Below are 144,179 nucleotides of genomic sequence, written 5' to 3'. Positions count from 1 at the left end.
ACCTGCTTGTCTCCTGGGGTCAGGAAGGGTTTGCCCACCAGGACCGGGAGGCCAGGGAGCAAGCATGAGGTTGGGGCTGCAGGGTCCCGGTTTCTGTCTGAGTTACAGGCTGTGATCCGTGCCGGGACGCACGGTGATGCTCTGAGCTGTCCCGAGGGCTCCTGCTGCACGTTGCCATACCCAGGCTGCGCACTGCAATGTGCAGGGACTTCAGGCGACCCTTCCATTCCCCTTTGGGGTACTGTAGCTTGGATTTCAGCTTGTGGCCAGACTATTCTCCCTCTTTTTCTCCCCACAGGGTGCTCTGAGCCTCCCACAAGGCTCACACAGTGGGGACTTGCAGCAGAGCCCATCTCAGCCCCCAGACCTGCCCATACCCCGAGGCTGGACCCACTCCCCTCCTGCTTTTGGACACAAGCGGGCTCATTGGCAGTGCGGGGGTGCAAGGGTTAACCCACCCCGTTGTCCTTGTCCTCTCGGAGCAACAAATGAGCCTCATCACTCAGTCCAGGCCCTCCCTCCCCCAGCTCCTGGGGGCAGCCAAGCCTGAAGCCCCTCTCACTTCCCACTGGCGCGAACAATGTTATTCTGCACCGAGGCAATTACCTCCATCTAATTAAAACCAAGGCATGTGCCATCCCTCAATGACACGGGGGTGGAGGTGGCGGGGAGCAGGGAAGGCTGCTTGCTGCCTGCCTTGTCCCCCCTCTTCCCAGCCCTCTCCACCTCCCTTCCTATCTCCCCCCGGTTCCCTGCAGGACTTTGTTAGGGGGAAGCTGCGGGCTCAGCAAGGTGGGCAGGGAGGAGGGGGAAGGGGATGAGGGGCAGAAAATAGATTGATGCTAATGGTTTTGCAGGAGGCATGTGTGCGTGTGCATCAGCTCCGGGGGTCTTTGTCCCATCCCTTCCTCCCACCCCTCCCCTCCAGCCCCTTAACAGCCACTCAGCTCCAGGAGCTCCTGATTGACTTTAAATGTAATTAAATTGTAAGCATGCCGAGCGGCATAATTCAGAGAGGTTTCATTGCCCATCAGAGAGCGTGAGGGAGCGGAGATGGAGGGGTGTTAATAATGCACTTTTTATTGGTGTGCAATTGGAAGAGGTTCAGGGGATTTGTGGGGAGGGAGGTGGTCGGGGAGGAGCCTTGGACCAGGCAGGGGGGGGTTGGGGCCGGGGAGGGTGAGTTTGGGGTTCTCAGCCCCAGCCACAGAGGTCCTGGGAGGGATGAGGGGGCAGGAGGGACTAGGGGTAAGTCAGGTGGGGTATCCATCAGGCACCAAGCACCCCACAGGAGCTCTGCGTCCTTGGGGCTGGTCCCCAAGGGAAGCAGGGACTTGTATCACCCTGGCACTCTGCGAAGGAGCATCCATCCTCTTTGCCTGCCTTTGGATGTTTTCCTGATGCTGTAGTGCACCAGGGCAGGTCTGGAACTCAGTTTTGGCTTTTCATCTGTGATTTGCTCTGCCATGGGCCCTCTCCTCTGCATGAGGACGGGCTGAGCCCTAGGAGGAAGCAAGAGATACTTGTGCTGTTTCAGTGGAGATCTCCCGTCACATCCAAGGACACACAGGCACCGCGAGGAACGGGGAGATGCAGGAAGCCAGGCTTTGGTGTCTACATTTACCTCTAAGTATCTCCTCTGAGCACAGAGGGCATTTGCCTTGCAGTCAGGCACGCCCTGGACTCAGGATGGGGGCTCCCACTTTCTAGCATAAAAACTTGTTATGCATCCTCCCTATCCTCCCTCACATAGGGTGACCACTCTGCTTCAGGTCCCCAGCACCTCCTGCAGGGTCACCCTGTTTCCCTGAGCACAGAGTGTCGCCAAACCGGCTGATATCTCTGGAGCTGGATGCCAGCTTTGAGCTGATGCTGATTTTCATCAGTTGTGCATTTATTTGGATTCCATCAGAACACACTTCAGCCATTCCCTATAGAAAAGGGGACAAATATGACCCTGGGAGTGACATTCTTGCATTAGATTTGTTAAGGATTTCTTCCCACCTGAAACACCACAGATACAGTCTTTAAGTTGAAGGCATGATACTCGGTGTTGCTGAAGTCCAGGGAAACTTATCAGACTGTGTTGTGCGTTTCTTTGTATTTTTTCCCCCTTTCCCGTCAGCAGTATTGTTGCTAAGACACTGGGGCTTGCAGTGCTTAGGAGTTTGTTAGGGTGATCCGTACAACTTATATATTGGTTTAACACCCTACTGGGCTTCAATTTGCCCTAAAGCCCAAAACTGAGCCTGTGCTTGGCTCGATCCAGGGCACCCCTTCAGCTCTGGAGGACTTCTATGCTGCGAGGAAAGGCTGCAGGGCATCACTCCGGGTAGGGCAGGGGAGCCTAGGGGTACTACTTAGCTCTTTGATGGAGACACAGGAAGCACAATTTAGACATCAGGAATTTTAAAAGGTGCCCAACAGAACTTGAATGGGTTGAAAGTGACTTCAAGGTTCGTAACTGTTGATGCTTTTGGAGGCTTTGCTATCACTGCCTTGTTTGCAGGTACTGTTTTAACCCCTGCTAGTCACAAAGAAGGATTCCTGTTTCTAGGCTGTTGGACACAAGTTTTACTGAACTGATGGCATCACAAGCAGAGAGACACAGTGAGAGCCACGTACTGCTGGTCCACACTGGTGGTGTGTCTGAATGCACGTTAGCTGGTGTGCTATCAGTGGAGAGAACAGGGCATCAGCGCCGGCTATACAGACAGATATTTGTGTAAGATTTACAGTAGGTTTTGGAAATCGTGCCTCTTCGTTAAAATTTACTCTTGGGCATGGTCTTGAAGGTTCAGAGGCTTGAGTTCAAGCTCTGCACTTCTCAAGTTCTGGAGCCTGCCAGGACTCGGCTGTGTGACCCCTGGTAAGGCAGAGCTCCCCTTCCACCTCATTTTTGTCCTCTGACACGTTGGGCTGTGATGCTTGGTCCTAAAAGTGCTTTGGGATTCATGGGTGGAAATGCGGGAGGGGAGCCTGTGGATCAGTATTTCCACATGGAAAAGGAGGAAGAAAGTCATGGCTGAAAGAAAGGCTTGGGAGTGCAGAAGGTCTGGCTTTCAGAAGGGAACCATCTCAAGTGGCATTCCTCGTGGTGAAAGCCTGTTCAAAGATTGTGTTTCCAGAGCAAGGAAGACAGCTCACAGTTCATTGCATGACTCTGAGAGGTGGATGTTGCCTGGAAGGGGATCTCTGAGCCCCCTGTAGAATTACAGCTGTCTTTCAGGGAAGGGCCACAGGGTGACAAGACCTGGACACCACAACTACTGTCACCTTCTGGTGTCTCTTCTTCCTAAATTCCCGTGGTTGGAGGTCTGTCTGGGGCAATATCTGTGCCTATGCACTCTGCTTTGCTGCTTGCTGCAGAATCACCTCCCCTCTACTGCCGTCCTTCCGAACCTGGAGGAAGACCCAACTCACACACCAAAGCAACCCGTTCAACCCCTCGAGATGCATTTACTCTTGATGCTCTTACTATTTTGTTCCTGTGGCCACCCAGGAGCCAGGTGGGACCTCCAAAAGCCCAGTTCAGCCCTTGGAGCAGAGGACGGGTGCTGCAGCCAAGAAGCCACCTCTGCCAGCTCCCCTTGGGACTGGGGGAGCGATGCCAGGCGTGGAGTGGTCCCCATGCCTGGTTAGGCCAGGCAGAGCCTGCTGGAGCCGCTGATGGGGCGGGGGGCGGGGAGCGGATTAAAATTCTCGTTTCTTCACGCTGGGTGAGAATGATACAGTGGATTAGGCTGGGAGCTGCTCCTGGCTGCGGTGCTCTGCTGAATTAGCAACATGTTTGAATGAGATAAAAGGGGCAGCTTACCCCATCGCCCTCGTTCCACTAATCCCACTACAGCTGTGAAATGAATAGCAGCAGATCCGCTTTACTCCCTTCACTGACTATTTTTTACACTTGAGACCGATGCAGCTCCGTGCCGCTTTACCAAACCTGGCCCCGCAGGCGTATTCCTGGCCAGATGCTCACTTTTCCGTGAAGGCTTCCTATGCCCGGCCCTCCTGGGACAGGGGGCTCTTGGCAGAGCATGGAGAGCTAGGGACTGGGGCTGGCCATCCTGGGCAGAGACCCTTTACCTCTCCTTGGCTTTACAAGTGCCCCCGTCACCCTGGTGCTCAGCCACCGGTGTGATGGAGGAGGGAGAAGGCATGAGGTTATAGCAGGTCACCTCAGAGGCATGTGAGTGGTGGGTGTTTCTCCTGCTTCGCCACGGGAGTGTGGCAGGCAACCAGACTGAAGATGCTCCCCGATCCTGCAACTGGGGTTGTCTTCCCTTGGTTCCCTCTTACCTCCCGGGTGGATATCGGAAGCATTTAGGGGAAATGCCACCACATGTGGAGGGCCAGGAAAGGAACGTCTCAGCTGCAAGCCAGTCCTGGGTGCTCCTGGCCTTGCATGCAGCCCATGGGGTCTCGGGTGGCTTCTGGGAATCTGCAAACTGCCCAGTCTGGAGAGCAACCCACCCTTGTGTCCCTTGGGTGTCCCCTCAATATGGGACTTCTGTGAGGTTAGTGCCACTGGAGATGGCTCTGGGCATGCAGACAACATCAGTGCTAGTTAGGGAAGTTCTGGACCACAAACTGTCACCAGGAGCATACCTGGATATTAGGAAAAATTTCTTCACTGGAAGGGAGGTGAGGCATTGGAACAGGCTGCCCAGGGAAGTGGTTGAGCCCCCATCCCTGGAGGTATTTGCAAGACATGTAGACGTGGTGCTCAGGGACACGGCTTGGTGGTAGACTTGGTTCATGGTTGGACTCCATGATCTTGGAGGCTTTCTCCAACCTAAAACATTTGATGATTCTGTGACTCTAAGTCACTACTGGGCAGACCATGTGGCATAAAGCAGCTTCAAAGGGTCCTGGGTGTCCACTTCTCTTCCAAGCAGCTCCTGGCATGGTTCAGACCTCCCTTTCACCCAAAATTGTGCACGTTACAGTGTAGACCTTGTGATAACTTTGGGCCACTATGTCCTGTCTCTCTTTGTCTGTTTGAAATTGTGGCCCTTTAATTTTACTAGCGGAGCTTCAACCTCCACTGTAGTAAACGTAAACCGACAGTTCAGAGGCTCGTTTCACTTAGTTACTCTTTGAAAATAGCTCAGAACTAACCTTTGGCCATGCCTACTCTAGTAAATTGACTGGTATTAATTAGCAGAGTTTCAGTGGCTGCTGGAAGTCTATTTCGCACGTTGGTGAGGGCGGAAGGTTTTGGCCTCACAGCTAGGAAGTACTTCTGCACCCATTTCATTTCCTAGGACAGACACAGCTTTTGCAGCCTGTGAGCCCCAGGTGGAAAAGCACCGACCTAATGTGTAAAACAAGAATTTTAACCTTTCTTGCATTATTCCTCTTCAGCAATAACTACGAAATCCAGGTACTCTTGCTCTTTGTCCCGTGCTCTCTGCTCTGGAAGGGCCCTGCTTGCTTTAGTACTGCAGCTCTGTGCCATCTGATCACAGTCTGGAAGGTTTGAAGAGGCTGTTGCAACCGTAACACTTGGTGTTACACTCCTTTGCCCTGCCCCGGGATTTTCCAGGAAGAGAATTGGGCTGCAGAGAGACTTAATTTGGGTGGTCTGAGCATCCGGGACATCTCCTGGTGACCCAAGGGAGCCAGACCTCATCGATTTGTCTCCTTGCTTTCTTCAGTCTGCAGGATACCTCATGCTGTCCTGGGCATGGGATGTTTCTTGCTCCAGCACAAATGTCCCCAGCCCTCTGCCTCCAACGCACTGGTTCCATCAGTTAGGGTGGAGCTTCCTAGAGATATCCAACACTCAGAGCACAACAGTGCACAGAAACATCACTTTTGCTGATCCAGAGCTGAGATTAGATGATGCTTTTCTGCAGTTGTGGCCTAATTTCATCACAACGAGCATGAAAGTGTTTTCACGATTAACAGCTCTGATCCCCCTTATCTCCAGGTGCAGTGACCAGGGAAAAGCACAAGACAGCAATAATTTAGGCAATCCTAATAAAAAGCACTCCTAATAAAAGCATTCCTAATAGCAATAGGTTAGGCCAATGACCTGGTCTGGCTGTGGGCTTGCACGTTGGGCTGGGTTTTGCTCTGCTAATGTTTGTAGGCACTGAGTTTGCAGCACTGTCTGCAGAAAGGCAGCGCCTGATTCCTGGGGAGAAGGATGTGAGGTGTCCTGAGGATGTCCTGCACAAAGACAGCCCCTTACACAAGAGTCTTGGTCTGTTCCCATCCGCTGCTTGTACAGTCAAAGCAAGGTGTGAACATGCATTCACACCTTCATCCCTTTTGTGTGCTCTCACCCACAGCACCCCTCCACATCCCGCTGGCCCACAGTCCCCAGTGAGGTGGCATCCTTCACATTATCAATTTCAAAGACGTCTCTATTAACAGGACAATGGAAGAATAAGCACTTTCCTTTATTCATTTACCCGCTGTCTGATAATATCATATTGATGATAATTTTCCTTTAATGGACCATTTGCAGTAATTATGATGCAGCGGGTGAGTAATTGTATCTGACGCCCGATGCCTCCTACGTAACTCTGCAAACTTAATTCACTTGATTGTCTGAGAGGGAGGGAGAGAAAGAAAGAGTGAGACGGAGAGAGGACTGCCTCGCAGGTCTTTCTCCCCTCCCAAGTGGTCAGTACAGCAAATTATTACCTCTTCAGCCTCTGCAGCTCACAGACCTCTGAAGAATTTGCTTCGGTGCCTTTTGTTCAGTAAGCCCATATGTCCTATTTCTCTTCCCTTTCCTACCAGTTCCTAAATCTGTCTTTTCCATCATCTTGTCTCCTGGGCAGACACATTCCCCATTTTCCACCCTCTAGCATGAGTTGTCACCCTGCCTGTTGGTTGTTCTTCCCCATTGCCCTCCACCATGATCCCCATTTGGATGAAGCAGATGAAGGCTTCCTTTCCTTCACTTTGCACTCTCTTTGCATGATGTTTGTTGTCTGCAGAGGGACCATGGTGTATGCCCTTCATGACAGCAGTCCTCCAGGAACCCTGGGCAGTGGGGCTGCAGCATTTTCATGGTGTGTGAGCGATAGTAACACCTTGATGAGAGGCAATTTCCTGCTCTGAGCCTTGCAAAGCCAAAGGAGAAATGGATTCCCTGCCCTAACTGCTCAACTTACTGACTACAGCAGTGTGGGGTGGCCTCCATCAGTCTTTGCTCTGCTGGGTTCACTCCAGCCAGTCCTGTCTTGGTGTCTTCCATTAAAAAATGCCATTTACCCTTGCCAGACCTGGGATAGGTTCGTGCTCTCTGCACTCTTTCCTCTTCCCTGTGAATGCACTCCGTGGGGAGCAAAATCTCCAAAATCTCTGCAAGAACTGTGTCAGGAGGAGCTGGGGAGTCCTCGGCGATGGGAGCTCAGGCTGTGCCCAGAGCTATCCCAGGGCTATCTCCAGATATGTTCCTCACCAGGGCTTAGCTCTGCTCCTCAAAAGGATGGTGGGAATGTGGACCCTTGTGTTCCCTCACTGCCACGTTGCCCTCCCCTCCTCACAGCTGGTCTGGATGCAGATGATGCTTCAGATCTCTGAGTGCACGATCCCTGAAAGATGATGCTCTGGGAATCCATCCATGATTGCATTCCTGATTTTGCTGCTGCTTGTGGAGGGCTAACACCTGAAGTGGGCTAGGAGGAGTGAGTTTCGCAGAGAGAACCGTGGTTGGAGAAATGATGCATGACCTCCAGGTGAAAGGTTATCATTAAAAACTTTCAGACTAATGAAATCTGTCCCCTGCCCACTCCCAGACTGCCCAAGTTCATCCAGTTTCCAGGCAGTTAATAGAATATCTATTGAACTCTTTGGGTAGGGCAGGAGGATGGGCTCACAGGGAAGAGCTGCTTGCAGCCTTTTTGGTGCTGGGTAGAGGCGTATGGGGAGAAATCCTTGACTCTTATCCTTCCCCTATCCACTCCTTTCCATGCAAATCATCCAGCAGACAGAGCCTGAGTGTGTTACACCACACACGTGCCACTGAGCAGGCTTGGTCAGAAGATGGTCCTTCCCTCTGGGTCCTTTTCTGCAGGCAGGGGATGAGCTTCTGAAAGGCTCCGTGTTGAGCATCTCTGTAAAAAAAATACATTCCCCTGACATGGCCCAACCCTGAAGTCCATGGGGAAGCTCTCTCTGTGGCTGAACTCACTGCCAGAACCAGGAGCTGTGCTCAAAGGAAAAATAAGCCACAGCATGATCTGATTATCTGTGAGTAGGGTGCAGCCAGCAATATATCCTTGCTTAGGAGAAGGGAACTGGGAAAGGATCCATCCCATATTTTAAGCTGTTGGCCCAAACTTCTTTGGAAGTCGTTCCAGAGCCAGCACCACGTGAGTACAAGGGATTGGCAAGGGGTGGAAGTTGATCAGCTGAAGTTGGGGATGGGCTGAAGTTGTGGGGGGATGAACAGGGATGCTGGTGCACGCTGCTCCAGGTAGCAACGCAACCAGACTGCTGAAATCTGCGGGTTCATCTGCTAGGAGGTGCTGCTTCGGGGAGAGCAGAGACCCAGCAGGGGAATTTGTAGAGGAAGAGAGACTGGGTAATTCTTAGTGAAGGGCAGATACAAAAAACAAGTACATCAGTATTCTCAGAATTGGATTGGAGTGGAAATGAATATTTCTTTCTGTACTTCGGCAGATTGACTGTTTGGAAAAAATGACTTTGGCCAATTGAGATGTTTGGTTGTGAGAGGGCTGCATATATTTCGTTTCAATTAGGAACGCTCCAAGTTGGCTGCAAGTTTTGCCCCTTTTTCAAGACAGATTTGAATAGTTGTTCCCAGCTGCAAAATAAAAATGTCTCTTTTAGTGCATTTCATTCTATTTTTAATTTCTTGGAATTAGGAAGGGAACTTAAGCACCAAAAATTCAATGAAATCAAAATGTATCTGAGAAATGCTTTGATATTGTTAAAACTCAATTTTTTGGCTGTAAGAGATTTTTGGTAAAAAACATCTCCCCTAGCTCTGCTCTCTGTGAGAATAGAGAGCGATAAACTCTACAGCTTTGTGTTATGAGCTAATGTCTTCTTTGCACCACTTGCAGCAGAGGCGAGGGGAGAAGATCAGCCCTCCTCCTGTCTCCTGATTTGTGTCTCATCCTCACTGAGGGATTGCCTCTGAGTTCAGCGTTTTCTCCTGGGCTTCATTTCTGCGAATTAGCTGTTAAGAGAAAGGAAGGTCTGAGATTTCCTCATGTGCATTGCTCTGCCTGATTGCCCATCCATCTCCCTCCGTCTCACAGAGCTACAGCAGCTCTGTTCCAGCTTTCCTCACCCATAGGAAATTGCTCATGCTCTTGGGACAATGGAGTGTGTTTGCTCTTGGACCCATGTGGCTGGGTTTTGCCTTTCCTTCCTGGGGCTGGCAAGCTGGAACGTCAAGAGAATCCTGTCTGAAACACTACATGGCAGCCACACTGGAGATGGCAAGTGTCAAATACATGGCTATCCCAGAAGCCCAGGTGCTGGTTGCACTCCCACCTCATGTACCTGCTTTCCCCAAGCCTGAGACCCTGCGGAAGAACGTTTTGCTACATGGGATGAAGATAGCTGCAGGTCATAGGTCATCTTTCCCAAACCACAGCCCTCGTGCTGTCAGAACCAGCGGTTTTATGTGAATTAGCAGGAAATCCGCTCGTTAACCTAGGAATGTAATAGTAATTTAGTCTGTTTTTGAGTGACAATTATTTTTGCCTTTGCCCTTGATGATCTTGATAGCAGAATAAGGTAGATCTGGACCCTGTGCACAGCTGAAACTCCATTCAGTACTGGGCATGGGTTGCCTTTGAATAGGCTTTCCTTAGGATTAATGGCTATTCCTCCTCTTCTCCATTACTCTTTATAACTGAAATATTCTCCTTCAGTGAAGGCTGAAGGATACAGCCATTTACTGGGAAGAGTACCTCCCTCTCTCAAAAATGCTGGTTCCCTTGTTGTTCCCAATGGACTGAAGCCAGCACTAGCCTTAGCCTGGAGCCATTCTGCGAACATTATGGATGCCCTTTATTTTTCTGAATGGGACTGAGTGTTTTCCATCCACTCGCAACATAAGGGATCACCACCTTCTCCCATGGGACTGTGGCATCAGTCCTAAAACACAGTTAAAGTTGGCAGTGCATATCAGTAATTATGGCAAAATAAATTACAGGGATGTTATAATTATCCTGGAGCCAAGGACAATAAACCTAGACCTGCAGAGTTAATGTTAAACTTAAAAGAAATTCAGTGTGTTAAGGTATTCAGCTTGCCAGTGTCCAAAGAGCCTTAACTCTGCCCTTGGCCAGGCCTTCCAAACTTCCCATTGCATTTCAAGTCATTGAAAGCTGGTATAGAAACTATATTTGCATTTTGAAGATAAATGTGTATTTTCACTCTATATTCTTCCCACGGGAAAACCTTTTTGAAAACAACTAGGTTTATTTTCTTCTCTGGTTCCTAGGTTCCTGATGGGGGGAGAAGTAGGGACAGGACAAGGAAAAGCTTACATAAAACTATGGCAAAAAGAAAAAAAAAGAAGACCAAGAAGCTTAAAATAATAATACCCCCTCCCCATCAAATCAAATATTGGTAAATATTTTTAACTTTCTCACAATTTAGGAGGAAAAAATTTCCAGGGGGGATACTCTGCAGCATGTACAGTGTTTTGGGAAACTCATCTCAGATGTGGCCGATTCATTTTCCTGTGCAAAGCTTCCACCTTGCGCTTGCCAGATCAAGAGTTTTGGATGATGAACGTCTCCTTGTGCCCCTAGGAAAGAAATGGCAACAGAAGAGAACAGACTAATAGTGGCTGGGGACAGCCTGGGGCCATGGTGAGATACTCAGGTGTGGTCTGAGATGTGCTGCATCTGTAATGGTGAATAAAACGGAGCTGAGCCCCCTCGTTGGTCCTGAGGACAACTTGTGTTTGTCCGAGCTTGCTGCTTCCTGGAGTCCCTCCAAAGTGCCACAAAACTGGCATTTTGGTGTGTCTTCTTCAACTAGGAAGGCACATCCATGAAAGGACTTCTCCGTATGTGGAAGAGTGGATTTGAACCTGGGTTTCTCTTCACACATGCTCTAATTTTTGAATTGGGTAAAAGTGAAGCTCCCATAGTCTAACTTGAGAACTTTGTCTCCAACCTCCCCAAAATTTTCAAAATCATTGAGGTGTGATAATTTCCTTTTATTTTGTAATGTAAGAAAACACCAGTAAATTTAACCTTTACTGGCAGAATAATCCTAAGTTCATAGAAATATATCAAATAGATTTTGACAAATGAAGTACTGCAAAAAATATAAAAAATCCAGGTCATAAGACGTGATCTGGATGCAGAGGATTTATTTCTGTTCACACCTGACCCAAGATTTGCTGTGTGAGGAACCAGGTGTCTGAGGAGAAAACTCTCATGGGAACTCTCAGATGGGAATGAATTTCCCAGCAGGTCAAAAATTAAACCTCTCCTGGTCTCAAAGCTGCAAGAGTATCAGTGTGGTTCCTGGGACTCGTCCTTCCAACTGATAAATAAAAATAAGGAGCAAGAGACCCTGTATCAATGAAAACCTTCATCTACAGAGCCTTGATGGAGATGCAGGAGATCCACAAACCTTATTGGGCACCACTACCAGAAGCTATTGGGAGAAATAAGTTGTGCTGGATATGCAAAGAGCTGGATCAGATTCACCAGTAAATCTCTACCTTCCCCATCCCCTCACTGTGGACCCTTCTTTGTCATATTTCATGTATGTGTATATGGATGTATGGATGTGTTTATTTATTGCCATGCGGATTGTCCCTTGAGATGTTGATTAAAGTGTCTACATCCAGTTTATATTCACTCTAACTTTTTCTATTTTGAATATTTCACTGATTTCTTAGAATAAAATAGTTTATAGAATCATAACATCATTCAGGTTGGAAACACCTCTAAGATATCTGGTTCAACCTTTAGCCTGGTGTTGAAGTCCACCATTAAACCACGTTACTGAGTTCTACATCGTGAAGATGGGCTGCTGTAGATCCCTTATGGGGACAACTTCAGTGTTGGCCGAGAAGGACAGGGCAGAGCTTGCAAGTCAGGGTCTACTTTTTAGGACCCACAGAGCCCTGACAGCTACTGCCACCATCATCTGCATTGGTATTAAACCGACAAAGAAGAGGGTTCATCCCTACTTCTGGCTGAATTGCCCGTGGCCACTCGTGAGATGGTCTCCATCGCCTCAAAGGTTCACGCAGTGATGTGAAGATCAGGAGCACTTGTGCTAGCAAGCAGGCAGGGTGGTTGGCCTCACAGATCTCCAACACTGCCATGTAGATGCAGTTGGGTTAGGTCAACCCCACAGCAGGATGTGTGACCCCCTGAAACATTGGCAGGTCAGTGAAAGCTATTTAGAAAAAGCCATAGATATTTTTGGGGTGAAGTGGCCCGTATTGTATATGGGCAATCCTTGTCCCGCCCCACTCTGGCAGCAGCAACATTTCTGGGCTTCTCCTTTATCCTTGGCAAAGAGCAGGGACATGATCAAGAGAAAGAAGAAGCCAAACCAAACCCACCTTCTTGCATCTTATTTGAACTCCTCTTGTAGCTTGGCTGCCTCTCCCTTCCCACTCTGCCAATATCTTTCCATTTATGCAGTGGCTCTTAATGAGAATGAAGCGACTAATTTGGCCATCCTCGATGTCTTTATAACCCAAGCCCACAGCTACGACAAGCCAATCGCACTGAGCTAGTTCTACTGATTATTTTAATCTCATCATATGTCTTTTCTGGTCAATAAACTCCCTCTCAAATCAAATTGTTACTGAACATAACCTGACGCTAATGTCCATTGGACTCTGGGCTATAGCGAATAATGTAGTTTGTCATAATTAAGTGTACTGCCTAATTAATTGAGTGGTCAGGATGCTAATTAGCCAGGTTTATTGAGACTGGAGGAGTATGAAGGGCAATACTGCAGCTCATCAAAAGCACTGGGATTGGAAATAAAGTACATCTCCCTTCCCTCTCCCCTGACAGGCAGACAAATCTGTGGCTGTGTAGATTTATCCACTCTGAACAACACCAGAGCTGGAGATGAGCAGGGTTGTGCTGGGCTTGCTGTGACTTCTTTTCAGTGTGGCTGAGGTTTCTCAGCCTTTGCTCCCATTTTCTCCAGCTCATCCATCACGTTAGCCTAACTCAGTTGTCTTCTTGTTCCTCGTCTGATGCTACCTGCTCAGACGAGGGACAGCAGGGCTGCTGTATTTCACCCCAGGACTGCAGATAGACATTTGGGACGGGTCATGCATGTGCAGTACACTTCCTGAGAGTGTCAGTTCATTGACTTTTCCTGCCCAATCTCTTTTTCAGTCCTCTAGGTGTCTAATTCCTAGCACTCAAGTCCTCTTTTTGAGAAAGCTTGTGGGATTCGGGTGTTGGGAAACCCAAGCAGACCCTGGCCAAGTGCTGTACCTGGGTTGGGAGATGTGTCTCTATTTCCTCTTTGCTTCTCTTTGGATGTCCTGGAGACCAGGCCTCTGCCAATGGAGCTGGCGTCCATGCAGAGCAAACATGAGATGTTTGATCTGGAGGTGATAACCTGGAGTTAACCCTGGAGTCCCACATTGCTGAGGATGCAAACATGATGGAGGTGGATTTGGCATTCCCTTGGGATGACTGCTCAGATATTTCCCCAAATCCCTGTGCCTAAGAGCATGAGGAACATGGAGTAAAAGGACATAATCTCCTACCTCTTCTTACATCCCTTATGCACCTGTAAACACTGAACATACACAACCTAGAATATATTTTATATCACATTTCTAAAGTGATGAGACTCTCTGATTGAGACGGAGCTAAGCATGTTGCCATTAAATATGCACCCATTCCACTGGCTATGAACAGTGCCTCGATTTTGTGGGCAACATCCACCAGCTCTGCCCTCCAGTATTTATTTTAGTGCCTGAGTTCCATAAATGCTATGGGAGATTCCTCTCTCTCCTAAATCCACTGCAGCCAGCCAAAGCTTTTGACCTTGTAACTGCCTATTGCTTTCAATGGTCTGAGGCCAAATAGCTTGTTTTCCTTCCGATTGCTTTCGGTTTCAAACAAATAGCACTGCTGTGGGTAAAGCTCAGCCCACATTCCAATATCTCACCACATAATTGCACTGCATTTGACCACAAGCTAATAAGTAAAACTGCTCTGCAGTCAGGTACTCAAATTCTGCTCTCCGGTACATCTGTGAAACAGCCTGGTTTGTTGCAATTTGTAGCCCTGGCAATACAGGCTCCCCTGTACCAGGGCTAATGATACCCTAAAAGATCCCTAAAACCCCTAAAAGACTCCATGCAGGCTCTGCCTCCTGCATGGGGAGAGAAGGCAGCGAGCAAAACGCTGCAAACAAACTTGCTTTGCCTGCTTGCACGCCTCATTTTCAGCTGTTTCTTTTTTGGAAATCCCCAGGCAGAAATGTGTGTGCAAAACCGAGCTTTTCAAGCTGTGATTATCCCTGTTTTTCAGAATCTTCCTTAAAAAAAAAAAAAAAAAAAAGCTAATCAAATTCCTAATAGTCAATATTCTCACTTTTCAGCAGAAATTTGTCTCTGGAAAGTGAGATCTCAGAACAGCACCCAGCTCTGGTGATCCATAACCCGCCTGTTGAAGGGAGCTGGGGTGACCTGTCCAGAGAAAGATTGCTCCACACTTGCCATATTTTGAAATTTTTTTCCCCAAACATCCAGCACCAGCACTTTTGAGGAGGAGACATAAGATCAGATTTGTTTGTTCTGTCTACATACTTATCCAACCTTGCTGTCTAAACAGAAACAGCAAAAAGCACGCTCTTAACAATTTCCTTGCAACAGAAATTTCTCTGCAGAAACTAAAGAGTGAAGATTTGCAGGAAATCAAACATGTTCAGGTAAACCTTGATCTTTATTTAATTGCTGGACTGAAAACTGAGGGAGAAATGGTGTAAACGAGCAGCTAGAAGGTTTTTCTGGTGGTGTAACTTTCTTGCTGATTGGTTAGGTGAAATGAAGAGGTAAATCCTGGTCTCAAACATAGCCGTGATGATTGCTGCATGGGGCTCACGGTGGCAGAATTTGGCCAACTGAGGCTGAGATAGGTTTGTGGGGGAAATGGTCTGCCTGAAAACCATATGAACATGTGTTGTCTTTCTGGTTTTCTGCTTAAAACAAACAAACAAACATCAACAACAAACAAACAAACAAAAACAAACAAAAAAAACCAACCAGCCAACCAAACAAAAAAAAAACAACATCCAACCAACCAACCACAACAAAAACCAACAAGTCTTTAAACTGCTAAAAGAGTAATCAAATTTTTATACCAGGTGAACTGAACTTGTCAAATGTCTTGAGATGGGAGATGTTGGTTGGGAAAAGTCAACTCAACAGAAATTGGGAAAAAAAGCAACTTTTGCGAGGACACATAGATTTTATTCTAGGATTTGCAAGGAATTACAGTGGCATTTCCACCCAGTCAGAAAGGTTCATTTTGATTTTATAATTCCCAATACAATTTGATAATTTGATACACTCAAAAATCAAAGCATGAATGTGTTAAAAAATATTTTTAGGATTGGTCCTTTCTCAAACATTCTTCTTTTGTGTATATATATATATATATATATACACACACACAGACATACATACATAAAAATATAATTATAAATACACATTTAAGTATCTATGCATGTCTATTTTATATATATATATATCTTGATTTGGGATGAAGCAGGATAGGAAATTCAAAACTGTGACCCAGTCTAATACCAGCAGTATCACTCAGCTGATATATTTTCAGTCATAGATTTAGTAAAACAGCTTATTCCCTGTCAATTTCCTGATGTGGTACATTTTTGGATTTTCTTTTATTTGCTCTGCACTGGGGACTAACATTCATCTCCTGGCAAATAGGTTATACCTGTATGCAGAGGGCTGTTAGAAGTGCAAGTTTGTCAGTGCCTTTAACATGTCGTGTTCTGTCAGCCCTGTAGTCTTAATTTTAATGATCAAAAATCAAATTCCAGCTTTACATGGATGTGATTGTATATATGGTAAGGTGAAATTTCTTTCTCCTCCTCTCCAAATTCATGTATTTTTATTTGGGATAAGGAATAAAACTGGATCTAGCAGGGTATTTCCAATGTCCTTCAGATGCCAGCTGGTGGGATTAGGACCTGGTACCAAGGCCCTGGTCCATCTGGGGGATAACTTTGCCATCTGATGGATGCTTTTTCTCCTGGCTGAACAGGAGATCCACAGCTGATGTCAATGCCTGTCCCTGCCCCAGGCATCTTTTCTGGATGGCTTGGATTAAAAATAGCCACCAGGATGGCCAAGGGAGGGTGGTTTGAAGTCCTCAAGAGACGTACCAAGGGGGAATGCCCAGCGCCATGCAGCTCCTTTGTGAGATGGGGTGAAATATTCAGCCCGCTTGCGAAGCCGTCTTTTGGGGAGTGAAGCTGGCATTCCCCAGCTGGCAGGGAGGAAAGTCCCCGAGGAATCCCTGCCAGCATCTCGTGGGGCTGGGATGGGGGCACCATTTGGGGTGGGGTCCTGACCCATCCCTCCCGACACGGGGGGACACTTCTCAAGCAGCCTGCTCTGCCTCCGCTGAGCACCCCCAGCCCGACCGCATTAAGTGGCTACGCGGGACCTGCCATCTCTCCCGAGTCCATCTTCCCTCAAATCGCTGCATTACGACCAAACAGGATTTGTTCCACTACAATTTGTCAAGATTGGACAAGGCCTCAAAGTTGGCGGAGACACATATTAAAGGTTTCTCAGGGATTGGTGCGAGACAGGCAATTACCTTCCTAGGCTCAGAGACGTGGGAACGCGGCTCCCATCCCTGCTATGTAGTGCAAGAGGGCTGTGGGGTTTCTCTTCCTTCCCTCCCAAGAAATAAAAACGAGATAAAGACTCCCTCCTTCCTCCTCAAACCACTACACACTGCGAGTGGAAGCCTTAAAATGAGCTGTCTCTGTGGGAAGGGCAGCAGCATGTGTGCTGGCATCGTGACTGCCTGCATCCGTCCGTCATGGCCATCCCCATCCACAGCAGCACCTGGGAGCAGAGCTCAGGACCTGCCTTGACCTGAAGGACGTGTCCCCAAAAGGGGACAACGTCCTCCATCCTCCCTCTCCATTTGAGTCAGGTCTCTAGGACATTTGGGAGTTTGTTGGGTGTCGGGGGGAGACGGAGATGCATCGGGGATGATGGGTGCCCACCCCAGCACAGCAGGATGTTCGTCTGCAGCCACCAACCCCCTCAAGCTTTTTAATTTCAGGGGAGATGGCAGCAAACAGTCATGTTCGGGGCATCAGATGGGGCACTTCTGGGAAGGTGGGAGGAATGAGATCACGGCTCTGGGGGGATGCCTGGGATGGGGAGATGGCATTTTGTGCCAGCCAAACCGCTTTGCTCCAGTTGCTACAAACGGCTGTAGCACTTTTGGGGGAGCTATGTTGTTTACAGATCACCTCCCTCCTCAGTATTTGTCCTCCCCCCAAAAAATTCCAGGAAAAATTCCAGGGAGGAGTGGGGACTGGAGGAGGATCACTCCAGGATAGGGATTGTCTCCGAGTGCCTTTGAAAAAATCTCTTCTCTGCACAGTCATGTGCACATTCCCAAATCTGGTTTGTGTTAACCTTCATTTTGGATAATCTGGAATAACTCCAGTGAAACCACTGGGGACTGCAGTGGAGTAGACCCAGCCTGAGCTGAAACCGAAATTAACCCTTGGCACATGCCCATGGATTTATCTGAAGGCCCTTTGTAGGCAAAAGATTTTATTACACTGGCTTAAGTGGGCTTTGGATGCAGCCTCTAGAAAATGCAGCAGAGGGTCGCTAGAAACCTGCCTAGCTAATTAATCAAATAAATCACCCGCATTCATATTCAGCCATCTGAAATGGAGGTGGCACAGTTTTAAGTACTGCTCCAGGATCCCTGGCTTTGTATCTTCTGGATTATTATTATTTAATTATATTGAAGCTGCATTTGGAAGCTGGTAGGCACCAGTTACCAGGTGAGAGCTCCCTGCTTTATTATGAGCTGTGGAAAGATTTGATCTTTCTGTTCTGATGATGAATTTTCACTGATGATATTAAGCTTATTTCAAATTAGTTTTTTTTTTTTAAAAAAAAGTGTTTTCTATTTTGAGCTGAAAAGGAAGCAAAGAAATAACTCCCTACTGAGAGTAATTCTTATCGTTTCAAGATATGATGACAGATGAAAAGGAACTTCAGAGCTGATATAAAATGAGATTCCTAGCTTTGCGGGGGAAAAAGGGCCAATATTTTGTGGGAATTTTCATGGCAAATACATTCATTTATTTTTGTTGACAAAACATTGATTTGAAATGCTTTGATTGCCCCGCTCACATCTGACAATAATTGTATATCTCATGGTGTTAATTTCTTACGGATTGTCAAAGAGAATTGAAAGCCAAACACATCACAAGTATAACAGGGAGAATGATGGTTTTAACTTTCTCTTTCATTTTGTTTATTAACACAGAATATTCCCCGCCTTTGGTTTCTGGCTGGAGATTGCAGCTTCTTTCTTTCTAAAAGGCTCAGCCGTGCCTGCTCCGTTCTCCTGCTGACTTCCCCACTGAACCTGTTCTGGCCTCATTTCAGCACCGTTGGGTGCTGGGGAGGGCTCATTCTGACACCAGGCACTGTGAAGATTTTGCTTTTTGGGGTGTTGGAGGCTGAGCATTTCCCCTGGTGATGTACCCCGTCTGGCCTCCATCCCTGAGCATCCTTTTCCTTGTGTGAGTGTTTAGAGGGTGCTATGTATCAAAGCTGATGAAGTCCCCAGACATTTAGAAATACTGAAATTGCATTCAAGACAAGCTTCCCTCTCCTGTAGAACAGGAGACTACATTGTTTGATTTTTCTCCTAATGGTTTTCCTTTCCAGAAGCTGCTGGGTGACTTACTAATGGAGGAGAGTGTGTCCCATGCCTTGGGCTTTGGTGTAGGGCTTAGCAGATTGGGTTTGACACCTGGAGCCCTGACTATGCAGCTAGAAAAGTTGCTTAATCTCCGTGTGACAATGCAAAAATGGAGCTGCTGCTGTTTTCAGCAGCTGTCTGAGCAGGGCTCTTCGTAGCAGAGTTTCCCTAATGTCTGAAGATGTCTTTTACCTGTAGAATCAAGGGAAGGTACAAATCTCTCCCTGTTTACAGCAACTGCAATTATCAGTCCTGCTTCAGTGCCTACAAGAGTGCTGTGGCTGTACTCATGACACTTGCATTATGAGCCTCCAAACAACGCCATGTGGCTCACATAATGTTCTAGTGGACATTTGAAGCCTCTCCATCACCCTCCACCACGGAAGTGAAGACACCAGGTCAGCTTCCAGTGCCTGAGACACTGCTTCATGATTACATTAAATTATGTTAACACGTGTTTTTGTGGCTGTTTCTTCTCTATGCACCATGCCAAAACCATGACAGCATCTCAAGAACTCCTCCAAGTGGAGGATCAAACTAGGACAAGACTTGTGCAAGGTTGGGTCTCCTCTTCCACTCCTACTCCTCCTGGCTCTTGATGCTTGGAAGATTTTCCTTCCTCCCTTTCTTCCTCCCTTTCTTCCTCCCTCCCTCCCTCCCTCCCTCCCTCCCTCCCTCCCTCCCTTCCTTCCTTCCTTCCTTCCTTCCTTCCTTCCTTCCTTCCTTCCTTCCTTCCTTCCTTCCTTCCTTCCTTCCTTCCTCCCTCCCTCCCTCCCTCCCTCCCTCCCTCCCTCCCTCCCTCCCTCCCTTCCTCCCTCCTCCCTCCCCCCTCCCCCCTCCCCCCCTTCCCCCTCCCCTCCCCCCTCCCCCCCTCCCCCCTTCCCCCTTCCCCCCTTCCCCCCTTCCCTTCCCTTCCCTTCCCTTCCCTTCCCTTCCCTTCCCTTCCCTTCCCTTCCCTTCCCTTCCCTTCCCTTCCCTTCCCTTCCCTTCCCTTCCCTTCCCTTCCCTTCCCTTCCCTTCCCTTCCCTTCCCTTCCCTTCCCTTCCCTTCCCTTCCCTTCCCTTCCCTTCCCTTCCCTTCCCTTCCCTTCCCTTCCCTTCCCTTCCCTTCCCTTCCCTTCCCTTCCCTTCCCTTCCCTTCCCTTCCCTTCCCTTCCCTTCCCTTCTTCCCTTCCCTTCCCTTCCCTTCCCTTCCCTTCCCTTCCCTTCCCTTCCCTTCCCTTCCCTTCCCTTCCCTTCCCTTCCCTTCCCTTCCCTTCCCTTCCCTTCCCTTCCCTTCCCTTCCCTTCCCTTCCCTTCCCTTCCCTTCCCTTCCCTTCCCTTCCCTTCCCTTCCCTTCCCTTCCCTTCCCTTCCCTTCCCTTCCCTTCCCTTCCCTTCCCTTCTCTTCCCCCTTCTTGCCATCCCTGGCTGGCTGGGGTCAGGGGGCTACAGAGAGGACCACAAGAACAGGGAACCCCACCAATTCCTCCTCCTCCTCCCTGCCTCCCTATTTGTCGTTCCCAGTACAGATCCGTTTGCCCTCCTTAAACAAGATCTCAACTGACCGTAAGGCTTCTGTCACTCCAGCTGCCAAAATCAAACCCCTTCCCTCATCAAATCCCTAATCAGCCGGAACGGCACTGTAAGCCGTGCTAAATTGACTCCTCTTCGCTCCTTCTGCTGACCGCTGCCCTGCAACGCGCCGGCCCTGTCTCTGACTCCGAGGGCAACATCACGTCTAATTATATTTCCAAATCCTCTCAAGCGCCCAGACGAGCACAGGTATTGAGGAGGGCGGGGGGATTAGTGGAGAACCCAGATGTGCAGTGCAGTGGGAAATGGAGCGTGGGGGAGCGTGCATGCGTGCAAGGTGCGTGCCTGGGGAGGGATATCCATGGGGACAGGCTCCTGCTTGCTGGGACTGTGCTCTGGGTGAGGGTCCTGCTGGAGCTGGTGGCATGGCAAGAGCTTATGGTACAAGTGGCAAAGCTGTGCAGCAGCGTTCACCCCTTCCCAGGAGAAACTGGCTCACTTCTGGCAGCCCAAGAGGGAGAAGAAAGGGACGGAGGGAGGCCAGGGGAAGACTTGCGCTCATGGGTCCACCAGGGCTGTCCCCTCGCTTATATTCCAGAAGAAATATCCCTGTGTCTGCAAGCAGGCACTGAAAATGTGCTTGAAAATGGCTTTATTTTTAATCATTAAAAAAAAAAAATCCTGGTTTCTCTAGAAGTTCCTGGTCCAACCATTATCCCCTAGAGATCTGCTTCTCTTCAGAACAAGCCTGGTGAAGTGTCTTCTGCTGCTGGGCCAGACTGGCCAGGGGAGGCCAGAGCTTCTGGGACCATGGGAAGACACAGGAGGATGGGCAGCCTTGAGATGGGTCACCAGCTGGAGCTGATATTGAATTTACACTGATGTTCTCAGCTATGCTAACAGCTCAGGGATTAAAGCACCTTCAGACAGGGTGAGAAAGTTTGTGTAGATGGTGGTAATGTGAAGGGGCAACACTCATTGTCGCTAAGCCTGCAGTGAAAACCCACCCCAGAGGCATGGGGAGTCAGGTTGAAGTGATTTATTCCCCACTCCCCAGGACTTCCCCAAGATGCCACATTCCTGCCAGACACATCTCAGCATCAAACCTTGGGGTTGCATTTTCATCTGGGAGATGTGAATGCATTAACGAACAAGGGAATGTAATTAATTTGATTATGCGTAAATAAACTTGGGCTTTGGAAATGGAATTAGCACAGGATGTTTTAATCAAAGGGGAAGATGAATAGGCAGTCGGAAAATGCCCAGGCATTGGTCACCATAACGACAATTTATAGCCTATCTTGCCACATAGTCAATTTGGATTTAATTTCACTTCATTGCTTGGGCTCTCTTCTATGGCAGCTCTCTTTCGTGGAAGTTGGGTGATGGGAGATGCCTGCTTTTTTTTGGTATTTAGGAGTTAAACAAGTGTAGAAATTATACCTTGGGTGCAGGGTGCTCTGCCTGCTGTGTGCAATTTGGCAGGTCTGGGCGCATTGGGCATCATGTGGGGAATGGCAAAGCAGGTTGTGGAGCTCCTTCAACCTCTCAAGATGGTCCTTATGGGCTGTAAAACAATATCTCTCCTTCCTAGGTCTCAGGGGGACCTGCACGCACATGCAGCCTGGCACAAAAAGTTAGGTTTTGGTCCTGAATCTTCCCTGGGAGCTTTGCATAAAAGAACATCTCACATGCGGGGTGTTCAAGGGAGGTGAGATGTCTTCTCTTCCCTTTTCCCTTCTGACCTGTCCCACTCTGGTGACCAGCTCCCTGCAGAAGAAAAGAGTCAGGCTCAAGCATTTATGAGTTGTTCCATTAGTGACTGCAGATTTGCAATAATAATAATAATAATAAAAAAGACCACTTCTTTCCATCCTGTGGAACAAAAATAGCAAGTTCCAACTCATAAAATTTTATGAACAACAATAAAATGGAAATGTTGTCCCCTCTATTGAGTTGTTTAAGAGGCTGCTACGGGATTCGCTCGCCTTGTCATTTGTGCTCTCCACAAAGGGAACATAAATTAGGCAAAACAAGTGAAAGACCCAGGCTCACACCCACGTGGATGTACAGCCATGCAGGAGAGAAAGCGAGAAGGAGCAGGATAATCCATGTGTGTTAAACAGCTCTGGCTTGCATGTACATTCATTTTACAGTGACAAAAGGATCATTACTAGAGACCAACACCACTCTATCCCAGCTGGGTGGCTCCCTGTCCTTGGCCTGTTGACCACAGGCTCATGGCACTGATCCTGGAGGCACAAATCCTTGCTCATCCCAAGGACATTATCAAGGGTCTTTGGGAAGGGATGTTCTAAGCACCAGGCGAGATCTTTGTCTTCACTAACTGCAATTTGCTGATGAAAAACCATTGCATTAAAGGCAAAAAGGCAAAAATCAGCCCTGACAAGCCCTGCCCATAATTACTAATATCTTTCACCTTCTGAGGTGGAATTTCCAACCCTGCTCTTAGTGCAGTAGAAATGCTCTGGAGACAGTTCAAAGAAAAATGGTATTTTCGTTACAATGACAACAAAACCAAATGTTTTTCCACCTGCTTCCCTAATTTATATAAAAGCAATTGTGATTTTTTTCACTGAGAAGCCATAGAGTGATACTGGATTTTGGAAGCTGCTCTTTTGGGAAGTCAAAACATGGCATAGGATGAGCCTTACAGGGGAAGACTTAAATCAATAAGCTTTCAGCCTGGGAAAATAGGACATTCACTGGAGATGTGTACAGCCAGCACACGGAATTTTTCCCTTGCAATCTCTTGCACGTGAGGAGTGCTTCTTTCATCTGAATTATTCCCTCATTAAAACTAAGGGCTGTCAGGATCAGGGCTAGGCTCCCTAAAGTGCTCGCGTTGAGAAGCTGTTCATTTGTGAGGGCTTTAGGGAGGGCTGTGCTGAGATCTGTGACATTAGGAGAACAAGCCCCATTTTTTACGCAATCTTGAAAGGCCATTTAGGAAGCCCTGCCTCCCAGTCCACCAGAGACAGGGAGAACCAGAGCTCCTTTGCACAAAGACCCTCATATCAATGGGCTGGAAAACCTTGAGGAGAAAACCTAGTTGCATCATTCCCAGCCTTGCCACTCAGGTACGATATCTGGCCACTTGTGAGGAGATGGGAAAGACGTGGGCAGAACAACGCTGATGGATCAGTGGTGGAGACATCCCAGCTTTGCATGGAGCCCAGACGTTGACTACCATGGCTAATCCCAGATCCCTCAGGAACAGACAGTAGGACCCAGGAGTACTGGACCACTCAACCTTGCTTCCAGTGACCATATTTTTTATTTTCTTATTTTTTCTCTTTACATTTACAAAGGGAACCCCGAGATCTTGGCTCCCCTGGGATCAACATCTTAATGGCATTGCAGAGACAGGACCCAGCGTCCTTCCCCCACCCCATCGCTGCCCAGCTCCCACAGCCCTCACTCCTGCAGTCGCTCCATTCCCTCTATGTGAAACTCTTTTCCAACTAATGCGAGCAGTTGGCAGATTTCATGTGTCTAATGGGCTGCGGACGGCACGGGTAGTTAACCGTTCGCAAACTGCCTGGTGATACCAATCGCATTATGATAGCCGGCAGGAGATTAAGCCTCCAATTAAAAAGAGACAGGGCAGTGGCCAACCGTGAGCAGCCTGGGTTCCCAAAGAGCCGATTTAGGCACTGACTGAAACAGGAATGGGGCGGGAGCAAGATGGGAGCCTGGGGGCCTCTGGGAGGTAGCACAAGTTGCTGCAATCTGGGATGGAATTTCTGTGTGGGGGCTGCTTAGGGCAGAGTTTGTAAGATGTCTTGCTCCTCTTCACAACCTCTCTGGCAGCCTGTGCCATGGCTCCGGCACCTATCCAGCCCAGCAGTGCTGCCTGGGGGCCAGGGAGAGCTTCCTGGGCTCCAGGCTGGGCCCACGGCCTCTGCTGCTGGCCCCGGGCCCCCCTGAGCAGAGCCCGGCCCCGGCCTCTCGCACCTCCCTGCAGGGCCGCAGGGACGTCGGGGAGCTCCCCCGGAGCCTCCTCCTCTCCAGGCCGAGCAGCCCCAGCTCTCGCAGCCTCTCCTCATGGCAGGGGGGCTCCAGGCCCTTCATCATCTTCATGGCCCTCCATTGGACTCTCCCCAGTATGCCCATGACTCATACTGGGGAGCCCAGAACCGGGCCCAGCACTCCAGCTGTGGCGTCTTCAGTGCTGAACAGAGGGGCAGGATCCTTTCCCTCAACCTTCTGGCAATGCTTTGACACAATCCAGAACACCGTTAGGCTTCTTAGTTGCTGACTCGTGTTCTACCAGGTTTCACCAGTACCCCAGGGCCTCCTCTGCAGAGCTGCTTTCCAGCTGGGGGGGTCCCAGAGGAGCTCCTGGCTGAGCCTTCCCTGGAAAATACTATTTATTTGTTGGGGAAGTTGGGAAGAGGAAACAGTCTGTATGTGCAGAGAAGGGGGAGCAAAGCTCATGGGGAAATTAATAATTCTGCCTTCAGACTAGGGGTGATACCACAGACGGGAGATAATAGATGGGGCCACGAAGCTTCAGAGAAAACAGGCCCGTGAGCATTTTGTTATCAAGTGGGCACAGGCCAGGCTCTGCACTCAGGGAAGGAGCAGTCTTGTGCTAAAAGGCTGTGGTCTGATCCTGAACCACCATGGGCACAGGCAGGGTCCAAGCAGCTTGGGAAGGAAAATCTCACACACTGAAGCTGTTTGGGTTTGTAGAGGTCCCTAGCATGCATGTAGCCCCAGACTACTAACACCACCCCAGCCTTTTCTGGGTGCGTTCCCCAGGGACTGATCTTTTTGCCACTCTGCATGGAGAATTTAGTGCTATGGGCATCGACTGCTCTCAGTGCTAGAAAGGAGGCCCTAGTGCAAAAATATAACCCTTAAATCCTAACTTTTGGTGCCTGACCTTGCAACCTTCAGCCTCTTTGCTCTGCAACATGGGGGTACATGTTTTTTCTGAAGTCTTTAGAAGAGGCTGAAAATCCTCCCACTGGCTTCCCCCACAGGTCTGTCCCTTCTTTGTCTAAATTGAGCTGGGGAGCAGAAGCAGGCTGCTCTCTTCACTGTGGATCAGCACCAGGTTTTGCCAGTGTTCAGTGGCTAGAGGGGACTGAGAGAACTGGGATTCCTGGATTCCTCGTTGGCTATGAAGAAGAGCATATGAAGCAGGTGTGGACTCTTCTTAGCCCTATATCCATCAGAAGTGCAAATCATCATGTTCCATCTCCTCTTCTCTCCTTTCACCATCTCTCCTCGTCCATAACCCTCACCTACATCCTTCCAGGTGTCCTTCTTCTCCCCATTTGCCCAGTTGCATTTCCCTCTCTAACCATTCTTTCCGATTTTCTTCCCTGTGCTTCTGAGCACTTTCACAGCCTACTTTTCCACTGGTTTGTGGGCTCTCTTCTGAGAGCAGAATATCACCCTGGGAAAATGATCCTGGTCGATAACTATTGACTGATAAACCAACAATGCATTTCAGTGCAAGCCTGTCGATTGGCGGGATTGATTTATTTGCCCCTCTTTCTCCAAAGGGCCGACTCCTCTGACAGGCCCCTGATTTACAGTCGGGGATGGCCAGGACAGCCAGGATGCTCTCCATCCGTCATGGATTCAGCTGCTGTCATGAATCCAGGGGAGGGGAAGGGCTCAGATGTGCAGCTCCCCCACCCAAGCTCTCCGGTTAGGTTTCTGGTAGCCCCAGGTTAGTTTTCTTCCTCTTTTGGATGGCAAAGAGGGCTGGAGATTTCAAATATGCATTTCCAGAGGGTTACTATCCCATCTTCATGGTGGCCTCAGGTTCCCATCATTTACTACTGGATGTGGCATCACTGGAGGGTGTGGAGTAGCTGCTGTTCCTGGCAATAAGAGCTGCTGTGCTCTCCTTCCAGCAACTGCTTTTCTTCCAGCAATGCGTGGCAAGGACAGATATCCCAACATTCTGTGTTTGACAGGGTGGAAAACCCTCAAACCTGGGACAAGCCATCATAAGAATGTCATGTCCTGGAGAATGGACTTGGATGTCTCTTTGGCTGTCCACATGGACAAACTCTCTGTCCCTTGGCATCCTGGGGGAGAACTTCTGTGGTCTCCAGCTCTGTCTTTAAAGATGCTTTGCATTCCTTTCCTGAAGGGTCACCAACTCCGGGAATTTTTCTTGTAAATCTCTTTGGTAAGAGATTGTAAAATGCTCTGAAGGATGATGCCAAAATGTCTTAGGGCTCCTGTTCACTTTATGGGCTCCCCATTCTTCCCACCTTACAGACAGTCATGCCCTTCTCACCTCATTGCTTTGGGGAGGTAAGCCCTAAATATTTGGGATCAGTCCTAGATATTCTCAGATATTTGCTGTCTGTCTGGGTCTTGGGACCCGATGCAATCACGGTGATTCTGGGAGTCACAACCTTCTCTCTGGAGCTGTACCTGCTGGCCAGTCTTTCCTCTCCACCTCTTTGTTTTGCCATGTCCTGTATTTGGGGCTGCTGACCCCTGGGGGATTTGTATTATGCATACGTTGTAGATGGCTTGCACTTCCCAGCAGGATATCTTCACTTGCTGTGTGAGTGCCTCAGCAGTCACCTGGACTCAGATGTTTCTCCAACCGCTTAGGCTGCTGCTGGATTTCATCAAAGTCCTACTTTTTACAGGGGATAGGGCTGTGCATGGTTCCTTATCCTGATGGGATTTTCAGACAGGAGAATGGCAGGTAGATTTTATTAGCTGCATGGAAAGACAGACATGCTTGGAGAGGAGGAAGCCTTGTTTCATCCAGCACCAGGATGGAGCTAATTCCAGAAGGCATCTCTGTGGTGGAACATGAATTCCCCAGTTTAGGATATGGTAAAGTGCAGACAGATCAAGTGCTTCACTGCAAGAGCACAGCCAGGAGGAGACTTTGGGATTCTCAGAATGGCATGCTTGGGCACAAAAACCACATTCTTTTCTTTCATTATTTTTGGAAAAAGATATTGAGACTCACATCCTCCCACTCACACAGTATACATGCTGGTCAGACTGCCTCACAAGGGAATGCAATCCCATCTTAGGAACTCCTCCAAGGTTTTTGTGTGAGCAGGTAATGTTTTGATGTGAAATGCCTACAATGCTAGGTAAGTGAATTGGAAGTCTTTTAAAGTTGGATAGGATTAACTTTGGACTAAATCCCTGAAAAACCACATGCCTGGTGACATTTCAGTTGATCTTTGCTCTCCAGGCAGGGCACGCTAATGTTTCTGCTCCAAAGCTCCATGCTCAGTTGGTTGTGGTGGTAGCTGAGCAGCTGGGGAGAGTCCTACTCTGCATCATCATTATCAAGAATTATTTGTCTTCTGAACCTTGCCACCTTTATTCCTTCACTTAGAAAATTCTCTTTAAACTGTTACTGAAATACTTGCATAAAAATACTCTTATTACCCACGCGCTCTAAGCAGGGGTTCATCTGGCCTTTTGCTTTGTGACTGGTCTTCTACAACAGCAGAAAGTACAAGAACCAGTGAGGCAAGTACATATGGAGCAACTTGACCATCAGGTGGGATTACAACGCTTTGGGTGTACATTAGAGAACCATGAGTCAGTGCCTGGCTGGGCATACTGAATTATCCTATACATAAAGGGAGCCTGATTTTCTGATGGGTTCATCTGCTGGTGTAATATAGTTACATGATCATGACTGGCATCTGTGAAGTACCTGGCCCAGAGCTATTCAGGGCAGAATGGGTCCTTTCAGCAATCAGGACAGAGTACTTCGTTGACTTCCCAGTATTCTGAGACTGTTTGAACTTGTATGCACCTTTCAGAAGACATTCAGGCATATTTTGAAGATATACAGGTGATTTCTTCTTCCACTGCTTTAGGAAATGTATTCTTCTGGTTAACTGGCCCATCAAGAAAGTGAATCTTCCTTTTGTGTATAAGTATATTATAAACATATGTATACACATATTCACAAAATATATGAAAAGTATGCTTTTTTTATTTATTTAAGTGCTCAGTCTTTGGAGACTGTTTTAAATGTTTAGATTTATTCCTCATTCTTACCCACAGATTGAACAAGATAAGATTTATTTCTTTTCTCAATGCAATTCTGCATAGGAGTGGGTGACCTCATATCTGATGTGAATGATAAACCCCAAATTCACCTAATTAACTTTGCTAACTTTTTTTTTTTTTTTTCTGATGAGCTACGTTTAACAGTGCCCATTGAAATGAATCTTAAGGGCTGTGCTGTTACATCAAATAAGTTAAAGTGTGAATGGCTATGTTTCACCATTTGCCATGGTAAGTTGCACCTTTTCCAGCCAATGTCTACTTTGGTCACTGTGTCCTCCAAAATCTGTAATGTTCACTGGCATTTTGAGTTATATGTGCTGTGAGCAGATCTCAGAACTGGTGGCAAAGCCAGAAAATTAAGAAGCTTCCCTGTGAACTTTCTCTAGCTTCCTTCCCTTCTAGGGCCGTGTCTGCTTTTCCCAAACTGGAGAAGTTTTTGTAAAACCACATCCAAGTCTCTGATCAGGGAAAAAAAGAGATTTGGATATCACCCATATTCTCAGAGCTGAATGCTGGGGAAGCAGAAAGAAAGCTTTAGTCCCTCAATATTGCAAAAGTCTAACTCAGGCTGTTGCTGCAAGGATGACCTTCAGTGGTGGTAGGAAATCCAGCATGTTGGTGTTCCTTTTCAAGCTTGAAGCATACTTAGCATTAGCAGAGCTAAGTATGTGATTTGATGGTTGTGCCTAAAGATTTGGAGTTGAAGGGTTCCCAGAGGGACTGTAGAAACTGTTCTTATTCTTTAGGTATGGCATTGTAAAATATTCAGTAGACTACTGGCTTCAACACATCGTAGACACCAACGTGCTGATGGCTTTAGCCATTCTTTAGCCCTAGACTTTGCTAATTTTCCCACATACTACCTGCTGAATGAGGCAACAGTTGCAACCCAACACTAGGTTGGATCTAGATGATCTTTAAAGTCCTTTCCAGCCCAAACAATTCAATGGTTCTATGTTTTTATGACTTATGAAATACATTGAATTTAGAACAGTTATTATCATAGCTGTATAATACTAAATGCTGTACAAGGGCTATGAAAAGATACTTCACTCTTCTCAGATAGTTGAGAGTTGCTCCAGTACCTTATCAGAATTAGCCATTTTTGGTGTTATGGTAGGAATACGTTTGCAGAAGAACTCCAAGGCAGGTTTTGGGCAGACTTTGGAGAAGATTGTATGTACACTGTAGTAGCAGATGTATAATGAAGTGTGGGAGAAATGGGAAACTGGCCTGTAAATTTTGGATTTGATGCCCAAATGATAAAGTTCCAGCAAAGATTCAGGAGGACTTTGTTTTATCTCAACAATGTGGAGGTAGAATGAGGGAAGATGCAAAGTGTGCCTTTGGGAAGGGAAGAGAGGGGAAGGAAGACAAAAGGTAGAAGAGATGGGAGGATGGAAACTGATAGTTAGCACTGCAAAAGTTGCAGCTAAAATGCAGTCGTATGTGGATTATGGAGATGGGATTTGTCTGTTGCAGTTCCATGAGTCGGGTCTGCGTTGATAGACTTGACATCGTTAAAGCCAAGAGGGAGGATTTTCCTTCTCCAGACTCAGGGACATGAGCAGCTCAGCTAGGAATCAGCTTTATACCTCCATCAAGGCTAGGTGTGGAATATGGGAAGAAGTCAAGAGGAAGGTGAGAGATTGTCCTTCCAGCCATTAGCAGAGACCCCTCACTTGAGTTGAAGATGCAACTAGTTCCTCTGGCAGCCATTACTGATCATCCTTCCAATTCTCCAAGCATTTAATAGCCATTTCAGTTTGGAAATGTCATAGAGTCTCACTTGGCAAGAGAAATATGGAGCCTATAAAGACCAAGAAATCAAGATAGGGTTGAAGCTGAAGGCTTCTGTTGCTGGAACGTGGTGGGCTTCTCATGGCAAGCCATCTGTTGGGATTCCCAAAACCACAGCCTTTTTTGCTGAAGCATCATCTGACTAAATGTCACAGAAGGTCTGGAGATGCCCAAAACCTTTGCAAAAAAACTTTGCTTTCAAAGACAATTTCCTCCCAGGTCCTCCCCTCTTTATTGTGGCTACAATGAGGAACTGGGAAGGAGACGAGAAGACATCTCTTCTCTACATGTTTGATTGAAGAACATGTCACAGTGTGGCCATGCAGATCCTTTCTGTTCATCACTTCAGACTCCACTTTTTAATGAGAGAAGAGTGGCCCACTAAGCACTGCTGAGCCTGTCCAGCATAGATCTGTGGAGTGTGCAGTCCGGAGAGCAGGAACTGTGAAACTTATCCCACAGTGATGGAGAAGACCTATTAGCTTTTGTGTTTATCACCTTTCCTTACTGGGGAGGGTAGCGCTCAGACCTACATCATTTCTCATTGTCCATGTCTTTTCGATGTTCTCTTGCTAGGCAAGAATGGACATAACTTTTCAACAGGGACTCAATGCCAGCCAACAACAGATGTCCTCTAAGATCGGTGGTATTTCTAGGGCCAACAGGGCAATTTTAATGTCATGGAAAGCTGATGGTATTACAAGGACAGAAGGCACTGCTCTGTCCCATTTACATCCTGGCTGGGAACTGAAAGGAACCCAGTTTTAAGTGAATTTCCTGCTCTGATAGCCATAGAGCCATAGCAATGGCTCAAGTCTGACCTAATGTGGCATTGTTTCCTCCCTTCCCTCCCTTGTTTCTCTTCAAAAAGAAAAAAAAAATAGAAAAAGAGGGGGGGAGGAGATGAGAGTCTGTCAAGTTGTTTGATCTAATATCCACACGCCACGTTCACCTTGGCAGATGGCAGGAGGGATGATTGCTTAGCGCTGCATGTTTGACATCTCACAGAAATAGCAAGGCTGATGTGGTAGGCCTGTAGCCATTGGCAGCTGCTATGGTACCTATGCTGGGAGAGGGAGGTGAAGGCTTCCTTTCACACCTCCCAGTGCAAAAAAAATGCTTTCGGGGAGCAACTCGTGGTACATCTGCTTGCCCCCGCCACCCCCTCTTCCTCTCCCCCGTTGGCTCGTGGTGGTGGTTGGCGGGTTGCGTGCTGTTGCTTGCCTTGTCACCAGCTTGTGTGACAGGTGAGGTGACACGGAGTCTGCAGAGTTGTAAAGGAGGTTGCTCCGGGGCTTTCCCACACTGGGGAGGTGAGCTTGCTCCAGCGGGGGGGCGTGGGGGAGCTAGGTGGGAAAGCAGGCAAACATCTGTTCACTTCTCCACTTTGCAAAGAGAAGAACAAGAAGACGAATGGGGATGAGGTGGTGGGAGAGGGGTGCATTTCTGGCCAGCAAACCAGGCCATCTAGCCCTCTCCAGACTTCCAAGGGTTAAGGTTGGCCCAAGCAGAGGATGACCTCTCCATCTCCTTTAAATGTGTGGAATAAGGAAATGACCCAAGGACTTCCTTTGCTTGGCAAGTCTGGGCATCCGAATGCTGCAATTGTGCGTGCAGCTGCAAGAGCTGAGCGTTCAGATGACCACCTGGACACACGTCCTGTCCTTTCTCAGAACTGTGACCACTGGTGCAGTCTCTTCCATGAGCCTCCTCCTTGTTTCCTGGCCTTGTTTAATTTGCCATTGTGGAGGATGGATTGCCACATGTACTGGGAAGCACAAATGCAAGAAAGCCGGAAATTTGGAAGGAAAGTGAAGGTGGCTGAGAGAGAGAGTCATTAGTCTATGGGTTACTCTCCCCACCATGCGAAACTGCAAGGACCACCCTCACGCCCCCTGTTGCTGCAGGAAAAACTCAAGAAAAGAGTCAGATTCAGAGCCATAAGCTACAAGTGTGCTACAATCAGACTTTCCTCTGTAGGGTAATTTACACCTGGGAAGTTTAAGAAAGTTGGGGTATGAGGAGCAAAACACATACCACCAAGGTCTCTCCTGATAACCACATCCCAGAGATTTCTAACTTTGGAAAGTTAGAACAGCCACAATGGTCAAGAAATACTAACTGTCTTGGATTGAGGATTAGGGAAAGAGCTTGAATCAAAGATGTCTAGTGAGAACTCCTCAGCCCCAACTCAAACAAGCCCCGAGCTGGAGACACTGCACTTGGGTGTCTTAACTAGGGAGGAAAAACACGAAGAACTAGAGAGTATTTCTCTAACTCATCTCAGCTCTTGCCTAAATCCCTCCATTTTCTAGGTTAAAACAATGCTTAGAAGTACAGCAAGGCGTGACTGGAAACCTGCATGACAGAAAGTAAGACAGGATGATGCTGGGTTAAACAGTGCTAATGCATTGGGTCGTCATGGTCCTCAACTAGCAGAAAAGTATTCATATGTCAGCTTTGGTAAATTGCTCTGGAATTATCCATTTCTCAGGGGCTTCATCCAGCTGGCTAAAGATGGTTCCTACTGGATTCTGAGATATTCTACAGAATGCAAGATGCTTGCTGTCATGGAGAACCCATGGGAGACTGGAGTCATTTTGGATTGGCAACTGAAGGTCAACAAGGATACCCTGAGGTATTTGCAACAGCACCTGCATGGACAACTGGATTGAGCTCCTGGTGATAAAAGGCATTGATATTTAGCAGATCCAATGGGAAGAGTGAAATTATCTTCTTTTGTTGAACATAATGTAACTATCGACTCAACAGCTGGAGTACAGGATTTATCAGAGCTTTAGTAGATTTGAATGGATCCACTGCGGTTGAAACCTTTGCTATGTGATGACTTGACCTAAAAACTGGCAAAGATCAGTGCAAGTCCCTAGTATGGCACCCCCTGAATGTTCCCTGTGATGGTAATCTGTATAAAATCAGTACCTCCTTAGCAATCAGAGAGCTCACTTTGAGACAGCAACAAGGTACGTGGCCATGAGAGGGTTGCATGGCTGGTATTTACCACCTCTCAATGACTCAGCACATAATGAAGAGGATGAAAGAAGGATTTGCACCGTGTTGGCCTTCCTCTTTGTCTTTGTGCTACATTAGGCAAATTCCCTTTAAGGTGACTGCTTCCCTCTGTGATTCAAATCCTGCAAAACCCGCTTCTGCACCTTCCCTTCTGAATACTTTGCATTTCAAGAGCCTTAAGTTTGGTGAAAATCACTGTGACACAAAGGCCCCCACCAGCAATCCTGAAGTGCTATCTCTCGGGAGAGCATCACGGAGAGGGCAGAAGGGGGGAAGGATGGTGCTGGGGGGAGGCGGTGTGTTTCACAGCTTGTAGGCTGCGTGCTCTGTCTCTCCAAATGCGGGCCTGGCTGCCACTGATGCTTGCCCTGGTGCTCGGTGGCACCGCTGGCCAGTGTCTGTTTGGAGCCCACCCTGCAAAGGGTCTGAGGTTACTCCGCAGCGCGTGACTCCCAGAGCAGCTGTCAGTGTTATTTTGTTTGGCAGCCTCTTCTTCTCACAGCCGGAAAAACTGAAACATAACCCCTCAATGCACACTTTGTTTTGGAATAAGCTGCTGGAATTGGTGGTTCCTGGGTCCAGCGTGGGATATAAGCTCCTGTCCATCAGGATGATGGGGCTGGGTGACAGCTTGCCTCCCTCGCTTGCACAGGTTGGCAAGGGCTGGAGTGCTGTTGGCCAAGCTCTTTGCTACCTGCATGGGGAAGGATGGTCGTGGGGCTGAGATGCTGGCTATGGTCGCTAGAGGTCTAGAGCTGATGCAGTCTAATGCAGAACAATTAATCTCCTCGGCTTTATGCAGTGGTCCCACCTTTTCCTTCCCAGAGTGTTTAGATGACAGTCTTATTTTATTTTATTTTATTTTATTTTTTTTTACAGGAAGAAGTGGGTTTGGGCAGAGCCAGCGCAGTGGTGCCTGGCCATCTGCAGCCCGTGATCAGTTAGCTGTTACCCACGGGCACTGTATCCTGTTAGGTCGCCTTCACTGTGTACCTCATTGTAAATAACCTTCCACAGCTCTACAAGATCTAGTCCGTGGCTTGATGACTTACTTTTCACATGCTTTGTTAGCACGCTGCATCTCACAGCTCCATTTCCAGCTACAATCCTGTTGCGATATAGAAAAGCTTCACACAGTCAGCAAGAATTTGTTTCTTTCCTAATTTAAGGGCATCCTAGAAAGCTTCCTCTGTCTCAGATGCCTTGGAGTCCAAGAAGGCAGATAACATGCTCCTTGAGTTTGCTGCCTGCAAAATCAGCCTGAGTCAATAACTTCAAATTGCCACTGGAAAGTGACTGGCAGTCAGCTAATTGGATATGTGCATAACAGATTAACCCATAGGATGGCTCTGAAAACAGCCACCCCAGTACTCTGCGTGGATTAGCTTCACTGTAGCCATCATGCACGAGACTCATCGTGAGTGCCAGTGGCACAGGGTGAGCCCAGCCCACCCAAGTGCCTCACAAGAACCCGTTCAAAGCCAGCACTTCACAAATCCCTGTGTACAAGCAATGTCTCCCAACTTTGCAGTCTGTAGGTAATGCTTCTTATCTCCCCTCATATTACCATAATTTCCCTCTACTCTTTCACTGAAGCATCAGTATTAATGGCACTGATTTTTTGGACATGAGTCAATGTGATGAAGTATTGACCAGCTAGAACCAAACTTCCCAAATATTCCGAATGTTTTCTCCAAATTGATTTTTTCAGTGGGATGTGGGTGTTAAAAATTTCATTTTCTACCCTTTCGTTTCTTCTCGTGCCAACTGGTGCGTGGAGCAGGTCTTTTGAGAGCATCCATTGCTTCACATTAATCTTCTCACGTGACTTCAGTTTTTTCAGAAGTTTCATTTAAATGGTTTTAATTTACTCCCCAATCCTGCAATTTATTTAATTTTTTTTTTTCTTTTACCTTCCCCACGGTGGTCAGAACCAGAGCTTTAAGGCTGAGATGTGATCTACCTGGGCTTTGTCAAACATTCATCAGGCAGAAGGGGAATGCTCCAAGTCCATTTGCTGGTCTAAAAGGAATATTGATCCCACAAAATTTCTCACTTGAATTTGCAAAATTTACCACTGAGGTAGGCAAGAGTTAGGCAAGAGGTAGGCAATTCACCACTGAGGTGGTAAATTTTGCAGTTCTCTAAGTAATCAGTTTTTGCCACACACCTTCCTTGGACCCTGCATAGCAGGAGCTTGACTCCTCCTGCGTTATGTCTTGATCCTTCGCAGCTGCACTGCAGTGTCAGCCTATCCTCTCCTTTTTCCTGAGCACTAAGCATTGCTGATGCTCTGAGGTTTGGGGAGGGAGTTAGAGACATATGGATGGCAGTGATATGTGCTTTCTCCATGCTTCTCCCCATAGCCCTTATTTCTTCTTCATGCTTAGTTAAAGTCTCACACCATGTGTGTTTGGACAGCTGCTCTCCGCATGGCTCAGCCGTTCACCCCAATGGCCCAAGGAATTCCTGGGAAATTGCAGGAATTGCTAATTCATTTTTTTTTTCTGAATGCCAGTTTCAAGTAACTTGGGTTTCCTATGCAGTATTCCCACTGAAGAAATCTGTACAGCCTGCAACACACTCGGGACCTGCTGTACATGGGAAAGATTACTTTCACCATCCCTGGGCTTGGTCTGCCCACTTCTGAAGAGCTAAACTGATCAGACAGTAAGTTAAATGCTGTATGACTGCTCTGTACATCGAGAATGATGGACAGTATCCTGCTTTTCCACATTCTGTAATGAAAATATCACCTCCAACCCAACATCAGACCTCTCCGAAGACTTCTCTGTAGTGGAGAGGGTACTGCATCTTCACCAGATGTCTTTGGGGGGACACTGATAACCTGCCGCATAACTCAACTCCAAACTCTCTTTAAAGAATTTTCATTCACTGCCAGTAAGTAAAATCCAAGTTCCTTCCCAGATGGCCAGAGGAGTTAGATCCCTTTTCATTTGCTCTAAATTGAAGACACACATCTGGTTCTGTGTGTGTTGATAGCACCCTTACATTTGCATCTCATTGCAATTACACTGCCAGCCAGCTCTGTCGTGTACCTCTAGACTTGGGGAGCAGGAGTGAAGCTAGTCCAGTGGCTGGGCAGGTGGGATGGCCCAATTTCTTGACTGGGATTCATTCTACTCGACTTTCATGGGAGAGGTGAACTAGGAGGTCTACAACCCTCTACAGCTGGTAGAGAGGCTGATCAGTGTAGTGAGAGGAGTTTAGGTTCTACACCTTAAACTAAATGCTCTCTCTACATTTACCAAAAGTAGGCATCTATTCAAGGATGAGTTATAAAGATGCTTATAAAGGCACTGACTGCATGGAGAGGACAGAGAGTGGGTACGAATGGAGGTGTCTGCACCACAGACATCACCGTGTGGTCCCCTCTATTCATACTCATGGTTTTCTTGGTCTCAGGTAAGTGGAAGTCCCCAGTTTCTGGCTGACCTTGTGCCTTCCCCCGATCATTACGCAGTCAAGTGATCTGTACTCAGATCTTCCCCTTGCTGCCTCATTTCAGACAAGATCTGATTGCACCTTCACCTAGGAAGGAAGAACTCGCCATGACATGTTAAGCTGTCATTAACTCAGCCAAAGCCTATTGCAGATCTCACGGGACATTGAAATTCTCTTGCCCGATGCTATCATAAAACCATGGACGTGTTCTCCTTAACCTGTCCTCAGTGTGGCCCTCAGTGTCGGACTGGGCAGTGCCCTCCGTAACAAAGACCTTGCTGGCATGCACATTGGGTTTTGCTCTTGCTCTCTTCACCTTACCTCTTCTTAGTCCCACCCTGATGGCTCACAGATTTCCCCCACAAGCTAATCCCTTTGGCCTGCTTCTTCCGATCCCGTAGTCCCTGAGTGAGGGCACCTGGGTGTTGTAGACATCACACTGGTAGTAGCTGTAGCTTGCTATCCCTTCGTCCTGCAGCTTCCTTTCTATTTAGGGCTGCCAGGGGATGCTCTGCTGGCTCTGTCCTGAGCCCTGCGTCATCCTGGAATTACTGATGTGGTGCAGGGGAGGCTGTTGGCTGCTGCGAACGCTGTGCTTTGCCAAAATGGCTGAGGGCTAGCGACAACCCAGCTCGATGGTGCCCCCAGTCTTCCAGCAGTCAGAACTACCTCTGAATGTGTTCTCTCCCTTTGCTTGCATTGTCTACTACCCTCCAAAAACCTTTTGCTGCCGGCAGTTGAAGGCTTCCTGATATATGGATCTTCTACTACTCATTCCCTGATTTCCTAAGGAGGCTTCTCCCAAACCTCCTGTGAGATGCACAATCCTCTCTTCTCTAAATGAAGTAGAGGAGATGGGAAGGATGTAATGTTGCTTAGTGCCTTATTTTAGGACATCAGGATAGAGCAAGATTGTAGCCTGAGTGGGATCTGCCCAGCTAGAGGTAAATTGGAGAGTCACAGAGTAGTTTAGTTTGAAGGGAGCTCTGGCATATCTAGTTCAAAACGTTAGTCAGAGCAGGGCCAGCTTCAAAGTTAGATCAGGCTACAAAGGATCTTGTCTAGCCGAAGATGGGGAATGTGCACCCTCAGGAACTCTCTCACAGGGTCTGACCATGCTCAGGGTGAAATTTTCCCTTGCTGCAGCCTGTGATTGTCACCCTTTGTCACAGAATCATAGAATTTAGGTTGGAAAAGATCTCCAAGATCCAGTCCAACAGTTAACCTCACACTGCCAAGCCTACCACTAAACCATGTCCCTAGGCACCACATCCACAGGTCTTTCGAATACCTCCAGGGGTGGCGACTCAGCTCCTTCCCTTGTCCTTTCACAGTGCACCACTGAGAAGATTCTGGCGTTACCTTCTTTACGAACATGTGCTGGGTAGTGAAGACAGGGACCAGGTCCTCCTTTCACTTTCCAGCTGAGCTCACCCAGGGTGCCCTTGTATTTCATGGGCTCCAGTCTCCAACCCATCTTGGTGGCCCCCATGGGACTTGCTCTAGTTTGTGTCTTGTACCAGAACCCCCAAGCCCAACCCAGAATTTCAGATGACCTCATAAATGCCACATCCAAGGCAATAATCACTTCCCTGGCACTGCTGGCTGAGCCCTTGCAAATGCAGTCCAGGATGCTGTTGTCTCTCTTTGCTGAAAGGGATGCTGCTGATGGAGGCAGTACATCCGAAACAGATCCTCATTGTGTCCTTCAAAGGACATCCACAGCCTGAGGCGTGACCTGAGCGTTGCTCATTAACATCTTGATTGGGGAGTCATAGAAATGGATGGGCAATGAAGGCTCAACGCCCTCTTGCCTCATTATCTGCCCCCTATCTCTGGGGGGAGTTCCTCAGGGATGTCTGGGGCCATGAGGATGGGGGATGGAAACAGCACACGTCATATCCATCCTCATACCCTTTGGGTCTTTGGGTCTTTTAAGGGCTGGTGAGGAGCTGTGGTCTCGTAGGTGTTGTACAGTTAGCACTGCTAAAGAGCAGAGGAACTGCTGGGTGATGCTTTTCTCTTCTATTGACTTCCATCTCCAAGAGGAGAGGAGCAGGGTGTTTTTAAATGATATTCACTAGCTTGAGGAGAGCCCCAAGTTCAGGGCACACCAAATTTCAACACCTTTTGGGGTGTGATGGTCAAGTGATGGGAAAACCTAGAGGTAAAACAGAAGTTAATACAACATGCGTTTCTGTTTTTTTGTTTTGTTTTGTTTTGCTTTGTGTATTTACTTATTTAATTTGATTCAGATTATAAAAAAAGCTTGCATGTCCTGGCAAATAAATAACCCAGTATCATCACCCCTTCTTGTGAACTGGACCAAGAAGGCGCAAGGCTGGCCCTGTAACTCAAGCATGGAGAGAAGATGGGCAGTTGTTTTAGGCACCTTAAATTATGTATTTTCCTGTGCAGTTGTTTTAACCCAGTTGTGGGAATCTCCCACTCAGAGGACAAAAACATAAAACCTGCAAGCAGCATGGCACAGGCCAGTGCCACAGATATACAGATCCAGGGAAAAGGGGACAAGCATGTGACTCCTCCTGCCTGATCATGAGGGACATGCACAAAATCATCTGCAATGTCAGCGTCTGCAGGAAAAATCCCATCACCTGCTGATGGTGCCTGCAGGGAGCAGGGCAGGTGGGGATTCTCTGCAGGTGGCTGTGCCCTGGGCAGCTTTCCTTCTGCTTTTTTACGGCAGGACATGGACAGATCCTGCCTGGGACCTCGGGCAGCCCAGGACTGTGCACCTTGCTGGAGATCACCAGTGAGATGTGTTGGACCTTGTTTTTCTTTTCCCTTCTGTGGCTCTTGCTCTGGAGCCCAGGCTGTAAATGAGCATGGAGATGTCCTTGTCACTGAGGCACAATTTAAACAGAGGGAGGAGGAGAAGAGCTTGTATGCAGGAAAACCCCACTGGCTTTGATTTCTCCACCTTTCAGGGCATGTTCTGTCCCCTGGAGACAGAGGAAATATCCTTGGGGATTGCTGATGGGGTCGGTGAGTCAGTAAGGCTTTGCTGACACCCAAGGAACAAAGTTTTGGGGGGTGCTGGGTGAGAAACACACTAAATTCAGAGGGGGATTCCTGGGGGAGGTGATGATAGGTGCTGCCAGATGTGTGAAAATTGGGCTGCTTGTGTCAGGGTGGGACAGAAGATGGTGACAGATGCAATGGGTGGGTGGACAGCAGAAGGAGATCAGAGTAAGAGAATGGCTGAGGTTAACGGGGACCTCAGGAGACTGCGTGGCCAACACCACTGCTCAATACAGGGTCAAGCAGGACAGGGTGCTCAGGGCTGTGTCCCATCAGATCTTGTATATCTCAGGACGGAGCCCCCCCAGCCTCTCTGGGCAACCTGTTCCCATGTCTGAGATCCTCACAGATGGCTTTGGAGGAGAAGCCCTGGCACTGCTGCTGTTGGCACGTTGTCCCCAGGTCACTTGCTGGCTCTGAACTCGTGGGTAAAGACGAAGCTGGACCAGCACAGGATGGGGAGAAGAGTTCCCTGTACATAGACCCTCCTCATCTGCATGACCCTGAGTGACCCATCTCCTTTCCCACCATCCTCATGGCTTTCCATGTCTGTCTGTCATCATCTGTCTGCCCACTCACCCTCACACCAACGTTGCTGGGTCCCCTTTGGCTCAGCCCTGTGCCCCCACCTCCCCTGGCACCACAACAGGCTGCTAAAACCATGCACGAGGGCTACAGCTCCCGTGGCCTTTCCTTTTTAATCTTTCCATCTACTTTCCATCGTGGAGCTGCTGCCAATTAAGAGCAAGCCATTTGATCATGTCATAATCCCGATGCCAGCAGGCAGACCTGATCGAGCACAGAAAGAGGGGGGGGGGAGAGAGAAGAGAAAAGGGGAATAATAATAAAAATAATAATAATATAGAGGAGGGGAAAAGAATAAAAAGACAGCCTCTTCTTCCATCTCTCCTCTCACAAGGTAAAGAATCAAAAAGTCATTTGATGCATAATTGATTGCTTTGGAGTGACTCGCAAATTGCTAAGGAGCCTTGATTCTCTGGGTAATAAGCGTGTGGAAAACACAGGGACGTTGTGACCGCGGGGTTGTGTAGAGGGGGTGTGCAGGGAGGGGAGAAAAATAAATACAAAAAGCACGCAGCAGCAACTAGCTGTACCCCTGCGCACCGAAAATATTTTAATGAGCATCAAGAACAAGGGATTTCAAGAAGCACGAGCTCAGGACAAAACAATAAATTAGCAAACAAAAAAGGGAAACAAAACAAAAAGGGGATTTTTTTCTTTTTTTTTTCTTTTTTTTTCCTCCTTGACAAGAAAAGCACAAAAGCGCTGAGCTGGCGGGGTTGGGATTGCAGGTTTTTCTCCCCATTTCGCATCTCCAGAGTGTGTGGATGGGCAGGGGACAGGAGCTGCCTCCAAGCTCTGCATGGGGCATCCCGTCACCCTGCCGGCTCCTTCCCATGCAGTCCCACCACGGATGGCTGCTGGCTTCCCAAACGTGCCGACAGCAGCCCTGGCTCATTGCAGATGTCTCTGGGAATAGTCAGCAGAGGGCTTGTAGGAGGTGTTAGGGCACCCAAAGGTGTAACACTGAAAAGTCCAGTGAGTGCTGTGCCTCCCCAAGATGTGGGTTGAAACTGACAACACCAGCATCGTGGTCCAAAGAGGACTAAAAACCCTTCATATGGCCACCACCCGGCCCTAAGAGCAGCACTCCACCTTCCTTATGGGTATTTTAGGGAGACTGCTACCCCCTCTGCCACCAGCCAGTCCCTGCTAGCTGCTCTCCATGGACATGGTGGTGATTTTTGCTTGGGATCAATCTCTCCAAGTCTCTGACGGAGACTTTTGCACAACAACCTCACACAAAGACCTCAAATCACCTCTTGGTTTGCAACCTCCATCCCTGCCCACAGCTCATCCTGGGGCAGCAGATACACTCCGGCCCTCTTTTCCCCAAAATCGACTCGTGTAAAGCCTGAACCAAGCAGTTTGCAATCCTTTAGGGAGGAAACTTCTTCCCCAGCACACATGAAGAGGACTGGTATCACTGCAGGAACCGCTGGGCCGAATCCATCTCCGAGGCGTAGATAAGTGCCTTTTCCTGCTTCCTTGCAGTCTCTCATGTTGGCAGGCAATTGCTGGATGCCATTATCCCAGCTGGAGCCTGGCTTCCAGCCTCCGTGCACAGCTCTAAATGTGTTGGCAGTGCTGGGAGGGGGCTGCCCCATGGATTTAGGGGCTTGCTTTGTGCCCCACATGGTGCATCCTCAGGGATGTCCATGACCTGGAGCCACGCACCACCTTGTTCCAGCGATGGAAGGTGCTGCAGACCCCTGGGTAGCTCAGGAGAGCGTTTGGAAGTGGCAAAAACGGCTCTGCTTTGGATGCTCTTCCCTGATTTTTCTCGTGAAATCCACTGGATGAGGCGAAGCAGATCCTTCGAGCCAGGCAGAGCCTGAGTGCTCCCAATGGAGAGCTCAGATGTGATTGTGGAAGAGCCTGGAAGAGCTTAATGGGGATGAGGTGGTGGGGTAGGAGAAATAGCTTCTGGAGGACTGCTTTTACAGCTTTATAGCACAGGAGACAACTTCACCTTTGTAGCATTTTTTAGCTGATATCATTAGTTATTCTCTTGTATTAATAGGACAAATAATAAAGACATTAAAAGCTTGCCTTTATGAACTTGTCAGGCTTTTCCCACTTGCTCCTGGGATCTGTGGGAGCTACTGCATGGCAAGGGGTGATGATGGGTCCTGACATCTCTCAAACAGCAGCTGCTACAAGCTGAATAAGGACTCATGCAGGAGCATGTGTCCCCGTGGAAGCTGCCTGATCCCAGGGTGGAGAATGATTGTCCATACCCCATGCAGAGGTAAGAGGCACTCCACTGCCAGCCCCCAGCAGCTTGATCTCCCACCCAGAGGCTGTGCACATCCAGAGATGAGCGGTCCCCAAAATAATGCACTGGGTGTCCTGCAAGCAAACACAGATTATTGTCACCTGCCAGAAGAGTGAGGCGTGGTGAGCTCCCAACAAGGGAACACTCCCCAACAAATTCTGATCTCTCAGTTCTGGTCCTTGAGACAGGCCTGTTAAATATATCCATCACAGAGTGATTCAAGACCAGGAATTATGGAATCATGAGCAATATTTTTTTTTCTAGCTACACTACTGTATTTCCTCAGGTGCTAGCTCTGTAGTGGTCTGTGGGTTGTATCTGCACCTCTTTCCTCCTGCTGTCCCAGGAGACCATTATCCCCTCTGGTCTGCACTTACAGCTGCCTTTTCCCTGCAGTTTGTCCAGCTGACCAACATAAATCCACTGCACTCAACACATTTTTTTTTTTTACCAGCCTGAGAATTTCTTCCTCTCTTTCACATCCGAAGAAGAATTTGTGTGCTGAAAATCCACCTGCTATCTGTGCTAAAGGTCTAATAAAGCTATTATCCATCTCAGCATACTTTGCCAGTCTCAATATCTCTAGTTTTTAAATTCTGCTGCAATGCTCTCATTAGTCATATGAACTGGGGACCTTGGTGTTTTGTGGACTTCTTTGGTTGAAAAACCCATCACCACATTTATTTTATATTTATTCTATTATTTTATTTTATTTTATTTTATTTTATTTTATTTTATTTTATTTTATTTTATTTTATTTTATTTTATTTTATTTTATTTTATTTTATTTTATTTTAATTTTAATTTTTTCTGTTTCTGTATTCCCTCCCACCTTTGCTGCTACACCTGTCTTTGCACTCTATGAAAAGACAAACCAGAGCAAAAGATCAGTTATTCTCACCTTGGTCCCTGCATTTGATTCAACTTTCCAGCAGCTGGCCTGAGGTGTTCCCACGAGGCCCTCAGGATGCTCCTGGAAAAGCCCCAGAGTCCCTCAGGTGGGACTCAGCTCTCCTGGGATGGGATCTGCATCGTGGCTTGGCACATGTGGCTGGCCAGATCCAATGTGAAAAATCATCAGCTTGTATATATCATTGTAGTTTTGCGCAATATTCTTGTAGCTTTGCGTGAGGTTTCGCTCTCCAGATTTTCTCCAAGACTTTGCTTGTGGTACACCCAACTTTTCCTGGTCATGTAGCTTCTCTGAGCCTCCAACCTATGTCTTCCTTGGGAATGAGTGTGTCAGTTGGTGGAAAATCATGAGCAGCTCATGAATGAGGTTGCTGCAAGACCAGTTCTTGCTCTGGATCCTGCTATTCCTCATAGCACCTCTTCCCTACAATTTCCCACTTCTCCCAGGGGATGGAATTAATTCAACTCTGAAATAACTCAAATGAGACTCAGCTACCGTCCCCTGCATCCCCACGGCCCCTGCACCCATAGGTGTCTCAGCAATGTGGGAAGGCCTGGAGGGACCCTGTAGAAGGGCAGTGGGTGACAGATGTAACTTGGGACCTTTTGGAGGGCTCGGTGCGTGCCTGTGGATTGGCTTTGGGGCCAATCTTTGCAATCACCCATGCGCTGGATAAACGCCAGTCACTTGACAGCATACAACCACTTTGCTGCTGATTGCCCAAAAAAATGCCTCCGGGCTGCAGGGATGAGGAAAGGAAGCCCAGTGCCACCCAGGGGACAAAGCCCCAGCCACTTTCAGAGGAGGTGACAGAACTGCTCGTGCCTGCTGTAACCACACTGCCACCCCATGGTTGGGTGATGCCCGATGGAAAGGGGTGACATGGCCACGGTGCACCCCCCCATATCATAGAATCATAGAATCACCTAGGTTGGAAAAGCTTCAAGATCATCAAATCCAGTCATCCACTTGACCTACTGTGTCCCATCACTGAGCCATGTCCCATCACTAAACCGTGTCCCTTAGTGCCGTGTCCACCTTGTCCACATCTGCTCAGAAGCAGTGTACACGAACTATTATGTTGTGAACTGAAGTATATGACTGAATATATTAGCATTTTGTAAAAATAATTCCCTCTCTCAATTGAGTCTAACTTGCTAGTACCTTACATGTTTTCTTGCTGCAACCATAGAATAAAGACTATCTTCAGAGAATATTGCCAAAAGCCTCATAAACACATTTGCCTTCAAAGTTGTTATTTAGATGAGCAGTTTTATAACAGAAGTAATTCTGCTTTGATTAGATTTATATTCTTTGTAATTTTGTAATGTATGTATAATATATATATATAATGTGGGTATAATATATATATAATGTAATTTCCTCTAGGGATGGCAACTCAACCACTTCCCTGGGCAGCCCGTTCCAGTGCTTTACCACCCTCTCCACGAAGAAATTCTTCCTGTATCCAATTTTACCATCCCCTGGTGCAACCTGAGACCATTTTCTTGGTCCACCCGCCCTGGCCGAGATGGCTTGGTCTGGCCAACACGGTGCCCAGCGCATTGGTTGCACATCACCATCCCCATCCCTGGAAGTCCTCGCCACGGGCACCAGCCCCGCTGCACGCACGCCTCCTCCCTGCACACTTCCCCACTGCTGGATGCCGAGCCGCCGGCAGGAGCTCGTTAATATTCCGACAGCTCCGATCTCGCTCTCTAAACGAAGGCCGCTCTTAAAGAGGGGTTTCTAATTGGGGCCCCGGCTCCGCCGCGTGTGGCCTCGTCAAGTCGCTGCTCAGCACCACCCCTCTGAGAAGCAGAAAATCGGGAAAAGAAAGGGAAGGGAGGGAAGGAAGGGGAAGGGAAGGGAGGAAGGAAGGGACCCCGAGCTCCCACTTTGAAAGGGAAGCGAAGAGAAGAGACCTGTCAATAGGATCAAGCTGACGGTGGCCGTGAAAAGCCTGGCAGCTCCGCGCGCAGCGGTGCTGGGGAGGGGGAGCGGTGGGGGACCACGGGTCGATCCGCTGAGATGAAGGCGAAATGACAGCCCCCGAGGCTGGCAGGGTTTGAAAGGAGAACACACAGGAGCCAAAACCTGCGGAGAGACACTTGCAACTTTTCACTTATTCCCTTTGACAAGACAATGGAGTTTTCTTTCCTTCTCCCCCCCCCCCCCCCCCCCCCCCCCCCCCCCTTCACCCCTCCTCCCCTTGTTTTTTAAAGCGGGTCCCATAGGGAGAAGCGGGGAGTTCTCAAAGGATGAAACAGCCGGCGTGATGGAGAGGGGAGGAGAAACGAGGGGAAGAAAAGAGAGGAGCAAAGCTCGTTTCCACACAGGACTCTGCTTTCCTGGGAGGAGGAGGAGGAAGGAGCCAAGAGGGGCATTTCCCTACCCGTGGCATGGGGTGAATAGGGCCGCCCAGCAGCATCGCTCCTTGGAGTTTGGGGCACAGGGGGGCACACACAGCAAGGTGGGGGGCAAGGAGGGTTTGGAGCCAGAGCGCTGAATTTGGGGTGATGGGGAGCTTCCCACACCTCCCTGCAGTGGGGCAGGAGCAGGGATGGGGCTGGATAGAAGCAGGAGGCATGGGCAGCCCAGGGAGAATCACACCTCTAAGGCTGCTCCAGGACTTACTTAGGATCCGAGAAACCCCATGTCCCTCTCTTCATCTTGCTGGTCCATCTGCACAGTGCGATTCATCCTGGGAAGGTGGGGGTTGGAATTAGATGATTATTCTAACCCAAGCCATTCTATGATTGTAAGACCTTTGATGAGAGTAAGTGGACCTAATATATATCAATACAAAAGAGCTATGGGGGAAAGTTTTTTCTGTGTATTTCTTCCTTAACCTCATCTCTGTACAAGGGGAGAGCTGAGATTTGCAGGAGCTGGGGCAGAGAAGGACATGGGATAGGGGAGGGTCCTGGTCAAATTAAGATCAAAGAGCTGCAATCTTGGAGGACATCAAGGAAAAAAATGAGTGTTGGAAGGTTCTGACTGTCCAACATGTAAGGGAAATTTTGGCTTTCCTGAAAGGAAAACAGGAAGGACTCATAATGTGGGGAAAAAAAAAAAAAAAAAAGACAAGAAGCCATTTCTCAATGACTAATTGACTAATTTAGCCACAGAATGACAGATGTTCCCCTTCCTTCATGAGGTCTCTCCAGGGCCAGTCTTTCTGTTCTGGGACAGGGGTAGACCCTCCCCAAAGAGATCCATCTGCTAACTGAAAGCCATGCCACGCACCCCTTCCATGGGTCCTTATGGATCCCTTGCTTGTGGCACCTGAATGCCACCTGCCCAAACGTGTGTGCACCAGTTCCTGTATACAGAAGCTGCCCAGGAGTAGGACTGAAACACTTCTTTACTTTCCAGATGTGACTGCACACAAAGTGGGACAGTCAGTGGCAGTGAGGAAAGGTTTGTCTGAACAAGGCCCACTTTGGGATGAGATAAATTATATGTAAACTCCACCTTTTGGATTATTTATGGGGCAAAGAGGGAGCCTGGCTCAGGTGAAGAAGCTACAGAAGGGACATCCAATCCACACGGTGGGTGTGAAATGAATTTAATGAAGGAACTTTGGTACTTCTATTACTTTGGTGACTCCAGCAAGGACAGGTCCTTTGCCCTAATATGTCCCCGAGCGTCCCCTTTGCAATGCTCTGTGATCTGACTCATTTTCTGCTTTTTTCTCTTCACCCAGAGCAGAGAGACCAAAAGGCTGGTGCAGGATGTAGGTGCTCACCCTACAGCTAGGAGCTGCAAACTGTTCCTTCTGCTTTATTGCCGTTTCTGCTGCGCTGCCTGGCCGTTCATAAATATGTCATCGTGGGCTCACCAGCACATAGCTCCCAGCTCCACTTCTCCAGTTGTGGGTTCATCCTTGAATGTCTCAATGTCATCGATGTCTGTAAATACCCGAAGGGAGGGACCACAGGAGATGGAGCCAGGCTCTTGCCAGTGTTGCCCAGTGTCAGAACCAGAGGCACTGGGCACAAACCAGAGCACTGGAGGCTCCCTCTGAACATCAGGCACCACTTCTGTGCTGTGCAGGTGATGGAGCCCTTTCACAGGTTGCCCAGAGAGGTTGTGGAGTGTCCTCCTTGGAGGTCTTCAAAATCCAGCTGGACTTGATCCTGGACACCCTGCTCTGGGTGTCCCTGCTCGAGCAGGAGTTGGACTAGGAAGACCCAGAGGTGCCTCCAACCTCGACCATTCTGTGAGTCTGTGCCAAGGTGTATAAAGAGGAGATTAGAGGGAAGGATGTTCCCCTTGGATAGGTGACACACCAGCCTTCCTCGTGGCCTCATCCACAGCTGAGCGACTGCCCTTGAGCCTTGTCTTTATCTGTAGAGCATCTCAGCAGTCCCAGCACTGGGGGGCATCAGCTGCGTCAGCTCATGTGCTGTGCATGATGCTGCCGTGACACATCCTGCTGGCCGCGAAGCTGACACGAGGAAAGACAAATGCGCAACCCCCCCCGGGCGAGCCACCCGCTCATCAGAGGAGACAGGCAGCACAGTCAGGCTGGCTGGAGGGTGCTTCTTCCCTGGGACAGTGCTGCAGCAGCACAGGGCACTGGGAAGAGATCTCATACCCTCCCAAATGCCCAGGCACTCGCCCGACCTTCTCCTTGGAGACACCTCCTTGGGTGAGCAGGAGCCCAGCAGGGAAGACGGGAAGCATCCTCCATCATAATTCCCACCTTCATTTAGTCTTTCTCCTCTTAGATCCACTCCCTCCCTCTTTGCCTTTGCTTTCTCTCCATCCTCCCATCCACCTTGCTTTTGCATTCCTCTTTTTCTCCTCTTTTTCTCCCTCTTTTCCCTTTTTCCTGGGCACACCAACACACACCCTGACACACTTGCACCTTCCCGTGCCGGATAGCACAGAACCACTGGGAGCTTTGGGGCAGCTTCGGGCTCAACGTTACCACAGGCAGCGGGTTAATGGGAGCCGAGTGAAGAACTTTTTGTGTTATTTTCCCCTGATGTGCCTGTGTGAATACCTGGCCCGCAGCGTCACCACGGAAGATTGGAAATGCTCCTGCCATGGACCTTTACACGGCACATTTTAGGATCCCCGCTGTGTTTTCTTTCCAATAAGAAGAAAGACCTGTCAGCATTAAGCAAATCAGCCGCACGTCTCACCTCCCTGAGCTGTGTCACACATGAATATCTGAGGGCTTTTTTCCTCCCCCCCCCCACCTTCCTCTTTCCCTTCTTTCCTCTCCTTTCCCATTCCTGTCCTCTTGGTTTTTAACGAAAGAAAAGTTTAGTGCGCTCACAAAGGAGAGAGAGAAATATCCATATAACTCCAATTTAAACCCTTTTAAACCATTCCTCCGCTTTCCCTTTCAACCTGGTAGCACACCCTTTTTTCTTCCTAATAGGAAGGAGGTTTGAATTTCTCAAGCAGCCAGAGGGGGAGAGAGAGGAGGAGGAGTGCGGAGGGGAAAGAAGAGTTTCTGCATGCACACGGCTGCTGTAAGCAGGGTTTGGGGAGGTTTAAGGGAATGGGAAAGCAGGGATGAATTGGGCACAGACACAAGAGGTGCCATGAGAAGGGCAGGACTTTCTTTTCATTGCATTGTCTTGTCTTGCTGCCTAGGCTTCAGGTTGTCAATGCCCAGGGACTTCAAGCAATGGAGGTGTGGAGCCAGATGCAATAGATAAAAACACAGTATATGAAACATCAGGGACCTTTGCTTTCCCCTGTACCCAGGGACTAAATCTGGGACATTCTATGAAAAACATGACCTGAAACTGCTCCATCTCAGGAGCCCGTAGTACCAGAAACCCAAAAAGCTCCTTGACAAAGATACCTAGTTGAAAGTGATGGAGCTTGGTTATGGGTTGATAAGGGCTATAAAATTTTTCCTCACAAGGCTGTGTGAGATGATATTTCCATCCTGCCCTTGCACATGGGGATCTGCAGCTGCACGGATATTGTCCATGTCCAAGAGCCGAAGGAGCGTCTGGTCAGGCCTGAAAGAGAGAATAATTCTCTTGAATCAACACCAGAGAATCTCCCCTTCCAGGCTCTGGGGCTGCCCATTTGAGTAAATTATCTTCCTTATCTTTTAGTGCTCAGTTGATACAGGGCTCTAATTGACTGCCCTTGAGATTCGCCGTGGCCTCCAAGCCATCCTTGTCCCACAGCCCTCAGGTCAGCACAGCCTCCATCAGCACTGCCTCCTGCTTCCTAATCCCCTTCCTGCACCCTGGGGGTTCTCGACCCCACAAAGGGCTGCGGTATGGGGTCCCCCTTCCCACTGAATCAATGCTGAGGTGGTCTGCTCCCTGCGCATTCCCTCTCCGCCAAGAAGGTGATGGTGGCAACCAGGAAGAAGAAGACTGTTCCTACTTGGCTGGTCAGAAGGTTGGGAGGAGGAAGGGCATCTCCTGAGCAGGGTTCCTCTTGGTTTCCTCTTGATTTTGATCGGACATCTGAATTTTCGCTATAGAAAAAGGCAATTTCAAGGTGTTTATCACTAAGAAATGATGGTGACGATGATGTTTATTATTATTATATATATATATATATTTTTTTTTTTCCCAGAAGAAATGGGCAATGCTTCCCACACCTGAAGTATTTAGTTAGAAGAATAGCTACGAGTGGAGATGCCCAGGCAGGGTTGTGCACAGCTCAGATTTCAGCTCAGCCTCCTTTGTTTTCCAGGAATAGCCCCTTGCCTGGCATCCTTTGGATCCTCCTAAGGTAGGTGGGAAAAAAAAAAAAAAAAAAAAAAAAGATTTCACTGTGGATACTTCTTTTTCATTGAGACTAGCAAGAATTGGACAAGATCTCTCATTTTCTGATGGCTGACACTAATGGGGGAGCTCACTAACCATTTTGCTTTTTACATGTCTTTCCTCTGGGAAGCCTTCCCACCTTTGGGGTGTCTTTGACTGGTTGAGCTCTTCCTTTCTCTGATTTCTTGCATGGGACAACCCTCTCCTCATCTGTATAGGTTTTGTCCTCCCTGTTCCGAAGGGGAAAGCCCTGCTGTTAGGAAAGGTTTGTGCAGTGAGTGAAGGGCTACACAGACCTGCAGAACAGGCGAGCAGCATGGTGCTTCTCACCAGTGTCCAGCCTGTTGGATGTTTAGGGGCCGTGTGTCTCCCACCCAGCCTCGATGGATCTCCCACAGTTTTGGGAGCTGGAATTTCCTGCGTCTTTTTGAACTATAAGCAAAAGAGACAAAAAAGGCACTTCCAGTCTGTGCAAGGGTCTGCCCCACTTTGCTCCATCAGTTGACATCCCTTAAGTACAATCATCCTCAGATTGCTGGGAGTTGCTTGCCAAAGTGGAGGCTTTGACTTTTCATACTTCCAGGGTAGATCAGAAGGATTGACTTTTAGCTTCCCAGGATACATCTCTATTAATAAATTAAACATGTTTTGGAGCAGCCTGTGGCACAGAAGCCATGTGGCAGAGAATGGCCATATTTACCTCATTAAAATTTCTTATCCTTCTTGACACGGTGGTCATATCTAATGGCCTCTTGGGAACAGCCTCTTGGCCCATGATAACTGTGGGCCCGTGCTTGTGAATCATTTGGGAGGCAGCTAATTGGGCTGGTCTCAGGGTGCCCAGGGGCTGCGCTAGTAATTTAATGCTGATTGGATTCCAGGGCCTGAGCACGTTCCCTAGCACTGCCTGATTTCTAAGACGCTCACAGCTCCAGTGACTCGGGGGACTTGGGGAAATTGCTTTCTGCTGGGAGAGCCTGAGACATACCTAAAGGCCTCGCATAAATTCTAGTGAGTGAGTTGCACGCTCAGATGCAAACCCCCAAATGGCTGGGGCTGCATCCTGCCATGCCAGCTTCCCACTGTGCCCTTCCCGACTCCTGGGGACTTAGAGCCTCTTGGTTCTGGTTCATCCACGCTCCAGCTCCTGCTGGCTGCCTACAGCTCTCAGCACACCCATCTGCCCCTGGCAGCCCGCTGGCTTCATCCGTGCCCTGCCTGGGACACGTGCCAGGGCGCGGGGATAACGCATCTCGCCTTCCCCCGGGGGCAGTGCTCCAAATTGCTGAGCTGAGCAGAGCCATACTGAGCGATCAACCTTTTACCTTACGAACCCAGATTTGGTGAAATGAGGGGAAACACTATCAGAGCCGTGCTGCTGTTGAGTTGTGTCAAAGCTAATGCTGCCTTCTTGCATCCCACGATGCTGAGAGCAGATTTCAGGAGCTGTACCAACCCATAACTTCCAGAGCAAGCCTGTTGTACACTGATACGGAGGTGGCTTAATGGTCTAGGGACGTGATGCTCCCTTCAAATGCAACAGGTCCCGAAGGATGCCTTGATGAGCCCTGCAGCAGAACAAAATCCTCTAAACCAACAGACAAGCTTATTTATTATTCATATTATTGCACACTTCATTCATCAGCTCCTTACCAGTGCGTAGCATGGCTCTGCAGCCACTCGGGGTGGGAAACGACGTGCTGGCTCCCTCAAGGAGGGATCACGGGGTCCAGAGGCTGGGACAGCTCTCTGGAAGCCCTGGTCTTTCACCCCAAGCACGGAGACACCCTGCTGTTTTTCACACCCCATCCAAGCGGTCACTGCCCTCTCACTCCCATGTATTGCTGGTGACAGGAGAGAAACTGAGAAATAAAACAGCCAAAACCCAGTAATGAGAGGGGAAGACCATTGCCTTGTTACAGCTTTGGTTCCCATATCCCTTCTATTTCCCTGTGGACAGAGGTGACACGAAGAGTAGTTGGGGGCTGGCAGCCACAAAGACTATGTCCCTTCTGAGGTTAAACATCCCTGGTTCTTGCTCCCAAGGCCAATGAGCAGGGAATGGATGAGTTTGTGTTATTAAACCCTCTTATCCTGCAAAGCAGGGCAACTGTGTCTGCAGTGTTGGTTGGACACTCTTTAATTTACCAGGATGGACAGAGTTTTTGGGGACAGACCTGGGTCTCCCTCGTGGCAAGCTGTGGCCAAGCCTGAGGTCCTACAGCAATGCTGTCTGTCCTGTCCTATAGCAATGCCATCCTGATGCACTGTGGGGCCCTAATAACCTACTCATGTAAGGTGTCTTCTCACGAACCAGAGAGAGGGAAAGGGTGGTGGGGAAGGACCCAAACCACCCATGGTGCTCCCGAGAGCACCCCCCGAGATGCTCGGTCCCCAGGGTGGGGAGAAATAAATGGGAGGGCGGGCGAAGGGGGCAAAGGGTGGACTTTTGAGCGCTTCCCACAAAGGGTTTTAATGCATCTAAAAGGGGAAGGCTTCACGTCCGATGCTTGTCACGGGTGGCAGGGCTAATCGTCCCGATGCCATTTCCAGGGGGAAGGAAGGGCCCCGGCGGCGGGCGAGGCACTTTGCTCAGAGGGGCTGCTGGCTTTAAGAGGCTTTTATTGCCACGGCGCAGCGGCTCGGCAGAGAGGTGTGCTGTCATTAAAGTGACTCTAAAAGTGCCCGAGGATTAGCGGTGACAGACTGGCTGACCTGTCCCTGTCAAGCTCGGAGAGGAGGAGGCGGAGGTGGGGGGTGAAAAGAGGAAGGAGAAGCAGCTCCCCCCCACCGAAAAGTGTGGTTTGGGGTAGGCAATGAAAAGCAGGCGGTGCTGGTATCCAGTCACTTAGATTCCTTTCCGATTATCACCTCAGAGCAGCTCTTACAGGTGGAAAGGAGATTTATAAACCGCTCTGCCAGGGGAAGCTGGCGCAGAGGAGTTCAGTGGTTCCCCTGCCTTCAGCAGGGCTGGGTGAAAATGCTGCCAGCTCTGAAGGTGTCACCAATCCACCTCTTTTCCAGGGTTTTGCGAGGACTTCCGAGGAAAGGCATGGTCTGGGAGTGACTTTGGTGCCTCCGAGTCCCATCAGTGGGGAATCCTCCTCCCAGACTACTGAGCTTTGATTTAAGGGGGTGCTGCTCTTGTCCCTTGCTGGTGAGAGCCAGGAGTGCAAGCAACTAGAAGAGAGCAAACAGTTTGGATAAAATCCTGTCTCTTCTCTCTGCTAATTCCCCAAAATCTAGTCCCCAGAGCTTGAAAGAGGAATAGTCCCTGCCCCTGGTCTAGGTTGTAACCCCATCCATGAGGTGAGCCCATCCTGCACCCTGGATGCACACACAGTGGGAACACATGGAAAGCCAGCTTTTAGTATTTCTAATCATTGTGATTAAATCCCTCCTGCTCAGACCCTCCCCCTTGGTCCCTGGTTTTTGGCCTTGGCCAAGTCTGACCTGGCCAGGACACCCACTTTGCTGCTGCCAGCAGAGTTCCTGGAGCCCCCCCTGTAGCCACCAAACCTCCTGTGCCTGCTCCCCACTGTTACCTGCTCCTTCACAATGGGACATTTCCCAGAGACAGCTCCATTATTCCACTGCTGAGATGATTTCTTTTCCTTTTAATTCTTCTTCTGGCAGAAAATATATATAATTTTTTTCCCTCCGGCCTCCCCTCCTCCTCCTTCCATCTCCTAAGTCCCCTTCCCGCCTGCTCGCAAAGAGAGGTTTCAAGACCAATTTCAAGGTGGATTCAGCACTGGGAGATTGGGAAATTTAACATCAAGAAGTTGTTTGAGGCCGCAGAGTGGTTTGTGCTCCCTCCTGAGATGCAGGAGTCCAATGAGGCCCTTGGAAATGCAGCCTGAGCTAATTAGGCCTGTGGAGAGCCCGAAGGACAGAGGGTTGGGTTCCTGTGCAGGTTTCCTAAAGCACCGCTCTCCAGAAAAAGCAAAGCAGATGAGGGATGAGGGCAGGGGATTTTGGACGTGCCACCCCCCTGATAGCTCTGCTGTGGGAGTCCCTGCTCATGTCACCTCGCCTCCCTGAGCCTCTGGTATCCCACCCGGGTGATGATGGAGGTGTGGAGCTCCTCTGTAGACACCAGAGACAACCCCCTGCAAATGACAGGGAGGTAAAACATGTTGGGGTTAGGAGCTGGCTAACAAAGCCAGAAAAAGGCAAAGCTGATGGATGTCGGTGGGACATAGCAAACTCTCCTTTCGAGCTTCTGGATGTGTTTCCATTCACTTGTGCCCAGAGAGTTGGACGACTCAGCCTTTAGGTACAACTCTGGCAGGTCTTCTTTGCAGTTCCTCACCCATAGGACTCCTCTCATTCTCCAGGGTCCTTTTTCTGGGGAAAAGCCTGGCTGAAAAGCTCTGATCTGTCAGCATCTGGCTGCTCCCCCAAAACCTTGCTGCCCTTGTTTGAAGGGGGTACAGACATCCCCCAAATGGCTCTGCAGAGCAGGTTCCTCTGTCCATGTTTGCTACAACATAAGGCAGGGTATGAAACTACGTGAGTGCAACTTCTTGCTATGACCTGGGAACTGAGCATCCATAATTTGGTTCTTCTTTTGTCTTCCTTAATTGTATCCCTTTTTTTTTTTTTTTCTAATTAAATTATTTTGTAGGCTCACAAGTCCTCTTTGCAACCTGCCAGATTGGACTAAATTGACCCATTTCCTTCCCTGAAATTTAGAGGGGGCCATCAGGTATGACCACCTGGGTCAGGAGTGATCCTTGTTGGGTGGCCCCTAAAGGAGCTTCACACCACAGGATCCCTCCAAGTGCTGGTTTCCTACTGCCCCGGCCATGCTCCAGAGCTTGTTTCCTGCCTTCTCAGCACTGTCTGCAGCTCCATCCACACAGCTGGGCACATCAGTGGTGGCCAGGCAGACCCCCCCACCCCAGGAAGTGCTCCTGTAGGATGCTGGATTGGCTGCTGTGCATCAGGCCAAAGCTCTTGTCTGGCCAGGGTTTCATCTGTACTTCCCATCTCATTAAGAGAAGGCAGATCTGTTAATAGAAGGATCACAGGGAAGGGAGCTGCTGGGCTATGTGACCAAGCACGGGATGTATCCGGTTGTGTGAGCTTTCAAGGAAATCTTGGGAGATGGACCTTACGACCTGCCTCTGGGACATTGCTGAGGATCAATGTGACTCCGCTGATGTTCCTGCTGCCCCAGGCCTCCTCAGGGTCCCTCCAGCCCAAGGCTCTGCCATTCGCTGTGCCAATGTCCCCTCCTGATTAACTGTCACCCACAAACCTGTGGAGAAGGCATCTCCATCCAGGTCACTGGTGAAGATGTTGAACTGCTATCAGCTGTTCTGCCAGCCCTGGGGTGCTTCACAGGGGGACGGTTGGACCAGATGATCTTGAAGGTCTCTTCCAAGCTTAATGATTTTGTGATTCTATGATCATACTGAGAAATGAAGGAGCTCATTCCTCACAGTTGGAGATGGGACAGCTCTGCCTGGCTCCATGCAGTCCATAGAGGTCCAAGGGATGGAGGTGTTTGGGAGCAGCCAATTACCTTCAGTATAAGTGGAAACCACTTAAACTAAACTGCCAAAAGGCGCCAAAAGAGAGAAAATTGAAAGTTTTGCATAAAAGACATGCTTTTCCAAAGTGAGAGTTTGGGTTTGACATGATGGCTCGGGTTGAGCTGGATGTAGTGGAAAATATTGGGCATTTATTTTACAAGGAGGGCAGCAAGGGAGCAAATGTCTTTGGCCAAGGAAGAAAGAGCGATGAATGAATTCCAGGTCACTAACACCGAGTTTGTCTCACTTTTTCTGAAGAGTTGCATCAAACAGCGAAAGCAGTGCGCCACAATCAAAAAGTGACCTATTTATTTCAAGGGATTTAAAGAGCGATGTTTCAATTCAAACCTCTTCATCTGTAAAGCAGCAGTAAAGCACTTCACTGTCAACCTGCACCTCATTTTACATGGCTGGGTTGGGAGCTGCTCCTCTGTGCGTGGCAAGCACAGCAAATATGATTTGGTGTGGCTGGTGGTCTGCTGCAGACCCTAACAGTGGTGGATGCTGATGACTTTTGGGGTGCAAATCACACAATTCCTTAGCAAAACTCTAGCCAGAGGGAGCAGTCCAAGGTTGGACCACAGACCTGTGTAGGTTCCACCCAGCAGCCTTTCTCTGGTTTATGAAGCTCTGGAGCACATGCTGGTGGCTGGGAGAGTGTCGTGGAAAGCTTTGCACTAATTTTACACCTTTTCCTAAACTATCACCTGCACATGGATGGCTGGCCAAACAGCCTGGGACAGTAGGACAGACGTATGCCCTTTCATCTTCCTGTGCCTTATTGCCAGTTCAGTGCATCACAAGAGGAATCCAGACCTTCAGAAAATGCTGAAATTTTGGAAATTGTGTTTAACGAACATTAAAACTGATAACACAGACCAAACTCAGACCATCCAGTTTGCCTGCAAACCTCTGAAGAGTTTTCCCTTGCAAGTGCCGCTCCGCACTGTGTTCCCCAGAAGCGTTTCGAGTTTGCCCAAACAGCATTTTTCTGATGCTCCATGAAAAATATTTGCTCAGCTCTTCTGGTGAGCGTGAGGAAGTCGAAGGCGAAGGATTCACCTTGCCCTGGGCTGCTGCAAACTGCTTTGCTCCACAGCTCCTGGTGGAGATGAGGAGGAGATCAACATGGTCTGGGGCCAGAAATGGTCACGGGGATGTGCAAAGACAGTGGTACCCAGGACACGTGTGATTATGGGCAGGAGGCTCCCTCCTGTGCTCTGACCACAGCATCTTTTGCACTAACTCAGTGCTGGAGGGATTTAGGGGATGGAGAGGAGCAAGAAGAGGTGTTTAAGAGACAAGGGATAAAAGGAGAGAATGTGCTCTTGAAATGGCCTCAGACTGTGCCAACAGCGGTGTACTGCTCACCTCTAAAAGGTGGGGACGAATGTTCTTGGGGCACCTTACCTGTTTGTGCTTCCTGCTTGCACAAGCTTTACCTGAACAGTGCCAGCATAGCTACATCTTTAAAAAAAAAACACTACACTGATGCCAGCAGTGCAGAGAGAGCTTGTGAGCCCACAGGATGAGAGGAAATGGTCTGTGTTTTCAGGGTGTACCCCATGCCAGGCTGCTCTTTCTTGGTGGTCCTCCTCCTCTTGGCAACCTGCACCTTGACTTGAGGCTTCTTCCACCCCATCCCTGGTTGCTTCCCTGCCCAATAAATCTTTCCTAAAAGAGATGCTGGGTCTGGCTAGGAAGACACAAGAGGCCACAAGACAAAGGGTGCCCAGACTGCTGGTTGAAGGTCCTTTTCTGAAAAAAATCATGGAAGTTTTCTCCTTTCCCCAGAGCTGGTGAATGTCCATTTGGGGATACTTGGGATCCATGGGGAAATAGAAGTGGGGCTCTTCTGTTGATAGGCATGAGGAAGGGGCAAGGAAGATTTTCTTGATCCCTTCCCAAGATCTGCAGGATGCTCCCCAGCCCGATGGCTCCTTCTGGGCCATGACGGATGAGCTCTCACATCCATCCTCCTTCCTGGAACTGCTTTGCGATCGGTAGCAGCGGCTCCCAGGGGCTCGGTGAGGAGGGGGGGAACACTGGCAGAGGAAAAGGGCACAAGCAGGGGGGTGTGCTCATGTGCAGGGCTGGTGGATTCTGTTAATGGAGCCCCGTGATTCAGCCACTGCAGAGGAAGCATCAGGGGATGCTTTGCGCCCTGGTACTGCTGGCAGGAACATCCCAGAGGCTCCGCAGCACATAAGTAACTACAACGGGTGATTGCTTAATAATTAAAGATATGTAGCGCTTGGATTGCCTCCCGGAGCCAGAGCAGAACGGGGAGAGCAGGGCACAACGGGAGGAAAACTTCCCGTCTTACAGGAAATCTTCCCCTGCCGAACGTCCCTGCAGCGCCCCAGCCTGCCGGGGGACTTGGCTGGAATCGATTTTCCTCCACTTGCAATTAGAGGAAGCCACTGATTAACTAAGTGACCTTGATGTGCTGTTTCCTTTCCTGGCGTGCCTCAGTTTCCCCTCTCAGAGTCAGGTTGCAGTCTGGAAGTATCTCATGGGAGAGTTTAGTCCCAGTTGGGCATCCTTTCTTCCATCCATCCGTCCGTCCGTCCGTCCATCCATCCATCCATCATGAGAAATTCTGCATCTCAGCCACATCCTGGGGGAAAATGCTCACTGTTAGGTGCTGGACTGCTGGCTGGCAGGGAAATAGAGCTAAATCCCATCATATTCCCTACAGTGCCCCCTCGCAGGGCAGCTGGGGCTGGTGTGGTCGCTGATGGGGAAATACAGGGTGAATACAGAGGGAAGAAAAATGAAGTCAATCCACTTCTGGGTGTGCTACCCATCCTGAAGGCAAAGTTATAAAGTGTCAGGTTATTTTAGGACCTTTTTTTGGGGGAAAAATCTTTCTCCATCTGAGGAGGAGAATTAAAAATAAAGGATTCCAGGCGCCACTTCATTCTTGGTCCAGCATAAGAGAAGGCAATTTCCACCCTGGAAAAAAAAGGCTGATGGTGACCCTGGGCTGCAGGGTGGGCAGATGGATCTGGATATCCCACCCAGCTCCCCATGGCGAGGATAACACCAGGATGACAACCCCAAACCCAAGGAACCCAGTGGCATGGGCCACTGTGCTTGGTCCCTGCTCCCTGACAGCCCCGCTTTATTCACCAGCCTGATTACAGGCGACACATGAGCGGATTTATTAACTCTGCTCACCCGCGACTCAGAGCCGTGCAGATAAATGGCAGAGCCCGGGGCCAGCGCTAAAACTCCGTCAACATTAAAGTGAAGGATCTGACGGAGCTTCTGCCAGGGGCGAAGGGGAGCGGATGCGCTTTTCTGTGCAGAGTGGTCAGATGCTTGTGGGGCCAGTGGTTTTTTTTTCCCCTTCCCCAGGATAAATGCTGCACGATGCGAGGGCAGGATGGGGATGCTGACTCAGCACCCGCTGCTCCACAGGCTGGTGAGATTCTGGGCTGAGGTGTCGCCAGCCCTGGGGTGGGCAGACTGGTTTGGGACATTGCTTTTGCCATGCCCATGTGGATGTCCAGGTGAAGCAAAGTCAGCCCAGAGGGCACAGCTGTGCATTAAAGCCTCATTTTTATTATTTATTTATTTATTTATCATGCTGACCCTGCATAAATCACGTTAATTTACTCCGGAGCCAATGATACTACGGATGTGCCGAACTGGTACATGAGGAGAACGAGACCCTTGAGGGGTCTCATCCCTTGCCCCCAAAATTGCGGTTGTCATTTCCCTCTGTGTAATGAGTCCATGTTGCATTGTAACATCCCAGGGTGAAAATGCTGATGTGGTTCTGCTCTGAGGATGGGGAAAAGGCAGAGGAGCTAGGGGATGACTTGCACCATGGGGATCAGCTGGCCTTGACCCAGATTTCCATTCCTACACCCCCCTTTGATTTTTCTCTAGAGCTACCAAACTGTTTTGTCCCTGCCTTAGCTCATGCCTAGCCCTATGTTGCCCAGACTTCCCGACTTTACACAGGGATTTCTGTCTGGGATTAAACCCCTGGAGAAGCAGACACCGTGCCACTGCAAAGTTCAGGCTTGGGGGGCTGAAATGATGCAGCAATGGGGTACTCATTTTACCAGCATCTCTCTCAGGACTGAACCAAAGCCACCTCCTTTTCTTCTGAAGTTTATACTTAATTGAGGTGTAAAAGAAATTCTAGTTCAAGCACATTTGATATGACAAGGGTGTCGTTCTGTTTCTGCTTTGGGACGTCTGAAAGCAAGGACCGTCTGAGAGCAAGGACTTGCTTGGGTGCTGGAAGAACTGGGGGGGGGATCCAAGAAGTAGGAATTCATATCAGTGAGGCTCCTGAAAAGTTAAAATGAAACTTTTCAGGGCCTGCGTTTCCATTCTCATAGGGTCCCATGTGAGGCATTTTGGAAAGTTTTTCTGGTGTGCAGGTGGAAGGTTTGCAGCAAAATGGGAAGTGGAAAATACAGGAACTGGCTATGAATGTATGCACAGGAATAAATGTATACGTGGCAGCCATAATGTGACATGGAGACCATCTATAGGTGCATCCAAAATCCCTGCTGAGAGCCTGAGCTACACGGTGAGTCTTAAATGTGCCTGCTCCTTACCTGCAGGACTCTGCCATCCTGCAGCTGATGGAAGAGGATTATTTTGGGACACATGGGGGGATTGGTATGGACAAGAGGAGGGGAGATGCTCTGGATGACTCTACCCCAAAAGACTGCACTATTAAAAGACTGACGCTGCTCTTTCTAGTGATTTCTGGAAAATTTTTTCTTTCCGTTGCTTTCTCTCCAGCTCCTTTTCTGCCCTCCAAAATGGGGCTGCATGGGGCCAGTGGAGAAGGGTGCTTTCAGGCAAACCTCTGTACTCCAAAGCACCCTTGGAAAAGTGACCTCTGCCCCTTCTGCTGGAATGCCATGTAGTTATCGTGCAGCCCTGGCTCCACCAAGTCAGATTGTTGAGGGCATAACCAGCAGGCTCTCCCACCCCAGCCCAAATACCCTGGGTTGTCTTCCTCTGTGAATCTGCAAAGGAGCCTTGGCAATAGGGGAGATGCTCGTGAAGGGATACCTCCTTCAACATCCCTGACATGGGCTGTGTCCAGCCATGGCGTGGAGCAGTGAAGCAGCACCCAGACATGCAGCTCAGCAGCTCTGGGGTGCTCCATGGTGGCTCCTCTCCGTCCCACGGCATCGTGGAAATGCAGCAGTCCTGCCTCTCTGGAGGAAAGGAAAGAAAATCTGAGAGATGACAGCTGTGTGACTCTGCTGAGGCTGATGAATCGAGTGCTAGAAAAGCTGGAAAATCATTTCATCTTCCCGTGCCTCAGTTTCCCCAGCAGCAGAATAGACCCAGCTTCTCCCTTCCCACTCTGAGAAAGAGGAGAGCTGCCTGGGACCTTGCTTTTTCCACCAGAGCTGAGGTTTCTGAGCACTCAGCACTTCCGCAGAGCCGGTCCTTGGTGCTCGCAGCCCGGATACCCGAGCCGGATGGGAGCAGGTCCTGCAGACAGCTATCTCCGCGGACGGGCTGATGCTGCAGGCGTGGGGAAGCGGATCGATAACGCAGATACCGAGAGAGCCGGCCCGGCACGAATAAGCCCAGCTTTGTAAATGAACCCTGCGCTCTCAGGGCTCCCCGGTTAAGGCTGTTATCTCCAGACACTCCGGCTGGCTGGGTCCTTTCACAAAGCAGAGACGTGCCGACCAGGATATGAGTCAGCTAGCAGGGCTCTCTCTCCCTGATCGCTGACTGCGTGCCGGCCCCACTCTGCTTTGCAGCGTTGGCTGCAGCCTGCAGCACACCATCTAGGTGCTCTTCTGGATTTTACAGTAAAAAATGGCCAGGGAAAAGGCATGCAGATGTATTCCTTCTTTGCTAGGGTCTGGGGGTGATGCAAGCAGCAATTCCCACTTTACAGATCTTGGCTATCCCAGGTTTCTCATACAGTAGGGGAAACAACCAAGAACATTCCCAAACTGTTTGGCTTTCACACCAGCTATAAGAACATTGGAAGGAAGGCTGGAAAAAGTACGTGTGTTCGCCGGTCACGTCCCCATTCAGGTCTCCTGGCCATGTCCCCCTGCTTCCCAGTGGGTCCAGTTCGGGTGCAGACCCTAGCTCCTTATTTCAAGTCCAAGGCACAGCTTTCTCCTCTCCAGGGCTGGTCAAGCCCAGGGTCTTTCTTCCATGTCCTGCCCTGACATCTGCCCACAAGGCAAATGCAAGGCAGGATGGACAAGCACAGCATTCCCAGGGTGCTCACCCTTCTGCCAGCAACATGCACCCAGGGACCTCCAGAACCAGAGGTGTTGCCTCTGTATGAATGGGAGTGGGGGATTTTTCATCCCATTATCCACATAAATGCTTAACATCGTGCAGCAAGGTGTCCCTGATATGTCTGATGGTAAGCGTGGTCTGGAAGGAGGCATCTTTGCTATTTCTGGGCTGCACAGACCTGGAAAAGTCTGTTCATGTGTGCATGAAGTGGAGAGAAACACGTTGTGCACAGCAATCCTTTGCAGCGATCCACACAGTGTAAAAAAAAAATCTTAACCTTAACTCTGCCCCAATGCTTCTACCCTAAAGGTCGGTGTTCAGGGCACTCCGCAAACTGTTTGTTAATAATCTGAAATCTGGGCTGGAGGATCTTTTTGGCACATTAATACAGCCCGATGCACCCCCTCCCCAGTCCTGTCGCCTCCTTTCTCCCCCCTTCCCATCTCATTTCCTCCTGAGCCAAAGAAATCTGTCTGCCTGATAGATGGCTCCTGACAAGCTGAGCAGCTAAAGATCACATGTCAATAGGGCTATAATTAGGAGAATTGAGCCCTGTCAGGGCCGGACGGATATTTATCTGAAATCAATGGCCAATAGGGTGGAAGGAATGAAGATGTGGGAGTGTTTGCTTTGGAGCTGCCACGGCTCTTTACACCCTGTCTGCACCAGGATCCTGCCGGCCGGGGCTTTCCTGCTGCCTGAAAGGGAGGAGGATTATAGCATTAGCCATGGGGATCTGCCCTGGCCTCCCAGCACCGGCACCCGCTGACCCCTCTGGGGATGTGCATGCACCCCAGGGTGGGCTGGCGGTGGGGAGAAGCGAGACAGGGGTCTGGTGTCAGCCCATTCCTCTTCCTCCCAGCGAGGAAGAGCATGTTAGCAAGGGCTCAGATGCACACGGGGGATGCTGGGCCCGGAGAAGACAAGAGACAAGGGTGTTGTCACCCTCTGCTTCTCCATCATCTCCCATCGCCAGCTGGGATGGGGCTGGGGTCTCGCCTGGACGCTCACACATCTTCCAGGGGAGATGCTGCAACTGTTGGTCTGAGATTTTTTTCTTCTTTGTCCTCTCTGGAGGCTGCTGCAGATTGTTGGGGGTCCTGGGTCACGACAAGGATTTTGTTGCAGCCCTCTTCATGACTGCGACAGTTTTCTGAGAGCACAAGGACCTCCCCCGTTCCCCAAATTTCCTGCGATGCTCTGGTGCAGGAGGGGGGTTTGCACCTAGATAAACAGCAGGGCTTGATCTCAGACTGGGGAGCAAATTCTTTTGCAGTAGTGGGGCTTTCATGAAAATAAATTCTTGGAAGGCCTCGGGTCCTGGGAAACACTTAAGCATCCGCTCTAAAGCTTTGTTGGTGCCAGGGTCAATGGCCCAGCCTCAGAGCTGTTCAGCTATGAAAACAGAGGAGGCTGAGGACAGAAATGCTTTGGGCACCGGGCAGGATGCAGGCTGGAGTCCCACAGCCCCCGTCCCAGCGTGGTGGTTCAGCCCCAGGACTGAAACGAGCTGGGGAAATCTTTGTAATTCCAGCCCAGGTCATCTTCCCACTGCTCCAGCTTGAGGTTTGTGGGGGCACACCCCTTCCTTGCCAGCCCCCCACGGACCCCATCCCTGGAGAGCAGCAGGACAACGCTCCGCAGGCGGCGAACTGAGCACAGGAGGCTTTCCTGCCCCGCAAAGCCATGCGAAGTCAAAGCTCTTAAAAATTGCCGGGGATTAGGGGTTAGAATTAGCGAAATCATTGATTCCCACGTGGGCATTAGGGATGAAAAAGGCTCCCCCAGATTGCTCTTCTCATGGCAGCGTTCCTGTGTACCGTGCATGGCCCAAATCCCATCTGCTGCCCGTTCATCACACCCTGGTGTGTCCTCCAGGCCCCACTTCACTCCCGAAAGCTCTCCAGGCTTGTAGGGAGACCTCAAGCAGCAGAAGGGACCAAAACCCTCCCCACGGCTCAGACAGGGGGCAGTGGATGCCACTTAGCCTGGTACGCTTCTAATTTATTGCTTCTGTAATTGGGGTTAATTAGTGGTGACCAAATTTATCTTCTCGCCTCTCATTAATCCCAAACACAAAAGAACCCTGTTTGCAATCAATTGCTGTTTAATTACAGCACAATAGCTGCCTCCAGAGATCGAAATCCCTGCTGGCTTGAGGCCTTGACAGCGAGGATGGGAGGGGAAAGATGCAGCATGGAGGAGCTGGAGGAAGAGGATGAGGATGGGGATGGGGATGGGGATGGGGATGGGGATGGGGATGGGGATGGGGATGAGGATGAAGATGAGGAAGATGAGGATGAGGATGGGGATGAGGGATGGGGATGAGGATGAGGATGAGGATGGGGATGGGGATGAGGGATGAGGATGAGGATGAGGGATGAGGATGAGGATGAGGATGAGGATAAGGATGAGGATGAGGATGAGGATGAGAATGGGGATGGGGATGAGGATGAGGATGAAGGTGAGGGTGAGGATGAGGGTGAGGATGAGGATGAGGTTGTGGGTGAGGATGAGGGTGAGGGTGAGGATGGGGTTGAGGATGAGGATGAGGATGCGGATGAGGATGGGGATGGGGATGAGGATGAGGATGGGGATGGGGATGAGGATGAGGATGAAGATGCCAGCTGGGGCTGGCTTGTGCTCCCCCAGGATCACTGAGGCTCACAAGGAGCAGTGTGATGTCTCCTTGCCCTAAAGGATCAGGCAGTGGATTTCAACCCAGGAGAAAGAGCTGATGTTTTCAAACAGTTCCTCATGCAACAGCAGAACAACCTAGTGGACCATGGTGGAGATGCTGGACAGCCCAAGGTTGTCCTTTAACCTGGAGGTTTGCTGCTGGTTATTAAATGGGGTGGCTTGGATGCAGATCTTCCCTCCAAGGTCTTGCTGCTCTGGGCGGGGAGGATATCCTGCCTGAGACCCACGTCCTCCAACAGCATCTCCCATTGATTTATCCTAGATCTCAGAGGCTGCCATGGACCTTATCACAAGCAGAGCAGGGGAATTAAAGCTGCCTGTGAGTTATAAAGGGCTGTGCTAGAACCCAGAAGGGAAATGCAACAGTCAGACAGACAGTTTCCCTGTGAAGTCCCTTTGGGTCAGCTGTTGAGAGAATATTTGGTCCTCTCTCAGCCAGAAGTCAATGGAAACAGAGACTTCTCCAGCCAGGTCCCACCACTGTCCAGGGCTTCGTTGTTCAGACTGTAGGTGTCTGAGATGCCCCAGGGACAGACTTTGCCAAAATGACTAAGGAGGGACTGGGGATGGAAGAGCTGTGCCCCTCTAGTCTATACCCACCTTCAGTGAGGCCACCATGGGATGCAAACAGAGGCTTTATGATCGCCCTAGGGGTGATCTCACCTCCCCCAGCACCCACTAGGGACCCACAGACTTCTTTTTGCCAGGAGTTACATCTCCTTGGCAGTGCTACCTGTCCTGCCTCCTCATTTACCCAGATAAATGTATGCTCAGTTAATGCTGTGAGTATTAAATAAACTCCCCGCCTAGTCTGCCCACCTCTCCCTCCCTGCTGGTTAGGTGCCATCAATCTGCAGGATTATTGAGCCTGGTTTTGGAGTTAGTGGTGTGTTGAAAATGCTCCGGTCTTCCCTTTATCACTTTCAGATCTGCTCATTGGATGAGAATCCATCAGGGAAAGTAATGGGAGAGGCTGCGCTGATGTATGGCTCTGCATCGCCAGATCAATTGGGCTCTCTCCTTCCTTCCAGCACGGGAAACGTGCGGGGCTGGGGCTGGGGCTACTCAGCTTCCTTCTCTCCAAATGCCAGGTTAATCATCACTTCTCGTTCCTGCAAGAATTTTTGTCCTGGCGTGTGCTGGAGATGCCCGAAAGGTGATGAAATAGCAGATGCCCGAAACAAGGTCAAGCGATGAACTCCTCTGGGGACATCAGCTACTTTATCAACCCACCTGCTGGCATTCATTTACTGCTTTTAGTGTTTGGGTGAATTTAGGGGGTTAGAAAGCAGCCAGAAGCAGGATGTTTCACTTAAAAACCATCATGTACTGCACAGCAGCTTTTTCTGAGATGGTGCATCCACCACCGGGGCTGGGACTTGGCACCAGGTGCTGCCTTGGAGCACTTTTTCCACCTGGACATCACCAACCACCCTCTCCCCCTACCCTGTGCTGATTCAGAGGGAAGAGCACCACCTACTGAGTCTCCCTCATGTTTCTTCCTTTTATTATTTTTATTTTTAAATATATATGTATTTTATTTGCCTTCTCACATACAAACTCCCCTTGCTTCTCTCTGGGAAGGCAGTGGCACGTTTAGCTCCGAGCAGCCCTCCTGATCTCTCCAGGCATTTTCTGCTTGCATTGTGTTTCTGGCTAATCTGCTTTTGTTAATGAGACTTGCCTTCCTTGGGGTCCTCCTGCTTCCTGCCTTTGTGAGCCTAACTCCAGCCTGACACCTCCCCAGGCACGGGTGGGATTTCTGGGTGCACGTGTGGGCAGGGGTGGGAAACGAAATAATTCGTCTAGCTTTTGACTCAAAATCTAAACCAAACCTAAATATGAGGGGGTTTGACTTATGAAGCACGAGCAGATGCAGCAAGATATTTGTACACATGCATGCGTACAAATGTGGCTCTGCCTATGTGCTTTTTGGCACTGGCCAAAGATTTCGGGCATTAGCTAAAGACTTTCACGTCTGGGTTCAGCTTCTCTCCCTGACACAACCCTCGCTTTCAGTATTGACTAAGCACTTAAAAAATCCTCGAAAGCAGGCTGGGCGAAACCCAGAGAAATCTCTGGTGTTTCTTGACTGTTTTTAATTGCGAGGCTATTGAACATTTTAGGAGCAAAGCCAGAATCCAGCTTCTGCAGTATTCCCTCAAAGCCCTTCATTTGTAACCAATGAAACCTTGGACTAAACATTAATTGTTCATTTATTGTTTCTCCCTGCTTTGTTTTTCTGTTTGCACTAAGAAAGTGCGAGTGCTTCTTCCGAGGAATGGCACAGGCCATTTTCCAGGGATTTATGGAATATCTCGGGTCCTCACTGAGATGCATCACCTGCCTCCACCCAACCCACCTGTGGTCCTGACCCTGAGGAAGGTCAGGGTGGGATCGAGGGGAGCCAGGTCCTTCTCAGACCATGGTCTTTCCTGTTTTCTTTTCTTGTCCCAATTCAAACCAAGGGGCACCAGGTCTTTGTCCTGGGGAAAAACAAACAAGCCAAAATTTCCCTGGGGGGCAAACCTGCCAAGAGGTGTCCCTGGCACCTCTCAGGCATGGGTACTTCATATCCCTTGGGTGACCTCACCCCAGAGGAGAGTCTGGTGTCCCTTGCACCCTTCAAGCATCCCCTGTGCAAGGAAAGGATTCCCCCTGATCAACCCACTGCTGAACCTACCCTTGGAGAAGTGGAAATGTGGACCCACCAAGAAAAAGGAATGTTGGGGAGGCAGAAGGGACCATGCAAGAGCAGCTAAGGGAGGCTGGCAATGAGCTAACCAGCCAAACAAATGCACGTAGGACCTTGGGATTCTGTAGGAAAACTTCCCAAAACCCCAGGGAATATTGCCTATGAGAAAGGGTTGGGAAAACATGAGACTCTTTAGTCCAAAGACTGAAGGGAGATGGGATAATAGCCTGCAATTATGTAAAAGGCTTCTACAAGAAGGGGAGGGACACATGTTTCCGTGTGGATAGGACAAGTAATAAGGAGCTTAAACGCCAGCAAAGGAGATTTAGAACTGTGGGGATAGAGAAGGGCTGGGATTAATTGCTGGGAGGGAGGGGGAGAGGGTGGTGCCACCAATGCTGGAGGTTTGGAGGACAAATGTGTCAAGGAGGGCTTAAAGGGAGTGGATCCTGCCACAAGCAGGGGATGGGGAAGATGCTCTTGCTATGTCCACCCGTCTGTCTTTTCCAACCTGTTTTTTGGCTGACCCGTGCAGCAGTGAGTGCTGGGACATCCATGGGGGGTGGTGGGTTTGGCAGTACTGGGGCTTCTCCTCCGTGTTGCCATGAGCTCCATCACCTCCCGTATCATGCAGAGCTGCCTCTCTAACTATTTCCCTGTCCATCACGTTGCTCAAGCCCACAGGATCCAAGGCAAAGTGGCAACGTGCCTGTGGGTATTACATCCCCACCCTGCCTGTGCTTCCACCGTTGCCTGCACCTTGGGAGCTGGAGACATCTTTTGGGTAGAAAGCACCCAGCCGAGCAGTGCCGACCCAATCACACCGAGGAAGCAAAATGTGCTGACGGGGCGCAAGTTGGAAATAAAGCAGAAAAACTTGCAAGAGCTCCTTCTTCCAGTAATTCCCAGGGAAAGGTGTCAGCCAGGATTTCTGGAAGCCACACGCAGCAGAAAGCAAGGGGCTTGCTGGCAGCACTAATGAAGTTACTGCCATCCGGCGATTAGGTTAGGAGATCCTCCGGGACTGGCCTGCGAGGTGATGGACTGAAAGCAGAACGGGAACTAAATTGCATTTCATTTCAATTTGGCCATAAATTTGATGATTTCGTCAGATAAGGAGTAAAGGGGGAAGGGAGGCAGGGGGAGCAGGGGAGAGGGAGGGCTCCGTGCCTTCAGCACGGCCGGGGCAGGGAGGGAGCAGGGGAGAGAGCGCGACACAAGAAATTACATCGTTCTAGTTTGTACCATTGTAGATTATTAATCAGAAGTGTCAAAGGCTTTATGGATAGGATGTACATCACCTGCTTACTACAGGCGATTCACTGAAGTAATAAGGGCAGGGGATATGGGTTATCGAACTGCCCTGGGATTTATGGGAGAGGGTGCGGTGGGTGAAGAGAGGAGATGGGCGTTGTTTCCACTTTCATGGGATGCTCCACATGGCTGCAATGTTTTGTGTTCCCCACATCATGCAGAAATGGATTCTGAGACCTCAGAGTGCAGAACGGTTGCAAGATGGAGAGGATGAGCCGGTGGGCATCCCCAGCTCTCACTACCCAAACTCAGGACAAACTCAGCCCCCAGACAAAATAGACCTCATTGTGGAGATTTTGCTTGATAATTGCAAAGACACAGGTAAGGGAACAGACTCAAATGTCTCTCCATCATCATGGTCAGTACTGTGGACTTCAAAGAAATGATCATGGCTCATTCCAGTTTACAGACACCATCTGAACCCAGGCCTGACAAAGATCCCAGATTGTCTCCAGGGGCCAAGAAGCATTGTAATGGCAACATCACTGGGGGCCTTTGCATCAGATCAGCTCATAGGCTTGATGCCAGCGATATTTAGTCACGATAACATTGAGTACTATTTCAGAATGGTGTTGTGGCTGGATAACATCGCTCTCTTATAGCATAGGGCTGTATTTGCATTGGAGGGAAATGTTATGCTGTGGCTTTTTAGCACACTGATGCCTCAGTAGTGAAATGATCCAGTCTCTGATGTACTGAAGTTTCCTTCCATCAGGACATCATGAGGTCTCGGTATGACGTGTCATTTTTCGGCCAAAATCATGACATCTCGTCTCATCACTGCTGTTTCCTTCTGACAGCACATCCTAGCTGGGTGTATTAAGGCTTCTGTCCCAAACTGATGATGTCCTTGTATGGTTTCACTAAGGTTTCAGTCTTCCTATTTTGCTGTGGCAGTGCCTTGCAAGTGGTGACATTTTCATCATGATCAGATAAAACATTGGTGCTTGCTTAGGGATAAGCCCAGGAGTAGTCTTGGTAGGAGGTGTTCATATCTGGCTATGGCAAAACTCATGGTAAAATCACGGAAAGGTGTATGGCTATTATTTCCATGACACAGACAAATGATGGGTGAACCTTAAAAGAAATAATGGGCTGTATATGAACCTACTTGGTGCCTGGCTCCACTTCAGCATGTCCCCAGTTCAGACATGGGAGGCTGAGCCAACTTCTGCAGGAGCATTTCTCCCTGGCTGCCTCTCCTTTCTTCCAGCTTTTGCTGGCAGATGGAAGTGAGTCTGAGACCCTTCAGATCCCAGGCCTTATTTATTCCAGCACTTCAGCTGCTGAATACAGCCTTCCAGCTCTCTGGGGCTTTATTTTAAAAAATACAGGGCTTTGTTGTGCAGGTTTGGGGGACCTCCATGTGAAACCTGTAGAACATCTTCCTCTGTGAAGGACAGAATGTGAAAACCTCTAAAAAAACCTCTGATATTCCCTGCTCAGAGATGTGCTAAAGATGTCCCAGGTGGATGTAGATGCCAAAATCATCTGGACCAGTACCAAGCCCTGAACTGTGCATCTTGTATCTGTGGTGGCTGTCGGTGGTCTCGTGGGGCACAGCAACAGGTTGGCACGCTCCCCCTGCACCCAGCTGCTGGGGAAGGGACAGAAAGGTTCTCCAGGACCAGCTCTGTTGACCCCAGGAGCTGCTTCATGCTGGGATAGAAATGCAAAATGTGACAGGAGCTTGGCCTGCCCTTGAGGCCAAAGCTTTTAAACTCACGTGTGAGAGAGAGGGCGAAGATATCGCCCATAAATCTTAACCCAGGTGCAAGGAGTGGAGTTCTGGCTGCAGCATAAGGCAAGTGGCTATCAGACTACTGCAGGAGTCTGGCAGGCAGTTCTGCGATCATAATTAATACATGCACTTGCCAGGAAATCGTGTGCAGTCATGGAAATTTTGCACACAAGGGCTTGTCTGGAGGAGTTGTGTGTCTGATCCCCCCCAGCTCCTGCATGCCTGGTACAGTCAGTGGTGGTGAACGTGAACCTGCATTGCTGCATCCACACTTTATTGCAGTCTCCTCTTCGTGTTCCTGCTTAGAAAATAATCCATGCAAGCAATGTGGCAGAGATGATTTCCAGGAACGCAAAGCCCCTCCAAGTCCTTTGGAAGCTGAAACATGTTTTGGGTGCTCCTCTTCAAAGAGCAGCCGTGAATTTGCTTTAAAGCACAGAGGGAAGGAATCTTTAGTGTAACTTCAACATGTTCAAAATGAGAGATTACAAGTGTTGAGAAAATAATGACCAGGAGGTACAAGGAAAAAAATATGCAGAAATCTATTTCACATGCACAATAATTTACTTTTAGATGTGCAGTAAAGTTTTTATATGCACAATAATTTACTTTTACATGTGCAATGATGTTTTTACATGTGCAATAATTCATTTTTATGTGCAAAAGCTGGCCAATTAAAAGCCTGGGTACTAAACACACCTTTGACCAACCCCAAATGCCTTTGTTTTGACATGCAGTTTCACGCATGTCTAACACCAACACGCTCATGCAATAGGTTTATTTTGCAGTTGGTTCTGGACAACTCCTGGTTCATTTCCAGTTTGCCACAGCAGAAAGTTTGAACAGCCCCACGGGCTATGGGGAAGGGACACAAGTGCCAGACAACCTAGGTTAACATCTTTTTTTCTCCACGATCCAACATGGCCAACTACAGGCTTCTGTGGGAAGCATACCAGCCTCAGCAGACAGCTTTGAGAAGATATTTATCCTACTAAAAAACCAGAAAAAATGTTCTTGTGGGCCAGCTGAGATGACACTTGTCTCAGCTATGGCTCTGTCCCCTCTTTGTCCTTCTCACTGTGTTTTGTAAGTCTTCAGCTGGTGGCTTTGTTGGGATGGAGTCTCAGAAACCCTCAGCTGTAGGAGGGTCCTGCATGCTCTTCTCCCATGGTCTTCTGAAGATTGGTGGGATTTTTCAGTCAGTGGAGCTGAGTGATTGCAAAAGCAACTTACTGACCCCCAAACAGGCCCCAAAACTTCAAGAGGGGAACCAGTGAGAAACTCCAAGAGGTGTTGTTGAAAGACCAGCGCAGAAGCTCTCTCTATTCAGAGACCCCAGATCTGCTTTGAAATTCTTTTCCATCACTTGGTTGTCACTTCTGAGTCAGTCAGTTGGGGTTTGAGCCTCTCTCCCTCATGTGAGTTTCCTGGATCAGATAGCACAGACTTGGAGTCTGCATTCCCTCACTTCCTTGCTGAATATTTTGTTCTGCAAATAAATCAAACACACTTTGGTGCTCTGCATCTAGGATGGATACATTAACTTCTAGGATGTGCAATAGAAAGGGAAAAGTCTCCTGACTGTCTTTGAGACTTCATCCCCATGGGAAACCATCTGCTGCACTGAACTGGCATAGGTCAGGATGACCTGAAGGAGGAAAGGGACTGAAGATGTACAGAAATGCCTCCCCATATGCTTTTGACTGCAGGTGAAATCTGCTGGCACGCCCCAGATGAAATGCACCAGCTCAGACCAGAGGGTCACCTCCAGGCGTGGCTGTCCTGGTCACACAGAGTCTTTGCCACGTTAGTGGCGACTCAGTTACTTTGAGTGTGAATCTCAAATTACTGCAAGCCTGGCGGATTCAAGGGGAGAAGCAGCAAAATGGGCTAGAAATATAAACAACTCTCACCAGTAACAGGAAAAAAAAAGTTCACATAACCTTTTTATTTTGACTGCTTGGCAGAAGTGGAAAGGAAGAGGAGAGGGTAGGTGGTCAAGTGCAACAAACCAATATAAACTAAAATACTTCCCCTCTGAGAAAAGCTAAACCTGAAAAAATACTTGTTCAGTCTTTGTAAATGGTTATTGAAAAACTAAATGTGCCAGCAGTAAATGGAAATTTTTCTTTTCAACTAAAATTTATATTTATTTTCAAGAAAAAATAAATGCTTCTATAGATCCGTTTCTTGAGGATACTATTCCACCAGCTTTAACCACTTGTATGCTGACATCTCTGGTTGCAAAATATTTCGAGCAAAGTGGAGGGAGAATGGTAAAAGCAGCAAAACAACACTATCTGTTTGCAAGTCATGGGCAACCCGAAGGGAAATGATTGGGAGAAGTTATGGGTCAATATTCTGGCAGGTGGAGCAGGAGATGTGTGCACTGGAGGTGTCTGCACCAAGCCATCACCACTCGCCCTATGCAGTGGGCTGAGCAGCTCCTACAGCACTGACCTGCAAGGTGTGGGTGAGAAAGAGAAGCATTAGTCCAGCATTTTAGCTCTACTAGCATGTGCTGGAGGTGTTGGACTGCGAGCCTTGAAATAACCTTGGGATTTTCCAAAAACTGCAAGTGACAATTTCAAATCCAGATCTGGCTGTGGGCAAGCCGTGGAACTCTCGAATGCTCCTTGTCTTAGCATTGCAAAGGAGTGTTGGCTGGCCAGAACACCTATGGCTGGCTTTTGGGTGGCAAAACCCATCCTTGTTTACATCAATCATGGTCAAAGCAGATTAGCTCAGAACAGATCATCCATTATTTTACAAGAGTCAGGTTCACGGAAAATTAAAAATCTCCTGGAAGACAAGTCAGCTGAGGAAAAAAAAAAAGAAAAAATAAAAAAAAAAGAAAAAAGAAAAAAGAAAAAAGAAAAAAGAAAAAAGAAAAAAGAAAAAAAAAGAAAAAAAAAGAAAAAAGAAAAAAGAAAAAAGAAAAAAGAAAAAAATGGAATGGAAAAATGTGAATGATGATAGGGGATAGTTTAAAAAAACAAACAAACAACAAAGTGCCCCCAAAGCAATAATCCCTCCATCAAGAGTGACACTGGCTTGAAAAACTGGCTGGCTTAGAGGCAAAGTGAAAATGGCAAGAGACACATCAAATGAAAAAAATGGGAGTAAAGGACATTGAATTTGCACTAGAAATGCTGTGGAAAATCAGTAAGATGAGCAAAAAGACATGAGATGTCTCTGGCCAGTAGAGCTGAGGATAGCAAAGAGTTTAAATACTTTGGGAACAGAAGGAACTATAATAACCACAGTATTGATTCCTCCTTGGAAGGGAAATGTGCAAAGCATGCATTTTCAATAGATATTTGTTCTGTATTTGGGGGGGAAAAGCTGATTTGTATCTGATTAAAGTGAAGGAATGGTTTGCAGGCCAGCATTAACTGTGGAAGATACAGAATAGACCCTCTTAAAAAAAAAACACAGTTTTTTGAAAACTGGTCTTAACCACATACAAGTGCTGTCTACGAAGTAGCCAAGGAGCAGTACTGCTGGTTTTAGAGACTTATTGGAGGGCTGGGCAATCCAGGGGACTGGAAGAAAACTAATGTCACACTAGTATGTTAAAATGGTGTAAACAGGATGACTTGAATAATTATTGCCTGCCATTGATTCCAGGCAAAATGAAGGAACACCTCACGAGGACTCGATTAATAAAGAATTACAGGAACATGATGCTAATCAGCAGGGGGTTATGGGAAATCGGTCTTGTCAAATTAAGTAGCTTTTATAAACGCAATTACAAGAGTGAGGATAATTAACCACTGGAGGAACTTGCAGAGAGTTGTGGTAGAGTCTCTTGGGTAGATGTTTAAATTAAGAAGTTTCATTTAAAAAAAGTGATTTGTGCAGTGCCCAGAACAATGGGGTCTTTGTCCATTCCTGGAGGGACCAAAATCAAATGTTTTAACCGCAGTCACCATGGCTGCACAGAGCATTCAAGCAGGACAACAATACAGGCTGTGGAAGCCACGACCTTGGACTAGCTGATCACTGTGGTGCTTTTTGGCACTCAAAGCCACATGCTGATGGAGATATACACTTTAACATGGCTGCTGCTGCCTCCTTATAATGAAGGTTGCGAATGAGGGGAGACTGGGAAGTACACTACACTTTCAAATGAAAAGAAGAAGGGGAAGATGCTTTATTATTGCAGGGCTACACCTAAGCAAAGGGATAAATTGGCTTGTACAAGTGTTTGCACTGCATCCTTCAGCTAGCTGGTACATAGCATATCCAACAATCCTTATTTCATGTGCACATTTTTTGCAGACATCATACGGTGTGAGAGTTAGAGTTTGCTCTAGGAAAGGCTTCAAACAACTTTACTGTGCCATGTGTAAGAAGAAATATCACTCATGTGAGAGCCCAGGATAAGAAAGTGCATGGCTGGCCTTGGAAAAGCATCACTGCACATAGAAGGTTTGCTCTGAGATCCCAGGGAACTGTTGGCCATGGTCCTCATTTGAGCTATGAAAGTAATCCGGGCTTAGATAGAACATTTTTTTGAGGATTGTATTCCCAGAAAATGGCAAGATGTTTTGGTTTGGGTTTTTAAATTTAAAGAAAGAGATTATGGGATATATCTCATGTTCTCTTGGGGCCTACATTCAGAAGAAGTGGTAACTTGTCTGTAGGAGTTTGCTACTTTGGGCTTCAACTGGAGTGATTTACCCTCTGGTGGTGGGCAACGTCCTCTCAGGCCACCTGAAATGGAAATGACTTCTTTCCCCTGGCTGCCGGATGAGTATACTTCATGCAAGGCTTTCGAAATTTATTTCTAGGACCTTTGTATTTTGACCGTGGTGCAGAAGAGGATGCTGAACATGCTGCCTCGTTACTCTGGAGTTGGCTGTGATCACTGGACTACATCCTATGGGCTGAGACTGAAGAAGCCATCAGGAGTGTCAGGCTATGCCACTGATTTCTTATCGACCTGCTTGATATGCGCTCACATTTCCATGCATCTTCCCCTCCTGCACTCCATAAAAATCAACATGAAATGTCTCCTCTCAATTGAGATGCTCTGTTTTATTTGGGCTGAGAAATCCACTTAAACCTTTTTAATTTGTCTTGTTTGGATATGGGTATAATTTTGGTTGTGTTTTATGGGCGCCCGGTTCATTTTACTTCCTGTAAATCGTCCCTTTAGTTACTAGGGCTTCTGGGAAGTTGTAAATTCTCCCTCCTATTTTCTCTGTAGAGTTTACGTTGTTTTACAGTTTCATTAATAGGTTCTCTTCCAGCTAGGTTGATGAAAGTTATTGACCTAATCATAACCTATTAATTATGACAGTAAATTCCACTCTTGGAAATGTTTTACTGAGCAAATGTTACTTGGAAAATCTGCAGGTTAAACTGGAGATCTAAGAACTTTATATCTACTGTTCAGTGCCCCAGTCACGGAGCCTTGAGTCCTCCTTTGGTAAAGCCTGTGCAGCGCTGCTGCCTTGGGATTGAGGGGAACCCCAAAACACCTCCACTCCATCGACTGCAAATGATGAGAAGGACTGCTGTGACATTCAACTTCATAAAAAAAAAAAAAAAAAAAAAAAGATTTTCAGGAAAACATGCAGGGAGTACAGAGGTTTCCTTAATCCTGGCTCTACGTGTTTGGGTATAGACTGGAAACTAGGATGCATTTGAGTTTCTTCTCATGGCTGCTAGAAGGAGGAAAACACAAGAAATAGGCAACACAGTGACTTGCTTTCCGTGTCTGCCAGCCCATCAAAAGTAGGGACACATTCCCAGTGTTTTCTACAAACACCTTCAGCACCCAGCACTGGTTCTGTGTTGGATGAACATAGCTCCTAGAGATGTGCCACTCGTTTAAAGCCAGGCAGGGATTCCCTAATGTCAGGGAAAGATTTCTGATCCCCGAATATCTTCCCTAGAGAAACAATTTCAGCCCCATAGACCCTGTTGCAAGTGCCCCGTAAGGCAAGACTCCCTGTAGCACAGCTGCTGAGCGAGCGGCTCCCTTCTGCATCCGCAAACCTCTCGGGACAGCCACTTTGCTGATGAGGCAGAGGGAGGGCTCCCAGGGGCCCAAGGGCTTGCGTCAGCCTTTCTGAGTAGCCATCCGTGTTGGAACCGCAGGAGGTCTCAGCTGGGTTTGGGGCCCAGCTTAAATAAGCATTATACATTCCCACTTAGGTACATATGTGTTATATGGAGAGACACACATGGGTGTATATTCATGCAGATACCTCCAGGGATACCTGCGTGTATGTACCTACACTTGTCCTCAAGCGTGCACACACAAAAAAAGAATACATGCCCTAAACATACAGTCAAAGGCAATGAAAATGCTGCTGGGCTTTTTCTTGTTCGGGACCCCAGATTCCCTGAGGATCACCCCATTGCTGTGATGCAGATAGGTGAGAAGGGTGGAGGTGCCAGCAGTAAAGAGACAATTGCTGCCCCATAGTCATTTCAAGCCCACAGCAGCACTGGGATGTTTGAAGCAAAATTATATGGTCATAGGCTCCAGTAGATGCAGCCTTCTGCAGTCAGCCCTGATTCACCCCATAAAACAGCAAAAAGGGGAAGATAAGGAAAGAAAGACGAGAAAGACCACATGCAGGGGAAGATGGTGGGATGAAAATGAGAAGCTCTTTGCCAGGGCTGTTTGAAACGAAGCTGAACATGTAGGCACGGAGAGGACATGAGTGTCATCCCCTTGGCAGAGCTGTGCTCTAGCTGCCTGCTGCATTTAGGAGTTTTAAGACTAATTAAATAGCTAAGAGGAAAGCGAATCCTGCAAAGGAGCCAAAATTTCACTGCAAAGGGACTCTGCATCTGGCACATCTGCAAGAACCCACCTTGCAAAGAGGTTCTCAGGGATGGAAACTAATGCACTGGCAGTGAGGGCTGGTCAGGGATAGGACGGATTGCTGGGAATTTCAGCCCTTCATGTCTTCCTTTGCCTTGAAACACTGAATCTCTTTTGGGAGTTTCAAAATTAGCTTTCACAGGCTGTAAATCTGGAAAGTATCCTGGTGATCCTCTGCCCTCACTGCAAGGATTATTATTATTTTTTTCATTTTTAAACAGTTTTGAATTTTTCCCTAAGGATTGCGATATTTTTAATTGCCTCCTGGAATGACAAATTCCGAGCATGGCCGCAGCAATTCAGATCCTCTCGCCTCTTGCTGCAATCTGACTCCTGTTCCTGCCATATCATCCTTGTTCCCAGTGATCCTGTGATGCAAGAATCAGATTCAGCTGCACATCTTCAATCGCCCATACAATTCTCCTCCCTAACTTGCAGTGAAGGCCCCAAGAATATTTTTTTTGGCAACTGACTGCTGCCGACACCGAACTCTTTGCTCTTTGTTGGACTTGTCTTTTGTTTTGTGCACTGTAGCTCCCTACCAGCCTCCAAACACATTCCTGTAGATTTAAGATCTGTTCCCATTATTGCAGTTTGAATAACTGAACTTGCACACTTCCTGACTTTGATATATCGCAGCCACGCTGCAATTTGCATACAAAGCACGAGGTGCTTTTATCAACCTGTAGGCACCCTCTTTACTTAAAGCTGTATTTTCAGCACGTTCAGTGCAATGGGTCTCAGGGAGTGAGACCTTGTCAGACACAATAACAAAAGCTATTTTCAGTAAAAACCTTGGGTAGGATTCATCATGTTGAGTGAAGCAGTCAACAGCGAAGTCATCCACTTTTGAGCTGTACATCCAGGCTCCTGTTATGCAAACCCACTTGATATTGCCAGTGGAGTTTGGAGCACATATTTCTAACCCAGCATAGGTATCTGTTTTCAAATGAGGGAATTGCTCCCTACATTTCACCCACCCTACTGATCAATCCTCCAGAGGCATTTCATCCTGCCCTCCCAATATTTTTATTGTTCTTGGAAGAGCGAAGGCTTCAGATGTTGCTGTTGTGTTCCACGATCTTCAGAGCTTTTGTGGAGATATGGGGGATGTTGGATGCTCCATGAGTGCAATACCAACATTAAAAAATCCCAAAACATTCAAGCAACAGTAGACTGAAGAGTAGAAACCGTGCTGGTTTTTCTCTTCTGACTACCACATGGCTCATTTTTCCTTGAGGGGACGTTGGTCTGATTATTGGAAGTATCTGCCATGGCTCTGCCTGGGCTGGCTACCTTGGGCTCTTTCTGGAGTCAATGCAGACTGAGCCAGGAGCTGGAGTTCAGGACACAGCTCGCCTCACTCCTGCTTGTTCAGCTGAATCAGCTCCATGCTGGCTCCCTAAGGGGGAGAAAATGGTGTAGGGTTGCAGAATTAAAGACAGATGCAAACTCTCCGAAGAGGTTAGGTGTCCTGTTGGCTTGTGACCGTCCCCTCTCTCTGCGGAAAAGTCCCAGATATGGGCGCTGAAATGGAAAATAACAGCTTTAATATTTTGCTTAGGTAGTACACAAGGTTTTCTGTTTCTCTGTCCTGCTGAAAGAGGTGAGGAGGCTTCTTCCTCACACAGGACCTCGAGGCTAGAGGAGAAGGTCAGCCGTTGTGACCTGCAGGAACCCTTGGAGGTCAGCCTGCCTCCTCCCAAACCAAGCTCCAAAGCCACGACTAACCTCACTGGCAGGAGTGCTTACCATGGGGCGAAGAGAAGCATCAGAGATTTGGGCACCCTCCAAGCTGTAGAGAAAGCTGAGTTTTGGGGGAAATTGCTCTTGCTCCTTAGAGATAACTCCCAATCCCAACTCCCAGCTCCCTCCCAGTCCATATTCATTACCCTTTCATTGATTAAAATATACTTTTATTTTTAAAATAATAGTAACCCTCAAATAGATGAATCGCTGTCAAGTTTTAGCAAATGTTACAATTCTTTTCTGAGCTTCCTCATCTTTTTCCCACTTTTCACCAAGAGGTGAAAACAAAATACACACGTCTGGAAATCTCACAGCAGTGGCAAGGGCAGGATTTGACCCCGGCACACCACAAATGCCACTACATATTTCAGATTCTTCATTGCTAGAGATGGGTAGAGGGAAAAGCAAACCCTCACTGGGAGAGGATCCACTCTTTAGGAGCACAATGTCAGTCTGTAGAGTCCATGGCTGGGAAGAAAGGGACAAAGTGAGAGAAGAAATAGGACAAGGCTGATGAGGCTGGGTAATAAGACACAAGTGAAGACGCTGGGCTCTGCCCTTTTTCCTCTACTCAGGCTGAGACCTATGCAGCTCATGGCACTTAGATCACTAAAAGGTGACTGGGTGGCACTGGGATGAAGAAAAGTCTTGGTGGATCCATAGGTGAACACATTTTCAGTGCCTACGACAGCAAGAAGCCATTCTCCTGGCCTCCCCAGCATGGGACGTCTCCAACCAGTTCTATACCTGCTCAGAGGCAAATCTCCTCCTCCTCCCTCTGCCCGAGTGGATGCATCTGGAGGTCGCAGCAGATCTCGGTGCTGACGTTGTGCAGACAAAAACCCACCGGCTGTCCCCATGGGACACGTCCCTGCCGGAAGCGGGGCCGGTCGGCGCAGCCAAGCGCCAGGGCTGTCGAGAGATGAAATCAGAGCTGCTCCGGCTTGGGTTGCAGGGATGGCTTTCTTTTCCAATTAATAATTCAGGGTTCCCCCGGGGGTGGGAAGATGACATCATATCCCACCCCTTTCCCACTGCCACCCTGCCTTTTCCTTCCCTATTTCTCGTCATTGTGCTGCACTCGAGTCTTCATGCAGCAGGAGGGTTGGGGACACCTTGGTACTGAATTGTGTGTCCCTCTAAGACCATGTTGGGTAGACGCAGACTTCCCAGCCCTCTTTAGCTGTTCCCCTTCATTCATCCAGAGAACAAAAAAAGAAAAAAGAAAAAGGCATCATTTTGTGTCCCTGACCTTTCCTCAGTGATTTTTTTTTCATCCAGTGATGGTCTTGCTCAGCTGGTGAAACCAGCTTGGTACTGCATCTTCTTGGAATGGATTGTAGAGCAAAAACAAGTGAAGGTCCCAGCAAGCTTCATGGTAGGAAGCAAGGCCTGAGTCTCATAGTCACAAGACAGAAAGTTAGTGAGGATCCTGCTGTGTGTGGAGCAGTGCTGGAAGTTTTTTCTGGGGGTCCTGCTGGGGATATAGCTTATAAAAGAGGTTATGGAGTTGCAGGTTGCCCCCAAGGAGAACGCAGGTAAGTCCAGGTGCCCCAAGGAGGCTTGCAGTGTGGCTCTCACCAGTGAATGAACCATTTGTACAGGTCATCCAGCTGCTGCCCAGTGTCACCTCCAGCTTGTGCGGACCAAACACCACTAGTCTTGGAGTTCAGCCACCCTCAGGTCATACAACTAAGTCTTTGGGAACATCATTTGCTCAGGAGAAGATGAGGGCTGACCCAGCTGCTCAGGAGCTGCCCTGAAGTCTACAGCTCAGTGCTGTCCTGTGTCTCGGAGAGGTGGTTGATGAGCTAGCTGATCTGGATTTGGATAAGAGCTTGGACCCATCTGTAAACAGACCCTCATCCTTTCCTTCCCCAAAGCCCTTCCTTTGCAGCTTTACTGAAGAGCATTTGCTAGCCCTCTGCAATGAAGACCCTTTGGCTCATCATTCTGTGGAGCCCAGAGATAAATCCCTGCTGCCTCCAAAACAGCAGGACAGCCGCAGTCACCTCTTCTCTTATGTTTTTCCACTCTTTAATGCCTGCCAGTATAGCCTATGGCTTTACAGCACCAGAATCAGGTCCTGTATAGGTCAACTGTGTTGCCTATTCAATTTCTCCATCTGAAATCCCCCTTGGCAGGGGATTTCAAGTGTTAACATAACGAAGCCCTGGCTGAGCTGCCTGATTTATCCATCTCCTAACCTTGACTTTATTTCATGGTCACGATTCTAACTGCTAATGTTACGTTACTAGTTTAACTGTCTGATTTATCCACGCTCACCTCACACATTACTTCATGGTACGGGTTTTAAATGTTAATTTTAATAATAAAAGTTTTACGCCCCTGGCGCTTCCTGCGTGCGGTGCACGAACGCGGGGACATTATTTCATAGTACGAGGGTTTTAAAAGCTAATGTCATAATGCTAGTTTAATTGTCGGATTTATTCCTGGTAAGAAGCAGAAGCAGCCACGTGTGGGTGGGAGGAAATTGGTGGCCGGTGTCGATGTCTCGCTTGGTGTCGGTGGGAAGAGCAGGGTCACAGATTCCCAGAGATGGGAAGGGACCTCTAGGTCCATCTGGTCCAACCCTGCTCAAGCAGAGACATCCAGAGCAGAGTGCCCAGGACCACGTCCGGGTAGTTTTGCCTCCAAGGAGAGAGACTACAACCTCTCTGGGCAACCTGTGCCATTGCTAATGGAACAACACCTGGTATGAAGCAAAGAGCAGCTTGATCCTGCACCTGGTATAAAAGTGCTGGCTACACTAAGGAGGGATCTGAGGCTTCACTACACAAAATGATCTAACGCAGGGTGAACCAGCCCAGCCCCGAGGGTGTCAGCTGCTGGCTTCGTCTTGCAAAGTGATGTCTGCGGGCAGGAATGTCCCTTCTCCTCCTGCCCCGCCTCTGCCCCGTGGGGAGCTGGAGAACAAAGGTCCCACAGCGTGCCAAAACAGAGGTGGGGCGGATGTCAGAAGCATGTGAGGGATGCAAGGGGATGCTTGCATGTGCTTGTGGGATGGCATTTGCTCACCATGAGCGTGGTAGCAGCAAGGCTGCCCCCCACCCCCCATGACCGCATACCAGCGAGGGGAAGGCAGGAGAGCAGGGGCAGGGTCCTCCGGGGACAGCAGATGCTGCGTGGCTGAGCTGGGGTGGGGAAGCGGGTGGGCAGCTTGCCCGGAGGGAGATATGCAAAGCATTCGTGTCCAGCTGGGGAAATGGAGGGTCTTTCCCAGATCTGCCAGCATGGGGTTTAGGAGGTGGAGGCAGCATCTGGTCCGCAGGGGCAGGGCCATGGAAAAGGAGGGACCAGCCCATGCAGGCAGGACCTGGAAGGGTCTGGTCTTTCTGCGATGTGGGTAGGAATAGGGGTTGCTGGATATTCTGCCCTGCCAAAACGTTAGAAAGGAAATGTGAGGATGAGAAGCCAAGTAGAAAGCCCACGTCCAGTAGCTGTCCAGCTGCACATCACTCTCTGTCCGTCTAGACCCACAGCCCTGCATGTTGAGGGATAAACACGGGGTTCAACGGAGGCAGCACTGGAGGGGTGAGCTGCTGGCACCAAGGCACGTTCACCCATAGTGGCTTGACCCAAGAGTCTTCCCCTGAATCGCTGGACATGCTACTTGCTGGAAGAACTTTCCTGGCCTCTTTTATTTGCAGCTGGATGTGTCCTTCCATCACCACTCTTCTGGTGGCACAGCTGGGCCTGATGCTGAAGGCACCCACCTGGGTATCAACACATGCAAGAACACAGCAAGACTGAGCAGAGCCCTTTGCCTTTCTGTGACCTCCGTGTATTTGCTGTCAGCATCAGAAACAGGCAGCTTTGCTTTGGATCCTGTTTCTCTTTTTCTCTGTTTTCCTTCAGATTACGAAATTCTCCCATTACCGAAGCCACTTAATGTACAGGAGAAAGTAAGTGAAAATTCAACTGAATAAACAGCGTGGGCACTTCTTTCTCACTGTCCCTCATAAAAAGCAGCCCACCAAGGCAGAAACAGAGGAGCCAAAGTAGGAGTAGTGAAAGTTCAATAGAATAAATACCAATAACACTCATTTTCATCCTTCTTTTTGGCTGTTCTGGCTTATGGTGCAGAGATAGTGAAAATTCAATTGAATTTTAATAACAATGGGCCCCATTACCAAAAATACAACCAAAAGGCAAGAAAGAGACCCTGACTTAAAATCAATGGCAGGAAAGATAGGCGACATCATCAAAATTATATTAGCCTTAACAGTCAATCAATTAATTAGATCTCCTGGTTATTAAAGAAAAAAAAAAAAAAAAAAGAACTTGAAAGAACTTGGAGGTTTTTCTTTTTCTTCTGATGAAGTTTTCCAGCAGGATTTGAAAGCTTCTCATCCCACCCGTGGCCGTGGCTCTCCCCCAGCTCCCACCCACCGTTTAGGGGCCGTTTATCGAAGTGACAGTCGCCTTTATACCGAAGTGATGGGGAGCTGCGGAGAGGCGGCTGCAGAGTGCTGAGGCCACTGGAAATGAAATGTTGCATAGATATGAATTTTGATAGCTAGTCAATACCCTCTGTCCGTTTCAATTAAAAAAGAGCAGCGTGCACCGAGGGCAGATGGGCAACATTTCAGAGCCCATAAAATCAAACGGGGGGATAGAGGAGAGGTCCGGCCGGACTTCAATCTCCTCTCCCTCTCCTTCTCCAGCTCTCGCTGAATGCGTTTCACCAGGATCCTTTCTCTTAACACTTTGCCTGCTGGTACATCCCTCCTCCTCCATCTGGGATGCTCTTCTTCTCCTGTTGCAGGAGGGTTTTGGGGGAGTGGTGTACAGCTGGGCTGCATTGTTCCCAGCCATCCTGGGGACCTCCATCCTGACCCCAGCCCCGTGGGGATAACCCTGGTGGGTACCACACTTGTGTGAGCACGGAGCTAAGTCACCGCTTCACCAGGAGCTGGCCCACCTTTGGTTATCTGTGCACTGCTCTGCTCTGGCTCAGCGTACCCAGATCCCCTTAAGGCCAGTGTAAAGCTAGGTGCTGATTCCCAGAAAAGGATTTAACCCTTGTCTAGCCCAGATTTCAAGCTGCTGGGGAAATGCCAACCACAGGTCAGCGGCAGGGCATAAATGGCCAGAGGTTATCTGACTGCCATGGATGCCACCTTCACCCTCCCAGCCCTCTGCACTGCTCCTCACCCCCCTCCTCCCCCAGCAGAAATCCTATCTGTCCTCCTCGGTGTCACCTGAAAGCGGGGATCTGCTTTCAGCCCCATCCCTCCACCCCGCTCTGTTACCGACAGCGGCATGTGCGCACTGTCTCTGCTGCCCTGCCCAAATCCTCAGCGGGATTGCTGGCTCAGGGAGCTGCTCCCGGGGACACAGAGGCGATGATGACCACAGGGTTAACTCTTTGAGGTCCTTCATACCAGGTCCTGCTCCTGAAGCAGGGGTACAGGGGGAGCTGACACGGGGATGTGGTGGACAAGCTGGAGTGGTGGTTGCAAGAGGTGGGGAAATACCCCATGGACAGGAATGTTCCATCCTGAGGCACATTAGAGAGGGGAGAAGACCCCCAAAACCAAGGATGGAGGTGGGACAGAGTTTTCATGGAGTGATGGAGACAAGAAAATGAAGTTTGAGAAAGAAAAAGCTCTGGGAGAAGAAGAAAAGCTCTGGGGGAGAAAGAAAACATCCAGGAGAAGACATAGCAGGGAGGTGAAGGGATTGTGCCTTGCTTGGCACAACAGAACAATGACTTTAGCTGTTTGGGAAAAGCCTCCATGAGGCTGTGAGGTGCATCATTCATGGGTTCCTGAGGGTTTCCTTTTCCCTTGGACTGGAACAAGAATTGCATGGCTTCATCCAAAGACTCCAGTTAACCCAGGGCACCCTGCAAGTAGAGGTTGAAGTGGGAATCCCAAAGCAGGACTGGAGCCCATCTTCTTGCAGATGAGGTAGGAGCCTCAGTCAGAATCCACTACAAAAAAAAATGATCCTAACTAGGCAAATGAGTGAAATCTTTAGGAAGTCACAAAGCAAGGCGCCTGGATGACCATGAGGGAGTCACCTTAGGGTAGCATGTCTCTTGCCACCCTTTCCACACCATGCACATGGTCTCCGAGCCCAGGTTCACTAACCTTTCTGAAACAACTTTACCCTGAGGAACAAACCAAGAAGGCTTCTGTATGTGTCTGGGCTGTCTCTGCCAAGGACATGACCTGATTAGCCCGAGGTTTTTAATTCAGACGTATGGAACTCAATCTCCATATCCACCCAATCATGGGGAAAGTGTAAAGAGCTTGTCACTCACATCTTGTAAGTGAAAAAATGGACAGCTGTCAAGGTCTATTGAAGATCTTTCTCACTGTCAGATCAGCTCTTAGGTAGATTTTCAGTGGTTCGTGAACTTGGTATTCCTCACTCTGCCAAGACATCTTTCAACATTCATATTAACATATTCTGAATGTCCCTTGGTGTTCATTGCAACCTTCAAAACATTGTACGTGCTTATTGCAAGCTGGTAGCTATCCCTGTGAGAGTCGGATGCAGAGCAACTGTGTTTGGTGGAAATTTTCATTCTGGTTTAAAGTTATAACACTTCCAGTTGGAGGGAGAGAATGAAGAAAGAGCTTCAAAGATGGTTGTGCTGTCCAGCAGCCAGTGAGAACGGACTCCTAGAGGTGCAGGTCATTTGTGTCCAGGTGGTTTTACATATCCCCAGAAGTAATGTTCAGCATTATCTGCTAAACCTGGGCTCCTGGCCCTTCGTTTCCCCGTTTGAGAGATGTGCCAGCTTCTAACACTTAGGCTTGTGGCTTGAGAGTAGGGTGAAGGCAAAGTGCAGAGCAGGAGAGGCTAATGTTGGGTTTCACCCTACAAAAAAGGTGGGGCCAGGCAATAGCTATGTGACCAGGCTGGAAGCATTTTCATCTCCCAGAGATTAGAAATAACTAACTGATGATCCCAGGTGCTGTCTGGAAGGTGGAAAACAACTCCGAAGCAGCAAGAAACCATAGATATTACAGTCCTGCTGAGAACAGCATGCAGATTTTGCATAGAGGATGCAGGAGCTGATGCCTCTTTCTTTGTTCAAGGGGTTGTGTTGCGAAAAAGAGTTTTTGTGGATATTTCTACTTGTTTTGATCCATGGAGTGATGGAGGTGTGGGGGTAAGGAAGCTCAGCCTGAACCAGGCAGCTGCAGTGCTCATTCTGCAGCCTTTTGCAAACCAAATACTGCAAGGGTAGGAGGGAAACCACTTCTGCAATGATCTGCCTTGGCTTTTGGCCTGGAAATGAGGAGGAACATTAACTTGGATGTGTTCGAGGTGGGGGCACAAGGAATTTTGTTAAGTAGTTAATGGATGCAGAATCTGGTCAGCACGGCGGCACCGAATCTTGCTAACTCTGTGCTTTTAGCAGCCCTGCGGGATGCAGGTTTGGATGGAAGCGGTCTGAAAGCAGGATTGTCTGTCTCTACTCTGGGATTGTTTTGGGGAAATCTGGCTGCTGGAGGGATCTGAGATCAGAGACACCTATGGCAGCACCATGGCTGTTAGCATCCCTTGCTCCACCATCCTCTGCTCCTGCGGCATCCTTGGCTGGCATCCCTCTGATTTTAGTCTGGGAGATCTAAAGAGATCACAGCCCTTGCTGAGGGCCTGATAACAAGCAAGTAATTCCTCGCTTCCCAGCTCAGCAGCGGCTGGTGTCACTGGGTGAGTGACATGGTGTGAAGAAAACCCCCTCTGTGGCCAAGATCTTCAAGGATTCCCCTGCCCTGCTTTCCCCTCCCTCCTTATCACACACGCTGCCTTGTTCTGCTCCGAGATTTCCGACGCGGAGCAGCTGGGGAATAAAAATGTGGACCTTTCTGATTCGGTCTCGCAGGCTCTGCTGGAGGCTAAGTGAGGTTAATAACCGAACACGCCGGGAGGTATTGAGGAAAGAGACGGGGGAAAAAGCTCCGTCCCTGATCTGATAGTGATAAACGATTGGAGATAGGATATCTGATTTCTTCTCTCTGGTGGTCCCTACAGTTACAGCTTCCAGGCGAGCACGTCAGCCATTCATTAAAGGAAAACGGCGAAGATTATCGCTAATATCTCGAAGATTAGTTAGATAAATACACACTGCAGAGGAATATGCAGAGAGCCAGGTCTGTGGCTGCTGCAGACCGAGTTCACTGACTGAGCCGAAGCAATTTGCATCCAGTGCTGCGCGGCGTTCATAAAGCCGATCCGTGGCGGCTGGGTGTTTGTAAACACACAGCGTGCGTGCCCTTAATGCACATCCGCTGCCTCCCTCTGTGGTTAGGAGCACAGAAAGTGCTGTTGGGGGATCAGGCCGCAAACACAAGCACCTTTGCTAAATAATACCTAGCAAACTCCGAGCATGATTTAAGAACTGTTCGGGTGACCGTATGAGCTGCTAAGTCCACAGGCAGCACGGAGCTGGGGTTTGCCAACAAAAACTCTCACCTGGCTAATGTCTGGGTGGTTGGAAATAGTTGGGATGCTTCCAAAGATACAAAGCAAAAGAGAAAGAATTTTTTTGCACTGAAAGTTTTATCATTTTCACAAGGAAAATCCAAGCAAATCTCAGCTGGCCCCTGTGTCAGCAGGAGTGCTGACGCAGATTTAGAGGTCCCATCCCACTCAAGCCACTCCTGTAACTGCGAACAGAAAGCTTTGCTTTCCGAGCAGCTTTCTGAAAGAAAGGGATACCCAGCACTCAGTGCCAAATGTTGTTTTGTTTCCTTTTTAAAAACCAGCAAGCAGAAACACTCGTGGTGCTAAGTCTAAATGAGGCAAAAACTGTTGTTTCATATTGACGCAAGTGTCAGCTCTCGTTTCTCTTCTTTTACACTTGAAAGCCAAAGTCACATTTTAAGTCAAAACAGAGGAGAAATGCAAGGGCTGCTGGAAGGAAACCAGCATTTGGAACCACCATTTTGCTGCACAAGGAGAAAGCAGGGGGAAAAACTCCAGCCCTGGCTCCATCCTTTGGCTTGGTTTGCCGTGGGCAGGGGATGAGCACAGCCAGCACGTTCAAGGGCTGGCTGGGTTTGGGGTGCCACCTCCACTCTTGAGTGAACCAAGATATTTTGACCCCTGCGCATCCTTCTGGCCACCGAGGGATGTCCATGAGAAGGTGAGACACTGCTGTTGTCATTTTGACCTAGACTAGATCTTCTAAATGGTGGCTGGTTTGTGTATTTTTATTTCATTTCCTTTCATGTATTATTATTTCCTTTAAATTCCTTTTTATTTCATTTCCTTATGTTTGCCATTTTGTTAGCATTTTAAGGGGTCCTTTCTCCCTGATTTATTTGGTTTCTCCCCTGGCCCTCCCCTTGCTGGAGCACCACTGAGCAATCAGTGTGGCTGGAGAGCCCCGGACCATGGGAGCATCAAGAGGGGTGCAGGGACCTGGGCTGCCCCCACATCTACGTGGTCACTTCACCCTTCTATGTTGCCATTTCCCCCTTCTGGGTTATGATTTGGGCTGGCGAAACCTGTTAAGAAGCCAGAGGAAACCACAGAGGTCCGTGCTTTATGTCTGGCCAACCTTCTCCCCCAGCTGTCCTTAAATACTCTAGAAAAACTCGACACATTGCTTGTTTGCTATCAAATCCACCAAAGGGGTGGATGCTGCAGGGCAAAATGCTATTTTTGCAAGGTTTGCAAAAAAAGGGGCTTCTCGGGACAGGGAACTCGAGACTTGAGCACCTCTGGTGTCTCTCACTGGGCTCTGGCAGCCTCCTGGGCACCGAACCTGCTTCTGTGCTTGCACAAAACCAAGGGGTCCCAGCACAGCTGTAACAGGAAAAAACACCTTTCCACAGCAGGAATTTCCACTGGAGCAGGCAGGATTGAAAGTAATGGGACAGATAAGAGAAAAAAAATAAATAGTGGGAAGATTTGCATGAGATGTGGTAGTTTTTAACCTTTTCTCTCCCTCTTTTCCCTCCACATCATCTCCTTGCTCCCCAGTTTTCTTTTTCCCTGCAAGAGCAGCAGCCTTCCCTTCACTGTGCAATAAACAGAGACAGCTGGAAAACAAAGAACCGGCTTTTTAATTTTTTTTTTTTTTTTGCCACCTCTGCATTCAGCTGGAGGTGGGATGCTCTGTGGATATGTGTGTGTGTGTGTGTGTGTGTGTGTGATGAAATTCAGGCCAAGCCGGCAGCGCGCAGAATTCCGCCGCCCTCAGCAGTAAATAGTAGCAGGAGCAGCAGGATTGCAAGGGCTGGCGGAGATGAGAAAAGAAGGGATGTGCGTAATTGCACACTCCAAATGCCACCTTCAATTGCGGCTGCAGATAAGCCAGCCCGCTCCCTGCCGCAGCCCCGCAGAGGGCTGCCAGGGTGCTGCCGATTCCCTGGCATCATCCTGCATCAAGGTACAGCAGCTTCAAAACATGCATAACAAAATCAGCACTCATATTCTGACCTTTGTTTTACTTTCGGAGACAGCTCCAGCTCAGGAAATCTTGGGACTGTGTTTTATTCTCACTGTCTTGCCTCTGTTTCTCATTACCCTCATAGCCAGCAGGAAAATAGTTTGTGAGATTTGGTGGCAAGTATCAGGAGTGCAGAGAGTCAGTGAACTTTTTACCTAATTTCTTTTCTTTTCTTTCTTTCTTTATTCATTTTCTGGTGAATTGGGTGATCTCATCAGACCACAAACTGCAACAGCTCTCCACAAACTGACTGTTTATATGCACACTTGCATTATTCTGGGTTCTTCTGGGCTCCCTTCAAGAAGCAGAAAGCCATCGTGCCTTCTGCCTTCAGCAGAGCCTTGCAATGCAACACTGCTGTTCCCTTGCTTTTGCCACCACAAATTCAGACACAGCCTTTTTGCACTTGAGCACACATTGCATTACAAAAACAAAGAGCAGGAGGGAAACTGAGGCAGCTCTGCAGCACAAATGTCATGCAGACTCCACAACATGCAGGACAGTTCCCTTCACATGGTGAGGATGGAGTCATTTTTCTCCTAGATTTTAGCTTCAGTAGCTCCTCCTTTATTTTAGGACAGGTTTCATGATGCTGCTCACCCCCAGCCCAAGTTCCATCGCAGGTAATTCCCCCCCAAAAAAACAAAACCCGGAGAAAAACCTCGCAGTCCACAGAGCTGCAGCTCACACCCGTCTCGGTGTTATTTGAAGCTGCGCCTCTGCGATAATGCCACAAAATGCTGGTCAACACTTTTTGATAGTGGAATTTTCTACCAGAAAACACATTCTTGTCAAAATCATCTCGGGATCAGGCTGATTGCAGTGATGTGGTTTTTTTTATATTAAAAATATTGAAATGAGTTGTTTCAACTGTCTTGCTTCACTTTCAAAGCAACAAAATATTTTGCAGTGCTGGGAGAAAACATACTGCTTCAGCTCTGCCGAGGCATCCGGGTTTCCTCGAGTGTTTATAGTTAAACCTTGAATTTAACTATATATTGGATTATAAAGTTGAGATTTTTACCTTATTTTGTTGCTAGTGAGAAGGAACATTTTTTTTCTCTTTTTTTGACTGAGCTAAAACACCGGAACATCAGAACAAAATATTTCCAGGTGGACTTTGTTCTGGGGATAAATCTCAAATTCCTATATGTATTTTTGGCTTCAGAATGCAAACTCATTTGCAGGTGTCAGGATTTTCGAGCAGAATAAGATACCATTTCCCAGCACAACGATGTGCTGCACACTTAGACAACTGCTCAAAAAATATTCCAGGTTTCCCCTGTGGGTTTTCCCTAGTTTTCTCTTAGCCTATTTATTTAAGACATTACACTTTTTAACGTATCCATGTGTAAATAGGATCAAGTATCAGCAAATGGGTTGGTCAGGTAGAAATGTGTCCCTGCATCTCGGGCATCTCTGTCGGTGCAGCCTTGGGCATAACACAAGGAACAAACACTAAAAGCTGTGGCTGCAAGGACTTCACATGGTGCAAAACCCCTCTACCTTACTAAAAGAAACCAAGCCTTTACTATTTCTTCAAGAGAGTTGTCAGTGGTTTTCTGCCTGGTGCTATCTATAGCCTTGGAGCTTTCCAGCTTGCGTCCTGTGCTAACCAAGGGCATCAGAGCCACAGAAACAGCCCAGTACTCAGCAAGAGCTGAGCTGAGAAAATAACGCCCGCTCCAAGGATGCTGCCACCTGAATGAAGAGACGGGGGCTGAGAGCTTAAAGAGCCAGGAGATGACATGAGACGTGTGTCTTGCCTTCTGTCATAAACCCCAAACACTTGTGCTGGGTGTGCTGTTATTCCCCTTGCTGGAGCGAATCTCCTGAAGCCAAAACTGCTGGAGGAATAGAAAAGAAGAGCAGGACCCGACCTCAAAACCCAATAATCGATTTGCTCTGTAATTATTTGCCTCCTTGGCAGAACAAAACCAAAGTCCCTTCCCAGGAGGGTGGTGGGGTGGGAGAGGATCCGGGTGGGTTCAACAAAACGAGCCCTGAGCACCAAATCAGGGTGTTATTTGAGTGTTGGCAGGAGCTGAACAGAAAATCCTTCAGAAAAGGCTGGCTGCAGTCAAATACTGGAGGGCAGACAGGCTTCCCTTTCAGGAAAAAAGAAGTGCAAATTTATTCTTGTGGCAGCTCCTAACATTATTATTATTTCAGGGTGTGGACCAGGTCTTCTTCTGCCTTTTCTCCTTGGGAACAAGGAAAAGACATAGAGCAGATCTTCCTCTACCTCTGATGCACAGGGTTTATTTTACATTTTCACGTGCATGTTTATTATAGAATGTATGGATATGTGTGTAAAAGGAAAAACAGGCTTTCTCGGCAAGAATTGTGTATCCTTATTAGAGGTACCTTATATCTCCTTACATTATCCTCCCATGACAGCCCCGAGTTTAAAGGAAACCCTTTTTCTGGAGGGATGGCAATGAAGTCCCTGTGTGTACGAACACTGAAGAACAAGTGTGGCTTTGATTGAACTGCGAAGCGAAGCGGTAGCATTTTACAGCCACTTCTCATTCATTTTTTCCCCAGCCACAGCATATCTCAAGATGTATAAAGGCAAGAGAGGCTGGAGCCCTGAATGTCTGCGTGAGACACACACGTGCCTGTTTATAGGTCCTAGCCTAGTCAGAGACACCCAGCTCTGCTGCTGTAAAACCAGGAACAAATCCATCAATGTCAGCACTTTTTCATTGGCATAAAGGTGAGCCGGCCAAGATGCAGCCCCTCTCTCCTGCTCCGCCTGGATGTGCCCCACAGATATACAAAGGAGCCAGAAATTTAAATCATTTAAAAATCAAACGTATTTATTGCACTCAGCAGCTCCATCTCAGTGTTCAAAAGGCATTTGGATAATGCCCTTAATAATACGGTTACCCCCAAAGTGGTCAGGCAGTGGACTCGATCTTTGTAGGTCCCTTCCAAGTGAACTATTCTATTCTATTCTATTCTATTCTATTCTATTCTATTCTACTCTACTCTACTCTACTCTACTCTACTCTATGTAGATATATAGATATATTTTCTATTCTATATAGAATATAGAATATTCTTTATATATTCTATATTCTATATAGAACATATCTATTATCTATATATATTATATAGATATATATTCTATTCTATAGAGAATAGAATAGAATTCCCATTCTAAATATCTCATACAGACCCAAATTACCCCTTTAAAGATCCGAAGTCCCTAACAAGTTTTATTTAAAGACGTGCAACGGGAGCTTTCACCCGGGTGTCCGCAGCCTCGGCTCCTGTCTCCAGCCCCGCATCCCCGTTGATGCGTTGATCAATGGCTCATCAAACCTTAATGTGTGCTTTAACTCAGCTGTGGCATCTTAATCAGGGCGCTGAGTGCCGAGTGTCAGCCCCATCGACTTGTGGGGGGGGAGCCGGGACAAATGAAGCCATCGACTGCCGGGGAGGAAGGAGCATTTCCACGGGCCTGACCTGCCGTCTAGTGGCTGCAGGAGAAGAGGACAAACGGAGATGTGTGCGCGGGGTGGGAGGGCTGGGGGAGCCTCTCTGCAAGGTTGGGGTGCTGCTGGGCGAGCGAGGCTTCTTTAGGGTGCCATCGTCACCCTTTGGTCCCCCCTGGGAGCGGGTTTGGGGCGAGGGGGCTTCCCACCAGGTTGTCTTCGTGGGGAGCATCAACAGAGCTTGGGGGTGGAGAGAGAGCGTGTAGGGCTTTGCACGCCCGCTGGCACATCTGCACACATTTGTAGGGCTGGAGCAGCCGGCGTGCGGGGGGGGTGGCAGCACGGGGTGCATGCTGGAGGAAATTCGGGTGCACAGGGCGGCCGAGCAGTTTATTTGGCAATGGGGTGCTCGTGCGTGATGTCTGCAGGCTGGAGGAGAAATTGCTGTGTGCATGTACCTGCTTGAGCACGTATGTGTCCGTGCACACGTGTGTGTGAGCAGAGGCTCCCCATAGGCATGCCCATGACTCCATGTGCAGTGGTAGAGGTCTGTGGGATCCCAAGAGAGGAGGACGCCGTTAGAGGAACCATCCAGGGCATTAGGGCAAGAGGTAGGGCTGCACATGAGTGGTGGAGAGCACGTGCTGAGCTATCCCGGAGCGCAAGCTCTGCGCCGTGGGGCCACGGGGCTGAGAGCCCACAGCTGGCCCCAGCAGAGCAACCAGCCTGTTTCGGGCCAGTCCCTGCTATGTCTTGCAAGCCCTGTATTTCTTTTTATTTGATTTTTTTTTTTTCAATAGCATCAATTGGAAAAGCTGCTTAAAGGAACAACAAAGAAAAAGCTGACACAGACCTGAGCGGGAGGGAGAGAGCAGGTCAGGCAGCACTCCTCTGGGGTGGCAGTGATTTCTGCATCTCAGCTTGCGTCTTATTTTAACAAGCCCCGTGCCCTCCGGAGACCTCTCCTCCAGACCCGAAGGAGACCTGGGGAACACTTTTAGGGGGAGAGGGGCTACAGGGGGACAGGTCCAGCCCATCTGAAGGGGCTGAGAGCTCGCCCTATAACCAAAGGGAAGCATCAGGCTGTGCTGGCTCTCTGCCGGACTTTATTCACTGGGTAGAGAATTAGCTGAGGGCAAAAATAATTTCAAGTCAGGTACTTCAGTTAAGTGCCGACAAGCAGGAGGGATGTGTCTGGGTTTCTGGGGTATGTAATGCCTGGAAGAAGGATTATTTTTTTAAGGCTAAGCTGATCCCGGTGGGATGCTCTGGGGAGATCACAAGGGCTATGCAGATGCTGTTCTGGGTTTTGTGAGGTTGGGACGGCACCGTACGAGCGTCGCTGTCTCCTATCTTAGCCAAGCTGTCCCTGCACGAGGTTTCTTCCTGTTCTTATAGCTGTTCCCAGCCCATGTCAGCAGTGTGATGTCCTTGTGCCTCTGGACACTCCATTCACAGCTGGTAGGTAGCTGTCTTACTCATTACGCTTATTTCTTCATTTATTTTGCAACCAAACTGAAGATCCTGACCAGGACTAAGGTGTCCCCAGTGCCGTGCAAACACCTCCCATCCCAAATCACCCCCTTGTCTTCCCCAGCACCCAGGAGAGACTCGGGGACTGGGGATGTTAATCCTAACATTGCTTTTGCACCCACCTGCTTCCTCCTGGCCACAACGCAGCCCTGAGAAAATCAAATAACACATTGGTCACTGGTTTAAGCCATCCTGTGAGACCTTACCTGGTGCCACTGAGGGAAAAGTGGCAGCATCTGGCTCGCAAGGATGCCAGATGTAGATTTGGGAGGGCAGAAAAGAGATAAAGCATCAGGATCCATCTCTGAGGCAGGCAGGGAACACCTGCAGAGGGGAATGAGGTGAATTTGGGGCCCACCCTGAGCACAGGCAGCAGGGGCTGAGCACTTCAGGTGAGACCAGAGCCTGGTGGGACGCCCTGTGCTGGGTCCCTTGAGCTCAAGGGTGTCCCTGTGCACAGAGAGGGGAGGGGATAGGGAGCCTTGTGAAGCTCTGCAGACCACCATGTAACAAACATTTTCTGTGGTCTTGCCTTCAAAGGGCTTACAGGCAAAGAACGAAGCACAGGAGGTCATAGCTGGAGCCTGGAGCTTATAGAAAAACAAAACAATTCCTCCTTTGACAACTTGCTTTATTGCTTGAACAAGATCGACATCTTTTGGCGTTGCTGACTCATATTTCCAACACTTAAATCTGGGGCATTGTGACCCTTTAAAAAAAAAAAAAACAAAACAGCTTTACAGGTGGAAGATGACATGAGTGTCAGTAGGGCCAAAGTCACTCCTGAGATTCATCCCAAGTCCTACAACATCATTGATTCAGGAGAGCAGAGGAAAGGTTCTCTCCTGGCCAGGGCTCTCTCTCAAACGGTGGCTTTAAGCAGGGTCTTTCAATGGAAAAAGTAAGGGGACAAACCTGATACCTCTTCTAACAACCTCCCGGGCTCCAGCTGTTCTTAGCTCAGGGGATTTCCTGAGCCTGTTGTCACTTGTCTGTTCAGCAGCCCCCTTGGATCTCTTTTCCAAGCCTGTGTGCAGCCTCCTCAGTCATTAACTGAATCCACGACACCCCCTGGCAAGGCGTCCCACAGCTCGAAGACCTGCTATGTTAGGAGTTTTTTTAGGAGTTAGGAACCTTTTGTTCAAACACCAGCTTCTAGATCGTGTTCATAGGCTTTTTTTTTTTTTTTTAATAAGGTTTTGTTCTAGACCTAATTGTGAATAAACACATAAAGATATGGAACTTGCAGACTCGAAGGCAGGTAATCAATCAATCAAACAAACAAACAAAATCATTTTTGAAAATATTGTTATTCTTTTTGGTAGATTTGGTAGATCTGGTAGATTTGGAGGGTTCAGTCACTGCTTTGAGGACCCTTGGTAGGGACTGCAGGAGGCTGCATGGTGACAAAGCTTCATCCCAAGCCACTGTCATTTATAGCCCCATCAAACTGGCTAACTGCACATGATGCCAATTCAGGATTTAAGTGAGCAGGGTGAGAAGGAGCCGTCAGTCAATGTAGTGTCATCTGAAGGAAATGTAAAGAACAGCTCTCAGTCTTCCAGGTTTGGAAATACTTTTATTGAACAGGATCTGCTGCATTGCCAATACATCTTTCCAGCCTCTCCGGGCACCCCTGGTATAGGAACAGGGACTTATCCCTGTGTTACAAGCACAGGGGCAGCATCTGAAGTCCTCTCCACCAACACCTGCTAACGTGGTGGAAAGGCTCTCAAGGAATGGCCATAACGTCACCTGGGTTCTCCACGGCTGCAAGTTGCAGCAAGGAAATTACATTTAGATATAAAGCAAACAAAAAGATTGGTTAAGCAATGAAAAAAATTGCTCTGAGAGGTGGTGGAGCCTCCTTCTCTGGGAAAACCGAACTGCCCAGGTCTGCATGGATTTTCAGCCTCCCTTGAACCTCATTTTGCTTCTTGCTGGAATATGTGGGCTCAGGAGGAAATTCTCCAATTTTCTTCCAATGATCATAGAATCATAGAATGGTTTGGGTTGGAAGGGACCTTAAAAATCATTTAATTCCAACCCCTTGCCACAGGCAGGGACACCTCCTACCAGACCACGGTGCCCAAAGCCCCATCCAGACTGGCCTGGAACACCTCCAGGGATGAGGCATCCACAGCTTCTCTGGGCAGCCTATGCCAGTGCCTCACCACCCTCTGAGTAATTAATTTCCAATTTTTTAGATATCTAATCTGTATCTAATCTGCTTTATATCTAATCTTTGTGCCTGGTGACATCAAGAAAACATCTCGTTTGTGGAAGGACTTCAGTCCTCCCTGGTGGGCAGCTAAGGAGTACCTTCTCCTGGGAGGGGGTGAGATGTTGCTGAAAATCTGGGGAGAAAAATGGGGAAATGGCAGAGGAGTCTGTTCCCTGAGAGATAGTCCATGCAGAGTGGAGATGCAGTGATTTCTCTGCTGTAGGGGCTGCCCCTGTTCAAAACAGAAAGGGCAGAGGAAGGAAGACAAATCACACAAGGCTGAACTGTCCCCTTACAGCACCACGTAGCTCCCTTGGTAAAGGCGGCCCTCAGACTCTGCTTGACCACAGATGTGCAGGCAGCTGAACATTTCCCAGCCCCAAAGAACTAATCTCCTCTTTTTATAGCTCCTGTGACAGCGAAGGACAAGAGCACACAGCTGGGTCCCAAGCTGCAGGGGGGGCACTCAGGGTGGCCCCTTAGGGAAGCAGCAGTGGCTTTGGGAAGAGTCCAAGTGGCCAACATGGAAAAGCCTTTCCTCATGGGAATGGACCTGTGCTCCTCAACCATCCCCACCCGAGAAAACGTCCTTGCTCCCAGGCTGTGGGAGTCGGAAAGCAGTCAAGGCAAGGGCTGGTGAAATTCTGATATAAGGACCTGTGAAGCTGAGCTACCCATACCCCTACAAATGATAAGGTTTAACCAACCATGGCTTTTTAGTTGCCTTTTTATGCCCTTCCCTCCTGTCCCCATGCCCAAGGGCCTTGTTGTGGCCCAGGGAGACCAGCAGAAGATTCTGATCTTGGCCATGAAAGGGAGATGCAGTACACACCATGGCATGGGTCACAATCCTGGGTGTCCTCGTGTTCTTGCCTGCAGCATAGATGAGCATGGAAGATTCTGCAAGCCTTTTGTATAAGATATCCCCTGTTTTTTCTTCTAGCCAAATTGATTAAGCTGACATCACATCGCCCAAATCTCTGTCCAAACCCGAGCCTAGGATGCCAAGCATCACAGAGAATTTGTAGCAGAGCAGGTAAAAGGTTTCCAAATGTTGGTCTTTTGCAGACCATGAGGTACCCAATCTGTCTAGTCTCCACGTCTTTTTTTTTGTTTTGTTTTTTACAGGTGGAACAGTGGGTGAGGGGTATTGCTTTGCAGATTCGGTCAGATAAATGCCTGCTTTGCACCGGTATAAATAGTTTTATGCATGGCAGTGGGAAATTGGGACTCCAAGGGAAGTGTGGAGATGGGCTGTCATTCCGCAGAGAGTTCAAAAGCGTCTTGTTCCTGTAAAAAATGCATGGTTTCTGCTTTCTCGCTTTTGCAAGGAAATTTCAATTTCCTCCTCTCTGTTCAGGTGTTTTCCTTTCACTTAGGCTGAAAGTCTCTTGGATTCACAGAACAAGCCTGCCGGGTCTGGACAAACACTGTTCTGGAAGCTCCAGAGGTGCAATAAATTATCAGACCTTGTTCATTCATACATTGGCTGCCTCAGTGAGTCTGCAGGCTTTCTCTCGTGGTTTTCCCTTAGTATCCATCAAGCTCACTCCCTGGACTGATGGTAATCTGAATGTGTCCTCCTGTTTGCTTTACCCATTGGTGACACTAGATCCTCCCCCTTCACATTGCTCATCCTCCTTTTTTGGCTATTTTAGGCAGTTCATCGAATCGAACAGGCCAGAGGGACTTTATGGGTGGAATTTCAGCAGCAGCAACGTTCACAAGGTGTTGGTTATTCCCAAATCCATCTCCTTGCAGGTAGAGCACCAATTTCAGCAGCAGAGGCTTGAGGAGCTCACACCGGCGCACGCACCCACGTGCCCACACGGATGCACACTCAAACCTTCAAGCTGCCGCAATTAACAGGACAGCTTTTAATTGGCAATTACAATTCCATTAAGCTGGGTCTGGCAGATCATTTGCTCTGTCAGGAAAGCCCTCAGGCAGGGAAGATTAGTGGCTGGCAGGATCCGGGCTCCCGCGCTGGAGCTGTGGAGGAAAAGACAGGTAACAGCTGTGCTTTCTCAGCCGGGGAAAGTGGGAGGGAGAATTGCAGTTGCATGAAGCCCACTTTGTCTTCCCTGCCCAGGGGGAACGCATCCCACCGCAGCCGTCAGGAGGAGAGCTCAGCAGGTCCAGGAAGGGGGAGGCACTGATCAGACCAGGGAGCATGAAGCAGAATGAGCTTCGCTCCCAGGAAAACAAAGCTTGGTGGTTCCTGTCGGAGGGGAAAAGCACAGGGGGACAGCAGCGCTGTGGCTCCAAGGGGAGTCCATTGCTTGAAGGTTTGTGAGGTCTGGATACAACATTTGGGCACTGCTGTGCCACCTTCGGGCCATAGACAGTTAATCAGAGGTTGCTCAGGAACTTCCTGATTCTGATCTTGGCTCTCAGCAGACCGTGGGTCTGGCATCGAACCTCTCTGTGCAGAAACCTTCACTGGGAGAGTTTTCATCTTCAATTTGCAGACATCTATGCGATGCTGGTGTGTCACAGTTCCCAAACCAGGGTTTGCACACCCATCCCAACACTGGTCCTGCCTTGCTCCTCTGATCTCTCTGAGCTCTCTGCCACATGGACTCCTACCTCCCCATCCTCTGCTGGCCAAAGGGCCCCTGCATCTCCCTTGCCAGCTAGAAAAATGTTGTGCTGCTGGCACGTGCCAAGTTGTGTGTCAGGTACCATGGTCTCCGGGTACCATGAAAGGCTGACTTGGAGTCTGGTTCAAAATCCTCTAGGTTTCTCTGTAATGAGAAGTATTCATGCTCTTATATCTATGTATTAGCCAGATTTCATTGGTTAAGAGGTTTTTTTTTTTAATATATATTTATTTATTTTTTTCCTACTAACTGCCTGTAAAAAGCCAACCCTGATAACTTTATAACATGCTGGATGAATACTCCCTGTGCAACCATCACCAGAACTTGGGGAAGGCCAGAGGGCAACCCCAACCCAGTTACATCTTACCAGGCAAAGCATGGATTTAAAGGAGAGATCAGCAAGCAAAACAGTACTTTGAGCTGGGCTTTGGGGTTTTCAGGACAAAGATCATGTTATTGTGGTGATTCAAAATGGTTCATGGCATGACCAGAAGAAGGGAGATGTTTCAGTCCCAGATGAAGTCATCGCAGACAGAAACCTGTTCTTTGTGTGTGTCCCTGTGTTTATTTGTCTGCCTGTTGAATGTCCCCAGCCCCTGCAAGCTCATAATTCCCATGCCACTTTTGATCAGGTTCAACAGAAAAAGAGGGCTTTTTCTACTGAAATAATTCATTTCCTGCAAACTTTGTGAAAACACATAAAAGAGTCCTCAGTGCCTCCGTGGAGATAAAAGCTGCACAGCCTCCGTGCAAGGAAGACGAGGCTGGAAGGCACAAGGGGATTACCCCACGGGCACTGTGTCCTTCACGCTCCCAAGAATCCCATCAGGATGCAAGAGGCCAGAGAAGACTTTGGCCACAGTTTGGTCCTGGAGCCTCTGGGCACACAGTTTGCTAGCTTGCGTGCAGTGCTGCTTTGGCACATTGGAGATCCATTTGGAGCATCAAATATCTGTCTCCTCTGTCTGAGCTCTTAGCAGTCTGTCTCCGTCCTGCCTCTCATCTCTCGTTCACAGCCAGAAGACCGGTTCTCATCTCCGATCAACAGAAAAGTGCAGCTGCTATTGCTCCCCCAGCAGATTTTCATGCAGACACATCGGTGCGTTCCCTGACTTGGAAGAAACCTCCCAAGAACTTCTACAAAGTGCCTTCTTCCTTCTCCTTCCAGTCCCAGCATAAAATTCTCATTTGGTGAGATATTTAGAGACTTCTTTGATTACTTTCAAGATATATAATCTCTACACTCTCTGCTTTTATGCCACTGGTTTGAACTGCTCCACTTGCCCACACCCAATGAAGCTTTTTAGGGTCAGGCCCATCCACATATCCTCTACTTCTCCTTATTTCTTAGCACACATATTTGTCTGTGATGGGATACCCACCATTTGTATATGGTTATCTGCAAATAAATAACATAAACAACGATTTTCTCTACTGCTGGCAGATCTAACTCTACAGATGGATGGGAAGGAGAGCTATTGAGCAAGGATTCCATTTTAATACCTCATTCAATAGTTTTGGATGTCTCTTGCTCTTCCTCACCTCTCAGACACACAATTGTATGTTACCAACCCTCTGACAATATAAGAATATGCAGATACTATTGACTTCTGCTAAGGTCAGTTTCAAGATTTATTGACCTGGGAAGGGAATATTGACCTGAGATGAAACTGAGGTCAATGTGTGGATCTCAGGGGACCATAAATTTCAAAATTGACCCACCAAACAGAAGTCAATAAATGAATGGTTAATATAAACATTGTCTTACAAAAATTAATTCTCGGTGACATGGGTTCACAAGCAATTTTTATTGTGAAATATGGAGGGCAATATTGGTTACCATGTCTGAAGAATGTGAGTCGGTGTCTGATTATGGAGAGTAATGAAACTGCTGGGAATGGGGGAAAAGGAATTGGATGTGATTATAATTTAATCTCCAGTCAGCAATGGAACAGCCTCTTGTTAACCAGAGCAGGGTTATGAAGATAACTCCTGAACGAGCTAGGCAGGATAATGTTTAAGCCTCAGGGAGAAAGTTTACAGAAGGTGGTGGCTCATGACTTCAGCTCTCCTGTGCTGGGGCTCTTCAGAAATCTCAACAAGCTGATGGGGGATTCTCTGCTTCTTTCAGTGGAGTAGGACTCACTCTCTCAGTTGCAATCCAGTGCTTGTCAACTTATGTAGTCTTCAGTCAAGACACTAAGAGGTGGGCTGTGGGCTAAAAATGTGCTTCAGGTCTCATGATGTGTGGGGATGTACAGAGTGAAGGTGTCAGGATCCAGGTATGCTACCGAAGTCCTTTGTTCCTAGCCATGAACACCCTCCACACACAAATACATCCTGAGTTTTAAGCGATTTCCACCTGGAGGTTCCATGTAGGTATTTGCAAGTGTTTTTTGTTGTTTGCAAGTGACTTGAGAATTTTGGAAGCGTGTAACAGCATCTGCAGTGGGAGAATGACAGGCTTTATTTCTTTTCTTCTTCTTCCACTTCACCAAACCATGGGCTGGTACCTCTGCCTGTGTGTTGGTAGATTTTCAGCCCGTGCCATAGAGAACAAAATGATACTGCAGTTTGGGAACTCATGTGTGACCATCTTTTGGAGTTCTTGAATAAGGATAAATAGGTTTGGTTAGAAAGGGCAGCTTTCGGAGCATTTGAAAAAGACCCTAGGGTGGCAAATGACTTTCACAATCTTCTTTTTTGGGATTTCTTTAGGGTGATCACTTCATTGTCGTTAGTTATACCCTGGTATTGTCTACAGCCAACAGGTTTTGAATCTCATGGTGCTGGGACTTATTTGCCTCAGATCAAAAATAAAATGAGCAAGAATAAACAACAGTGTGTAGATAAGAACAGAGATCAGGGCAGAGGGCAATTTCTGTAAAGATTAGGGCTCGTGAGACAGAAAGCAATAGTGATGCTGATCTGCTTGGGTACTGAGGATTGGTTTAATACAACCAGTCGAGATTCTTACAGATGGCATCTATTTCAGACGTTTGCTTCAAAACTAATTTGTCTCATCTCTCTTCAGTTAGTGGAGAGAAAACTAGCCCTTTGAAGGCATGGCTCATCCCACTTGAATGTTCAAATAAATCACACCCAAGCTGTGCCTGTTTCTGAACCACTAAAGCCATTCTGATTTGCAAAACCACAAAGTCATTTTTCACAGCAGAGAAAGCTGAGAGATAGAGAACACTCTCATTTGGATCCAAATCTCCCTGCCATCAGAGGTGTCTCTCCATGGACAGATCTGAGGCTGGACTGCAACGAAAACTAGTAATCCTGCCTTCTAGTCTCATCTTTATCCAGTCTGGAGTTGTCCTGGCAATGTATTTGCATCCCACTCCACACTTGGCCATCCGCATAATTACTGTTTCATATTGACATCTCTGGAGACGCTCAGTGCAAAGAGATGTCAGGTCCTTGGCCTTTCAGGTACTGTGCCAGTCTACAGTGCACAGCCAAATTGAACTCAGCTATCTTGGCTTTAAATCACTGTCCAGATTGAACTTCTTTCAAATGTTTAAACCACTCCAAGGATTTGAATTGCAGGGCATATTTAAGAGTAGCTTAAATTATTAAAGCCCTTAATGTTTGTTGTTTTTTTTTAAGATGCATTTTGGAGCTGTCAAGCGAACAATCTTAAATGACAGATTGATGAATTCATTGTCCCTTACCACATCTCCAGGCGGAGAGAGGAGCATGGCTCCCAGTGAAACCAGCTTTTCTAACAGAGTTACAAGTTGCTTTCTGCTCCTTGACCTCTTGGGTCATAAGCATCCTTCTGCTGGCTGCAAAGGCAACATACCAGGGATGATGTTGGCCACAGACTCTCTATTTCAACCCACTGATGATGAGGACTGATACCCCGTGTAGGGATCATCTTCTGCTGATAGGGATGCTGCTTAAAACAAACAGTTCTTAATTCCAGCAGGGAACGTCTAGTCCTCCAGGCAAGCAGCTCTGTGCTATCATTGTAAAACCGTGTCCAAATCCACACATAAACATCATATGCTCAGACCTTGTCTTGATTTTCATGAGTTGCTCCTCCTGTGTGTAAGAGACTGGCCACACACTAAAAGAAGGAGTTGTGTAGTGCCTGTAGACTGAACAATTGGCCTGGGTTGGACACTTTCTCCTGTGAGCAAACTAAAATGTGTTGGGAATATTCCCCATTCTCCTTTATGGGTGGGAAGTGCAAGGGATAAAGTCACTGGGACCATGCTGATACTGGTAAATTTGTGTTTGAGCATGTTCCTGGCACTGGGACTCTACTGTTAAACTGGTTGGCTGTTAGAACTGTCCTGGAAATATTAATGACCCAGGATAATTAATCCTTTTTCTAACATTTCCCAGGAATCAGGAATCATGACCAGCCACAGGCTATTGTCAGCACACTGGTGGACATCTTATTTGAAGGTTAAAGGGAGTTTAAAAGCACGGCTGTGTGTTGTTCAGCGCCGGCTATCCTCAGGGGCAGAGGACTGTCCAGGCACATTTAATGCATAAGAGTAGTCTTGGAGTCTGGGCAAAGCCCCTGTTTATTTGTTTTTTCTGCAAATCTCAGCTCCCAGTCAAGAAGCCACTTCATGAGCAGAGCCGCCTTCGGCAGCCTTCTGGAAATAACGAACAGCAGAAAGATCAAAAATCCCGGAGGGATGGCGGGGCTTCGACGTTAATGTATATGGAAAGTTGTGCTCATTTCTGGGCTTCTTCTTACCAGACAGATATTGTCAAATGGTAGGGAGTTCATATAAGAACAACCGACAAATGACTGAGGGCTGGAAGGATTGATTTACAAGGGCAAGATGAAAAGAGCTGAATCAGTACAGCAGTGATCAAGACATGATGTGACATCTCCCTAAGTATCTGAAGGGCGTAAACACTGAGAGGCAGTGTCTTTGTGGGAAATGTCTTGTGTCTGCTTAACAGGCCACTTCGTAGGGATGTAGCAGGCTACTTACTGTCTATTAAAGATGTGCCACTTGATCATTATCAGTGTATTTATGGAGGGTCTAATGGCTTTAATAAAGTGAGAATTACAAAGGTAAAGAGCAGAGGAATCAAAGCCATGTCCCTCCCAGGTGAAAGAAACACAGAATCTTTTTCTTTTTTCCGTTTTTTTTTTTTTTTTTCTTTTCTTTTTTTTTTTTTGTTTCCCCACAGATCTGTGCTCTGGGAGGAAGTCATATGCCTGCAAGCAGGTTAGTTAACAGAGAACTGAAGAAAAGCTGTCTGGTATGTGGTATGCCCTTCATTCTTCTAATTATCTGTAAAAGCCAAATTTTACCTTTTGTACTCCAAAAGCAGGGACGTGTCCATAGGAACTTGTTAGGTCCCAGCTGAGACTGCTTGCCTTCTAACTGGGCCCAGGGGTGGGGAGGTGGAACAGCAGTTAGCCTTTCCTGATGTTAGGTGCCTATCAGTCCATTAACACATCGCTGGTTCAGGTCCTCAGTAGGCTGTAGGGTCAGTTGTCTCACCCTAGAACAGATGCCTGCTTGGGTCAGAGCATATTTCACTGCCTATCCTGGGAGTTCAGACACCTGTCTTATACATAGGCATTTATACATAGGAGCTCTTCAAATTAGGAAAGGCTCACCCCACCCTTTGTCCACACACAAGGAGAAGGGATTTTGTCCAGCAGAAGAAACTACTCTTTTAGATGGATCACGTAGCCCGTGCTCTGAAAGCCTTGACTCAAACCTCCCTCTAGTGCATCCTCACTTGTCTTCCCCTGCAGCACGGGGAATTGTTACGGACTGTGCTGGGAGCTAATGCTGGCCGCTGCGAGAAGGGGTGGTGCTGGGGTTGTGCCATCTGACATGCCCATGGATTGTGCTGGATCCTTTAATAGCATGCAGAGGGTGCTAATTCCCTCTGGAGGTGAAGCTCATCTCTCTATTTTTCCTCCTCTATCCTTAGCTCGCCCCCGGGCTTTAAAGAGAAGCCACCTGGCTGTGCTCCTCTCTTGCACCTGCTTTCCCCTGGATTACATATCGGCCGGAGCCGAGACACTAGTAACTTAAGAATGTTCCCTGGTGGAGACTGTGCTGCCCTTATCTCCTCGTGGCAGAGGCAGGCGAGTGTGTGAAACGTAACCCCCTACTTGCCGCCAGCACGGACCCTTCGTGCTTGCGTGGAGCTGGGCTTGTGTCGGACGGCCAGAAGGACACTGCTGACAGACACAAGAGCCAAGGGCATCCCGATTTGGAGCAGTCTTCAGCTTTTAAAGGACCGGGAGCTGGCGGCAGCTCCCTCAGGCTCGTATCGCAGGGAGATGAAGGCTTCTGTTACTTCTGCCCCGAGCTATGTTCCAACCCACAAGCTCTCCCAGAGGACGCCCAGCTCACTGCTGAGATAATCCATTGATGTTGCAAGTCCAGCTGCGTGCTAGCTCAGAGAACTCATGGGCCTGAGAACTCACACCCTGATATACTTTGTAAGAAAGTCTAGAGAGTTTTCTATGCTACGAAGTACTGCTTCCTAACTTGACTTGTCCATCTTTCCATACGTCAACACAATTTGGACCAAAAGTCTCTTCACTTAGTCCTGAGACTGCAGGAATAATGACTTGAAGCCAGACCAGGAGTCCAGAGACTTGAGATTTCTGCTGTTACATGCGTTATGTGACCGCAGGCATGCCGTGTATCTTACTACGCTTCAGCTTTTTAGTGACGTGGGGAATTATCCCTTGAACACTGTATTACTTACTCCCGGAGGAACTGTGAAGATCAGTTCATTGTTCAACCATGATTTATTTAAAAAAAAGAAGAAGAAAAAAAAGAAAAAAGAAAAAAGAAAGAAAACACCAAAAACCTGTAGCTCCATGCACTAAAAAGCTGGTCTCAAACACTAAAGGTGATTGAAGAGTCTCAGTGGCTGAACTGAGGTTCAAACCAAGACTTAGGAAAGGCTTAGGAAAGGCTTAGGAAAGGCTTAGGAAAGACTTAGGTGGGCTTCTACAAGCCTATTCCTGAAAGGCAGGTGAACTGCACTCATTTGATGAGTTCCCTCCCCTTACTCTCCCTGCCACCAAGCACACTGTGAGATTATTACTGTTTGCACTCCAATGATGGACCCCTTGTATTCTGCACCCTGGAGGTGCAGAGAGGTGCTCTGAAAATCCCCAGATTTGGCGATCTATTGTCATCCTGCCATGTCAGAGGTGACATTCTAGGCTTTCCCTGAAACTGTGCTGGACAGCTAAATGACCCACGAACAGACAAAGTGGAGGGATGCCTTCCCTTGAACAAACCATCCCTGGTGCTGCCCAGATCTCCTGCAAACCACAGCTGGTTTGGAGGGTGCTGGAAGCTTTGGGAGCAGAGGTGTCTTCTCCTGAACCTGTGTGCAATGTAATGCATTGATCTGCCCAAACCCAGGGTCTGTTCATGGGTGCTCAGAGGGGTGGGACCCCCCGGATAGGACCCCCCAGGGGCAGGGAGCAGAGCTCAGCACCACGGACAGAGGCGGGATCAGCCCCAGGGGCAACACCAAGCCCTGGGATGGGGGCAAGGGCAGAGACCCCAAAGTGGTCCTGCGAGGTGAAGGGCGCTGGGGGGAAGCATCTGAACCTGGACATGCAGCCAGGGTGGGAGATCATCCTCCCATATGCATGAATGGTTTATTTTGGGATGCTGAAGAATAAGCAGAAAGCCTGTGTGAGCAGCAAGGGGGAAGGCTGGAGGTAGAGGGCTGGTTGGTGGAGGTTCAGCTCTGAGCAGCTCATACATTTCAGAGAAAGGATGAGGCTTCATGCTGAGATCTCACTGATTCTGCCTATCCATCCTCCCTGTCCCCATCCATCCGTGCCCCCATCCATCTATCCATCACCACAGATCACCTAATGTTCTCTCTATCCATTCCTCATTAACTCACGAGCTTGCCTTTGCAGAAGCTGTTTTTAGAGCAAGTCAGCACTGACCTCAGCCCTGGTACACTCACCCTGTTACTATAACACAAACCATACACAAAAAACAAACTCTTCTTAGCTGGTCTCCAGGACTTTGCTGCCACTCCGAGGCCTGTGCCTTCTTCTAATTGTCCCATTTTACCCTCAGTCTTTGTTCAGCCTTTTAATCCACCAAAGACCTCAGAGTATTTTCTCTTCTTTGACCCCATTTCTTCCTCCTGCCCACCCTCATCCCCTTCTCTTGCTGTCTCTGAGGCAGCTGAGTGTGAGGAGTGGGAGGGATGCTGAGGAAGGGCAGAAGAAGGCAGAAAAGCTCAATTTCTCAATTTCTCTACACACCAGAACTCTTCAGAACCACATTTCTGATCTTCGTACAGATTTCTCCTGTTAATTCTTCTGCAAGCAGGGTGGCTGCGGCCCAGTTCATGCGGGGGGAAGTTGCACCGCCAGCACCTGTCGAACACCAGCCCAGCACTGGTTCATAATTTAATGGTCACTGTGGGGAGAAAGGTACAGGCTTCCCCCCACCCCCTTTTCCCTTTAACGGAACATTATCTAAACAAACGCACTCCAAAACTGCTGAAGCGCAGGCAAATAATGACACGGGAGCAGGAGCCAGGCATTAAAAATTCATGTTGTCGAATATTAAAACTTTTTACTTCATCATGTCAAGGCACCAGGCAAATGCAAACAAATGAGACCCACTGAGCGCTGCCTGCATGGGCCAAGACAGAGACGAGCCACTCACGCTGCCGGGGAGAGACCTGCATTGCGGTCCCTGTCTCTCCTGAGATGTCAGGCTCAGAGGGGGACGGGGGAGCCGACGGGGTAGTTAATTGCTCGGTGTCTCTAAACGAGCTCTGCAAGCTGACAACCCTGCGGAAGGCAGCTCGCTGCCTGAGCCGTGGGGCAGGTACGTGGTGGCCGGGAGCAGCCCCATCCCTCCCCACATGCTGTGCTGTCACGGATCCTGAAATGGGGGAACGTCTGGGAGGGAGCGTGATGCCAACCCCCTTGTTTATTCGGTCCCGTCTTTGCTAATTAAGGCACCAGCCCCTGTCTGCTGCTTGCTGTGCCGCTGACAACAGGCTCATTCAGCAGGGATTGCAATGAGTCCCAGCAAACTCAAATCACGGGGCTCTCCCTGATGCCTCGCAGGAGACAGCCCCATGGGCTGGTGGTTGCCACCAGGGCATGGTTTGAGTCCCTACCCGGAAGGGATTATGCTGAAGAAGGGTAGATTTCCCAGAAAGGTGAGTACAACCACCCCAACCCTAAGGTTTGTCCCCAGGATCTGAGCATTTGGGTGCCTTGCTGCAGATATCAGAGCACTGCTTGACCCCTGTCCTCTGCTATTTATGGCCCAGGTCACTTTCACGGAGCCAAATATTTTTCCCCGTGTCCTCTTGGGTGCTGGTGGAAGGATGTTTCAACTCCAAGCTGCTCTGCAGAGGCAGCGTAACGTGAAAGCAACCTCCCTCAAGCCAAGTGGTGATTTCACTGGCCACATTTCCAGGGTGAGGCACGAGTCAGGCAGAGTAAAGTTGAAGGAAAAAGCTCCTCAATTAATCTGTTCCAGCATCATCTATCACTAATTGGGTAATTTTCCCCGTTATGCGGCACACACTTTTAATGCACCCTGTTTACTTAATGACTCCTGTGATCCCCTAACACAATTACCGGTAATAAGCAACTGATGGAGAAAAGGATTAGGCCAGTAATCTTCTCGCTGTACGATGCTTTATTGGAAGTGCACCGAGCATCACATTTTGATTTTTAATAGATAACTTCTCCAAGTAATTGATTAATCATAAACTCACAGACTGCAAGAGCCAGAGATAATTTTATGGCACCTAAAAAAGGGAAAGGATCTAGATGATGTAATAACTAGCAATCTAGAGGCAAATAAAGGAGGGGAATGTTTGATTAAACATTCAATATACTTTTATCGCTTTGTGTGTTATGGAACTATCTTCATTGGTTTATCGTGTGGGAAGAAACATCACAATAACAGCCAAGGCGGGTGTCCACGGAGCCAGACGCAGGGTGCAGGGCTGGCAGGATGGGCAGAGGAGCGATTACGAGGATTATTTTAAATCACTTTGTCTCTGCAGCCCAGATAAGCTGTGAAAAACAAAGCCTACAGCAGGATTTTGAGGATGTGGTGCTGTGTCACACCACAGGTAGAATTTCAATGCCTGGCTCCTCCAGTGGTGCTCCCAGCCCAGAGCTAGGTGACGAGGTGACCTGCAGAGTGTCCTAGCCCAGGTTGCCTGAAAATTGAGCAATGAGCATTAAATATTGGAGGTGAAGCGTTGCCTGAAAATTGAGCAATGAGCATTAAATATTAGAGGTGAAGTGGCCCTGCTTTGAAATGTAACACTAAATTGTGATAGACCTGATGGAAGTGCTTGGACCTTTTCAGCTCAGACTGATGAAGGTTGAAGGACTCCTAGACCTGTCCAGAAGCACAACGTGAACTATTTGGAGAACATCAATACCAAAAATTGTGATGTCTCCTGAAAGTAGGTCTCTTCTAGGCCAGGCAGGTGCAGGGCTAGGGTTTGGAGACTATCGATGTAATTTTTTCAAGGCTCTAATTCAAACCTTTCAAGCAATGTAGAACCTCCTACCAACTTTAATGGGCCACAAGGAAATCTTTCTCCATGACTATATGGGTGTCCCACAGAATAAATAAATAAATAAATAAATAAATAAATAAATAATAAAGCATTACAGGGTTACGTAGTGAAAGGTAGTGCTAGAAATGGGAGAGAGGCTGCAACTGTGAGCTCTGCCACATGAAACGGCTTGCCGCACATCAGTTCTGGTAATTGGTCATGCATATACTCTTAGTGCATTTAAATGGGCTTTAATATTTTAAGACCAGGCTGCACAGGACATGGAAAAGTGTTGTTGGGCCAACAGCCCTGCCCTTCACCTCTGCCAGATGCTGCTGCTGGCTTGGACCATGGGTCTGCAGTGACCACGGCTGGGGGCAGCATTTTTTGGGTGGTGATGGTGGTATCGTGGAGGCCCTAAATATGTTATTTCCCTCCTAATTTGCTGTGCTCTCAATCCAGCAGGACTGTCCAATTCCAGCCTAAGAAGGCTTTGAACCCAAACATTTGTCTCACCACAGCTTCTCTCCTGGCACTCAGGTGGGCTGCTGTGAGCAGGAAGCCCTTTGCCAGGCTGTATGGTTTGCTGGATTGCCAGCACAATTTGGGAGGTCTGCTTTGTGTGTGGATGGTTTCTGGTCCCTGTTGTGGTGGCAGGGTACCTCACCATGTTTGCACAGGACTGATGAGATCTGGAGACAAAGAAAAAAAAGTCCAGGGGAAAGCAGGAGTTACTGCTTGAGAATAAGTCAGGAGGGGCCTGTAAGACTATAAGACACCTAGTGCTGCCTCTCATGGTGGAAAGAGCTTTGTGCTGTGCCTAGACCTTCTCTGAAGTAAACTCCACACCATGCCATCTCCTCTGGCCCCCAGGGAGTATTCTGTGGGCTCTTTAGCCTGGCTGGTAGCTTCCTGGTGCTCCCTGCTCTCTCCATCTTCTAGAAGGACCATCCTCAGGTGTCTCCATCTTCAGCTCGGTGATGGGGATCCCCTCTGCAGACCCATGATATCCTTCAGCAATTAATGCAATGTCATGTGCACTTTTTCTCTTGTACCAAAACCAAACAACTTCTTTGGAGCCTGCTCTGTCCCTGTAAAGGCACTCGAGAGCCAGGGTTGGGCACGAAGAAGGTCCCAGAGCAATCTCATCTCCCTAACCTTGCACTGAGGCTCCCACATCTCATGGGCACCATCAACTTTGCTTCTGAGCCCTTGAGACATGTTGTCTCCCACCTGGGAACACGAACAACAAGAGGTGCTCTTTTCCTGGGTTTTTCTTTCCTCCTGCCGTACTTCCTGCTGGGAGATGCCTGTCACAGGTGTAAAATAATGTGTTTGGCTTTTTGCGACGTTCATATCAAGACATGGCTGAAATTGTGGAGGTTGAATCCTCGCTTGTTTTTCCCTGACTGAGGCAGTCCTGGGAGTCTAATTCAGCCCTAGACAAAAGCCAAGGCTCACAAAGAGTCACGGGTAGGAAAAGAACCTGAAGCAGAGGAAGAAGAGTTAATGACCGGGGTGCAGGAGAAGGGAAGAAGGGGCTTGGATTACAGCACAAATAATAGATAAATCAAGCAGCAGGAGAGAGCGTCTTCGGTGCCAGTTTATTTATCACTGTTTTCTCTGGGCGCTGACAGGCCGAGGAAGGTGGGGTGGGCAAACAACATCATCTGGCTTGATGGATGAGGCGTGGAGAGGGAAGGAGCCTCTGCCAGGCCTTGGAGAGGCAGGAGGCAGGCTGTGAAGGGATGCACTGATGAAGCAGGGGGTGCCAAGCGCTTGGCATTGGGGACCACCACTTCCTAATCTTAAGCACCCCCTCAGGGAAGGGAGCAGACAAAACTGAGACCAGGCAGCAGGTACCTGGGGTTTCGGGAGACCTCTTGCAGAGTCATGGCCAAGATCAAAGCATCCCCAGAGCCAGGAGCAACATCCTTGCTCCCTACTGCTGTGAAACTGGGCTTTACTTAGCTCTTTGCTGGACCCCAGAGCTCTTTAGCCACTAATTTTCCTTTCTTTCTATTTTTATTTATTTTTTGGATGTTCCAGGCAAAACTCTGCTGTATTCTCTATATTTTGTCTTCTGGGTTCTGTTTTCTTCAGGGAAAACGCGTGAGCAAAAGATCTCTTACAATTCCTAAATCACCTGTGCCTTTTTTTGTAGAAGGTCCTCCTATTCAAGCTCTTCCAGTGCAGATGGAAGAGCCACTGTTTGACCCTAGAAATGTTTAAATACACAGGTGTTTAGGGTATTTTCCATTTCTCTACTGGTCTTTTGCAAAGCCTCCCAACACACTCACTTGCTGCTGAGCTGCTTAAATACGTGGCTCAGCTAAAAGCTTTGGAGGTCCCAACTCTACATACTCAGTAGGGATGGGACATTGGCTTCATCTGGCTTAAAAGTGGTCTTGTGCTAAAACCAGGAGCATGCAACCACAAAGTTAAACATGGGAGCAGGGGGTGAAGGAAGGAAGGAGGGAAAGGAAAAAGCACCTGGCTGTAGCTGCAAGGATCCTGTTTATTTAAATGGCTATCCCAGGAGAAAGGCTTGGGATGCCTACAGGTCTGGCTGTGAAAGGTCACAGTGATTTACCCCATCACCTACTGATGTAGAGTTAACACCGACAAAATAAACCCGCAAGACTGTGGCTCTTACTCGAAAAAAACCCTCGCTTGGTCAGCGTTACTCTTGCCTTTCTCCTCTGTCAGGCGTTTGTATTTTCCCCCTTGACCCTTCTGCTCGATGCCTGAGTGCTGGCTGGTTTAGCTGGCCCCTTTCCAAAGGCCCCTCATCAAGGCTGAGCATCCTGAGCAGGAGGCATTTAATGGCTTCTCATTGCGGCGTCAAACAAAGCAAGAAGGCAATGCAGCGCTGTTGGCCATGCTCCAGTCCCCATGGATGAGGTGTTTCCAACTTGCCTGTCTTGGTTTCAGCTCATGCTCAAGACTCTGTAAGGATGGGGCCGGGTTTTATTTATCTGTGCCCATGATCACCTGCCCACACCTCCCTGGGACAACTATGTCCAGGCTCTTCTCCTCAAGCTGTCGAGCTCTGGATCCTGGGATTCTCTGCTGGAGGCATTCCCTGGGCAGGAACATCTGCCAGAAAGCCTCACAAGTCAGCAAGGAGAACATCTCCATCCTCTACTGGCAGGCTAAGTCCACCTAGGCTTCTCAAGGCAAGGCATAAGAATGCTAAGTTTATCCATCAGGCAGTGTAATGGGAGTGCGAGTCCCTACAAAGATGCTTCCCCCAGCTGAAAGAAATAGGGTTACTTCCTTCACAGTATCAAAAGAAAGCAAAAAGGGTGTAGCCAGCTGGGTAGCTTGGTAGAAAATGAGCTGATACACACCGAGTGGGACCCCTTTGTGCTCGCTGTGGACCAGGCTGGATCTACTTCCCCTAAACATGGAGATGAAAAGCCATGACTGTGGACACGAGTCCCTGGAGCTCACAGCTCCCTGCATCAGCTTGGGCAGACAAAGGCTCTGTCACTTTATAAACAGTGCCAGATTTGGTTCAGGTTCCAGAATTTTGTCACTTTCTTCCGGTTTTCTTCTGACCACAAATGATATCTGCAGGGTACAAGGGGTAGGGATGGGATGGGAGCTGTAGCAGTCTCACAGCCAAGCTCCCAGGCTCCTCCAGAGCTGTTGGAGGCTCTTATTTCTTTAGAGAAATTCCCTTTTTCCATAGCAGCACCTTCCCCATGCAGACCCCAATTATGCATCACCTGGCCGTTTTCTCCTTTCCCCATCACTGGGAGCCAAGCGAATCAATGCAGTCCCTTGGCGGAATCGAAAATAAAGGAGAACTTTCTTTTAATGTCCCATTAAAGACCAAGGCAACACTGCCTGGCAGAGTCCTTTTTTAAAAAAATGTATTTTTTTTCTGCTTTTTGGTTGTCTGCAAGGAAGCTTTCGGAGCGAGGAGGGATTTCAATAATTACCTTCCGATTCCGCCCCCGATACGGTACCCTATCCCCAAAGCGCAGGCCCTGCACGCCTGCCCTTCATCTGAAACTCCAAGGGAAGCAGTTTAACATGAAGCCACATTGATATTCAAATAGATTATCATGCAGGCAAATGGAGGTAGCATTCCAGCCAGCAGCGTGTGAAAGAGCAACTAATGGATTAGTATTTATGGTCGAGTATAATCCACATTTTAGGATACTGCATCTGGAAGGGACATATGATGATCTCTTTTTTTCTTTTTTTTTTTTTTTCCCAGCCTCCCCCCCATCCCCACCTCACCCACCCCATCCCTCCATCTTCTCCGCAGCTCCCTCCTCCTCTCTGGACAGGATACAGCAGCCTCCTGGCACCGCTGAGCTTGGCAAAATTGATGACAGGACTTTAGGATCCATTAGAAAAACAAATTCTTAAACAGTGTCTTCTAAAATCAATCACTTTTACCTTTAGTGGGATTTATCGCTGGCTTGCCTGCCCCTTGTTGCAGAGATTCATGTCTCCCAAGAAGAAAAAATGACCGAGTGGCTACATTAAAGGCTGGAGGCACTGGCCTCTCTTCTTCCTCCCACAGAGGTGTTTTTGGGTACATGAAGGGGTTTTTGAGGGTCAGTAGCTCTGGCTTGGTAGGGCCTGATCCAGCCCAGGGCACATCCCTCAGCTGAGCTCTTGGGGCTGGGGGTGGTGAGCTGCAGTGCTCAGGAATGGGGTGCGACCTGGTGCAAGGGTGATCAGATAGAGATGGGGACATAGCCACTGAACATTAGGGTGGATGATTAAGAACATTTATTCCAGTGTAATGGGTTTCCCGAATTAATCCCTGCTTGCACCAGGGCTCTTCTTTTACGTCAAACATCTCCTGATGTGGAATTTGCTGATGTCTGCCAGAGATGCACGGCACAATGGGACAAACCCATGGGGAAGAAAACCAACCAGTTAACCGGAGCAGGAAGGGTCCTAGGAGCAAGAAGGGGCTTCATGACACTGGGTGCCACGTGCCATGCACAGAGTGGAGAGTTTCCCAAACACAGTAGAGGGGAATAATCTCCCCAGGGATGGACTTTAGCAGCACAGGGAGCAGCCCTGCCTGGATGAGTGGCTGCAATTGAACAGTTGATCACATCCAGCATCCCGTGTGGTGGGTGCATTGCCTTAGGTTGTGGCTCTTATTTCACATTTATGTGGGCTGTACTGGCACTGGCATGTGTGGAGATCTGCGGCAAGAACGGAAAATGCGGCCACCTAACAACAAGGCAGCCAAGCCAGCAGGAAAAGCATTTTCTGAGGTACTTCTTCCAGCTGAGTATTGCAAAAGGTTTGAGATTTCCCATCCCTGGGGAGGGAGAAGGTTTTATTGGAGCACTATCATGGCTTCTCCCCCTAAACCATGTCATTTAATGATCAGAGAAGCAATCTCTCTCTCTAATGACCTTTATTTAACAAAATACATAAAATTTACCAAAAGCATGATTTATGCTTGCAAGTTTTAAGGGTCTGGGCTGGCTCCAGGGGTTGCTGGATTGCTTTTTACATTGGACTCACTGGTAGGAGAAATGATACTCACTGGTGGCTTTTCCCCAGGTCTCCAGGCATCAAACCCAAGCTGGCAGAGGTGAGAGGTGAATCCAGCCCCTGGTTTTAAGCTCAGGATGCTTCAAGGGTCTTTCCTCCTCACCTTGATCTGGTCCAGCCTGGCTGAGCTTGTTGGATGGAAGTGTAGGAAGCGGAAGCAGTATAAGCAGTGAAGAAGATGGGTAGCGTTGGGAGAGGAAAGTCAGAGCCTTCTGAGCACCCTCCCTGCCCCAGCTTCAGGGATGGGAGGGGATGATGCCAGAACATTAGTAAATTCAGAGAGAAGCTCATAATTCCTATCGATTCTCAACCAGCCAGGGCGAGGTGTATAAAAATGCTTGTTCTATCATTTAGAAAAATGGCAATGTTATGATAGAACTGATTGATTTTCCTCTTTAGGAATATTCATAAACACTGGTTCCAAGAACTGATAAATCTCGCTTCCCCTGCGCAGAGTAAATCACTCCCCAGTGCTTCCCAGAGCGCCGGGGGCAAGGGAGGTTGTTATTTCTAATTCCCTTCAAGCTGCTGCAGATGGGGAGAGTCCTGGGGCATGGGGGCTTGGCGGCCAGATCCCACACAGTCCATCATGGCCAGACCCTCTTCCTGTGGGCACTCCTAAAGCTCTTCTCTCTCATTATGCCCCTGGCTGGGGTAGGCTGATGATAGAGAATCAAGAGCTCCCTCCTCCGTGGACCTCAGCTGTAAAGAACTTCTTGCTCGTGCTTAATTACATGCGTGCATTTTTGTTTTGGCTGAGATTTCCAGTTTGCCCCCCTCCCCACGCCGACATGCTCATTTGAACTCCAGCTGGCATGCAAACCCTCCTTCCTCAAGGTTTCCACCAAGACGAGCCTGCCCTGGGGAGAATGTCATCTTATCGTGGGCTGTGTTCCTACAGACACGGGACACATTAGCTGTTCTCAGCAATAGGAGGCTGCTGCTTGCAGGTCTGCTTTGAGCCGCTCTGGAAATCCATATCTGCTGCTCAGAAAATACTGCTGCAAATAGTGCTCAGCTCCAGGACAGCCTCCCCAGGACCTTGCAGAGGATACCAGGCACAGCTCCCACTCCTTGCCCAGGACAGGGTGGGTAGCTCTTCCACTCCACGGGGCTCTACAGGCCACTTGCAGGTAGCTGCCCTCATCCAAGACCCGGCATGGGGCCCCCGGGGTGGAAAAGACATGGTGGAGCCAAGCTGAAGATGCATTCCCAGCTAAGCCTCCTCCCGTCTTAGGGGAGTGCTGCCTGGAAGCTCCCCGTGACGAATTCATTCCAACCCAACCCTGGAAATGCCTGGTCCTGCTGGGCAAGGTCTGGTGTCCCAAATAAAATGCCTCCATCTGTGTGTCCATCCTCTTCCCATGTTTCCTGGGCTTGTGGTGGCATTGGCCAGGCAGCTGGTCTCCTGCCTGATGACATCTCAGGTATCTCTGGACAGGATGGCTGGGCGCACAGGCAGCTCTTTCAGGTTGGCAGGGGACCATGAGCCAACAGAAGTCACCACGTTTGTGCTGCTTGCCATTCTTGTGGTCGAGCACCTGTGGTTACCAGACACCGACTGGCATTCCTTGCAAGCCCTGGAGGTTGCCCCACAGGACACGTTTCTCATGGAAAGGAGGAAAAAGCAGTGGGGAGAATGCAAACTTCTTGCATCTTTTCTATTGAGGTATTGGAGAAGTAATAGCTTTTCTAAAGCTAGTGAATATGAAAAAAAAATAAAAAAAAAACCAGGAACGTTTTCAGGTTCGTGATGTCTCTCCCTAGAAATGCAGCCTTGCTTATAAGCTTTAGTTCATCTCAGCTGCAGTCACATCACTACATCGCCGGTATAAATTACTAGAAATGCAAAAAGAGTAAAAGTAAACACATTTCCACTTGCCCAGGTCACTCCTAACATCTTGCCTAGAGAGTAATACAAAAAAGTGAGGATTTTTCACTTGCAAGCTGGATATTTTGATATCCAAAGAGGAGCTTTTCCCACTGAGATATGAAGTGGGGGAAAAAAAAAGGAAAATACATGCATGTCCTGGTAAAAAATATTGGCAATTTTTATTACCTTTTAGATTTTACATCTGCAGTAATCTATTTTAATGAGGTCAGCCTGCCTGGCACCAGGTACCCAGTCTAAGTGGAGTAGTTTAATGTCAGGATCAGGGAGGAGAGGAGCACCGAGGGGGTGGGGGCTGGCCGCCCAAGACACCGGGGTCCTATATCACACAAACTTACGGTGTAAAAATTGACTCGGTTTGCACATTTTTAACTGTATTTGAAATCGACAAAAAGTGTAATTATAAAAAGGGATATATCTGCTGGGATAGGTGGGGAATTTGATGAAGCCACTTTGAAAGCATTGGGGTTTTATTTTCGGTAGGAAAAAAATACGCTTATTAGTGCACAGTGAAAATTTATTAGACGATATGATTATTTATTATAATATCAGCTCTGATGAAGGGACTCTATTATCTATATATTTCCTCCATTATAGTTGTAGGTGGTCAATATTAATATCCCTGCAATTTAGGGTTAGATTTTAGAAAACCGCTTTTAGCCATGGTGTTCCCATCCTTCAGGAGCAGTTATGCATTGCAGTCAAAGATGGAAACTTAAGGAAAACCTCCCTTCTCGTCTTCAAAGCTGTGAATCTACACCAAGAAGGTCTCTCCTGTTGGAGACAGGGCTTGGTGCTCAGCCCCATGCTCACCAGGTCCATGCCTGGGGGACGTGGAGGAGAGAGGGAGACTGACGGACATAAAATCTGATAGAAAAATTGATAGAGATCTATAGTGGAGATGGGCAAATGGCTGGAGGGAGATTTGAGAACAGATAAATATGCTTGGGAGATAGATTTGGATGGATACTACCTGTCTCAGAGATCAATATATCTATATCTACTTTACACCCATCGGTTTGCCATCGGCGGCTACCTGACTTATTTTATATTTTCTCTTTTGCATGCCAAAGAGGCATTTTACCTGTGTCCACACACCTGTGAAGGAAAGCCAGAGCATTAGACACCCACGAGACATGCTCCAGAAGCCCTGGGCTAGGCACTTACCCTCTCTCCGGCATGCCCCGCTCCCCATCTCTTTGCTGACAACCCAGTGCTGACACCCATGAAGGTCTTCCAGCAGAGAGGTGCCTAAAGCCTGGGACATTGGGCCTGAGAAGATGGGATCCAGAAGATGTGATGCGATATTTTATCCAGAACTCTCACCCCTGGCAGCACCAAGTCTTGCTATAGCTCTAAAGTCCAATAAACCCAGGGAATTCTGCAACAAATTGCTTAACTTGCTGCTTCCACTCCATCCCCTCCCTCCTTTTCTCCCACCTCCATCCCCATATAAGTGAGGCTCACCCTTGGCTTGGCTGCTTATTTCCAGGGGAATTGGTTACAGAGCTGAACCCTTCGGGATGCTTCCCTCCTCCTCCTCCCCTCTGCCCCCATCTCTTCCCAAGGAGTGCTCCCCTCACTTTCTCCAGCCCTTGCCAGCTCCCTCACCCCTTCCCTCCCCACCTCCCTCCGGTGCTGGTGAGCCCGGCCAATTCATCACCCTGTCAGACCCGTGTGACAGCCCTTCATAAATGCACCACAATGAGCCGAAATAAGCAACGGAGCAGCCCTCAGCCCAGCCAATTTAGCAAAGCAGGCAACATCTGAGAGGCTGAGTCCCAGCGTGCCGGCGATTGAAATTGGGAAATTGGTTCTACTCCTCTTTGGCAGCGCAGATTTTTTTATTTTTTTTTTAATGTACCTATATACTCCCCCCCTGTATAGATATATATTTAAGGTAATTCTCTCCCACTTAAATCTCCAGTGCTTATTGCACACGGACACCGTGGCCCAGTTGCTCTCTCTCTCTCTCTCTCTCTTCCCTGAACAGTGGTAGATTATGAGAGGGTTTTATTGGTAAACTTGCTTAGTCTGCAGAAACGTGCTGGCTTCAGCAGATTGAGGCTGTAAGCAGGGCTGGGCTCCTCCTGCCACGCTGAGCTCTCAGGCAGCGGGGAGGCAGGTCGCTCACCCCCCCCCGGCTTCTCCTTCTGGATGCTGGCAATCACGCACGGCCGCTTCCCCTGGCGTTGCTGACCCTTGCAGGAACGGCCCATGTCATCCCTTATTCCCACCCGGAGGGCAGAGGATGAAGCTAATGCACATCCTCTAAGCTGTCTACAGCGGAGGCACGTACAGCTGACCTCGCTCTGGGACCTCTCTGTAGTCAAAGGGCAGCGACTCAGTGGAGATCATGTCATCCCGAAGCATGGTGTCTGCACTGCTCGGATAAATAATGTCCTGAACCCCCATTGACTCCATCGCCATCAACCATAATGGGTTCAGAGATGCCTGCTGTGGATGGACGTACCCGTCCTGTAGGCACTTAGGGGAGACAAATCCCACGTGCAGTTTGAATCGAGAGCTTTTGAGCTCAGAGGCGACCTTGTCGGAGCGTGTTTGTTCAGTGCTCTGCAGGAGGGGACTCTTGGTGCTGCCTTCTGGTTCCTTGCTGGTGGGTGAGGTAGAGCTGATGAGTTTCATGGTCGCTAGATCCAAGCTGGCAGATGTACCTGGTGCGTGGCACGCAAGGGATGCAGACATTTGTTCTGAGTTAGCAGAAAGATGAGCTATCAAGGGTGAGTTCACAGTAATGCTCTGATTCCAGCCTTGTAGGATCAAGATTTACCCTGACACTTTCCCCCACCTGGCCTGGAGGAGGTGGATGAGGAGCAACCTGCCTATGGGCTCTTCCAGTGGAAGGTCTATGGGACACTGCGTGAAATCAGAAGGTAGCAGGGTCAAAACAAAACAGAAAAGCAGAGGTGGCTCCCCCAACAGCACATAGTCGAGCTGTAGAAATACCTGTCATGGGATGTTGTGGGTGCTACACCTTCACAGGGATTTAAAAAAGAAAAAAGGAAAACTGGACAGATTAAGCAGGGAAAAATCTATGAAAAAGCTGCATGGCAATGCCATCACATGTCAGATGTGTGCAAACCTTCACTATAGCACTCAAAATAATGCTGGGTGCCTGCTTCTCAGCCAGACAGGGTGCAAGACATCATTGACCTGTGTTCAAAACAGAAGCTAACATGCCTGGAAAAGGCTCAGTCTATCCAACTACACTTCCAGATGCCTGGCACCACATAAATGAAAAATGAAACCATTGACTTTGCACTTCATTCCGTGGGGCTGACCTCCCACCAGCTTGGAGTGCTGACTTGGTTCACACTATGGCTTGGATGACAACTACATAAAGATTTCCCAAATATGCATCAACCTACATGAGGCATGGGTGGTTTTCAAAGCTTATAGTGACCTGAGGTCCTTACCAAAGTGGTGTCATGCAAGGAAGCTCCTCACCAAAACTGCAGAATGTACCTTGTTCACCTCTTGCCATTTCAGCTATAAGAAAATCAGCTTCCCTAAGAGCCCAATGGCCTCTCCTTGGTGATCATTTATCCCAGCAAATTGTTAAGAGGCAGATAATTAATTGTTGCGAGTCACTAAAAAAATGATCATTCTTTTCAGAAAATTACCATGATGTTCTGCAGAAATGTTAATGCTTGCAGCCATAAAACGAATGGTGAGCTACAGCACCAGCTGCCAGGAGAGCTGTGAGTTATAATCCCACAATTGGATGCAAATGGGCAGAGCTTCCAGACGTTTCTGAAGAGAGGAAAAGCTCATTCACTGCTTAGCAGTTCAGTTTTATGATTTTTTTTCCTGCCCCAGAGTTGACTACAATAGACTGTTAATGCCTGAAGCAGGGATAGGAACTGTTTGATGATACCAGCTAGGCACGAGGATAGTCTTCAGTTTTATTTTCCGTCTGACTACTGGGATTTTTCCTGAACCAGTTGGAAAAGAGGACTTGCAAAGACACAGCTATGCTGAGCAGCCTATCTGGGCTGTATTTCCCTGCCTCCCAGGGCTAAATAGCTGAGTTCAAGAACGGCAGAGAGAGAAAAGTTCAGAGTGACCAAGTCTGAGAGTTAATTACTGAGATTTGCCAAGTGTTGGCATGTATTCCAACCAACGTCTAGCTGAGGCAACTAGAAAGGTAGTCTGAACGCAGTCATTGTCCTCATATTCCAATAAATCTAGCCCAAAGAGGCTTAGGGAGCAAATCTGGTAGGTCTCCAAAGATTTGGTTTTGGAGTCAGGATGACTCCTGACTTTGCATCCAACAGAGTTCTCGTCATTCACAACGCTAATACTGCTTATTCAAGAACCTGGCTGAAGTGGGCAGGTGTAAAGAAGGACACAGGGTGGTTTTGGAAGGCATTTTTTTCATCCCTCCGCTAGATAAGACCTGACATATTTATTGATTTCCATTTGCTATGGACTAGCATTTGCATCACTTAGTGTTACTCCACAAATGGACTAAGGAGATGACTCAGGTCACAGCTGGTTTCCCAAATATGGGTTGTTTTTCTGCTCAAGAAATGTGAAGTTTCCAAATGACTAGCTCTTTTGGCCTTCTCCTTCGTGCTTGTATTCCAGTGACTTCACCTCCCAGCAATGGGGTGGGTTTCCTGGCCGTCAGACCACTTGCCTGCAGGGAAGCCTGAAAGTCATGCAGTCACCTCCTCCCTTCTCTGCCAGGCAGGGGTTTCTTTTCCCTGGTTTTCACGTAGATAGTGCGAGAAGGAACTGGACTAACACCACTCTTGCAGTGGGAGTCCAAGACCCAACGTATCTTTGTCACGTGCCAAGGAAAGCCACCGGTCAGGATATGTTGTAGGCTAGATGAAATTTGCTGAGTGGAGGTTGAAATTGCATTTTTATGCCTGGGGTGAGAAAAGCACAGAGAATAGCAGTGTATCTGGTTTAGAAGAACATTTCCAGGTAGGAGTTTCTCTCCCTTACACCTGTCTCCAGCATCATCTGCCATCCTTCTGGCCACATGGGCACACCACTGCTCAGGGTGCTGGTGGAGCCTCCAGTCTGGGGCTGGGGTGGTGAGTGCAGAGCAGCCAGGATGCTCAGAGAGCTACAGGATGGGAACTACAGGAAAACATGGAAAGAACGATTTTATTTTATTTTATTTATCATTATTTTTTCTTGCTAAGAGAAGAAAGACTGCCCTCAAATCAAATAAGCAAAGCAGCAAGAGGGAGGGAATACTTTGGTCTCTGTGTCCCTGGTGGGCAGGTTTAGAAGAGGACAGAGGAAGAAAGATTTTGGGCTAGACATGAGGAAAAGCTCCCTGACTGGAAAGAGTGAAGCAATGTCTGGGGAGGAGGGGGATCTCAGGCACTGCAGAGTTCAAGACCAGGTCAGGAGAAAGATCAACATGGGTCTTGCTGCTTCTACCTTGCAGAGAGGTGACCTCCTGTCCCCCAGTGCCAGCCCAGCCCTGTTTTCCATGGATTATATTTCCAGGTAACCAGAACCTCAGCTGGAAAACAGCCGTCTCACAGCCAGACCTTTGGTGTCTCCTGATCAAAGCCAGCCTCAGAGGACTGATTGAGAGCTCACTGGCTCAGGGGCTGATCACCCTTCAATGCTTTCAGCTTTAATGAGCTGTCTGTGAGGAGGAAAGGGAGACATAAAGGTGCTCTGCCACATCGAGGTGACACAAACCTGTCACTGATGCCTCCTTTGATGGCCTCTTTCTTGGGGAACGTGCTGCAGGGAAGCCCAGCTTGTTTGGGGCTGGCGTTCTCTGCCCCTTATCATTATCAGCCTTTGACAGGTGACAGCAACAGGTATCACTGGGGGAAACAGAGATCATGCAAAGCCACACCAGCAAAGGAGGCGAGGATAAATGCAGCAGGAAGCCCGGGGCTGCCACACAAGAAGGACTCGTCTGCAAGCCATCCACCTCCACTCGGCGCAGGCAGGTGGAAGATGAAGATGAAGAGCGGTGGCAGGGCTGGCAGAGCAGGCAGAAACCCTCTGAGATGGAGACATCGGCCATCAGCACTAATTATATCAGATCCAATGGAAGGGAGCTTCTTGATGTATGCTGGTCTTCTCCAGAGGTGGCAGCCTGCAGGTCCAAGGACTGTCTCTTCCACAACACGCCTAGATCTCTTCTCTGATGCAGAGACGATCCATGCAGATGTTATATTCCTCTCTACGTGCACAGATTTACCAATATTTTCAGTAATTTCCAATCCTGGACTCAGAGTGGCTGTTCCAGGCAGCCTAAGGAAAGACAGAGAGATCGCGAGGAGCTGAGGCCACCTCTCCCATGAAGTCCAGGAGAGATGTCACTTTGTTTTCCATCAGAACCCACCCAAGGTATACGGCATGAAACGCCACCTGTGCACCTAAGGCACGTTGGGATCAGCTACCCTCCAGGCAGAGTCCTGGAAGAGCTGCCGTAAGAAGCAGCACAAGCTGAGTCGCAGGATTGCGAGCCTGAGTGGAACCATTTGATTGGAAACTGGCAGATGAAGTTGCTGGCTTAAGAATAAGCTAAATTGGGCAATTGCAAGGCTGTTAGCCTGGTCTCAGGGGCATGCAAGGAGCCTTTTATTGAAGGCTTGGAGCAAATGATAAATGAAAGGAAGTACATTTATTAAAGATAGGTAGTGTCCTTCTCTCCTGAGCTCTCCCTTGGATAACAGATTTTCTAGGAAGAGCAGAATGCACCTCTCTGGATTTAGCAAAGCATGTGATGTGGCACCTCATAGATAATTAGAGATGAAGCTGGGCGAGATAGGATCTGTAAGAGAACTGTGAGATGGGGAAAGAAGTTGCAGACAGTGAGAGGACAGTGGCTGAGAGGGGAAATATGAGGCTGGAGGGAAGTGAACGAGTGGAGTTCCTTAAAGTTTGCCTTTGGGACCACTTTTATTTCAGAATTTCATGCATGAGCTCGTTTCAAAGAGGGGGAGTCTGCCGATGAAATCTGCTGATGGTATGAGGGTAGGAGGCAGTACCATGTCCAAGAAAGTGCCAGATGACCTTGAGAGACTGGAAAAAGTGAAATGGGATGAGACGTAGTTAGGTAAAGCACAAGGCCACGCATATACAGACTTAAAACAAGATTCTCTGCTATAACTTGGAAAAAGGAAACAAACCCACCCAACCAACCAACCAAAAACCAAGAAAGCTGAAATTAGTCACTGACTGCATGCTAGGAGAAGTCACTATTGCGTGACCATGAAGAAAGGTGAACGTGACTGTAAGATACACCAAGACAGGGATTTTTCTTAGAATTGGTGAAGAAAGAGGCCACAAGGGCAGGGCTGATTTTCAGCTGGGACAGAAGGATGAAGTGGGGCTAGAGGAATGGACAACACAGCTTGTGGGGGCGAACTAAAAGATTTTGGCTTGGTTAGTCATCAGAGGGTGATCTGAGACAAGTCATGGGTGATTGCTATAAATGGGGACAAACACCAGGAAGTGAAGGAATGGTTTGGGTTTAACACAGTAAGTAATGTAAAGAAATGAATATAAACTGTCCAGAGAAGGGGTCCAGATTCTTCTCAGAGGTGCACTGTGACAGAGACAGTGGACAGATGTTGTAATAGAGAAATTTTGACTTGATATTTCAATATAAATGTGTGCATGAGGGTTACGAACATTAGCACTTAGACTAAAGAAAGTGTGGGATCTCCACCCTCGGAGGTACCCAGACCTCAGCTAGAGAAGGCCCTGAGCATCCCACTCCAACTTTGAAGTTGAGTTTACCTTCAACATTGACACCCCTTAAGCAGAATTTTGGAGGTCGCCAGAGTTCCCTTCCAGATTCTATGGTTCCAAAAAAGATGCCTAAAAATTCAAAGTAGGCTTTAGGTAGTCAGATTAATGAAGATCTTGAATACTGCTCCTTCACAGGTATCCTGCCTTGGCTTCCCTACCCCAGGTTAAAACACGTTTCCAAAGTGCCTGCCCACCTCGAAGTGTGATTCTGTTAATCAGTTTGCATTTCCTCAGGATGCAATCACATCTTATTAATTTTAAATTGCAGGGATAGTCATTACCCTTGTAATTGTCTGCTTAGTAAATACAGTGATCCCCAAGGGCTTATTGAGGCTTATCTATTCCTAGGTGATCCGTGTGGGTATTGATTATTTGCTTGTTAGTCTTCATTAAAAATGTTTTTTAATAAACAATTGGAAGATAATCAAGAAGCAAGCAGAAGCTTTTCTTGGGAAACATTGCAAAGCTACCTTAGATGGACCATCTGAATAAACAATCATGCTTTATGCAATTCTTCAAGGGAAAAAGGGCTGAATCCTGGATTTCATTTCCTGCCTTTCTTATGACCTGGGATTATTTCTGGGCAGATTCACTGTTGTGGGACTGGAATGGTCTGGATGGGTAATTAGCATCCCCTTACTCTACAGGACACAGATGCAATAGTAGTGTGGGATGTGATCTGGGAGGGGTGAACTCAGCTCCTGCCTCTGGCTTTCCTCCCCAGGGCACTTCTCCTTTTCCACCCAGGTGTCACACCTTATGGACTCAATTAGAAACACAAGGCATCATGTGTCATCTGGGTATCCTCCAGAACTCGGGGACACCCTCCTGAGGCTGGTAGGTGTTGTAGGGGACCTATAGGAAATGTGTTTGACCCTTTTTGGACCAGCAGCTGGAAGCTGAGCTGCCCACCCTGGAGAATGCAAATGTGTGGACACCCACGAGCCCTGTCTTGGCCACCCCTTTTCCTCTTGTCCCTCCTGGTCCTACCATCATGGGCAGCTGTCCTGCAGGCCAGCCCAGCCATAAATGCATGCACCCCCCCAAGGAGGAGGCTTTGCACTTGGGGTGCACTTAGCATGTGAAAGCACAAAGGGTTGGCACCAAGGTTTTTGGAGATGCGTAGGTTGTGCAAAGCAGGTGTCAGGACTGGGAGTGTGTGCTCGTGGCTGGAGGGCACACAAGGGTGTAGAGGTCTCTGGGCATCTTGCTTCACACCCGTGTTGTGAATAAAGCAGGGAGAGGAGATGGTTTTATGCCACCAGTGGGGCTGTGGCCTCTTGTTAGAGTATCACTGAGCAAGGGTTGCGTGGGGTTTGCTACCTGGAGGAGGGAAAAGGTGTGAGGGGAGAATGGCTGCATGGACATGGGTTGGTGGGGGGCTCCTGCTCCCTATCACGAGCACTCAAGGCTGCCAGCCCATTTCACTGCTGCCCCAGGGGACAGCAAGCACGGAGCGAAGCAAGGGGAGAGTTACAAATATTCGTTTTCTACCTCTTCTTTCCCCCTGGGAGGCACTGACTTGCCTTGCTGTTCAGGGGTGCACACAAAGACTGAGTTACAAAAGGAGCAGGGGGTGGAGATTTCCCTCTTTTGGGGGGCCAAATTAATGAAAAATCAATCCGGCCTCAAGAATCCATTAACGGCGATAATGCACTGATTGCGTGGCAGGAGCGAGAGCTGCAGTGAAATCCAATAGCGTGAGTTAAAGCAGGCCTCTCACACCTCCCTGCAGCCGCAGTAATTTGTGGGGGATCGCACAGGGGGCAGCAGATGCAGAAGAGATTCGGCTCCTTTTAGGATGCCTCGAGCCCCGTCCCTGCCCTGCAGGGTTTGGGGATGTTTAAGGGAACGGGAAAGCGGGGATGAAGTGGGCACAGACACAGGGGCTGCCATGAGAAGGGCAGGAATTTTTTTTCATTGCATTGTCTCATCTTGCTGCCCAGGCTGCAAGCTGTCAATGCCCAGGGACCTCAAGCAATGGAGATGTGGAGCTAGATGCAAATAAAGAAAAACATGTTACATGAAAAGGAAATCTTTGCTTTCCCCTGTACCCAGGGACTAAATCTGGGACATTCCATGAAAAACATGATCTGAAATTGCTCCATCTCAGGAGCAGGTAGTACCAGACACCCAAAAGGCTCCTTGACAAAGATACCTAGTTGAAAGTGATGGAGCTTGGTTATGGGTTCGTAAGGGCAGTGAAATTTGTCCTCACAAGGCTGCATCAGATGATGTTTCCATCCTGCCCTTGCACATGGGGATCTGCAGCTGCACGGATACTGTGAGCGAGGATCCCTCATGGATATTTATTTGCTCTGCAGGGCTTTGATCCTTTGTCACCACCTGGATCTTTGCTGTCCCAAAGTCCTAGGATGTCCCAGACACCCCCAGAGAAACAGGTCCAGATCTCTGGCTTCTCCTCGCCCTCCTGGGATTAGAATACAACTTGTGGAAGGAACACACCTTGGATGAGAGCTGCCCTTCTGCAAAGTGTTTGGGATCATAATAGGAAAAGTCACGAATCTTTGATCCTCCAACACACGCCTTTACCTGGGAGGCCCTGGGCAGAACACAGCTCAGTGCCCAGCACAGCACCTTGCACGGGGTGCATGGTTTTGGGACAACACTCACCAGCCGAGCCACACGTGTGGGGTCCCAGAGCACTGTCCTACATACAGACATGCGAGAACAAGGCTTGGGGAGACAACGTTGGCTCTGGAGCCCACGCTTGGATGTCCACCAGCCCCCACAACCCCCTACCCTCCATCCTCCCTCCATTATTGATGGAGCTTTCTGGCTGTGCACACGATGAGAGCTGTCTGGCAGCTCCATCCGGACCCAAGGAGGTTTCCCCCTCGCCACCCCTTCCCCCAGCCCAGCTCGCTCCCCGCTCCCCTCCTCACCGGATCACGGAGATTTATGAGCCAGACTTGCATTATGAGGTGAGTGACTTATCGGTCTGTCAGGGGGAGCGTTTTAAGACAGAATTATATGGGAGAGGGAAAAGATTTTTACCAAATTAATGAAAAATCAATCCAGCCTCAAAAATCCATTAATGGTCATAATGCACTGGTTACAGATAGAGAGATACCGCAGAATCCAATAGTGCCTGTTAAATACCTCTCCTGGAATGGAGCGTCTGGGATATAACTCATTCATTAGGCTGCGTATGTTTACTTTTTAAAGTGACACCAAGCCCTGTCCCTGCAGGACTCCATGCAGCATTTATAAGCCACCTCCCCCAGCGCCCATCTCGGGGGCCAGCCTGGAGGAATTGATTCTCTGCTGCCTTTTCTCCCCCTTCCCTGGGACAATCCCTGCTGAGGCGGTGCTGGGCTGACTCGGTTCCGACGACTGATGCCTTCCACCTTTCCCCAATTTCACCCCAAACAGCTCTCCGGAGGCCCGGCCTGCAGCTGAGTGCGTCTGCTCTCCACTTTCCAGGTCTTAGCTTGGTGCCTGACTCAATCTCTCCCTGCTCCAGCCTTGCCGGCAGCTGCAATGCTGCTGGTCCTGGGGACCGACCCTGCTCCCAGCCCAGCATCCTCCAGATGTGGACAGAGGTGGTGGCTGTGGGGACAAGCAGTTATCTCCTGCTTGGGATCTATTTGGTGGCTCTTTGGGACAAGCTGTTATCTCCTGCTTGGGAACCCTTACCGGCATTCCCCCTCTCTCTCAGATCAAGCTCCTCATCTCTCAGACACAAAAACAACTTGATATCTGGTTTGAAGGGTCAAAGCTGGCCATCTTGTCCCTTTTAGAGCATCCCCTGCTTCTTCTCCCCTTGTTTCTGTGATTTTTTGTGTGCCCTTTGCCCCGCTCTGCCCCACACTTCAGTCCTCGTACCCCAGTTCTCCCAGTCCCCATGGAGCTGGTGGGTCTGGCTGCCCAGCATCCCACATTTTGGCACCCCAGACCACCCCTGCAGGTGGATCTCAGGTGGCTTCTGATGAGAGCCACCCTCTCTACATGTGTCCAGCCGCTGCCCACAGCCGTCGTTCACTGGGTGGCAAATTGATCAGGGAGGAAAACTGCACAGCGCATCCGGGCTGCATCCAAACTGGGAACTGCAGGTATCTGCAGGACACTGCAACCTCACTGACATGAGCTCCCAACAAAGCGGTGAACCTAATTGTCTAAAACACCTTAACAATAGGTACCTTGAAAGAATGGGTCACACCAGGCACATCCCTTCCTCTGCCAGTAACGTCTCCATGGGGTGGTCCCATCACCTGATTATGGTTCAGGAAGGATGCAAGTGCTGAGCAAAGTGAAGGCAGACGAGGGATTTCAAATCTACAGCCTCAAAATGAAAACATTTCCTTTGATGGGGTGTCTCAGTTGTGTCTTGACCCTTGATCATGCTATAAGCTTCCTCAGAGGCCACTGGATAAAATGCATCCAGCTCCAGCTGTGTGCTGACGTGCCCGCGTGCAGCTCTGTGTGTTGGATGTGTAGTGCATGTGCATGGCTATTTTTTATCAGGACTGGAAAAGTCTCCTCCTGCTGTCACGGGAAGGTGCAGAACGCTGGATTTTGGCTTGACTACAACCCAGCGGTGAGCTGTGCACGGGGTTATCCTCTGACCTCAGCTGCCTTCGCTCTGCAGCCCTGGGCTACCTGCAGCTGCCACTGATTTATGCTGGTCCGAGCGAGGGTGGGATCAGGACCCAGCGTGTTCCAGTGCAATGCCTGGATAGAGTCAGATACACATATCGACCCTGCTAAATGTCATAATGCACCAGGGTTTTGTTTCCTTTAAATCTTTTAAAAAGCAATAAAAGGACCCAGAATACTCCAAGCACCAAACATCTAGCAAAGTGACAGGCTGTCAAAGCTGCCTCACCAAGAAACCCTGGGCCCAGCAAATTTTAAGCAGGAAAATTTATTCCTGTGTCGCTCATCTCTCCGAGTGAAAAATGGCCAGGGCTCCTCTTTTGCATGAAGTCTTGAAACCACCACAGTGCTCAAACAAGCGGATCGGCCTGAAACAGAACCATTCATCATCTGGAACAGGCGGCCGCGACAAGCACCACCACCACCACGAACTAAAAAAAAAAAAATAAAAAAAATTAAGTTGTGGGTTTTATCCAAGCTTAAATGATCCTGCCCATTAATATGACACGACAGGGCTGCAGAGCATGCTTCCTTGCCTTGGCTGGTAAATGGCTTCACCGGTACCTAACAGAGGTCTCTAAGAGAGCTGCTCTATTAGCCGGGCACCTTTTCTGCCGTGTATCTCTGGGGTTTCCCAATTCCATCTCCCCCCTCCCCGGGATTATTATTATTTTTTTTTTTTAGAGGATTTCGGTGACAGATGCCTGCTGCCCAAGGTTTGCGCTGAGTTTGCGTTGTGCTGATTGCTGGGATGATGCTCAGAGCACGGGGGCAGGCTGGGGAGTGGGGAAGGAGAAGCCGTGGATGGACCACTTGCTGAGCAAAGCTTTCCACTTGTGGGAGATTGGCTGGGGATGGATTTTACTGGATGATGGCTTTGAGTAAGCAGGTTGACTCCAGACCGGCTATAATTATTTTGTACTGCCCGTGCCAGACTTCCAGCCTGACTTTTTCTTGACTTGCCTGCACTTTGGTGTGGAGCACTCTTCAGCTTGGAGGGGGTGATCCTGGTAAAAACTACCAGCTCTCCTGGACCCCTCTTCTTTCTGGGGATGTGTCCCATGGGATCCTTCCAAGCAGTCTGCTCTCCAGATGCTGAGGGCTCTGGTCCTGCTTTTTTCTTGCTCCCTTCCCTCCAGGTCCTGAACTTCACCATCCCATGGTCACCACAGCCAAAGGAAAAACACTCTCCAGCTCCCTCTAGAGAAGAGCCAGTTGCTCAGAGGCTGTCCATCCACCGAGCCTGAAACTTTGTCCTAGTTCAGGAAGGTGGAGACCAAACCAAACAGCTTTTGTCTCAAGCTGAGCCTCCAAAAATCCTGCCTAGGCACTGGTGGGTGGCTGAACTGGTGATCCCACTCTCACCCCAGCCCTAAGCCCGGGTGAAGGTTGCAAATCTGTATTTGAGGTGAGGACGCCACATGTGGACCTTTTCAGGAGGTGACACTGGTGGAGCCAGGTGCTCACAGCTGCAGCCTGACCTTTGCTCGGGGCAGGACGGGCTGGGACCATGCCAGGTCCTCGCCCTCGGACCCGTCACGTGGAGCACCACCGTGCCCCTTGCAAGGCAGCTCCACGGGTAGAGGCGGACGGGGATCAGGTTTTAATTTAGAAATGCTGACAGGTAAGGAGCTTAGGTCCAGCATCATGGGCAGGTGTACCTTGTGGGTCTTAATTCCCCTGGCAGTTTTGAATGCAAAAAAAAAAATAAATAAATAAAAATAAAACAAAACAGCGTAGCAGAAACTTTCACTTTCTTCCCTAAGTCCCCTGCTCCCATGGCTGTATTTAAAAAGATTGTGTTGGGTTAAAACCTTTATTTAAATAACAGACTCCCCAAAATATGCTATTGGCCCACCCAGAGGCAGTCACCCAAGGTGAAAGGTTTCTCCTTTTGCATTTTGCTATGTTCTCCACCTTTGTTTGTGCGAGGAGCCCTTGGTCTGGAGGCAGGAGGCAGCCGAGCAGATGGGTGACTCCCGTTGCATCCCATCTCCCGGTGCCATTCCCACCCAGCCCAGGCTGTGCAAGAGCTCAGTTGAGACCCCAACGCTTCCTCCTGGCCTCAAAATCTGTTCCCCTGTCAGCATTATTTCTCTCCTAACACAAGCGCCCTGCTAAAATCGGATCCCAGCCGTGCCTGACGTTGTGTCCTGGACCTGTGCGTGGTCAGGGAGCCTGGTGGTGGTGGTGGTGCCGGGGGGGTTTGTCTTCTGCAGAGCTCCGTGCAGCGGATCCGAGGTGACGTTGGGCTGCCTAGGGTAAATCCGTGGGGACACCTTGTCCCCCAGCCTCTCGGGGCTGTCCCATGTTTGCGGCCCCATGTGCAGCCTCGCTCCTCCTCTGCAGCCCCACGTGCGGGTAAGCTGCTCTTAGGGACCTGCGCAAAGCTGGGAAGCCCCAGAGGGATTTGAGAACAAATTTTCCCTTTGTGATACACCACACGGATGAAGACATTCACCCACCACCCCAAGCACGCAGCTTTGGCTCTTCCTTAAGCTAGGGGACACCTTTGAGGGGGGGGGGGGGTCACGCATCCCCGCCATGCACACGGGTAGAAACACCCCAGGCTTTGACATCTGCAGGGCAGATCTCCCCCTCCCCTTCCCCAAGGGCTTTGCAGTTCAAACAGGGGTAGGATCCTGCCAGACCTCTTCGCTTTTCACCCTTTTCCTCCTCTGTCCCCCTTTTTGCGAACCCAAGGCTTGCAATTTCTTTTCGGCGGGGTGGAAATGCTGCGGGGAGAGGTTGACGGGGAGCATCAGCACTTGGAACGGCCTCGGCTTGGGATTGCTTTTATAGTGCTCTTCTGCTGTGTTAAAGCACATAACTAAAAAACAGTCCAACCTTTTATTTTAAAACAAAAATCTATACGTTGGGCTTAGCCAGCCCTGAGAGCGCCTCTTAATTTTTCTTTAAATAACACGTTGAGCGCTTGCCAAGACAAGAGGAGGAGAAAAGGGAAAAAAATCAAAAGCATCTTCCTAACATGTTTGGGAAGCCGAGAAGTCCCCTATTACACAGTCATGGTATCAAACAGCCTTTTTCCCCATGCAGATAAAATAATTCCCTAGATCTAATTTTAGACGATTTGCCGTTTTGTGTGGAAGCTTAAAAAAAAAATTTAACTGGTGTCTCATGAAAGTCAAATCAAGTTGGGCCTTTTTATTTTTCTTTCTTTCTTTTTTTTTTTTTTTCTCCCTTAAAGATGATTTTTTTTTCCCTTTAGATTTTAATACATCTTGGTGCTCTCGCTAAGCAAAGCTGCGAACAAAGTCCTTCAGCACAAACTGAGCTCCTGCTCGGCTGCTTTCATGCTGTGCTCATATATGAGAAGGGAATGCATATACATATAAATATATGTGTGCATGTGTGTGAGAGGGAGATACTTAAGAGAGCACTTTTCTCAAATATTAATCTTAACCTGACCCACCTCTATTCATTCCGCCCACTTTAGAGATGGGGAAACCAAGGGACACCACCGGCTGTACCCACATTTTGGGGGACCTGCTTGCTCAGCTGGTAGCCTGGGATCTTTTGGGGCTGGATCCGGGTCTCAAAGCTCCCTTGTCACGATGAACATCCTCTGATGGAGACGTGTGTGCCCAGGCACCTGGGGATTGTCGCGAGGCAGAACGGCTCGATGACACTGGCCCCACGCGGGCAGGTCCCCATGGCTCCCGAAGTAATTTGGAAGCAATTGCTGACCAGCCAAGCATTTAAATACCTCGCAGGCTCAATTAAAATGTTGAGGGGTGGATGCTGGATTTTTTTTTTTTTGGGGGGTGTGTGTGTGTTTTTTCTTTTCCTAAAAGCCTTCTAAATACCAATAAAAAAGTCTTTATTCATTTCTGCTAGCGTGATTGGCAGAGCAAGGATGCTGAGAGCCTGGGGTCATTCGGTGAGCCATTAATCCTGCTGGACATGAGCTTTGTTAGCAATATTACCTCCTCCAGCTGGGTGAGATCCGGCTGTCACCGAGAGCCTGCTGGAGGCAGACCCACCTTTGCTCTCCAGCTGGGCCAGCAAGCGTTAAGGTCATCGGCACATCACGGCCAAGCCGGGCACATCTTTATCTCCCCCTGTGAAAAGCAGCATGGAGCTGAGACACGAGGGTGTTGTGACAGCACTTCCTCCTGGCTGGGCTTTTTCTGCTCTCTTCTAGCTCTCTGTCCTGGTTCCAGTTAGGACAGAGTTAAGTAGCTCATAGTAGCTGGTAGGGTGCTATGTTTTGGATTAGGATGAGAAGAGCGCTGATAACATGCTGATGTTTTAATTGTTGCAGAGCAGTGCTTACACCAGGCCAAGGACTTTTCGGCTTCTTGCTCTGTCCTGCCAGCGAGCAGGCTGGGGGTGCAGCTGGAGCTGGGAGGGGACAGACCCAGGACAGCTGACCCAAACTGGCCAAAGGGGTATTCCATATCATCTGACGTCATGCTAAACAATATATAGGGGTGGCTGGCCGGGGTGGGGGGGCCGGCTGCTCGGGAATAGGCTGGGCATCGGTCAGCGGGTGGTGAGCAATTGCATTGTGCATCACTTGTTTCTTACACATTATTATTGTTAATACTATTATCATTATCACTATTATTATTATTATTGTTATTATTATTTTCCTGTCTTAATAAACTGTCTTTATCTCAACTCACAGGCTTCACTTTCCCGTTTCTCTCCCCCCATCCCAGAGAGGGAGGGGGGAGGGTGAGCGAACGGCTGTGTGGTGTTTAGCTGCCAGCCGGGTTAAACCACAACACTCTCTGTTTGGGAAAGCTGCCCTTTTTTGCCCTCTCTGTTTGGGAAAACACAGAGACCAGGGCAAGATGCTTTGGAGAGCCCTGAAGAAGGACGGGGCTCTTCCAGTTGCTGGTCTAGCAGACCCATGGTTTTAGGGCTTTCAAGTGACTGTTTCATTTTTCCTCCAGACTGATAAATTCGCCAACCTCAGGGACACTTCATCTGCAACACCACATGTATTTCACCCTGCCTTGATCCCCCTGACTCCATGGGAGCTGAAAACCAAAGCGCTGAGGCTCTGCAGCATCTCAGCGGCTGCTTACCACGGGCAGGACGTGCCGTGGGATGGCTCACGCCGCTGAGGTCCTCCCCAAGGGCAAGAGGTTCTTGGCTGGCCAACCACCCCGTGGAGAGGACGGCGATGGCTCCCCAGCTCCCTGCCAACCCGCCCCGGCGAGCGAGGTTGCTCCTCCGCCATCCCCTGGGATCCGTCGGTCGCTGAGCCAAGCGGTGGGAGGATGCCCTGAGCTCACCTTCGCTCCCTCCCCGCCACATCGTATTTCCCACTTGGTTTCTTGCTCTTCTGGCAGCTTTGGAGCATCTTTAGGAAAGGCAAAGCTTGCTCTTTCCCCTCCGCCACCCTCCACCACCTCTGTCATCCCAGTCAATCCGAGATGCTGCCCATAGCAATACTCGTCATTGTCAATCCTGCCTTTGACGGCCAGGTTCACCAGGGTCAATATGGTCAGAATTCGCCCCAGAATATTTCACGGTGGCTGTTACAGATAAAATCAATCAATCCATGAAAGACTCGTTCCCAACAAGGCCTGGGCCTTCTGCATTCCATTTCAGTGTGAGACTGATGGATAAATTCCTGTTGTCTTTTTCTTGCCCCATTAATTCGAATGCTCGTATTTCCCACCCAAAGCCTTGGAAGGTGCCTCTAATGAGCCAGCTGGGCTCCATAAGCTCTTAAGCAGCTCTGGACAGGCCCACGTCACAGCAGCCACCACTGCGATAGCAGAGGCGAGCAGGACAGATTTTCCAGAGGGGCTCATCTTCCACCGAGATGCTCCGAGGCTTGGGCAGACGTTGGATTAGGTGTTTATTATCCTCCCCCAGTTATAGCAACGTATAATCCAGGGATGATGCCTCTGACAGGTGGAGATGAGCGAGGGGCCCATCCCTGCTGCCACTAAGGCGCTTCCAGCAGCCCCGTAGCTCTCCGTCACCCATGGGTGATGCTGTCCTGACTCTCAGCATCCTCCCACCGAGGTCCTCTGCACCCTTGCTGCTGCTGGAGCATCTCCCTGTCCTATAATAATCCCCTTTGAACCCACCATCAGCTTGGTGAAGGTGTTTCCAGTGGGACAGGAGGGTTTCCAGCAGGAGGGGTCTCATCTCCTTTATGTCTCCCTCATCCCTGGGGATGGTGGCTCTGGGACACAGCAGCAGCCCAGCAGCTCCTCGGATTTTTCCTCTAGTGCAGCAACTGACTTGGCACTTTTTTGCATCTGTGTACTAACGAAGCAGTGATTAATTTCTCTGGGCCACACTGGGATCTTATTAAAGAGAGAGCAAGCACATCCCAAACCTGTCCCCGGCTCCCCTGCAGCCGGGCTGCGCTCTCTCCTCTCCCCCTCCTTGCTTTTCCACTCTGCCTTCTCTCTCCCACTAAATTAATCTCCATTGCTCCAAAGGTCTCTCTCGCACACACCGCTGACCCAAGCTCAAATTGATTTTTTTCCCTTACCCCTCACCCCCTGCTGTTTTCTGCCAGCAAAGCAGAGAGAGGATTTTTTTTTCCGCCGGTATTATTTTTATTTTTTATTTTTGGAGGTACTAAACTTTGACCTTCTGGACTTTGGAAAAAAAATAAGTTAGAAGTGAAAACTAATTATTTCAATGCAGGAATGTGCAGAAGGAGCCTGGAGGGCGGGGGCTCTCTTTAATGCCTGCTTAAGAGGTAAAGTTATCAAGCCAGCTGCTGGAGTTTCATTCTTTCCTGGTTGCTCCCTGCCTGCCCCCATTTAGCTGCGGGTTTGGGCCATTTATTTGTTATACTTCGGACAGCCTGGGACTGCGGCTCCTGTCCTGTGGCTCCAAGATGCTGTGATGGTTCTGGTTTGGGTAAGCCCTCCCAAATCACCCTTTTTGGGTGATACGGGGCAATAAAAAATGGGTTTTGAGCAGGGGAGCTAAGCGTCATGCTCTGAGTTATAATGATGCTGATTGCAGAGCCGCGGGAAAGAGCCTGCCTCTCCCCACCTCTCGTTAGCAAAGAGAGCCCTTGCACCGAGGTCATCAGCCAGGGAATTGGGGACCTACCCTGCTCCCATCTTGGAGATACCTGGAAGAAGTGGCTGCTGACTCCTGGCACTGTTTGCAATCCCTGCTCGGGTCTGTCGGTTGTCTCAGGGGAGCTCACGTCTTACCAGGTGCCTCCTTAGCATCCCATTTCACAGGGGGCTTCCTGATGCAGCAAGCAGGGAAACGAGCCCTGCCGCAAAGCTCCCTTCAAGTGGAGCTGCCTGCAAATTGCCCTTCAAATCCTCTCGCTGACAAAAAGGAGGTTACCCCAGCGAGCGCTTGCTTTTGCTGAAGCTTTTCAGGTCTTCGTAAAGAGCCAGCGTTGGAAATGTTTCCTGCAAGAGGAAACAAGAAGTTTGCATGTCTTTTTGAGAAAGACAGTAGAAGTTTTCTATAAAAGAGAAGAAGAAATCTTCATGCTGATATGCACCAGGACAGTGGGGATATGGGATGGTCAGTGTCTACCTTCAATGGTTCCTTTGGAGAGAGGAGAATTCCCCGGTGGAGGTGGCAAATATCTGCATGAAGGAGAAGGAAATATAATTAGTAGCCCTGCCCAATTAGTTATGGCAGAATTAGGCAAATAGCAAGCTTGCAGTGTTTAAGAAAACCCACAGGTGAGAGAGAAGAACTGGGTATGGGAATTTTTTCTCCTGGGAAGCTGGAGAGGGATGGGGGAACGGATGGAGCAGCTCGGGTCACTTGGTGCTCCCAAAACATCTCTCGGCCAAGATGGGCCATGAAGAGGGTGGCCAGGGCTCTCGTGGGGACACCTGATGGACTACAGAGTCAGTGTGGCCACCAGAGACCTGATGAGAAGGTATGATGGAGCCTGTAAGATGCCATGAGGGGATTGTTCTCAGCCCTGTGCCTGGCACTCACTGTGGGCAAACAACAGAGGAAAACACGTGCCCATCTCTACTGGCCCTACGGGTCTTTATTTGTGCTCCAGGGCTTGGATGAGGAGATGGTCATGCTGTTGGCAGATGCAGAAGGCAGTGTTAGCTGAACCCCATCGCAAAATGTTTTGCACACCATGAGGGTCTTTCTGCTCTTGCTTGGAGCAGGTGAGTCTGAAAAAAGGCTGGGTCATGCCAGAGACAAGAGCTCTGGAGGCACCATCCCTGCTGTCTGCACAAAAACTCCTGCCTGGCAGGGCCAGGATGGCCAGCCTCCTTCCAAGGGTCAGCCTGGTGTTGGATTTCAGCTCCGAGGCCCAGGTGGGGAAGCTGGCCCCAAAACGCCTCCCCGTGTGGGCGCAGCCAATGCACCAAGTCAGCAGCTTGGGATCTGGCTCCTCAGCAGCTGCTGGGGGACATCCCAAGGACGATGCTCCCGCAGAGGCCACATGGGGCCACGACACCTTGGACAGCACAGAGCAGCCAGTGCATGGCAAGGGTGGAGGGCGAGGAAGGCGATAAAAAATAAGTGCAGTTTGGGGTGGATTAATCCCTGAATCAGGTATAGAAACAGAGCTGGGATTGGTGGGTACTGGGCAAGTGTCCTCTCTGCAAGGGTCTTGGGTCCGTCTGTCCAGCAGAACACTTCCCTTCCCACTGAGGACTGACTTGGGCAGGGATTGAGGTGGTCGGGAAATCCCTTACCGTGTCCCTAAAGAGGACTTCTGGGACCAGTCCTGCTCGGGGACAGCCTCTGCTTCAGGATCTCCCAAGGCTTTTTTCAAAGGCAGAGGGAGACACAGCCTTCAGGAGGGAGACCAAAGTGACCGACCCATCACAGGAGGTCCCTGAGGCTCCAGGGGACATCACGCATGGATGAAGAGGAGAACAAGTCTGGACTTTCTAAATATCTAAAACAGCCCCAATTCCTTCCTCTCCCTTAGAGACATCCAAAAAGATTTTTCTCTATGCCCAGTGAAAAAAAATGAACCTGGATTTCCTGATTTCTGTGGACACCAGCAGTGAAATCCATAGCTTCACCATCCTTCCTCCTCCAAAGAAAGTCCCATGTATTCTGGAAGGGGTTTGCTTCTCACACCTCGCCAGGAGCATCTCCCAACCACCTCCACTTTGTGGCATCTGTTGATCAGCCCACGAGTGGGTACAAAAAGCCAGGGATGAGAGCAGGAGGGATTTGGGAGCAGCAGGGATAGGGCCAGCTGTCCCCTGAGCTGTGTGAAGGTTCTTGCTCGGTGCTGGAAGAACCCAGCTCCTTCTCTGCACTTCTTTACCATTGGCACGTCACAGCCTGGAGGTTGGTGGTGTCAGAAAAGGCTTGAAGCATCCAGAAAGAAAACGCTTTGGGGGCTTGTCTGCAGGGTGAAACAGATCCAAGCGGTTATGTCGTGTCCTCAGAGGCCGCTCAGGTTTCTTCTGCTTTGCTGTGCAAAACAGCCCGGCGTTGGATGGCAGGGGAAGGGAGAGGCGGTGGATGGGGAGGATGTCTCCCAGCATTGCTGCCGGGGCACGTCCAGGTGCTGAGAAATATGGGGCTAAAAATGTTCCTGTATTGCTGGATGGCAAATGTGGGGAGGCAGCAGGGGGGTCTACAGGGCAAGACGGAGGCCACAAGCCTCCCGTGGGGCACAGTGGGGCTGGGAGAGGAGGTGTTATGGTTGGTAGCTTCAGATCTCTTTGGATGTGTTCTGTCACAGCCATGTTTTCCACTGTGGACAATGCCCATCTACCTTGGACTGGTGCAAAAATAAGGGCAAAACTTTGCCAGAGCTATTGGAGAGGCTGGAAGAAGGTGGGAAGGCTCGGTCTGGGTTGATGGGATGCGCTCAGTTGCCCGCAGAGTGTGCAGAAAGGAGAAACTGGAAAAGGAAAGGAAAGGAAAGGAAAGGAAAGGAAAGGAAAGGAAAGGAAAGGAAAGGAAAGGAAAGGAAAGGAAAGGAAAGGAAAGGAAAGGAAAGGAAAGGAAAGGAAAGGAAAGGAAAGGAAAGGAAAGGAAAGGAAAGGAAAGGAAAGGAAAGGAAAGGAAAGGAAAGGAAAGGAAAGGAAAGGAAAGGAAAGGAAAGGAAAGGAAAGGAAAGGAAAGGAAAGGAAAGGAAAGGAAAGGAAAGGAAAGGAAAGGAAAGGAAAGGAAAGGAAAGGAAAGGAAAGGAAAGGAAAGGAAAGGAAAGGAAAGGAAAGGAAAGGAAAGGAAAGGAAAGGAAAGGAAAGGAAAGGAAAGGAAAGGAAAGGAAAGAAAGGAAAGGAAAGGAAAGGAAAGGAAAGAAAAGAAAAGAAAAGAAAAGAAAAGAAAAGAAAAGAAAAGAAAAGAAAAGAAAAGAAAAGAAAAGAAAAGAAAAGAAAAGAAAAGAAAAGAAAAGAAAAGAAAAGAAAAGAAAAGGAAAGGAAAGGAAAGGAAAGGAAAGGAAAGAAAAGAAAGAGAAAAGAGAAAAGAGAAGAGAAGAGAAGAGAAGAGAAGAGAAGAGAAGAGAAGAGAAGAGAAGAGAAGAGAAGAGAAGAGAGAGAAGAGAAGAGAAGAGAAGAGAAGAGAAGAGAAGAGAAGAGAAGAGAAGAGAAGAGAAGAGAAGAGAAGAGAAGAGAAGAGAAGAGAAGAGAAGAGAAGAGAAGAGAAGAGAAGAGAAGAGAAGAGAAGAGAAGAGAAGAGAAGAGGAGAAGAGAAGAGAAGAGAAGAGGAGAGAGAGAGAAGAGAAGAGAAGAGAAGAGAAGAGAAGAGAAGAGAAGAGAAGAGAAGAGAAGAGAAGAGAAGAGAAGAGAAGAGAAGAGAAGAGAAGAGAAGAAGAAAGAGAAGAGAAAAAAAAAAGAAAAGAAAAGAAAAGAAAAGAAAAGAAAAGAAAAGAAAGAAAAGAAAAGAAAAGAAAAGAAAAGAAAAGAAAAGAAAAGAAAAGAAAAGAAAAGAAAAGAAAAGAAAAGAAAAGAAAAGAAAAAACCAACCACTAAACAAAAAAACACACCCGACAACACAACGTTTACCCAGATGAAACATTTATACGCCCATTTGATCTTGGAAATGTAATTACTGCCGCTTGCCCATTGATCGCAGCGAGGCGTATTGACCAGCCCCGGAGCTCGTGGAGTCCTCATCCCGCTGCCAAGCGATGGATCACCGAGGCCGAGCTCAGAGCCAGCTCTCCCCATGCCTCCTGCCCCTTACGGTAACCCCACCTTGATGTGCATCACCCTAGGAATAGCAAAGAGATTTCTGCTCTCAGAAATGAGCTATTCTAGGGCACACAGGTTTCTTTCTTCCATCGCCAGCTTGGAAGCCCGCAATTCATAAAAGCTGGGACCACTGGGAACCTGTGCTTTCCATCCAAGAGGAGATTCCCATTGCTCTGGTCCCAGGGATTTCAGGCAACAGCAGCTTTTCTGAGGGCTTCCCATGCACATGCAGCGTCCTCACACTCCCATGGGGATCCCACGCATGGGGATGTGAGTAGGGTGGCACCCAGTGGCTCAGTTTTGGGGAGCCAGGCTTTGGTGCAAGCCCAGGGATGTGTGCGCCTCCAGCTCCCAGCCACCCATGGGTTCAGGAGCTTATCCACGAGCTGGGCTGGTCACACTCACAGCTGTGTATCAGCACATTGAGCAGCAAGCCCCAAAGGATACCACGGGTGTGAGCAGAAGATGATCCTCCCTGGACATTTGTGCATCCCTTCCCATGGGTTTAGGATGGAAAAACCCAGCATGAAATCACAAAAAACGCCCCTGCACTGAGGCAGCCATCCCTTCTGCACCAAATTCAGGGGTGAATATGATGACAAGTGCATGAAAATCTGTGGCTTTATTGCAAGTGGCATTTTCTCTCATTTCAGTTCATTTCTGGTGAAATTCTCCGTGTTTTCAATGAGAAAATGAAAGTGGAAAATGCTCATCTTCCGTATTTCTGATAAATGAAAACACTTTTTAAAAAGCAACCAGGAGAAAACAACCTGAGAGCTTTTAATAAACATACCTAAATGATACCTTGAAGCACCACTGGGATTCGCACTTTTAAAGCAGACCATCCAAACACCGCCGAAATGATCTTTTTCTGGAAATTTTTCATAAGCAGCAAAGTCCATTTCCCAACTTCTTCTCCAGACGTAGGTTTATGCGAGCTCCGGGCGGCTTTCATCTTCCTTCCCCTTTTCACTCTCTCTCCTCTTTGTTTTATAACAAAATAATAATCTTTTCATTTCATATATCTGGAGGAACGCTACCCCATGCTGATACCGTTAATCTGTCCAAATGCCTCACGTAAGGGCTGCCCGGTGTGCAGTGGCAGCCGTCTACCTTACAGCAATAACGCCACAAATGGGTCCCCGAGGGGAGGTGAAAATGCTGATATACATCGGCCGCGAATCCCCTTCGGCAGAGATGTAACCACTTTACAACCAGGTAGGATCGTGGAGGAAGATGGAGAGCAAATTGGGAAGTGATGAGCGCTGGGATGAGCACGTCACCGCCCCATAAATATGGGGTTGGAAGGGTTTGGGGCGGGCGCCGGGGCACCTCTGGTGCAGGAATACGAGCGGTGGCACTTGTAGGGTGACACGGGGGGACACCATCCAGTCTGTGCCTCTCCCAGCTTAAATCCAATGAAAATCTGTTCATGCCACAAAAATCCCTCCTGGTGTCCACCGGTGAGCCCCGGATTAAGCAGGGATGGGCACAAGGCTCAGAGGGGATGGCTAACTGGGAGAGGGCAGGATGCTGGGGTCCGTTTCCCCCCCGAAAACAGACCCTCTTCTGCTTCGGGATGCTCTGGGAAATGGGATTCACCCCCACCCTGCTGCAGAAGGGGCTTCGGACCCCTGGTGCCGCAGGACGTGGAGGTGCTCTGCTGACACCTCCAGGCTCTGAAGTCCTGAATCCATCCCCTCCGCGCTGCTCCCAAAGCAAGGCAGCCCCGTGGGAAGCACAGCGGGGAGCTCCAGGGGTGTGCAAGGACCGTTCGTGATCACCACCACGCTGCTGAGCTGCGCCTATTTGGAGAGAAGGAAAATGAGTTTCGCATGGGCACTTTACGCTCTCAGGATGCAGGAGGAGGAGGAAGGGGTTAAGAAGAAGGAAGGCTGCCAGGCTGGCAGCCCCCCACCGTGGTCTCCGGGCGGAGAAGGGGGGTGTGTGCTGCGGGTTAAGGACACCTCGGGGAAGGCTGCCTCGCATGCAGCCCATTTCTGCAGGCTTTTTCCAAGCTGTGCTTTATTTACCTGCTCAATATCCGCGAGCAATTCCCACTGCAGCCTTAACACTGCACGCTGCAAAATGCTAACGCCGCGAAACGCGGCGGCCTCTTAGAGGAGGATGCGCTGTAACGCCCTGCACACCGCTGGCCTGCTGGGCGCCCGTGCACCCAAAAAAACACCCAACGAGGGCCCCGCAGGACCCCTGCGCACATCTGCACGCGGACCTGTACCTTCCCACTTGCACACAAGGAGTCTGCATGCATTTGCACGCTCGGAGATGGGCGGCAGCCATGCATGCATGCCTGCAGCAACGCTCGGCGTGCCGCGTGCTTGCAAAACTGTGCTGTGCACGCACACACATGGGGCTGCAGGGGAATTTGCTCAGATGCTGCCGGGATGGGGATGCCTTTGTGCTCATCCCGTGCCCGTCTGGTGCTGTACCTGTCCCTTGGAAGACCTCCAGGGAGGTGCAGAGAGAGCAGACCGCTGCAGCAGCGGCAGAGGACAGCGCACGAAGGGGTGAGGAGAGGCGTCCCGAAGCTCTCTGTGCTGTGATTTATTTTTTTATAGTAGGGTTTGGGTGACCTCCAGGGAGAAATGGTCCCAGAAACCACTTCCAGGACAAGAAGGTGCTACAGAGGGGAAAGTCCCAAGCAGCACCTCACCACCACATGTGCCTGTGACCCACGAGGGAGAGAAACATCCCCCAAAAAACTTGCTCAACCTTTGGGTGCCGTATCCCCAGGGGAAGCTCAGGAGCTCCGAGGTCACTGGAAGAACCTATTTGCATCGTGGCACCCCTCTCCCTCCCTGTCCCAACGCCTCACTGCAGACCCTTCCCCTGAATTTTTAGGGTGCCAGGCAGGTTCTGGAGCCCCCCTTGCCTCCCAGTGACAGATGGGCTCATCTGCTGGTGCCTCAAGCTGCCCGTGCCTCCCCTCCTCGTGCCGGGGTGATAAATGGATTTACCCTGCGTGAAATTGCTGGCAGCAGCTCGGCCAATCCATCAGCTGCTCCTTGCTCACCACTTTTCGGTTCCCCAGGTGAGCTTTGGACCCACAGCCCTTCCCTGAGGCTTGAAAACCTTGGGGACAGGGATGGGGACAGGAGGAGCTGGGATTTTGGGGAGCAGAGACATCCTGGTGGGGTACACCCTCAAGGACCCTCCAGGTGTGATTTCAGTGCTTGCAAACCAGCCAGAAA

Source organism: Anser cygnoides, chromosome 2, assembly GCF_040182565.1.
Source record: "Anser cygnoides isolate HZ-2024a breed goose chromosome 2, Taihu_goose_T2T_genome, whole genome shotgun sequence".
Taxonomy (NCBI): Eukaryota; Metazoa; Chordata; class Aves; order Anseriformes; family Anatidae; genus Anser; species Anser cygnoides.
This window is presented reverse-complemented; position numbering follows the sequence as displayed.